This window comes from Electrophorus electricus, chromosome 9 (genome assembly GCF_013358815.1).
Source record: "Electrophorus electricus isolate fEleEle1 chromosome 9, fEleEle1.pri, whole genome shotgun sequence".
In the NCBI taxonomy this organism is placed as follows: domain Eukaryota; kingdom Metazoa; phylum Chordata; class Actinopteri; order Gymnotiformes; family Gymnotidae; genus Electrophorus; species Electrophorus electricus.
The window spans coordinates 24,424,832-24,568,448 of record NC_049543.1 but is presented as its reverse complement, the minus strand read 5'-3'; the positions used below and the strand labels follow the sequence as shown (position 1 = coordinate 24,568,448).

The following is a 143,617-nucleotide window of genomic DNA, read 5'->3' as shown; positions in this document are numbered from 1 at the left end:
GCACTAAAAATTATACTATTCGGAGTAAATAAATTAATAACAATATACTTCTCAATTAAGTCAACTCCTATTCTTACATTGATCAAGCAAGCACTTCTGATATCAAAAATCACAATTTGGATTCTTATCTGGATGCATATTCACATTTGTCAGAAACTCACACGGTGTCTAGCAGTATCAGTAGCCAGGACCATGGATAATCACTCTCTTGTCAAACAGCCCTGTTCATTTAAAAGAAATAATGAATTTAAAAGTGGCCAAACACTCTTTAAAGTCAACAAAACCAAATCCGTGTTGAAAACAGTTTGAGAGAGGTGAGTAAACCTTTAACTGCATATAGGTATTCTACCAAATGCCACTAATGTATGGTCTCATGACCATGTTGCTACATTCGTATTCTCATTTCACACACATATTCTACACTGTTAATATGTCGTTGTGGCCTCAGAAAGCATTTCGCAATGCTTTGTTTTGTCCATGTATGACAGAGATTCATCTTAACACTTTTGTTTTTGCAGAAAAGTAGAGTCTGAATCACTGCTCATTTCCTAACTGTTGTGCAGAGTTAATTTTACAAAATCTAGAGTGCGGCAGAGGGCTTCCCACTACAAACCCCCAAGACCCATCAGAGGTGTCACTCTGTCACCTTTCACGCCAATTGGTCAGTTGTAGTCTCAAGACTTCTTTAAAAGGCATGTCTTATGACACTACTTCAGCAGTTTCAACCCTGAAGTTGTGAATCTCCTTTTCTAACCTGCCTCCACATGTAAGATGGTGTATGGCAAAATGCAAAAAGTTAGATGTATGACTTGTGTGGCATTTTAAAAATACCTCATATGATCCAATGAATGACGAATATGTTGTTAACATTCTTTTTAAAAATTTATCTTTCTTTAAAGTCTAAAATTACAGGACCATGAAGGTTGCACTTGCTGCACTGTGTCTGATTGGACTGTGCTGTGCTGTTCCCGTAAGTATGGTTCTTCACAGTTTGGCAATGATTTGACTTGTTGCTGTAAGCAATAACTAAACCTGAAAATTTCTGATGGTGCTCTTGTGTCATTGCAATGAGGTCCTTTTCCCCACAGGTGGATGATGTGCATGAACGAGAAAAGCGCTCGTCAAGCAACGAGGTTGGTACGCTTGCGTAGCACATCTGCACAGGAAGGCAATACATGCCGTATCCTCACTAGCATTTATTCTTTGATGTATCTGTTAAGCGTTACTATCTTGCGTATTTACCCAGTTGCCAAACTGGACATTACCAGTGTTTTTAACTCCTGTTCATGCATGCACTGAGTTATGTTGTTTTGCAACTATTTCCCTTATAACTGTGGGCATCCGTATGTCTGCAGTACAGCGGCGGCTACGGGGCACAATACCAGCCACAATTCATTCCCTACTACATGAACAACAACAACAACAACAACCTTCTCAATATTCTTTTGCCCTTCCTACTGTTGCGTCTGGCCGCATCTCCTGCCACAGCCCCCGCCGCTGCCCCTGCTCCTGCCCCCGCTGGTGGCAAATAAGACAACCAGTGACAGCTCACACTATGGGAAACTGATATGTTCTATCCTTGTTGATTTCTTGAAATGAAAATATGACTGAATTACAATTGTATGCTTGTCACGTTTCATATTTCATGTAGATCATTTTAAAGGCTAATAAAAAAAACCTTACCACTTAAACCTAAGTACAGAACATTTCTTATCGAAGAGCCACGTTTTGAATGCAGCAGGACAAAACTTAATGTGTCAATTACAGCATGAAAAGGCGTTAATGAAGTGTTAGCCTTAACAAGCTGTGCTGCTGGTCTCAGGCTATGTAGTGTTTTTGCAAAGTAGCAACTTTAACAGTGTGCATAAGTTGTAAGAGACCAGAAGTCTCTTACAGACCTCCTATACAGTCGATGAAGGATTGGAGCAGACAGATGATAAGACTGCCTGTTTCGTCCATGGAGACATCAGAAGTACAGACATGGGTTTCCTTCTAAATTGGTGCACATGGACAGTTTGTAGCAGCTACTATCTGCAAGATCATTACGCGGTTCTCATACATTTTGTGCATTTGTTCTGCTCTCCTGATCAGACATAATTTAGCATAATTTAGCATCAGTTGAGAGACACAACTCAGTCTTTTAAATGAGATGTATCCTAGTGTAACAGGGGAGGGGTGACATGCGAACACACGTGCAAAGTGCCGGTGCCTTGGATGTTATGATACACTGAACCAGCTAAGGACGCCATAATGTGAACAACAGACAAACTGGATAGAAGAAATGAATAATAAGTTTAATAACATAAACAGACTAACCAGGGAAACAATACAATAACAGGCTAATAGGGTTAGGGCGAGACTACGGTAGACGAATACTCACGGAAAACAACGTAGACTAAAACACACAGAGAAAGTGTTACAGACGAGGGAACAGCAGACAACTAAACCAGGAAAGCAACATGGACAGCGAGAATAACTAAACAGGGAACGAGCTAAAACGGGAATATACTGAACACATGCGAGCGCGGACAAATGAGACCTAACGAGAGACAATGACCGACAAACAACAGTTGCAGGAACGGGGTTTACATAGGAATACAATTAGGGACAAACTCGGATCAGCCGGAGACAAAAGGGAGGAGACACGGAACCATGGAGACCGACGAAAACCCCGAAGTGACTCGGTTGCTAGGGAAACGGGGAACGTTCAGGTCTGCGGGTATGACACCTAGTCTGTGCCTATAGTTGGTCTAGATACACAGGTCAAATATATGATGAGGATCACTTTTTGAAAATGCATTTTGAAAATATTTTATATTGTTTCTTCCACTGAGATGTGACTGAGGTTAAAGCATGTGAGCTCTGTGGAAAAAGCCCAGAACAGCTTTTGGAAAGACAAATGACATTTCCTTCAAAATAAACATTTATTGGCTTTGGACTGCTTTGTGTTCTGTGGCAAATGAGATATTAGATAAACCCATCTCCCTCTGGCCAGAGGTGAGTGGAGTGGGTGAGTGCTAACTAATGACAGATTATTAAGAAAAATATTATTATTTAGCATGAAATTATAATTCCTAATTTGAAAATACAATCAAGGGTCTTAGATATTGAGCTTGCAACAGCTGTTAGCTCATTAGCTATTTTGTAACAAAGACTTTAGCATGATGAAGCATAAAATGTACTGTAAACGCTAAGCTTCATATAATTTCCTGTCTTGTAATTGTATCTGACCCATTTTTCTATGCTGAGTAACATATGAGATATCTACAAGTCCATTCAGTCCCAGCGCTGATTTCTTTAAAGTGGATGTGTGTTCCTGAGGACTTGAATTCTCAAAGGGAAGTTGAAGTTGAGGAGAAGCTGTATTTAATTCAACACCCTTGAGTTCTTAAAGGGAATGTGAAGTTGAGGGGAAGCTGAATTCAATACAACACCCTTTCCATATTCTGGTCTCCAGCACTTTTCAAAGCAAAGCTCACCCATGTCTAGATGGTTACATTTATTTAACATAGTTGCCTCTATTGGAAGCTAAGAAACTGGCCACAAAAGTCTAAGTAAGTTTGCAATTAAACTGCAATATTATCTGTATTATTAACACTTTAACATCTGAAAACATGCTAATACTATAATTAAACATGCAATAAGGTTTACAGAGAACTATACATTAATTTACAACAAAGTACTGGGCACCCTGGAAGGTTACACTTATCACTTATCATTGAGCACTGAAGCAAATGAAACTGCACGTTCCCACCCAGAATAACTGAATAATTAATGAGCAAGTTTCAAGTATCAAGTCATATGCACAGAAAGCCAGAGACAGTTGAATATTGAAATGCTAGTGTGAGGCTCAGGTACTCTACAGCTGTGCCTTGCAAAGAAAACCAAAACAAAACAAAAACAAAGGATCCCACTATAAATATGCAGGGGTGCATTTACATAAAGTTTTTGAATAAACAGACACAAGAAATGCAGAAAAGTTGAGAATGTTTAAATATATAGGCGGAGAAGTGTGTGTTCTGGTTATGCAGGAGTAAGTGCAGATCCTAACTCTGGACACTATAGTCTGTGTGGAGAGTCTGCAACAAGGATAGTAAGGGAAAAAAAAATATGCAAAAATCCAACCACTAAAAATATACATGAATAAGAAATAATAGTATATATAAATAGTACCTGTGTGCAGTATTTAGGTATGGTGTATGTAGTAAATATGATAATATATCCCACAGAGACAGAACTGAGTCCTTAGTGACAGTACCACGATAGTACTGTCTTTACAAATATTGCAATATGCCCACAGTAACAGAAACTAAAGGAGAGATCCCTGAGTATCTGCGGTAACCAGTGTGAGAGAGATGCGAGTGGAAAAACGGAAGGAAGAGATTGATGAGGGGATTACAGTTTATTCAGGATGGCCAGCAGGTAGAAACTGTTCTTCAGCCTGCTGCTTCTCGACTGAATTCTGCAATAACACCTGCCAGATGGTGGTCTGGTAAAAAGTCCATGTGCTGGGTCACTGCAGTCAGTGATCATTTTGAGGGCCTTTCTTTAACAACGAGTATGGAAGACGTCATGCAAGTCTGGGAGATTTTTTTTGCCAGTGATAAGTTCAGCTGTTCTTGCTAAACTCTGGTAGGCTCTACGGCCGTTGCATACAGTCAGAACACTCTCTATGGTGCAATTGTAGAAATTAGTCAGAATATGGGGGTGGGGGTAGGCCAAACCTCCTGAGCCTATGCTGATGTGTGGATTTCGCCACTGTGTTTTTGTGAAGGGACCTGGTCTCGTCGTTGGAGAGGGACCCGCTACTGCTGAACAACATGTTCAGGGGGGTGTGACCATTCCTCTGCAGCCTTCTGTAATCCATGATCATTCCCATAATCTTGGTGATGTTGAAGCAGAGGTTGCTGTTATTGCATCACTCTGTTAGTGCCCCAACCTCATATCTGTCGGCTGTTTCATAACCATCTGTGATGTACTCAATGCATTTTACTACTGGCCATCCTTTGCATATTAATAGTCAAGTTTTTTTTTTATTGTTATCATCATCAATATTATGGCTACTACTATTATTTTTGCCTGTTTTATTTTCAAGTTAGGTTTTACAGTTTGTGTTCATATTTTCTAGCCATGTCAGTGCCATGTAGGGATAAATTAGAAATGCTGACCTTATAAACAGCAAACACATTAATGCCACATGAGATTAATTAATTAACACATTAATTAAAGCAGTGCTTAGTCATCCAGAAATAAACAATTAACTATTATTGGTCATCAGGTAAATTAATGATTGCAGCAGACAGCAATCATTTACAAAACATTCCTCTCCCTGCTTGGGAAATGTGCATTAATTTTGAAAAAAACACTCTAAGCTCTTGCTTCACGGATAATTGCCATCGTGCCTTGTTGTGACAGCTAAAATGAATTACCAGGGCGGGATGGTGGGTTTAGGCCAAGTGGCTTTCAGATCTCTCTGATCTGTCCCTGTCTTCATTCCTTTTTCATCTAACACTTCTGTTAAGTTCTGTTGTCTCCTGCTGAAGACATTCATGTAAGTCCTGGGACTCAAATATCATCTTTCTGCTTATATGTTGCAAATTATATCAAGTTAGGTTTGAACATTAATCTTCCAAGCAATTGTATCTTTTGAGAATTGATTTTATTGGACTGACATTATTTTCATAAATATTATAGAACTAACACAGTTAAAACAGTTGCAATATTGTTATATTTAGACATTGATTGTCCACGGGTAACACTTTGTGATTAAATGTGATACTTGCATTTAGTATTGACTTCAAGTGGATTTACATAATTTCCTGAGTAAATTTGCTTATAGTTCATAATTTTGCTTTATTGAAAAATGATGCTTTACATAAAGGTACCTGAGCTGCATGTAATTTTTGAGTGATTTTATTTATTTAATTTGCTTTTGTCTTGCCACACTCCAGATTCTGAATTTGTACTCCTGAGTAAAAAGAAACAACCTTGTTATATTGTAATTATTTAGATTACTGGTTAATCAAAAGCTGCATCATATGAAAAGTAAAGCAATAAACGTAGAAATTAGAACATCAAGAATATTTAGTGCATTGTGCCTGAATGGTTTCATTTCCACTGAGAAATGAAGCAGTAAACAAGCTAGGACAAACATCCAATAATAAATAGATAAGTGAACAGTGCAAGAGAGTTATGCAACTCTTTTGTTTTTAGTCATTCAGGTGAACAATGAACAATCTTAGAATGGTCTCTTTCCTATTCATATCTGCCCTGTGTTTGATGCTTCCTGGGGCTGTAAGTACAGATTGATATTTTATGAATTTGTCACCCAATTCTTTGTACATAATAAAAGTATCAAGGGACCCTAACGAAGAACCATTTTTTAAAAATAGATTTCTGGCCATCGCCGATGGAAATCTTCAAGCGATGAGGTAAACTTGATCACAAATGTTTTTTTCTAACTGACATGTAAGAAGTGCATAAAACTTGGTGAGAACATATGAAAATCCCTGCAGGCATGTGTCCATTGTGGTTGTGTCTTTTCTCCAGAGGATCTACCTGCAACGCTACCCTGGGTATTATCAGTACCCCTTTGATCAGACTGCATGGATTCGTCTCCTATGGATTCTCTATCCTGGGATTCTCCCTGCCCCTGCCCCTGCCCCTGTTCCTGCCCCTGTTCCTGCCCCTACTGCTGGTCCGCCCCCTGTCACCAACCGTGGAGATGCTGGCTAGAATGATACAATTATGAAAGCAATCGAGACGGAGGGGCCACGGGTTTAGAGATTGTTCATGGAAAGATCCAAGATTTACTACTGATTTAACACTAAAACTGATTGAGAATTACATTTATTGACAATTACTGCAACTATTGAAATCTTATGTCTGTCTCTCCCACATCGAATAAACTTCATTGTAATTTTTTGACTAAGCTTTACACGTGACATTTTCCTTTCTTTTTTCTAATTATTTTAATGTGCAGTGGCGCTAGCTGGTTTACTGAGCAGCAGTAACTGCTAGAATTTCTTATGTTTCATGGTTAGGAGCTTTAATTTATAAGGTGCAATACTTAAGTCAAAGCTGTGTCCAGTGGCAGGGTGTGGAAGTGTAATTTAGAGATTCTGAAGTTGTCCTGGGCGGGACCAACCATCTTGAGTCACCTTTTCCCTGTGGGTAAATCCATCACACCTATGGTTGTGACAAAGTTCCAGCTACGTATCATTCTGTAAGTTTAGTGCTGTAGGTTAGGAAGCCTATTCCTCTAAGTTCAGCAGCAGATTTATCAATATTTGGACTCACATCATGAACAGCTTCACCAAGAGTGAATCCTCAACGAATGTTTAAGAGTCTGACTGGGGGTTTTGCCATTTCTTTCTCTCACAATGTGCCACACTAATACAATTAACTAAGAGGATAATGTGGTTTTTTTATGGTTATTGAAGACTGTAAAAAGAAAAAAAACATGATAACATCTGAACTAAGAGAAAGAGCAAAAAGAAACCACAAGAAGGAAAGGACCTAATCTTTTAACAACTTTGTGAAAATGACTGGTTGTCTCCTCTTTTTTTTCTGATGCAACCTTTTGCAGTTTTTTGGGGGGGATATTTCCTGGAGGAAGGAATACTGCAGGAATCCTGTGGTATACGCTTACCTGCAAATCCATGAAAGGCTCAGTGAGAGATATTCCACATGTGTGGTCCTGATTGACTACAGTACTAGGCATGACAGGCCAAGTCTCACCGAGTTCAAACTTAATTACACAAACTGTGCAACCCTTAAGCATTTGTCTCTGTGGTCATGTTTTAGCTTTCAGGTGTGTTGTCAAAAATATTTAGTCTAAACAAAGCTTATTTCAGAAACCAGGTTTGTGGTGGAGAAACCTGAGAGAGTCATAATTAATTTGATAGATACTGATATGAATCCAAACACGAGTTATTGGGTTCAACAGAAAACCTCTTCACCTCTGTCGAAATGGTTTAGCTCTCCTCTGCTAGTGTCCAGACTAGCACATCACTGCATTGACCAGCCAGTGCAGTCCTAGCTGTTTGCTGCAAATGCATGTTAGTTACCAGCACAATCAATGCAAGACTGGAGACTCTCCTGTGGGCTTTAATAAAGACAGTAATGAAGGTGATTATTAATAGTCTGGTGATTAGGATTGGGGTGTGGCTGGGAGGAGCAGTGAGTGTGTGCGCGCACGTGTCTGTGCATGTGTGGTCATGTCCCTCTGTCTGGATACTGACCAGATTGTGACAGCAACATTCAATGTATATTCACAAAACATTTTGAAAAATGCATTTAGTATTGTGTGCAGAAGAGCACAAGGGCTTGACTTGTGATTGGGAGGTTGCTGGGTGAAGCCCCGCCACTGCTGGGTTGCTGTTGTTGTGCCCCAGAGCAAGGCAATTAAAACCCTCAGTTGCTCCTGTCGAGGTTTGGGCTGTCTGGCAGTATTCTGGCCCGTTGGCATAGTACTCAGCAGTGGTATCCTGTACCTCTGTTCTACTGTGTATGATGGTGGTGATTATGAGAAGAAAGTGGAATCCATTTTAAATGAACCTGAAATGTTCCAAAATGTAGAAAATTTATTTGTGTCTGAAAACTTTCCATATGCATATTAGGTTAAATATGTCACATAGGTTCATTCAGAGCTGCTGACTTTACAGTTGACCTCCTCTTCAATAATTCCAGAATTTGACAAATTCTCTCAGGTTTTTTAGCTTCACAGACAAGGTTCTGAGATATGTACAGTTCTGAGATATGCACAGATACCTGGTATTACTCCATAAATCCTTCCATTCTTTCCCAAAATTAAAATACCTTAAACAAAATGCCTCATATGTCAGTCTGCAATACTGAACTGCTACTGAACTGTTCCCCTCCAGCTAAAGACACAGACATTGAGTTTATGTCAGAGAAATGTCAGATTTATTGCATTTATTATACTTAACCATTATCAGGCTCCTCTTCATGAAATGCAGATACAAGGCCTGTAATTATATTGCTCGCCAAACTGAACTCTTAAGATCCTGCAAGAGCTGCCATGTTTGTGCTGTCCTGTCAGATTCATCCTGCGCCTTTGTTTTCATGCCAACAGGAAGAATATAAAAATCCATGAATGCTTCCATAACCATAAAACTTTAAAACTGCATTAATGCTGTGTCTTGCTAAAACATTTAATAAAGCAACTATGTCCATACAATGAAGTTATATTTTTTTTGTGGTGAGCAATATGTAATACTTTCCTTTGTTTTTAGATTCAAATTCCACATTCAATTCTTAATTTTACTGGTGTGCATTATTGGAGTTGCTCTCTGCACTCCAGTAATTATTTTTTAAGGAACCATAATGAAATTAAAAAAAAATGTTTTGAGCAACATCAACATTAGTGCGTGCTCCTGAAAACACACACACACACACACACACACACACACACACACACACACACACACACACACACACACACACACACACACACACACACACACACAACCTCTTGTTCTCTCACTTTGTTCTGTTCTTCCCACCCTTACATGCAGATCACAGATCACACTGTACTCGCCCCTCACTCGGCAATATTACACTGACTTCACATGTATATTCATGCTAAGAAAGTTCTTGTTAGTAGCTGAATAACTTTAAAATGTGATGGATAACTGGAGTCAACAAGAGAAAATGGATACGTGTTTATGGTGTGTGTGTGTGTGTGTGTGTGTGTGTGTGTGTGTGTGTGTGTGTGGGCACCTATTCATGAGGGAGATGATGATGATGTCCACGATGACAAAAACAGCTGAATCAGCTGAGTACCAGGAGCCATAAATGTAACCTCTGTAGCCAGCATTTAATTAAACTAGAGGGAAAGTTGGCAATAATAGTTCACTACGTGCTGATTAGTACGAATAGCATATTATAGACTTACTGTCTGGCACCGCATTCAGTATACCACTGGTAGTGTGCATTAGAAAGATTGTGTATTTTATCATAGTGCACTCTACTTCAGCTACACTGAAAAAAACATACTTGGACATCCAATTCAAATGGAGCTATCTGCTGGAAGTGAATGGTCTTTTTGTTATTATATTTCTGTTTCTGCTTCTTAAAGTCTGTTCATTCTCTTTTTCATTCTTTTTTTTGAAAAAGCTACAAGGGCCTTAAATTCTAGTAGGGGAGAGAGAGAGAGAGAGAGAGAGAGAGAGAGAGAGAGAGAGCACAAATAGTGTACAATGCTTCAGTGAGTGAGTTTATTTAAACTTACCCAAATTTGCATTTAGTTTATTAAGCCAATTGTGCTTTGGCCTAAGAGCCAGCTGAAGTGATGTTTGGTGCTGTGTTGTTGATACCAGTTTAACTGGCAATAAGTTATTGTCACTGGCAATAAGTTTTAATTGTTATTTTAGGATCATCATTGCACTGTTTATTGTTATTAGAATCGCAAGTCAATGTATCTAACCATGCATAACATACATAGAGAAATCAAGGTTTCCAGTTAAGAAAACAATTATTAGATCCGCACTTATTAGAAACACAGCTCGATGTTTATTAGCTTGCTCTTCAAGGTTGTTCTAGTATTACATAATAGAATATATGACATAGAATACAGAAGTTCCTCATTGCAAAATACTATATCTAATTTTATACCGGTTCTACTATTTTAATAGTCTTTGCGCAGCACACGCATATAGCAAAACAGAGTGTGAAGCTGAAACCTCATTTGTCCTTGAGCTTGGTGAAGTATACGGATGTCTGCAGTTCCCTGCCATGTTATCATGATAATCACAACTGCACTGAGATTTCAAACGCTGTCTGGCTACAGGTCATTTAGTAAATTACCATGTCCACCAGGCTATGACTAAGTAGAACGTAAGAGCCAGCGACAGAATAAAAGCGGGCCGGCTTTCCCCCACAGCCATCAACCGAGTCACCGTCGTCACTGCCAGCTCAGCCTTAAGGTGAGATTCAAGTTCTTCTACCGTTAACATCTTCAGTTTTTGTTCAATGGCGCATTTCCCGTGAAATCTTATTGAATGCTGGGTCGCACTGATGTTTTGCAGGACCACATTCCTCCTCTGCAAATTACTGTTACTGGCATCTGGAACCATGTGGAGCTCCATTCTCTGCCTGTCATTTGTCACCGCAGTGTCTGCTGCACCAGTATGTAAAAATGCGATAAAAAAGAAAAAAAAAAATGCCACTGGCATCAGACTTTTAGATAGTTCTGGCCATCAGTGCTGAAATGCTTTGGGGATCAATGGGGTTTTCTACTGTAGATCTAGAACAGTTGTGTCTGGTACTGTCTAGATCAAGTTTCAAGTTTGGTTTATTTGTCACGTACATAGTCATACACGGTATAACTCGCAGTCAAATGGTTTGAGAGTCAGAGGAGTCTGATCTTGTGCATATAGGGCCAGTTCTGCTGCAGGTCTGCATTCCAACCTAGCAAGTACAATCAGTTGTGTTCCTGCTTGTCTGGAATGGATACATGCCACCACACTGGCCCCCTGTGGATAGAAGCGGACATGCCTGATTTAGACAGTATCTCAGGAGCTTGAAGTTTCTTCTTTCATTCTGGTGCAAATATATTTACAGATGCCACCATTCCTCAATTACTTGCCACACTACGGAAACCCAATTCCATCAGGACCCTCTACTCAGGTAACTCATACATACAGTATGCTGCTATATCCTGCTATCTCTGAGAGTGGGAGCGGGTCATTGGTCCCAAACATTAAAAATTAACAATGAAGTTTGTTTCATAAGATCAAGTATTAACTGTGGGAAAATATGTTAAAAAGTGTCAATTTATAAAACTGTCCTTTTGTGTGGATTTGTTTTGAAGGGGAATAATGATTTCTTCCCTCCGGTGCCAACTCACCTTCAACCTAATATCAACAGCCCCATCAGCATGGAGATTGTATGCCCCATTTTCTACTCCTTACCATTATGCCCGTCAAAATATAACCCCCCCAACCCGCTGTGTCTAACTTTTTTATATGATCGCTATCCAGGTGTTTCCTCCAAGATACCCAGGCTCTCCAGTAGGCGCAGGGTCCGGACCTGTGAGTGCTCTCACTGACCTTGCACTTTGGGAATCCATTTCTCCTTCTAGCATGTTGCATACACCTGTGTACCATGCATGCCTTCATTTATTTCTTTACAAACCAGAAACATATATTCATCTCACTCGGTTGCATGCATACACTGAAATGTTTCATCTCGTCCTGAGTGATGAAGTAATTACTTTTTACCATTCACAGGTTTTTCCAAGCCAGGCTTTCATTAAGTACTCTCTCCCTAAGGCTCCAGGTAGAAAAAGTGTGGAAATTGTAAGTAATCCATCCACAGCTCTGGTTCGCTCCGTTTCTTTAAGCTTATTGCTGACTTTTACCTTGAACCATTATTGATTTTATTACTGAACATTGTTTCTTTGCGGAAATATTAAAGCAGTTAGTTTAAATTACATTTAAAGTTTAATAAAGCATTTTAGATCTGAATTTAAATTGCTTCGGCCTATTCTGCTGTGGCTCTGGTTTTGGACTGTAACAGAAGGCCTTCCATAGACTCGTGTCTCTAAGAGCAGTGCAATTTTGCTGAACTGTAAGTCAGCAGCAACAGGGCATGTGTGAATTATATATTGTAAAAAACAAAGTATGCTAGACCTACTTTACTGTGTTCTTTTAAACTGTCTCAGGCTAGTGTCTTATCATAGGTAATTAGCCCATGGCATATTTTTATGGAACTGCCATACTGTAGCTGTCATGGTAACTCTGTGTTTTACTTTTTCCATTCAAGTATTACCCTTATGACTTCAGCAGAGGCCAGGTATCACTTTCTACTCCTTTTCTGTTTTTTTCGCAATTACCCAGAGTATTTGCCAGGAGTATTGGCTATTAAAATTATATTTTGAAATCCATTCTGCAGATCCTGCCCATTGACTATGCACCACAGACTGTTCCTCAACAGCAACAGCCTAGAGTAAGATTACTATGAGTTAATATCATATAAAGATTGATTATTTTGAAGGGAAAATTGATTTAGTAGCTCTTTTCTTCTCTCTCCCCATCTCTCTTGCTCTCCTTCACAAATCTTTTAATACCAGGCTACTCCTCCTCAGTTTAGTGATGTTCAACAACAACCTCAGCAAGATCAGCAAATGCAAGCAGGCCAGGTATGACTGGAGAGAGAGAGAGAGAGAGAGAGAGAGAGAGAGAGAGTGCGTGTGTGTGTGTGTGTGTGTGTGTGCGCGTGCATGCATGTGTGAAGTTCATTAAATTAAGCATCCAAAATTGTGATTACCCCTAACTCTCTTCCATGTTGACTCCTGCATTGCAGCCATAAAGACTGAAGGTAAGTTACTATCCTGCTATGGAAAACCGATGAATATTCATATTGAAAATGGTAATATTTGGATATTTTGTAGTCTGTGTTTTAAGTCCTTCCTTTTTTCCTCTCCGCATTTGTGACAGAAGCCTTCTTGCCATAAAGATCTGGAGAATGAGATGTTAAGATCCAAGCACAGCCTTATAGAAGAGTGCTGTTCAGATAACTTTAGCTCTGTAGCATAGCCCATTTATTTCTGTGCCTTCTGGGTAGGTCTCAGTGACTGCACTGTTCTACTTAAATTCACAAGTGAAAATTGATATTTAAAAAACTGGTGAACAAAATGAACTGATGAACAAAAGTTTACTATGTGAATCAAGTTTGAAAAATAAACTAAACTCTATGCTTATATTTTTGGTTGAATGTACTCTTGAATCGGTCACATGAGAAAATGACTGCACAATGCTTTGAAATTTCTGGGGTCGAATCAAAGCCAAACTCATGACTTCTACACTAAGACTGTACTACTGTAAAAGTGTATCTTACAGAAAGGAAAAAACAAGTTTGCCTCCGGTCCTTTATCACACCATCTGTTTTTTTCTCATGCAACTTGTAAAGACACATTTATCATCAACTTTTCAACAGTTTGTCACTGTCTCATAAGATTATCGTTACTGTCTCTACATGCTCTCACACTGTGTGCTGCATCAAACTGGAATTCAATCTCCAACCTCATCTGTCACTTTCTGCTCTGTTGAAATGAACATCTGTAAGAGTATTCAGTGTCTAGAAAAATGGTCAACTTATGTGCCATCACTTCTTTAAATATTTTTGTGATTCATTCAGAGCAAAAGGAAGACATAGGCGGTAAAGTTGAACTAAAAAAAAAGTGTGTGTTCAGCATTGATGCAATGGTGCAACTCGTGATAGTGGAGCTCAGAGAAAGGGTAGAACTACACTGCAATAAAGTATAGAAGTATACCACCAGAAAAGGTAGAACTATACCACAAGAGAGGTAAAAGCCTATGCTACCTTGCCAAAGGACTATAAACAATAAACAAATAATAAATAATCAGGATACAAGATATATTCAAGTTGGGTAGATGTGGTCACAGGTGTTATAGAATTTGTTATAGATTTTTGTCCTCAGAGTACAGAACTAAAATGATAGTCTATTCATTTCAGTCATGTTATGCACTCATTGCTTGAGTGAATATGAAAATGAGTATAAAATAACTTGCAAGATTGGTTACTCCTCTGCAGTTACTACCTCATGTTTGGTGGTCCTCTGCTTCTTCAAGGCCAGAGACTTATAACACTCATGCCAAGTTTTATAGGGACATTTGGACGATAAGAAATCGTGATATTCTCTCAAAAACACCAGAAACTTTAAGACTTAAGTCTTATCACATTTAATGAACTCACTTGTGAAGAATGTGCAGATCTCTTCTAATGGGTGTCTGGAGCAACTTTGAGGGCCACCCAGCTTGATAAGAGCAAATAAGAACTACATGTTACTATTGAAGTGCTTTGACTTGTTTCCATATAGTGGGCTTCCAAGTAAAGACAGTCGCATTCTTACATTGGGAATTAGCTACAAAGTTAGAAACAGAAAACATTAGTCAAAACAAGACTATGTTTTTGATAATGAATCTGATTTCTTTGGAGCATCATGAATTTGTACCTTCTGTCCCCTAATTATGTAGCCTATGTGACGATTCAAGCCCAATGATACTGCCATCATTGCCATATTTTATGGTTGTTCAGATTGCAGTGAACCTAGGAAGAAGATTGAAATAACATCCAGTGGGGGGAGGGAAGCTTAAATCAGTTTACCCAACCAGAACCACATACAATTACCACGCATCCTTTTAAAAAAGTGTGTCCTAAAACAATTACTATACCAATCTCCACAAACTCCACAGAGGTGTGGTGTGCAGGCACAGCTAGCGACTGCCAAAAGACATCACTAAAAATTGTTTAGGCTGCATGCAAGAAATTATCACTCTTAAAACCACACCATGCACAGAATACAATGGTGTGAAATTTACAATGATGTGAAAATCACTAAGAGATTTACTAACCCGCCAGTAAAATTTACAAGAGGGAGGAAGATCTTTTCAATTAAAACCTCTGTACATATTGGATTTAAAGGTTAGGCAGTAAAAAAATGTTTAAAAGAAAAAAATTGTGTGAGGAAAAACTGCCCAGATTATCTTAAATCACGTCATTTTGAACAAGTCAAGTCAAATTTATTCATATAGTGCTTTTTTTTACAGCATACCTTGTCACAAATGTAGCTTTGCAAAGGTGTAGCTCCAGATTAATGAACAAGTCAGTGGTGACAGTTGCAAAGAAAAATCCCTGGTGAAATTAAGGAAGAAACCTTGAGAGGATCAAGACTCAAAAGGTCAAATCAAAGGCCTGAGTCATTGTATATGTGATCAAAGCCTCTCCTCTCCCAGTGTTTTAATAGGAAATATTATGCTGCACAGAACAAATGTATATAGGACAAAGAAAAACATTTCCAAGCCTCTAACTATCTGTTTCACATATATGACTATGATCTCTATAAAGCTCTGATGTCTGTACGCTTTTAAGAGTACAAATATTTGACAGCACTGTAAGACATGGACAAAGCCTCGTAGTGTGAAGTGTTTAGTGATTGCACCCCCCCCCCCCCCCTTTGAGGAACTGTACACCAAGCAAAAAATGAGTCTATAATTATTCATAACTCTTGGAATTCTGATTTGTTTTTGAAGAGTTAATCTCTCCTCTATCTTTCCTGAGGCATGATTGGTTCATTCCAGGAGGTACAGAGTATATATATATATTGCAACTCTTTAGACCAAACTTGTGTTGTGTTTCTTGACGTGTTGTCTTCAGATTTGCTTAACAAGAAAGGTACAGTTAATATTTTTTTTTAACCTCTCTCTTTAACTTATTCTGTAACCTAGGCTGTGATTCAGGGGGGCAATTTTGAAAACCATTCTAACTATATACCAAAGGGGTGGCTGTGTTATTAACAAGGCTGTTTTTCCCTTGAAAAGCTCTAAAGAACCGTGTGTTTGTGTGTGTGATTATTTCTCATCTGGCTAGATTGAGATGCAGTCTGTGGTGTTCCTGGTGTGTTTAATGGGATACTCATTAGCTGTCCCAGTGAGTAATTCATTCACTTCAGAAACATTTCTGAACGTTTCCTCCCTACAGTGGAAGACTGCTGGTATAAATATAATTGCCAGTGACTTAGCATACATGAACATCCTGCCCTTGCCATAATATTGTGTGACATAGCCATTTTATATTACTTCTTTAACATTTCTTGTTAGGCTCCAGACGGTGGTAGCAAAGAGGTAAGATCGCTGTCTATAATCTAATCAGACACCTACTGTTAAGATTGCTTTTTGCAAAATGATTTGTACACTCTCGTGTAGCAGCGTGCAGCTGCTCATGCTCACACAGCCCTGCGGCTGATGGAGATCTACCGGATGTTTGGCCACCTGCAGCAGCAGGTCAGTGCTAATGGAATGCCTTGATTACCAATGGCAGTCCACCGAATCCGAAAGCAATCTCTGCAACCCGTTTTACTTTTATTCTTTTGCGTTCTCAGGGTGTTCCAGTTCTTGGTTCTCCCCAGATGCCTGTAAGCTACCAGATACGCATTTTCTTAAAACTCTTACTCTCACCTTTGACGTGAAACACCACACGCTGTATTGACGCTTATATCAGTTTCTTTTAGGGATTCACGTTCGACAACAACCCACTGCTGCCCCCTAGAGGAGATGGCTCTGTCAAGGAAGCAATAGTGAGTTATTCGACTAGACTCTCAGGATCACATTACATCCGTATACTCCAAATCTCTAAAACAGCAGTTTGAGTCCACTGAGGATTTACTGTGCCACTGTGCCAGCCCCATTCTGGAGGATTCTATGGCAACCGGGTGGTGCCTGCAGTCCCGCTGAAGTCAGACGAGGCAGATGAGGCAGAAGAGGCAGAAGGCGGAGAATCCCCTGCAGGTGACCCCGCTGATGACTCCACCGCCACTGATGCAACATTAAATGATCCTGTTCTGTCTTTTCTATGAGTGACACAGCCTGAGCTCCTGCCTCCTGTAGCTCTGACAAAAGAGGCACAGAATTGAGATCAAGGCCACACTCATGTGTACTAATAATGCCAAGAGAGGTGGAGTTCATATAATGAAAAGGGGCTACATGGTTGGAACAGAAGAGCATGTTATGTTTAATGGGAGAATTGGGGAGGGGGATTAAAGTTTGAATGATTCTTGTGCACCTCAGTGCAATCAATATAAGAAACAAACCTTTGTGACCGAGGCTGTCTCATGATTGTTTTTTTTTTTTCTCTCTCTCTTGTGTCTTGACTTATTTTTCAAATAAACATGCAGCATGTCATTCTGCAAATAGGGACCTCTTTATTATATCCACACCTTTAATACAAATGTGTAGCTCTTGGGTGTAAAGAGAAATCTTACTATTAATATGGCTGTGGACATAACAAAATCATCATTGCTGAATTAATTCTTAAGAGTGCTGCTTGCATTCGGTGGACTTCATTATCAGTGTAGATGTTTATTCAACACTGGGAATTTTACCTTTTGCCATTCTACTTTGCTAATGCACCTGATACATTTCATCATAAGAGCATCACTGGAGAAACATGGGCTTTACACCTACATTACCCAGCTTTGAATGAAGCAGCAAAACAGAAGGTTGTATGTGGCTAAGAAGACAGCCAGCTTGCTTTAATAGGATAAGAGAGACCTCGGGCCGAGTGCTGAGTGGGCAAGTGTCTCTATGCTATGAGTAAATCCCCCACACATCTTTCTGATTACACAACACACAGGGAGAACACGCTTAATAATGGGTGATCTTGTGCTTATTCAGTCAAACCAAAAGCTGTAGTTAAGGCCCTTGGTGTAACATGACATAAATTAAGACTGTGCTGAGAAGTTAGGTCATGCTTTTGGTAGTACAGCTTCTTTCTGGTTCACAGCTTGCACCCTCTCTCCATAATAACACTGCCCAATACTCTAATGTAGCATGGGACTTCAGCCCATATTAAACACACCTGGGACAAAATGTGCAAGTCATTTATCTCCCAAGTGCAATTAATTTTCATTTAACATTAATTTATTTCCAAGTGTATGGTCGTGAAGTTTAATTTCTATAATATACCACACCTACATTTACATTGTATATACCCAATATGACTGTAAATACTGCTACATAACTATTACCATACAGATGCACAATGCAGCAGCCTCCTATTTACATTTTGCACCATGCACTTGTATGTTTCAATACTTTGTGATAGTATTTAAATTTACAGCATTTAGCTGACACTTTTATCCAAAGAAACTTACAATTATGACTGAGAACAAGTTGAGCAACTGAGGGTTAAAGGTCTTGCACAGGAGCCCAACAGTGGCCATGGTGGGGCCTGAATCAGCAACCTTCTGATTACAAACCAAATACCTTAACTACTGAGCTACATACATATGATGACATAGATCCAACATATCTTGCTGATCGCTTGTGTTACAAGTGCTACAATACGTTTGAAATGTTGAAATGGGATTGAATTAATAATAAAAAATGCTATACAATTATTATTATTATTATTTTTATATTATTATTATTATTATTATTATTATTATTAGTAGTAGTAGTAGTAGTAGTAGTAGTATATTATTATTATTATTATTAGTAGTAGTAGTAGTAGTAGTGTATTATTATTATTATTATTATTAGTGGTAGTAGTAGTAGTAGTAGTAGTAGTGTATTATTATTATTATTATTATTAGTAGTAGTAGTAGTACTAGTGATAGTAGTAGTAGTGGTGGTAGTAGTAGTAGTAGTGGTAGTAGTAGTAGTAGTAGTAGTAGTAGTAGTGGTAGTAGTAGTGGTGGTAGTAGTAGTGGTGGTAGTAGTAGTAGTAGTGGTAGTAGTAGTAGTAGTAGTAGTAGTAGTGGTAGTAGTAGTGGTGGTAGTAGTAGTGGTGGTAGTAGTAGTGGTAGTAGTAGTAGTGGTAGTAGTAGTGGTAGTAGTAGTAGTGGTAGTAGTAGTGGTGGTAGTAGTGGTGGTAGTAGTGGTAGTAGTAGTGGTGGTAGTAGTGGTAGTAGTAGTGGTAGTAGTAGTGGTGGTAGTGGTAGTAGTAGTGGTAGTAGTAGTGGTAGTAGTAGTGGTGGTAGTAGTGGTAGTAGTAGTAGTGGTAGTAGTAGTAGTGGTAGTAGTAGTAGTGGTAGTAGTGGTGGTGGTAGTAGTAGTGGTAGTAGTGGTAGTAGTAGTGGTGGTAGTGGTGGTGGTGGTAGTAGTAGTGGTAGTAGTAGTGGTAGTAGTAGTGGTGGTAGTAGTGGTAGTAGTAGTAGTGGTAGTAGTAGTGGTGGTAGTAGTAGTAGTGGTAGTAGTAGTGGTGGTGGTGGTAGTAGTAGTGGTAGTAGTGGTGGTAGTAGTAGTGGTGGTAGTAGTAGTAGTGGTAGTAGTAGTGGTGGTAGTAGTAGTAGTGGTAGTAGTGGTGGTGGTGGTAGTAGTAGTAGTGGTAGTAGTGGTAGTAGTAGTGGTAGTAGTAGTGGTAGTAGTAGTAGTAGTGGTAGTAGTGGTGGTGGTGGTAGTAGTAGTAGTAGTAGTGGTAGTAGTGGTGGTAGTAGTAGTAGTGGTAGTAGTGGTGGTGGTGGTAGTAGTAGTAGTAGTAGTAGTAGTGGTGGTAGTAGTAGTAGTGGTAGTAGTGGTGGTGGTGGTAGTAGTAGTGGTAGTAGTGGTAGTAGTAGTAGTAGTGGTGGTGGTGGTAGTAGTAGTGGTAGTAGTGGTAGTAGTGGTGGTGGTGGTAGTAGTAGTGGTAGTAGTGGTAGTAGTAGTAGTAGTAGTGGTGGTGGTGATAGTGGTGGTAGTAGTAGTAGTAGTAGTAGTAGTGGTGGTAGTAGTAGTAGTGGTAGTAGTGGTGGTGGTGGTAGTAGTAGTGGTAGTAGTGGTAGTAGTAGTAGTAGTGGTGGTGGTGGTAGTAGTAGTGGTAGTAGTGGTAGTAGTGGTGGTGGTGGTAGTAGTAGTGGTAGTAGTGGTAGTAGTAGTAGTAGTAGTGGTAGTAGTAGTAGTAGTAGTGGTGGTGGTGATAGTGGTGGTAGTAGTAGTAGTAGTAGTAGTAGTAGTGGTAGTGGTAGTAGTAGTAGTAGTAGTGGTAGTAGTAGTAGTAGTAGTAGTAGTAGTAGTAGTGGTAGTGGTAGTAGTAGTAGTAGTGGTAGTAATAATAGTATAGTAGTAGCAGTAGTAGTGGTGGTGGTGGTGATAGTGGTGGTAGTAGTAGTAGTAGTAGTGGTAGTAGTGGTGGTAGTGGTAGTAGTAGTAGTAGTAGTAGTGGTAGTGGTAGTAATAATAGTATAGTAGTAGCAGTAGTAGTGGTGGTGGTGGTGTTGAGAGAGATCACCAACATTTTTAGCCATGCAGAGGCAGGGAGGGGATAAAAGACTTTGTCACTTGCATTTTATCCTCTTAATGATCACCCAATCCTTCTCAGGGTCAGTACACTTGGGCTCTACAAAGAAGTGAAGTCACTTTTAGAAGACAATTTCAGATTTTTAACATAATCCTGTTTTATTCAAATGTGTTATTTGACTGTACTAAAGCCTGAAGCTTTTTTTTAGAACTAAAACCGGGTGAAGATTAGAAGAATGTTATGAGAAGAGAGGCTGAGAGGATAATCTTGGTGAGTTTGAAGTGAATTTAATCAAATTAACTACTTGATTCTATATCTAGGTTTCCCTTCATTGTTTTCATGTGGTATATCGATAACATTAAATAATAAGGCATTCTGATAAGAAAGAATGGTAAGGTAGTAAACTGAATGCTATAATGCTATGGAATGGTTAGTCTGCCTTCGATACAGCTGAACCCTGGGGTGGACACTCTGGCTTCTACAGTATCTTTGGACTTCCACAAAGTTCAATTCTTGGCCCTTCATTATTACATCTGTATGTGCTTTCACTAGCTTTTAGCTCAATAAATATATAGCTATATCTGTGTTTAGAATCTGATGCCCACAACTCTATTTCTTCCTTGTTTGGTAGTATAGATAACATTATCCATTAACAAATGGAACTTTTATAATTTCCTGCAACTAAACAAAGTGGATGCAGGTTCAATCACATTTCCCCAGCTCTTAAAAATGACCTTTTAGAGGACTTATCATTGTAAAGTGTCTTCATGGTGTTTATATAAAAATCATTATTAAAAAGGAGAAAAGTTTCATCTAGATTATTGATGCTGTCAAACAGCAATCTGATGATCCTCTCACAATCCTGGCTGAAGAGGGCATAGAACTTTACATTCTATTTAATTAGGTTTTTATTCCAGATTTTTTCCCCCCAGATTTTAGTTTGTTCTTTCTCCTTGTACTTTGAATTTAAATATCTTTTACAGTTAATAGCTGGTAAAACACATTTTCTGAAATTACATTGCCTTTTGGTTTTTTTTCAAATCATGAACACAAATCCAAAAATTCTACTAAATTCACTAAAATAACTCTTTGTATAAAGCAAACGATTGACTCAAAAACATTACATGTTGAAACTGTGCCTTCAGAACAAACATATATACACAGCAACAATTAATACTGAAAATCAAGTAGACCATAGTGCTATTAACTGAATAACACTAGTGCTATAAATTGAAAGCATTAGCATATTTGATGTCACACAAGAGAAAAAAGATATTTTCATGAAATCCATGTCAAAAGTGAGTAAAATGGATCAATGCAATACAAAAACTATATCCAGATTTGAAACTCTTATTTACTCAGCTACAAATTAAGTTTTGGGACAAAACTACAAACCAAACACAACAGTTTAATAGGAAGAATTGTAACGAAGGCTGAAGGCAGCCACCCTACTAGGGACTTGAACACAGGGTGGACAGGAAGTAAATGTGCTCTCTGACTACCAGATCAAAGAGCATAGCAGCTAGAGCACCCATTCAACCTAAGTGAATGTCTCAGTCACATCATCTTCCCATTCGGAGAATGATGGTCTAGGTCACAGGAGCTTTTAGGGGGAAAAAAAAGTAAATTTTTTTTCTTGCCACAGTATCTTTGGGCAGGCCAAAGAAATGTATTTACTTCACATGTTATATCCTCCCTGTCAAATAGGGCTACCTCTCAGTAAGGAGACTAAGGTGGATGACATGCGTTTAGAGACTAAAACTGGATAATGTAAATAGTCTGTTCCTGCTTCCTCTATAATGTAATGGGGGCACCAACAGCCTGGAAGTGAGCACGCCCATCAGGACAGAAATGTTTTCTCACAGAAGGAAGGTGATCTGGCAGAATAAATGAAGTCAAGTGCAAGTGATTTTTATAGTTCTTTTAACAACACGTGTTGTCTCAAAGCAGCCTTACAAATGTATGGGTCCAGGCTCTCTGTTGATTTGTAGAGACCTTTCCCTTGAAGGGGATAAATGAACCCAAAACATGTCATACTCTTAAAAGGGTCGAAGCCCTTCATAGGCATCACAGAATATGTACCAGCATCAAAGCCATTGGTTGATCCTGACTTTATAACCATGTGTTAACAATGTCATGGTTTAAATGTTAACAAGCATATTGTTGTGTTTCACCGAAGTAAATTTACTGCTTTAATAGCTGTTTTTCTGCATAAGAACATAAGATTAATTGTGTTTTAGGTTGAAAGTTGAGTTTCTTGCCTGCAAAAAGATCTTAGATGCATGACAATGTGTGTGTATAAGGTAATAACTGTACAAAATCTTCTCAAAAGAGAGTTTTCCTTTAGGTAACTGAATTTTTTTTTTTTAATGTGTATGCAAAATGTCAGAATCAGTTTTAATAATAATCATAATAGTTACTGTTATTATGAAGCATTTATAGAAGATAAGCGGACCCTCTCTTTCTAAATGACTCCAGTTATGGAAGACCCTAAGAAAGACAACAAATGCCCTTGTCCTCCTTCCAGTCTAGGGTTGCAGGGTAATGTCTTCAGCAAAAACAGCAATAAGGAGTAAGTAATCACAAGCCGACTTACCACCGCAGAGATTTTAGAGCTAATCGTATACAGCAAGCACATTCCTAGCTTATGATGCAAACTGCCACATGAATTTATTTTATATTTGCTAGAGAAGAAAAGGAAGAAGTGAATAAAGAGAAAAAGCTGCCCAACAGAAAAAAAGAAAGGAGAGAGAAGAAGAAGAGGGAGAAGAAGGAACAGGATAGTGAGAAAGAAAAGGAAGAAGAAAGTGAGAAGATACAAGAGAAAGTAAAAGAAAATGTTAAGGCACAAGAAAAGGAAGAAGAAAGAGAGAAGATACAAGAGAAAGTAAAAGAAAATGTTAAGGCACAAGAAAAGGAAGAAGAAAGTGAGAAGATACAAGAGAAAGTAAAAGAAAATGTTAAGGCACAAGAAAAGGAAGAAGAAAGAGAACAAAAACCAGAACAAGAGAAAGAAAAGGAACAAGAAAAGAAGTACAAACCAGAGTGGTAGGTGCAAATAATTAACACTTCAGTTAGTGGCTTTCTGATTCTATCAGTGGGCATCAGTGCTTGCTCTTCAGTATCTCTTGTTCATTTCCTCTTTCAAGGCCAAAAGAAGTGTTTGTGATTAATCCAGCTAGCAGTCTTTATTACCATTGGCTGGCTCTCATCACTGTTCCTGTTATGTATAATTGGACAATAATCATTGCAAGGTAAGCTTGCCATGCATTGAAATCATTTTTACTCATACAAATGTGATCAGTGAGACATTCAAACTGAAGCGCTGTCTAGCAGTTAATGAAGTTTCACTACATTATAACCTGCAGCGTAGATCTTAGCTATAGAATGCGGGACATCTGTTTATATTTTATTTTCTTTATAATTTCTAGATCAATTTAAGCAATAAGTCTACATGATCAATTAACATGGCTTGCAATCTAAGTCTTGAGCTGGTTTTAGCTCCTGAAGGTTTGGTTGTCTGTTATTGCTGTCATAGAGAAAGCTTTAATCACGGTTTGTTGGCAGATTTGAGTGGCAATTTGTTTGACATTATAATGTCCAATATTAGTATAGTATTGTAATGTTTAAGATAAACTATAGCTTTATTTGATGTACAATTTAATGCAAGTGTACCAAATCTTAAACTCAATCTCTCGCTATACAGTACATAACCCACTACACGAGACTGTATCTGCAGAATGAGCTGCAGTACTTTCAGAATTCACATAGCATGGAGCAAAACATGGAGCAGTAATCAATCATTCTTTTATGCAGAGCCTGCTTTGAAGAACTGCAGCATGAATACCTGATAACATGGTTCATCCTTGACTACATCTGTGATCTTCTTTATGCGGCTGACATGGCCTTTAGGACTAGGACTGGTAAAGCCTAGCCTCAAGAAAGCTCAGATGAGTTCAGAAACTTGGAAATTTAAAGTCTTACACCTTAGCTTAGTGGGTTCAATCTTTTATCAACATCAAACAAACTGAACTGACTTGCTTTTCTTTTATGCATCAGTGATTTAATTTTTCACTCTGTCAAACAGGGTATCTTGAGCAGGGGTTGCTGGTCAAAGATGAGATGCTCCTTCGTAAGCACTACATGGACAGCATTCAATTCAGACTCGACATCATCTCCATGATTCCCACTGATGTGCTGTATTTTGCCCTGGGGCTAGACTACCCCGAGATCCGCATCAACAAGTTGCTGCGCATCAGCCGCATGTTCGAGTTCTTTGAGCGCTCCCAGACCATGACCAACTATCCCAACATCTTCCGCATCTGCACCCTGCTCATGTATATTCTTATCATTATTCACTGGAATGCGTGTTTCTACTTCTCTTTCTCCAAGTCCATTGGTTTTGGCTCGGATGCCTGGGTCTATCCTGCGCTTACAGAGCCGGAGTTCGATAAGCTGATGAGGAAGTACTCCTTCAGCCTCTACTGGTCCACCCTCACACTCACAACTATTGGAGAGACGCCCTCACCCGAACTAGACTCAGAGTTCTTTTTCCATGTGATGGACTTCCTTGTAGGTGTTCTGATCTTTGCCACCATTGTTGGCAACATCGCCACCATGATCTCCAACATGAACGCGGCTCAGGCACAATTCCAGGCGCGCATTGACAACATCAAACAATACATGCAAGTACGCCATGTTAGCAAGGACCTGGAGATTCGTGTCATCAAGTGGTTTGACTATCTGTGGACTAATAAAAAGGCACAGAATGAGAGGGAGGTTCTCCGGTACCTCCCGGACAAGCTGCGAGCAGAGATAGGCATGAATGTGCACCTGGACACACTGAAGAAGGTGAGAATCTTTGCAGAGTGTGAAGCAGGTCTGCTGCTAGAGCTGGTGCTTAAATTACAACCACAGGTGTTCAGCCCTGGTGACTACATCTGCCGCAAGGGTGACGTTGGGCGAGAAATGTACATCATCAAGGAGGGCAAGCTGGCTGTGGTGGCAGATGATGGCATCACACAGTTCTGTGTCCTGGGTGATGGGAGTTACTTTGGTGAGATCAGCATCCTCAACATCAAGGGCAGCAAAGCGGGTAACCGCAGGACAGCGAACATCTGCAGCATCGGGTATTCGGACCTCTTTTGCTTGTCGAAGGATGACCTAATGGAAGCTCTGACAGAGTACCCCGAGGCCAAAATGATGCTGGAGGAAAAAGGGAGACAAATCCTCATGAAAGATGACCTTATCGACCTGGACCCGGTCAACCTGAAGCCCGACCAGAAGGATCTGGAGGACCGCGTGAACCGGATTTACAGCACAATGGAGCTGATGCAGGCTAAGGTGAAAAAACTGCTCTCTGACTATGAAAGAACTGAGAAAGGGCTCGAGCAACGGATTGCTCAGATAGAGGGCTACACTGGGGAGGAGGCAGAAGACGATGATGGTGAGGAGGTGGGGTGGGAGAGGAAAGACGAAATCACACCAGAGCAAGACAAGAAAGAGGATGCCAAAGAAGAATTGAAAGACGAGATGGAAAAAACAGAGTCAGAGGAAAAGCCAGATGAATAGAAAAAAAATAATGGACATTTCAAGGTCCCTAAGACTGTGCAATTAAAAAAAGAGAAAAAGGTAGGATTAAGCAGTGTTCTACAAATACAAGGTGCAGTGAGACCCTGGGGAACACAAGCCACAATGATTAACGGCTTTCAAACATATTGCACTAGAATTAAGCATGTTGAGACCTATAGTGACTAAAGAAGACTATGTGATGGCGTTTATAGCAGTATATTCAAATGGCCACAAGACTGCAGTAGAGAGTCTGTGACGACTGCTTTCAAGTATTGTGCTGCTTAGTTCATCTATAAATGCATGCATTTTTACATTTATGGAACTATATAAACTGGGAAACAAGTCAGGAAACTAAAGCAACCCATTTTATTTACTAGTTTATGGATGGCTGAAAAATTCAACACATTTCTGCCCATCTTTTTAACTTAAGAAGAGTTGCCTTATTTTCCTGCTTCATTCTTTTGCACAATCAAAAATAAATAAAAATGGACCCGCAGCACTGCACTCTTAATTTTTTAAACATTTTTTAATGTTTTAAATGCTTTTAGCGTATGAATACATATTATAAGTAAGTTCATAAGAGTATCAAACTACTTGCTGAGTGAACCTGCGTAGAAGACACCGCAAACCCCACATTATTTACAGCAAAAAAAAAACATGCTATATTTGAGGAGCATTAAAAACAACCACATGAATATAAAAAGTAAATAAATATATTTATATTTAAAGTCATTTGAAAATGAATGATCTTTCAATCACTTATATACTGTTCATCTGATTTTACACTTTGGGGGTTTTTTTGAGGTGGGGGTGATTTTTTGGGGGGAACTTTGTGAGAAATAAAAAACATTACACTGAATTCAGTGGCGCCAAATGTGGAAAACAAGAAGGTAAATTATATGACACATTTTATCTGTGTAGCTCAGCACTGAAGGGTTGAACGTTTAATTTAATTGTATTCTAAAATACATATTCAGACATACATGTTATTGAGTAGTTTAATTGTCATTCCCAAGTCATTAACTCCAGATAACTGTAGAAATGGGAACAAAATCCAGTTTATGTGGATTTATTTCATGCTTAGTAAATAAACTCATTAAGATTTTGAACTGCTTTTATTTCCAGGGAAAAAGTCATTAGCTTAATGACATTATGTATATGAAGGGGAAGCTGTCTAGGGAAACACACAGAGCCTATGGTGTTAATGCAGAAACTTTCCTGGAATTGTTTGAAATTGGGTTTGAGTCATTAGGCACCAGATGCTGTCAGAAGAGCTTCTGCAAAATGGCATAATGCATTAACTCAATTTTGAGCCTTTTATTTATTTTGTAATTTTTTTTTAAGAAGTATACTGTACGCATACAGCAGTCAAATTACAGTTTGAGACAGTGGTTTACTTGTTTAAACCATGAAACGTGCATTATTAGGATGTTTATAAGATATTTAAATCAAGGTTTAGACCCTTTCCCTCTTTATTGAAGAAATATTGGTCAGAGCGGAATAATTGCTGAGTAATTTCCCTTTTCATCAGTTTGAAGAAAACCAGCTGAGAAAATTTTCCTAATTTCTGATGCAATTAGGAAATTTTCCTAATTTCCTCAAATGAGGAATAGTGTCCAGCTATCACTAAGAACTGATGTTAATTCTCATTTTTCTCTCATTTTTAACTGCTGTGATGGACTGTCACTGCATCTGGCTAAGGATTCAGTATGACTAGTTATGTACATAAGTAGGAAAGAAATACTTTATATTGTATTTCTCCCAGGTACTGAATGAGTGTAAGCTAAGCCCCCTGAATCAAAACCCACTGAACATGTACAAATATGGCCAAAGCTGTGTCCATTTACACACATTAATTTTAGTTATTAACTTCAAGCCTAAAAATGCTCTTGGAATTCTTTGTCCTACTGCATTATTCACATGTCTCTATTTTCTGAGTTTGATGTAGGACCTTACTATGACATTAAAGTTTAAGCCTCTAACCCCTGGAGCTGCTCTAGTATTTCTACATGCACCCTTGAACTTGATGCACTTTGAGGCGGCATATATGATCATTTATAATTCAGGTCCATGTTAAGCCATTCAAATGAAGAGTGGAATGAGATTCTGGATGCTCTGCTTGATTAGTGTCTACAGGTATCTAAATAAAGATGCCAAGGACAGCATCATTAAATGCCCTGTGTCTACAAGCCTCCTCTAAGTTGATTTCTATTCTCCTCTTCACCCTGCAACCCACTCTGGATACATTCATTCATGGGTGTATACAACATCTGTGGTTCATAACTGATACAGCTGGTTTGATCTCATTTCCCAGAAAATAGGATTTTCAAATTCAGCCCTATATTTCCTGGGTGTGACTGTATATTGCAACGTGTGGTGGCCCGAGTGCCGCAGGGCGAGGGGCAGCACACATAGTCTCTCTTCGACATGGACGAACATTTAATTGAAACAAAGACGACGGCACTCACATGTGTTACACACAATGAATGCAACACGGTTACCATTGAACAAACACGATTACATTTAACAACGGCAAGAAAAACATTTAACGTTCACACATTACGCCAACAATAACCGACAACACTGCACACAACGACAAAAGTTTAAATACACAAAGACTAACACAATACAGGTGTGTCCAGGTGTGGCTACGAACATGACCCTCCTACTGCACGTGGCTGGCCAAACCATGTGCCTCGCGGGAGGCGAGCGTTCCGTGACATATATATGCTACAGTTACAATAAATCAATAAATCACAAAATATCTCTTTCTAAATACACTATATTGCTGTGAGTACAATTTCTGTATAAATATTTATAAGCTTTATAAGTTATAAGCTCTCTCACATATATATGTACACACACAAATATTATATATGAGAGAGAGAGTTGGTAATCATACATACATATTGTTGTAAACAAGTTGGTAATCATATACACATATTGTTGTAAACTATAATTATTTTGCTTGTTTTTTAACAGATTTTTTTTTTGCATTTGTGAAATTATAGCTAGTTTTCAAGATGCAGTTTGTTTCTCCTTTAAGAAAAGGTCGACAGAGAGAAAGGGCATTCATGCTGACGTGCTTATTTGAACCTTTTAAGGAGATGGACCTTTTGACATTTGAGAGAACTCCCCTCCAGCTCTTTTTGATGATGTGCCTGAGAAGAGCTGCACTGCCTTTCCTGCCATGAACGGTGAGAGCCTCGTTCCTCTTTCCCTCTGCCTTGCTCGAAGCCCTTCATCATGGAAGATGATTTTGTCACAGATCTTTCAGGTCTCTCTACAACGGTTGCGCTACTCTATGCATTTATCCATTTATTAGGCTCTTAAGCAGGCTGCATGAGGCATCGCTCCAGAGGTTCCCCTTTTCTGCCAGTTTAGAACACTCTCGTATAATGTAGGATCAGTAGTTCTCATGTGGAAAAGATCAGGAAGGATTTTGGAGGTCACCCTGCTGAACTTGGGCCTTCATTCATTCCAGTTCCGCATTGTGGCCTTATGATCCTTGTCCTATTGTCCATCGAGTGCTTGCATCATTGGCACCTTAACCTGCATGGGGGCAGCTATTGTGTTTGCTCAGAGATGGGTAGGGATAGAAAGGGAGATGGCTACAAAACCCTAACTTTACAATATTATTAATTAGGTTGAGATAGTGTCCTGCATTCACTAAGCCTATGATATTGTAGTGGAATTAGAAATAATGTGGCATCTTCCTCCAAAGGCTTGAGGTATCTAATTGGAAGCCAAGTAATATAAAACTGTTCATTTGAATTTAGTCTTTTTTGTAGTTAGTATATAAATGCCAAATATGCAACACTGTGCAAAGGTTTTAGGCAGGCGTGGAAAAAATGCTTTCAAATTCTGTCAAAAATAGAAGTGTTAATAGTTTATTATTGTCCATTAACTAAATGCAAAGTGAATGAAGAAAAGAGAAATCTAAACCAAATCAATATTTAATTCAACCCAATTATGGGAGATGAGGGCAAATTAGGTGAACCACCAACTGATCCCAGAACCCCAGTGTGTTGCTTGGGTTCATCACCAGCATGTCACAGAGGTGACTTGAGAGAACTCATGGTAGAGAACTATGAACTGAAAATTAAAACTGGCAAAAATTGGCTTCCCCAACAAAGGGCGAGAAACGTCTGGTAAAGGCTTGAGAGAACTGGAGAGAGGAGAAGGCACAACTCAGGGCTTTTAGGAGAAGCTCAAGAAGTGAGATTAAAAAAGAGACCCATGACACTGCACTTGAGGGTGCTACCCAAAATACCAGCATTGTCATTTTCCAGAATCCTGAGCAACGACTCAGTAGAGGAATGCCTGTGAACTGCTCTTAATTAGCTAGAAGCACAGGTGTAGCAAATTTCACCTGATGATCTTGGCGCTGCCCTTGTGCCCTCTGGTGGCCAAAGGCAATTTAACAAGAGGCACAGCCTCAGACTGCCACAGTTTCCCCATGTTCATTCAAGTCTCAGGCAGGTTGGATGGGAAGAATCATTACAAAGCAATTTTCAAGTCTCTCCAGAGATGCTCCCTTTAGACTCTCACTGGGCCACTTCAGGACTTTCATTTAGTTTTCCTGAAGCCATTATAGGGGATGTTTTATAGGGGATGTGTTTCGCGTCATTGTCTCATTGAAGTGCAAACTTTTACCCAAGCCTGATGACTTGAGCATGATGTGGAAAAAGTTTTCACCCAGTACTGCTCTGTGTTTCTACATGAATTTTCCCCTCTATTCTGACTAGCCTTTATACCTCTGTCATAAAAAAATCCTCATAACATAATGAGGGATCATTTTAATGATGCTTAGCGTCTGGTTCCTGAAAATTGTGGCCAAATATTTCAATCATCTTTTCATCAGACTCTTAAGGTCTGAGAGTTTGTCATTTGACAGACCCCAAGGTTATCTTCCTGTAAGATTGTTCCATCTCCACAAAGGAACTCTGGATCTCCTTCATGCTGAACACCTGTTACCTGTCTGACCAAGGTCGTCCTTCCCTAATTAGTGCATTTTTACAGCATTTCCTGATTACGCAGACTGGCTGGGTGGCCAGATAAAGGAAAACTGTTGGGGTTCCACACTTCTTCCATTTGACAATGATAAGATACTGACATGTGTATCTCAGCTCTTCAGCACTTTCCTTGTAAACCTGTATCCTGTATCGCTTCTTGTAACTGTGCCTTGATGCAAGCCTGTCCTGCAGGTCTACTGACAGTTCTCCTGACCTCATGGCTTAGTTTTTACTCTGACATATACCATTCTTCTATAGACAAGCATGACAAGCACGTTTCAGTAGACTACAGAAGCATTTTAATTAGCATTGATAGAAGTAGAATGTAACCTGGCAGAGCTCAAATGTGTGTCATAATACAAAAAAAACTGTAAATATGATACTTCTCATATATACTTTTAATAAATTTAAAATACATAAACTTTTTAAATAATTTTGGAGTATTGTCTGTAGATTAGGATAGGTCTGAAATATTACAAAATCTGCTTAAAGGGCCTGAAAACTTTCTATGGATAGATATGATATTCAAAATTGTAGTAAAGTACTCAGTTTTGGACAGAGGTCCTTCATTAGCTGTGCAAGCAAAGAATTGCTTTAAAAAGAATCTTCTTTGGATATATATGTATATATATATATATATATATATATAATTACACACACATACATTGTGTCTGTGTGTGCGCAGAAAGAATCACACCTCTAATTTTAGCTGATCAATGCTGATGTTCTCTACATCTCCCTTTGCTTCAGTAATAAAAGAAAGACCAAAGCAAAAGCATGATGACAAAAGATAGCTTGGGAGTTCCATTTTGCCTCATTATAGCCCTTTTGCTCATTGCTTACCACTGCAATTTTTCCCTAGGATTTTCTGTGTTATCATCATTGAGGGATAGAGCCAGGCACTCCATTCCATGTTGAGTGGGTCGCTGAGTGCAGTTCAATAGTAGATGATTGTAACAACCAATTTTTCCAGTCGTGTGATGTCTCTTACACACTGGAACGACCCCAGTGAGGAGTCTCTTAGCCCCCTGTGGTCCCATTTATGCCTCCTGTCTCGAAAAGTAACAACTCAAGCAGTGTTCAGAACACTCCGGGCAATTGTTCCCACATATTTTCATGTCATCCCAGATTTAGGCTTTTTGACCCTCAGAAATGGATCTCCATAAATCTCTTTTATAAAGAATGCATTCTCTTTTGATATGGTGAAAGTGCTTTAGACAGCCTTACTACAATAAAAGGCATTTTATATTCACTAAGATTTAGCAGAAGTGCTATTATTTTGTTTATAAAATCAGGGTCTCCTACTGTTCACCCAGCACATAATTAAAGTTCTGTATGGCTGATACTATCAGTTGTGCACCAGGATTATGCTTCTTGGCATTAACTAACCTCCTATGATAATCAACACCCTGCGCATTGTGATCTCATTTTAGTATTCATAATTGTTTCCATTTCGGAATGCTCATTATCATATCAGACTTCAGTTACACAATGCTGATTTGAATACACAAAGTGTGATGGATAATTAGCCTGCATAACGACAGGTTCTGCTTTACTGCTGTACTTCTGAGCAGAGTGGTCCCCCTTATCATACCGTGGCTAAATTAAGAACCAGGCCTGTCTCTGCACAGGGAACAACTGACATTTTTGCTTTATTGTCTGCATGTCTTATGACATAGTTGGATCTGTGACATGGTCTCTCCAGGTCATGGTGTCAAACTGCTGCCTGACCAATAAGGCTCTGAGATTTAGGCAGACCAGGCTATTAGCATAAAGGAGCTAAATTCCCAAAGGAAGCTGGATTGATTTAACACCAAGGTCCCGATGGGATGTTTGAAGCTGGATATTAATACACCTTGACACTTGTGAGATATACCCTTTAGTGTGTCAGACTGCAAACAGGAGCCTAGACCACACTGTGTATCAGAGCTATGTACGCATGAAGGAAGGATGGAGGATGGAACTCTCAGAAGGCCATGGTGATTCTGACACTGGATGATTTTATATATATAACAAATGTGAAGAAATCACAAATTTAGCCACTGTGCAACTGAAATGCATTTGCATATCTCCTGTCATTTTTCCTCGCTATTTTGGCATGTCACTGGACAACTATTGCAATAGACTATTGTTTACAGAGGGTAATAAAAGTTATTATTTATAATTTTAATAAATAAACTTCTAAATTAAAACTAGTTATTTTGGACTTTTTACAGGGATTTAAAGCTGTGCTGGTTTGATTTTGTGCACTGAACAAAAGCTCAACAATTTACTATTACAGGCAGCTTTGATCTCTCCACAAACTCTGCCACACTATGAAAATCAAACAGATCCACAAATCCTGCCCAAAAAGAGCATGCAACTGTAAAATCAAAAGCTTTTCATTTATATATGTATTAAGATTAGAGCTCTAAATTGGACCAGGAAATTTTCATTGGATTTCAATCTGTTTGTTCAAATTTTGTATGATTTCTGTTTAAGATCTGTTTAAGTTAGCAGTGGAAGTTCTACCTGGCATTTTTGGGTCCAGCAACACCTTTGATCATCACTGGCGTCATCAGGAGATTATGGTGAGATTTATTCTATTACTGTTTTTGGGTCCCTGCATTTTTCTACCACTAGAAAACAAGGTTACTTTGTTTATAGGACAAGATGGCCAAAAAAACCACCAGATGTTTTGTTAATTTTGTAAGGAACAAACAGCATTTTCCACTGCTTTCCAGTGTATTGTTTGAAACACACAATGATCAGCCTAAAATACATCTGTATATATTCTGTTAATTGCATTCTGCTCACTGGGTGGCATCCAATGGCACATAATATGGTTGCAGTGCGACAAGCTTGCACTCCTCACATGGTGAGTGGCAAGCGTGAAATCTCAGCGATGCTGCTGTCACTTGTATTCAACTAAGCGTTTCAGAAAAGAAAGCAGGGGATGTCATGGCCACGTGTTGGGGTCACAATAGAGTGGCAGAGAAAGGAAGGGAGAGAGAGCAAGAGAGAGCGAGAGAGAGCAAGAGAGAGCGACAGAGTGCAGGCGCTGTGCTCGGTAATGCCAAGAGGCTTCTTATTTTGATTTCAGCTATGTACAGGTTAACAGTGAAAAGACAAAAAATTTGAAAATACAGATAACACGTAGAGCAGCACCATCCAGTACACATCACCACGTGGATGTGCAAAGAAAGTACCATACTGTGACAGGTTAACAGATATGCTAATAGCATCCAGCAGCCAGTACACTAATTTATGAACACTGTATTGTTAAATGGAATACAGTATTTGTTCAATATCTGTTTGTCATTCTCTGGGAGTTGAGGAGTCTGATAGAATAGGGGAAGAAACTATTGCACAGTCTGGCTTTAAGGGTCTTTATGCCTCTTCCCAGATGGTAGGAGAGAGAATTTATGTGAGGGGTGTGTGGGATCACATAATTGTGCCATGCTTAAGGCTTGGTTCTCAGAGTGAAGCTTGAAACTTGTGCTCTTGGGTCATTACCTGTTCATACCTCCTGTACTTCAGTAATTTACAGAACCATAGACACAGGGAACATGCACTTTAAAGGCAACTAAAATAATATTTCTTAATAATGCCAAAACCTCATGCCATGACTTGACATCCAGAGATCTGTATTTTTGCCTCGCACGATTTTAAGATATCGTATATTTTTGACTTTTAACTGTGCACTTTGTTTTTCTTGCTGCAGGTACACTTGAAAGGATATTTTAAAATTGTCTTATAATTGTCTTTTAAATGATTACTTCACAGTACTGCACAATATTTGTCCTCTTGATTTGCATTTGATTTTTCATTTTATTTTTCCATTTAATCCAACCATATTTATGTCACAGTTGGCCGGCCATCAGCCAGAAAGGACACACCCACTCCTGAGAGGGGCCGTACTTTTGTTCTGCTACGCTCCCAATCACCAACATATTAATGCATTACACCTGTTCTAACTTGACTCCCCTATTTAATCCTGCAGGTCCCGAGAGAGGACGCTGCACATTGACGGACTACTGCTGTGAGACCAGCTGCTTATCGCACTGCTACCAGCATATTTTGTTGTTTGTGGATTTTCGTTCCTTATTGTCCGAATGGAAAATAAAGAACACTTCAGCTCAGACTTGCCTCTCGCTTCATCTGTGCTGCCAGCATCACAATTTAACTATAATAAACTGCTTCTGTAACATTTTATATTTGGCAAAAACCTTGAGTTGAGAAGGATGTAAAAAAAACTATAATCCTATGTATTCTCTATTTATTGTATTATAATTCTTCTACTAATAATAATTATTATCATTGTTATCCTTTCAGTCCAATTTGTGGAGAAGTACTAGGAATATAGGCCTACACCCTAAACTGTGAAAATGGAAAGCTTATAGAGTCTCAGAAAGCCTTTCCCTGTTGTGGTGCCTGCTCACCTTCACCCACAGTACTTTCTCTTGAGTATTTACCCATTGTTGTGGAGACATTGCCAGCTGCATATTGCCAACTCAGGATTGCAAAAGAACAGGTTTGTGAAGCATTACTTTTCAGTATGTCTTGTTTGTTAGATTAGAGCATTTTAACCCATGAATAATGTATGTAAGTGTGAGTGAAGGAAAAAAGACAATGAGGGAAAATATACCAAGATAACATTACATTTTGAAACTTTGTGACATACACTAGTTTGAGTTCGGAAGCAACCCAGGCCAAAATAAGAAACAAACCCCCAAATTTACTTATGTTATAAACACATTTCATCTTACCTCTATGTCAACTGCTGCACCAAGCTTTATTGCAAATCTCCAACATTTATCAATTTTGACTGGGATATCATCAAACCTTGTCTAAATGACTGAATGCTGGTTAGATCATACTTAACCGATCATTACAAGTTTGTCAACATAAATGGTGACTTTTCAGCATACCCCAAGGTTAGTTTTGGGGTCACACAGGGCTATGTTCTAGGGCACCTGCTTTTTTTTTTTTATATGCTACTTCTGGGTGAAATGAGTCATAAACTCTGCGCTTATTTTCACTGCTATGCTGATGACACTCAGTTGCATGTTTCAGGCAAACCAGAGGACAAATAACTTATTAATCAGAAATGTGTCAAAGACATCAGACACTATAATTTTAGAAACTTTCTCTCCCTTAAACCAGTTGGAACAGAAGTATTCTTATTAGGCCTCTTATCAGTGCTTGTATAACACTCTTGCCTTGTGTTATGCTTTACTCTGTGGTTTCTGGCTATTTCTATGTTCAGTGCATATATTGTAGTTTATTCCCATTTGTATATTCTTTGTGTTTCATTTCTTTTCATCATAATGTTATCGGGTGTTTTAATGTTGGACCACGTTACTGCTAATACTTCTAATAAATGTCTTCCAGCTATGCCCCACAGTACCATAGCGAACTCTTGGACTCAGTCTATATGTCTAGGCATTTGATTAAATACCTCTCATTCTAGGTAAAGGTGTATATCTGGGGGTTCATGGGCACCGAGAGTGACTGAGAGTAAACTGCTGTTTGTTTTGTGGGAACAGGGGAGTGCAGCTGTTCCTGTTCCAGACACACACTCATCAAAAGCAGACTAGGCTTTTTAGCAGCTCACAATAGACCTGTATTATTCATTCATTCTTATTATCACTTTTGTTCTCTGTTGCTTATTTTGTTTGTATCCAGTGTCACCCAGAGGAGGATGGGCTTCCCCTTTGAGTCAAGCTTCCTTCCTCACGGCCTTAGGGAGCTTTTCCTGACTACTGTCTCTGTATCACAATTTAATGTTACAAGACAATTACAAGAACAAAAAAGAAGAGAGCATAAAGCTGGCCACCTCTGTTTACAGTATCCTTAAACAGTCCCCTCTACATTTACATTTATGGCATTTAGCAGACGCTCTTATCCAGAGCGACTTACAAAACTGCTTTGTCATTTACTCAGTAGAGTAAGTTAGAGTCCAATATACCAATTGTCTAAAATACTGTAGAAATGCAGGGATCAATGCTGATGCCTAGAGGTACAAAATACATAAGGTCACTCTTAAAAATGATAAGTGCAATAAACAATAAGGACTAGAGTTTGTTAGACAACATCAGTGTAATGAACAATGCCCTACAATAAGTACTAGTTTAAATTAGTCAATATAGGAGCAGGTTCAGTGGTCATTTAAATATTCCTTGAATAAATGGGACTTCAGTCTGCATTTGAAGACTGCAAGGGACTCTGCTGTCCGGACAGCAAGCAGTTTCAGCAAGGACAGCAAGTCTGTTCATTCCACAAACTGGGAGCCAGGACAGAGAATAGGACAGAGAATAGTCTCGATGCTTGTCTTCCACGAGACTTGACGCATGCTATTTCTAGCCGAGCTGTACTTGAGGTTCGAAGTATTCAAGGTACGGCTTGGGCTTTGACCTTTGACCTCATGTATGGAGGCGCTGGCCCATTTTTGGCTTTGTAGGCAAGCATCAAGGTTTTAAATCTGATGTGTGCACCTACTGGAAGCCAATGAAGTGAGCACAGCAGTGGCGTAACGTGTGAATGTGTGAAGATTGAAGACCAGTCATGCTGCTTCAGTCATGCAGAAAATCACATGATGCACAGAGGGGAAGCATACAAAATGAGTACTAGAGTTACACTACAGGGGAAGTGGACTGGAAATGGAACCAAGTGGGACAAATACAACCCACACATGGAACACAACACTGGTGGCAGCAGTGGGGGGGGGATATATACCAGGAGATGTCAGGCATTTACAAAAATGAATGAGCTATGAATGAAGATCTTTTTGATAAAGGATGCAATGGGAGCTGAAACCAGAAGTGCACCCCCATCTGTCTCTGGGCTTTGCATTTGACTGCCTCGGAGTACATTTTTAACATTATGTACTACACTACCTCAGTCCTTGAAAGCACAGTTATTTATACATATGACCAAGGATTGCATTTTAAAAAGGTTAACCGATTCGGCTGGAGTCACTTTTTAATCAACACTGCACATAAAGATTGTCCCAAGGTGCCTTAGAAATGCTGTCTTGAGCTCATACACCACAGAAAGAAGCTTTTGGAGTGCTCAGAAGTTAGCCGCTTTCTCACAGGATCTTTCCATATTCCCTATAGGGGTAGAATGAAAACACTTTATATGATTTATGATCTGTCAGTCTTCAGAAGGAGCAGGAGGGCCTTTATGGCCAGCAGACATCTTTGCTAACAAAGCTGACATTTCAGTAGGGCAACGTTTGACAGGTGTTTACTCACAGCAGCAGGGAGAATGGAAACATGCTCTCATGCTCATAATATTTCAGTGCTACATTACTGCCCATACTTGGGAGTAAACATATGGACTGTATTAGAGAAGTCTATCTTTTAAGTGCACCTCAGAGGTGAGGCAGTTGTGACAGTGTAACACCCAATACAGTACTACAGCAATGCCAGCGTAACTGCTGCCTCCAAAAGTTATGAATGGGATAAAAGACAGCTGGCAAACTGAGCATTCTAACAAATGGGTAACAGAATGCAATTGTGCACTTATACAATGTACCTATGAGCAAGCTGCACCTAAGTCAGTGCACGAGACCCACAGATCTAATCAAGTGCTCGATATGTGTTTATCAATATATTTTCATCAGGGAAATGCATTAATTGATTAACAATTAGCAAAGCACTATGGAGGAGTATTGAAGTACGGACACTAATGCCCTACTCAATAATGGAAATGGTTTATTGATTATTAACAAAATTAATAATAATTCTAGAACTACCTTAATTTGCTGAGTCAGAAAAAAGAAAAAAGTTGCATATTACATGATTCAGAGACTGAAAATATTTCAGACAGGCAACATTTGTTACAGAACATCTTGCCAAACTAAGTCATGGCTGCTGTTGAAATTTCCAAAGCTATTTGAAAGGAAAAAAATCTCTGTATTTTGTATTTAGTGGTACAATGTCTTCTCATACCAAGAATATAAGTGGTCTCATTCACCATGTTACTCCATGTGCACATAATGTATGCTTCCAGTAGGAGTGCTCATTCATTGGCACATCCAAGCTATGCAGCTGAGCTAAATAGGGGAATGTGCACACGCCTGCATAATGACAGACCTGACCGCGTTCTGAAATATGAAAGAAATATGCTGTGCTTAGCTGCTTATTACTACCACATCCCTCAGATGCTTCTGAGGACTGCAAACCTTGCTCTTTGCCCCAATGTGTTTGTCTGAGGCAGAGAATAAACAGCAACCTCCTGAATAAGACAAGGGAGTCTGCGGTTTCAACCTGTTGCCAACTGGTAACGGCATCCCTGTAGCCTGCGTTGTTATCCGCCGTTAGCTGCACACTGAAAGCTGTATTAGCTGTCAAGTTCAGCTGCAGTTTTGGGGGTCACAGGACAATATGGTAAGAAAAGCCAGCACTATAACGTAGGGGTGTCATCTTCTTAAATACACTAAGCCATGCACGTGGAGAAGTTGATTAGTCTGTGGTGCCATTGTCCGGCATAGTACCACAAACCATATATTCATGCAGGCCTATACGTTTCAAAACTTAATTTCATGGCATTAATTTTAAATATCACCGTTTTATACAGAACTGCATCACTATCATTCTCTATCATTTCGTATTGTTGTGTAATCCTGTTTTTAGGGCGAGGGCGTGAACAGACAGACAAGCTAATGCAGGAACTCCTGAACACTTTAAGGCTTTTAATAAACAGGAATTTTGTGTTCCCTTTTTTCCAAGCTGAAACCAAAATGAATTTACAATTCTCTCAAGTCCCATCATATCCATGACACTGATGATGTCCTCAGCTCATAAATGTGTGGCTTCCATATAGGTTGATGGGGGCACAGGGGGATCCAAAAACATAAGTCATCTTTTTTTCAAACTTAGGGATGTGAATTCATTTACGGAATTTAGCAGACGCTCTTATCCAGAGCGACTTACACAAGTGCTTTGTCATTTTCTCATAGAACACATCCTAGTGCAGTACAGCAGGTTAGAGTCCAATATACCAATGGACTAGAATACTGTAGAACTACAGGGATCACTGCTGATACCTAGAAGTACAAAATACATAAGATCTATCTTAAACAATGATAAGTACTATAAGCAATAAGTGCTGGAGTTTGTTAAACAACAAACTCACTTGACAAATTCACTTGCCATTATCATTATATTTGATAGAGCAGCAGGTGCACAGGTGAAACAGACTTTCATTACATGGCAGGTGCTGATAAAAAGATAGAAAGGTGGCCTATATGTAAAGATCACTGCAGTCACACGTAGGGTTTGATGAGGTTCACTGCATCCAGTGGAATGTGTTCGCCACTTCCCTGAAAAACAACCCTCAAGCTCTCTGGACAGTTAAGGCATTGGACTCCAGTTAAAGCCCTGTTACTGAGAGGAAATGCATCATGGAAATGACATGCTCTCAACAGCTCTGCAGCTGACTGGGCTGATCAGTTCTCTCTTCTGCTCGCACGAAGCCTCCTGGGAGGATAAATAATTTACCTCTGCACAAAACACACTCATGTAATTGCTCCATTACGTCCTAACATGCGTAATTAAGCCACTTCAGGCAAAGAATGATTGATTTCTCCCATCAGGTAATGTTTTCCTACACTCAGGTTATTTGTTCAGTGTGATTGCTCTTAATTCAACTGAATCAGAGTTCAGTTGCAGGGTTGATGTCACCACATTAGAGAGCAGGCCTGTTCAGTTGAGGACTTGGCTACAGATTTTTTGCTCAAATCCAAAAGGGCTCCCCCAAGAAAATATCCTAATTAATTATGTTAGGGACTTCTATACAGGGACAGACTAGAAACACTTGGACTTTAAACACATCACTGTATCACAATTGGGTTCGATTATTGAAAATAAAGGTTATTTAAATTAAAAAAATAATAATTTTTAGTCACATTTTTTATTCCATTGCAAATGTGGGAAATGAGTTTCCCAGGTTACTGTGATAAAACAGATAGACAATAATTGAATAGACACATAATAAACACAGTACAGAAGGGAAGTGATATGCAGACAGTTTAGATCATCATAGTAACATTAAATGGTGCAAAAGCTGTGGTAATACTGAGACATTTACAATTAAACATTGTCAAATGGTATTAAACCTTATGTGTGAAGAGATCTCAGTTCATGTGTGTGTGGTCCCTGATGATACTGCATGCCTTCCTCTTAAATTGTTTTTGATAGATGTCAGACATGAATGGGAGTGATGAGGAGTTCATTTCAATGCCTCTCTAGGGTTTTGACAGCATGCACCATGCACTGACAATGTAACTCAACAGAATTCAAACACGGAAGTTTTTCCAGATATAGACCAAGCTGAAACCTTATTGATAAATGATTCTTGCCAAAGCTGTAATGGCCGAAGGCAATAAGGACACTTGCGGATTACAATGTTGAATAATGATTTACTTAGGGAAAGACGGGGGCAAGACGTGATCCAAAAACAGGCACGATCAGAAGTAATGCAGAGGATGAACAAACAGGTAAGGTTTTCCAAATCAAAGTCAGGTACAGGTATGAGTCAAAACCAGGGTAACAATAAATGTGCAACGTGAGTAAAACTAAAAGTATCGCAATCCAAACATGTTGAAAACATGGAAAAAAAATCCAAAAAATAACGCTTAGTACACAAAATGAAATGGCAAAACTCCACACTGATGAATGGTTGCAGTTTTACTTAAATATTAAGAGGATAATTAGAGTCAGGTGTAATCAATATTCTGCAGAGGCCGATCTCCGGTGTTCTGAGGCATGATGGGATTTGGTGTTCATCTTGGTGGAGTAGGGCAGTGTGACAGATGCTGAAGACAAAGTGTGCTTCAAAAAGACTGTAAAATGGTGATGTGGGTTATCAGTGTCTTGCATCTTGCATGACACATTGCACTCATCATCATCATCATCATTTCCACTTATATAGTGCATTTTTCAGACTCAAGGACAGATCAGGTTTTACAGTCACTCACTCACCGATGAGAAGTGGCAGCACAGCGTACCCTCTATTGGAAATAGAATATTGGAACCCGCAGCCCCCAGGGGGTCTGACACTGGGTACAGGGGAAGATGATGATCTTTTGTTTTCAAAACAGGAATAAATGGACAGGAAATGCTGAGACCCACAAGAGAACACACAGGAAACCCCACCTCTGCACACATAAGTAAAAAATATATAGCTATTAAAGCACTAATCGCTCAAATACCACCTGATGAGATAATGCATCTCAGTGTAATAAAATGCTATTAATATTTAAATATAATCTGACCATTTTCCATTATTTTGATTTTCTAATAAGATGATTCATAGTAGTTACTCAATAATACATGTTAAGATTAATAAACCTGCAGTTTAAGAGGTTAAGTTCCCACACTGTGAAAGCATAGCACCACAGGTATGAGTATACCATGAACTTGTTTTTTGTTGTTTTTCTTAGTGTGAGTTGTGTGGAGCCACAGGTCCAAAGCCAGTTCTGATCAGTGTTTTCCTGGCACTTATGAATTCATAGCCAAGTTGTGCCCAGTCCCTTTGTCCTTTGTGTGTTTATCTCGACACAGTCCGGCTGCTGTCTAAACCGGCTGCTGTCTGTGGTGCTGAAATGTAGATAGTGCTGGAGTAAATCCTTACACTTCATGGTTTCATGAGCCACTCCTTCTGGCAGTTTGGCAAAACAAGACAACATAAATACAATCCAGCAACAAACAAAAGGAGCATTCCCTACTGAACTGTCCTCTCCATGGATGGAACAATTTTTGGAGTCTTCTTGTGGTCGTTTGAATTCTGTGGCAATAGTTCCATGAGTAACAGCGAGACTGACAGGTCAATGTGCTAAGATGACGGTTCTATATGGGCTAGGATCATCCTCCAAATTGTTAAATGGACACTGCTGTTACATTCTGAATAAGGTCAGGAGCCTAATCTGTGCATACTCTATGCATGTGCCCCTTATCAATTTCATCTTCATTGAGTAGATTTGATTAACATGCAAGGCAGGCTGTCTCTCAATAAATCACAAGGTGCCATAGAACCTTGGAAAGGCACACCAATATAGATTTTCTAGTGATCGTGTGTACTCAGGTATTATTGAAAAGTTGGCTGCAATTTTCTCCTTCCCTGCTGACTGATCTGATGAAGGCCCAGGAACATGGCTTCCTTGCGGTCATCAGCAGGCAGCTGCTGTGGGCTTAATGAATGCTCCCTTCTCAAACTGTGCACGCCACGCTACTGTTCCCTTTATTCCAAAGTGATGAAGTGCTGAGAGGGGCTGGCTAACTTCATCTTAATCGCTACCTTGTGTGTAAACGTAAAAGTTGCAATAGCATCCATCAAAGAGCAACTGGCATAAGTTACCAGGAAAGGAAGACAAAGGTGTCACTCAGCTTTGAAAGCATGAAAATGAAGGCATGGCTAAATGATAAGTGTTGGTTAGAAGTTACTGATTCTAAGTAACACTATTTACACAAAGGCTTTCACTCCCAGAACACTTTCAGCAGAATCAAACCACCATTTAATCAGTGTAGATTCGAACCAACTCTGAAGGACTGAGAAGCTCTGAGAATGAACTATGGCCTTCATTGAATTACAATTGTGGTGGGAATGTTGACCTTAACACACACACCTTGGCACTTGTACCTTTTATTTCACACGTGACATACCTTTTAGTGTGTCAGACTGCAACAGGAGTCCAGACCACACTGTGTATCAGAGCTATGTACGCATGAAGGAAGGATGGAGGATGGAGGATGGAACTTCTGTGGGTATCACAGAAGGCCACGGTGATTCTGACACTGGATGATTTTATTTATATATATAACAAATGTGAAGAAGTCACAAATTTAGCCACTGTGCAACTGAAATGCATTTGCACATCTGTCATTGTTCCTCTATATTTTGTCACTGGATATCTATTGCAATGGATTATTGTTCATAGTGGGTAATAAATAAGTTAGTATTCATAATTTTAATAAACTTCTAAATTAAAACTAATTATTTTGGACTTTTTACAGGGATTTAAAGCTGTGCTGGTGTGATTTTGTGCACTGAACAAAAACTCAACAATTTACTATTACAGTCAGCTTTGATCTCTCCACAAAATCTGCCACACCATGAAAAATCAAAACAGATCCCCTATTCCTTTCCAAAAAGATCACTCAAACGTTTTTCAATTCTAGACATGTTAAGCTCTAGACTGGATTTTCTTTGTGTGTACATACAGCTCTGTTAGAATGTATATTCAGCTCTGACCTGTCACAGTATTGATTCCACAAGAGCTCTGAAGGTGTCCTGAGGTATCTGATACCAAGACATTAGCAGCAGGTTCCTTAAATTGCAAGGTGAGGCCTCAATGGATAGTCCTCCCTGGTGCCACCTATCTGACACAGCCAGCATTAACTTTTAGGTTATAGTAGCTCTTCGATGGGATCCGACTAGAGAGGCTAGCATTTGCTCCCCTGTGTGGATCAGTGAGCCCATGATCATGACTACAGACTACGTTCCCCATTCTCCACCTTTCAGCTGCCCGTCTGTCACTCTGATCCACCAATCACAGCTCTCTTCTCCGTTCAGCTTCTGTTGATTATCAACTGTACTTACCTGTTCCTCATTACACTCACCTATTTAGTCTGCCCAATTCTCTTTTCTCATTGCAAAGTACTGCCATGTCTTGTGCATGCACACTGAGTAGCTTCTCCTCTGCTGGTTTCTCTGTGTGCGGTTTTGTTTATTGGTTACCATCTTTGCGGTTTTGTGGCCCGTTATGTTTGGTTTCTTGTATAGACTGCTTCTCCTGGTATTTGGATCATTAACTCATGCCTGGCTTTTGATTAGCGCTCTTATAATAAATCGTTTATGCTCATTCCTGTCTCCAAAGCCTGGTTAATGTCTGTTGTGTTTCCATGTCTGATCAGTGTATTAGGGAGTTATACAAATATCTACAGCAGTGTTCAATCTACCTGAAATTATTACATTGGATTGTAGAAATGGAATGATGACAAACGTGTCTCTCATTGTGTGTGTGTGTGTGTGTGTGGGGGGGGGGGGTCATGTGTGTTTGTGTACCATTGTGTCTTTTCTCTCTTTTTCATCATACAGTTAAATAATAAATGTTTGCTCAACTATAGTTCAAAGCATTTGCTGTCATTTGTATTTGGCACTTCTTATTTTCCTTTATGTAAATAGTAACCCACAGAGTTCTCAAACTTTCAGGGACACAACATAAATCTTCCCCTTTAAACAGAAAAGCTTGGATTAGTAAAAAAAAGTCTTCAGATAATGCACTTAAGGAGTAATTGCTCATTAAGGCTCTTTCAAGGTGTATTTTGTTCCATTTTTGCAAAGCACAAGTTAAATGTTTAGACTTCAATACAAAATCAACATTACAGTTAATCCCAAGTACTTTTGTCTTGCCAGATTTAATCCCTGTTCCTATTAGTCTTTGTGATGTATTTGCACACCTCTGTAATAGCTGTCTCAGTATAGGTTTTGCATTACATATTGATCAAATAAAATGCATCCCCTTATCATGCTAATTAGCAATTTTAAGCGGTTTCACGAGACAGCAGACCTCTTATCTGGAAGAACATGCAACATGCTTCATTTGCAATGCAGAATATGATGAGTCACACGAAATGACTGGAAGCACAACAGCCATGCCCTTTCATGTCATACTTTCACCGGTGAACTTCTGAGTTATGATAGTTTATCTTAGGTTAATTGGATATTAAATTAATTTACCAATTAGGCATAAAACCCACATATAATTTGTAGCCATGTAAAATTGTGCATTAATATTTAAGTACAGTAATATAATGCATTCCCCAATACAAGATTTTGGGTCAGAATTCTATAAGCACCCAACTGTTTGCTTAGAGGACAGAATAAATACAAATGAATGACATTGTGTGTTTGGTGACTAACTGAATTCCCAATCTCAAACAGAAATACCTCCTGTATTTATACATCCTGTATCTACCCCTGTTGTGGAGGAAAAACACTTACATTTCTACCTGAAATAATATGGCTGTCTCACTGTGTGATTTTATAATAAAGCATTTTTCCCCACCATCTTAACCTGCCAAGTTCCTTCTTCCACGTTGACCACAGCATCTCATGCTCCGGGGGGGGGGGGGTCTAGATGGGTGAATTGTCTTTTGTGTTATACAGAGATCAATAAATGCAAAAGAACTTGTGCTAAGGTCACTGCAACCAGTCCTCCTGGTGCCTCAGGAACCAAGGCTTGCACCAGAAGAATGCTGCCAAAAGCTTTTACTGTGCACATAATGTTGCAGATAACATTATTAATGCAGCTGATTGCAACTTTATCAAGAACTGTTTCTCAGTCTCCTCCCTACTGAAAACCTAGAGCACATGTACAATCCAGGGCTCATGATAACCCCAGACACTGTGAAATTCTTAATGCATGCTTTTTCTAAACCAGGGTAGAAGCACTTCTGCCTCCTAATTACACTATTTGAAATGGAATGGGGTCTGGTGCCCCTAATCGCCTTTCGCAGCCTTTAAAGTACACCCTCGTATACATAGTTATTTATACCAAGACTTCAATCAGAACAGTGATTACATTTATGACAGACCAGTGCCACTATTGTAGAAGAAAAAAAGGAGAAAGACTTTTGGACTTTCTTTTCTCTGTGAGAGAGACCATGTTAACACTAGAGTGAGAACCATTATCTGCAGGTGCAATTTGAATTCCCCTTAAGGTTTTGCCAAGCATTCAAGAATGTGTGCCAGGAACATCAGTGAGCGCCACTCGCTTTGAGGTAGAGACATATGAAGAATATGCCATTAGAAAGCCTTCTTTTCAAGTCGCTGTGTCACACCGGTTCTGTTACGGGGAAAGATAATGTACTGGGAAATACCAAGCTATTGTTAGAGCTTCAGCATCTATGGACAAACATCGTATCTGAGAACATAACAGAATACAAAAACAACCCATACATTTAGAATACTAAAAGTATGGGTTGCCAACATAATACTAAATTTGATTAATTTAATTTTATCTGTTGCACAACCTAAATATTTGGATTCTCTCTCTCTCTCTCTCTCTCTCTCTCTCTCTCACACACACACACATAATAAGTTATTGACAATACCAGTACCAATAGACAGCAGCACACAAAGGACATTGGTGTGATGCATACCTTGTCTGATGTGCCTAAACGAACCTGTCTGTAACAAGCTGGCTGATGCCTGGAGAGAGCAGGAGATGCTGTTGAGTCATGAAACATACGTGTTCCAGCTACTTCAATGCTGAGATGCAGTGCAATGCATATAAATGACCTTAAGATGTGCATAAAAATAGCTTTCTTCCAGGAGGTTCCAGAAGGCTGATTTGAGTCTCTAGTGAATCTTCAAAGGACTTCCAGCTTTTTTTTTTTCTTTTTTTTTTTTTTTGGCACTTAAGCTCATTCATTTTGCATGACGAGTGTGAAGATGGATAAATGACTGATATACATTTATCATCATTATGATTATTATTGTTGTTGCAGTTTAGAACATTCTAGTCTCTAAACAATGCACTTAATGATTAAATCCCCCCACACCATGTCCAATCCCATTTATCCTTGCCAGTATTTTGTAATCAATCGACTCCTCTTTCTCCCAATAACACGAGTTACAGCGGCACCCTGCAGTGTGCATCGCTCAGCACGCGCCTGTGTGATTCGCTCAACAGGAGAGTGGAGCGACTCTTTACGCCTCCGGAGTTTTAGGATGGACATTAAAACTCTTCGCTAAAGAACATTAACGCTCCGCTGATAATACTGCAAGTCACAGCCACGTGCAATTATTATTATTTTAAAAAAATTGTAGTTACTTTTACGCGTGTGTCAGGGATTGGAGCCAACGCGCCTGGTCAGTGTGAGCCGACAGGCACGAACAGCGAACATATCTGCAATGGCGCAGCCGCAAAACGGATCTAATCTCACTGGGAACTTTACGAACCAGTTTGTCCAGCCGCCTTGGCGTGTCGCACTCTGGTCTGTTGCCTACAGCTCCATCTTGGCGGTCGCGGTCTTCGGTAATTTGATCGTAATGTGGATCATTCTGGCGCACAAGCGAATGCGCACCGTGACCAATTACTTCTTACTCAATTTGGCATTTTCGGACGCGTCCATGGCCGCCTTCAATACTTTGATTAATTTTGTTTATGCGACGCACGGCGACTGGTACTTTGGGGAATCATACTGCAAATTTCACAACTTTTTCCCCGTGACTTCTGTGTTTGCAAGCATTTATTCCATGACTGCGATCGCTGTCGACAGGTAAAGACGTGTGCCTGAGTGTGGGTGCGTGCGCGCACCGTTGTACCTAAACGATTTTCCTTAGACTACGAGGATCAGCAGTAGGTTAACAGAAGGTTCGCAATACCAATTACATTTTTATTGCACATTGATCTCTGCTTATACAAATGAAATGTATTTGAGAGTATTTTATGTAGGCATCATATAAAGCCTTCCAAACCTTTTTGGAAAAACTGAAAACATGCATTTTTAAAGGGCACTTAGTATGTATTTATAATATGTATTTCATTCAGTATTGCCTGCAGTTAAATTCTCTGTACTGAGAAAGTGCTTAGCGCAGATGTAAAAATACTTATGATGGAGCCGAGGGCTTCTCCACATTTACACATATTGAAACTGTTGCGAGCTTCCATCAGCTGGCTGTAATAACTTATTTACAATATCTCCAGGGCAGAAAACAAGAGAAGCATTCATTCATTTTTCACCGCAGAACTCTTTATTTCCAGTGCAAGTCTAAAATAAATCAGTGATCATTTTTGTTGTTTTGGCTCCGTACCGGAAGGATTAGTGGCATCCGCTGAGTTCTGAAACAGAAGGCATTTAGATCAGATGATAAGATGCAGATAACATGCTTCTTCAGCACTCATTAGTTCACCCTGTTACCACACCAGCTGCCATACCTTTGGTAGAAATAAAAAGCATAACATGAGTCCAGTGCCACTGGCAGTCAAACATTCCTCTGGTACCATGTTTCACAGAAGCGGGGGTGCGCTGCAGCTCATGAGCGGTTTTTCCTCTTTCCACAACCCTGGTGCACATTCATTGTCTTCTCAGACATGTAGCCTATGTTTTAACAAACTGTAAACTGGATCCTCTTTTCCTGGGGCTTATCACTGGTTTGTGTCTTATACTTCTCTTTATATAAACTTCTGAGTAGCAACAAGTTGTGTATGAGATATGATTAATTTGAGGGCTTACATAAGGATCAGCATTATTATTAAATCTGCTGGCTGCTATTATTAAATCTGCTGGCTGCTGTCATACTGTACCATTTCAAGGCCGTTAAATATGTTCATTATCTTTAGTAATTTGGCATAGGAGATCCTGGGGGAAGCAACGTGCCATGAGCACTTTTCATTCTGTGCTTAAATACTGATTTAACAAATACGATCATCTTGTCAATTTAAGAGAGATGTTAAAGAGAGAGAGAAGGGGACTCAGTGAGAGCAGATTGCTGAAATGGCAATGGTGGCATGGAGATGAAAATGGAAAAATTGATGGTGAGAGGGAGAGTGTGTCCAGTGCCTCTCTCTCCGCAGACCGATTCCTATCAAATCACACATCTGTAGCTATCACAGGACGTGAATTAGTCTGGGTCTCCAATAAGAGCTCACACTCTGCCTACAGGCGCCGTGTTTAGGATCTGCTCTAGTGCTGAGGTTATGGGTGAATAGGCACCAAGATCTGTCCAAGCTCTGCTGCACAGGAGAGGAAAACAATTGGCTCTGATCTTTTAGTAGCTCCAGACACACAATGGGGCTGATCTGCAGTCTGGGTAAAGTCCCCTTCTCCTCACACACACACACACACACACACACACACACACACACACACACACACACACACACACACACACACACATTATATATATATATATATAAAATAGCTTTCATTTTGACAACCAGCAGCACATTTGATACCCAACAGCCTCACTCATGTCTGCTGGAAAAAAAAACTACAACATTGCAGTATGAAATGGTGGCCTTTTAGACTTGATCAATAACCTTGTCGTGAACTTTGCCAGCATGGGTGGTTTAATACCTTTTAAGGGCTCTTGGTGTGAGTGTGTGTCAATAGGGGCACTTAAGTAAACCTTATTGGGAACGGTACAGAGCACTTTAATCAGATGAGCAGCGCATAGTACAATCGGATATACCTGAATGGTCTATTGATGGCAAATCTAATGAGCACAAGTGTAATTACTGAATACTTCAGATATTTACGATGGATGAGTGATGGGAAAAGGCAAACCATCTCTTTCCATGAGCAATGGCTTTTTCTGACTGAATTTCATAGAACTGAGGTTTCATAGAAGTGGGCGCCTTTTTTTCACAGAAGCACAGCAGGGCTGCTGAAGCAAAGAGCTCATTTCTGTCCGCCACGTCCTGAGCCCACCGTCTACCTCAGACCACCCAGAACGCCACCCTGAGTTACAGCCAAGAAGCACAGACAAGCAAACAAACCAAAATAAAAGGGGGGGGGGGGGGGGAATGGTGCCAAACAAACAAGCTTTGGCGGAGATGTAGAATAATCCGGCTCTTGCGCAAGGGCCGGCTGACTGAAATGTTCCGTGGCATGAGGTTTTTGGGGGTCTGCTTTGCTGACAGCACCAGTTCAGCTGCTTGCGATTTTCACTGACATTTATGCAGGAACTGGACAACTTCCCTGACACCCAGGTACAAGCCAGTGGAATTAAATGGTGCACTCAATTAGCATTAGCCACTGCCACTGAGACAGCTGCGTGTGGTTGGCACGCCTCTGAGTGGTTTGTGTCTCATATCGCATGGAAATGGCTGTCCCCCAGATTGTGCTCCCTCAATGCACACGGTCAGAAGTCTTTAGTATCGTAATATGTTTTAAGCAGTTCAAACTTTCTCCCGATCTCTGGAAGAGCATACGAGAGTCTACCCTTAAATTCTGTCTTCCATTTACCACATTCATGAAACGTGATCGTGTAGAATATATCATACGGAAATTACTTTAAAACCTTATTCAGTTTTCAAGGTTAGTGCAACATTGTGACAAAGTCAAGGAGCTTTTTCCCCCTTTAACAACTCCAGTTAGCTATAGAACACCAAATGGGTGTCAATGCAACACACCTGCAAAAAAACAGTGTATAATTAATGGCTCTTTCCGCACAGATTTCAGCACATTTCAGCACATGCTATATACACGCTATAGTGCACAGTATTAGACTCAAAAATGAGCACCACATGGTCATTAAGGAAAAGTTCAATTCAAGCAAGTGTGCACGTTACATTTTTGGTCTGGGAACTAATCCCTCTTTTAGATAAAGTTTTGTTTCCAATCCTGGGCATATAGTGACCCAGGTTGGAAAAACCATCAGACAAAGTGCTTAGCACACACAGGATTTTGACTACTATAGCTGGGACAGCCATCAAAATTAACTTTTTCCTATCGGCTCTTCTGCCTTTTGTGGCTGGGGGCCATTGTGGTATTTTGTGCTGGCCTGTGCAGCAAACAGCAGAGCAGCTCCCGAGAGAGCAGCTCAAACGATGATAGCAGGTCTGGTACATGCAAGAAGGTAAAAAGGTGCACCTTCGCAAAGGTAGTTGTCAAGTCATGGGTGGAGATACTCTGATTTGGGGTGATATAATTCTAATGTCTTCCCTTGACGTGAATCAGATTGGTGATGACCTCACCATCACTTTTTCAGATTACGCATTCTGAACAGCTTGTTTTAACATGTTTTCTAACAGACAGCCCACAACAACACTGGGTTGACTTATTTCACAGTTTGTGGGTTGGTAGGCACTCATGATGACCAAACATTTGTGCATAAACACTGAACAAGTGAGTTTTTCATAATATGTCCCCTTTAAGAAATCCTGAATGGCGTGCAGGATTTTCAAGAAGCTACATCAATAAGTGAGAGATGACATGAATTTAAATGAGGTTTCACCACCACAACCACATTTTAGATATATATAATCACATTTCCCAAGCTCAGCATCACTTTACAGATTCAATCACAGAACATGTATGGACAATAAAACAAAAATAAAAAAAAACCCTGAAACAGTAGACATATAGAACCCACTAGATACAGAACGTAAGACAACAGTATAACAAGGATACACTAGAAAACAGCAGAATGAGATGGAAAGAACAAAGAGAAGTGGAAGGTTTTTAGACTGTGATTTGAAGACTGAAATAGATCAGATGTTTTGGATGCTTGGAAGGGTCCAGTGTTGAGGTGCTACTACATTGAAAGGCATGCCACATGTGGACAAGAGATATGATATGATATGAAGTTGCACTTATATAGTGCCTATCTCAGTACCCAAGGATGCTTCACAATCAACACACTACATGTCACTTTTACATCCAGTCAACACACGGGCGAGAAGTGACTGCCAATTGCGCATGGTGTAATCTCAATCTGAAATCACAGCCCCCTGGGAGACTGGATCGAGTGCACGGAGGGGAGAACAACCAGGACAGAGCACCATCCATCACTGGACATGCAGGCATACAGTTAGTAATTCACATACCTACCTACCTACACACACACACACACACACACACACACACACACACACACACACTTTTTAGGGTAGCCAATTTTTACAATCACATTATAGGCATGTAAGGGATCTGTTGTATGTTGCTGGGCAGACAAAACCATTGGCTTTGTGTTTGCCTTCAGCCCGTTAACACAAGTATGGTGAGAGAGAACAAGCGTGAATCAGATTGGCGGTGAGAACACTTGCCCGGACTCCGCGTTCTGTTCAGTTAATGCTTAGTCTTTTTGACAGAGATGGTGTTCGGGTTCTTTTCCACGATAATATGGCTCATTTTCCAGATATTCTGTATGGAACGCCACATGTCAGGTGCTGTGTGTTGCTGTCTGGTCAAATAATGTGCATCCATTCAGAGGCTTTGAACCTCGGGAGTCTTAAAACAAATGTTAGGTGCCCTGTTTGCAAAGGATGATGAATTTACCCAGAAAGCTTCATGGATACTGGAGATTGGGTTTTCGAAAGGCTTTGATGTCATGTAATTGTGTTATTCGCCTTAGCAATCACTTTCATGTGAGAGGGGCCTCAAACTTACTTGAGAGTCAAGTTTAAAAAAAAAAAAAAAAAAAAAAAACTAATTTCATTAGAAGTCATTTCATTAGAAATTAGGCAAGAAGCAAATGTATGATTTTGTATGTTGGTCGTGATTACATATGCATAGAACAAATCCCCTCCCTGGCTATGCAGAGTCACTCAAAGTGCTCTGGTGCCATTTCCCTTCAGATAAACTTGTCTGCCCTAGAAAAATAACTGACTGCCTAACAGGCTGTCCACTGTCTACATAAGTCCCCTGAGGAAAAGACAGGCTTATGTCATTAGTGATAAGGGGTATATGAGAAATCCCCACAATGTCGTGCCATCTGGTTTCCAGTGGAATATGGAATATACCAAACACGTGTATGCTATGAATTCCTCACTGTTTTTACAGGACTAGGTTTTAGGGGCTAAAATCGGTCCTTTTTGACACTTGAATGCTATTGTTAGGGAATCCCCACCCTGGAAGCCCCTGCTGTTCCTCTGTCCATGACTGGTTTATGCCAGTTCTTCAAAACGTTTGTACAGACAAATATAATACAGATCAATCAAATACCCCTTTAACCTATATAGGATCAAATTGAGCTGTCATTGTCCTTATAGAATGAATTTGTTAATCTTGAGCACCCAAGATTTTTTTTTCAACTGGGAGCCGGTGATGATCATTTGTACCGATTTTTTAATTTAGGTACCCTGTTCTTTTTGTGACTCTTCACTCTTCTAGACTTGAACCTCTGTCCAGTCGTCGTTGGCCTTAGAGCGGAAAACAAATGTAAACAATTTTTCTGGGTCCAGGTAAAGAAACAGGCAGGCAGGGGAAATGCAGAGCTCGCGTTATTATTCTTTTAAACTTAAGAATTTGCATACCATCGATGCTTTTCAGCTTCATTATCACTCTATGTCTTGGGAACCCTCTCTCGCTGGCTCTGGCAACCTACTGAAACAGAAGTAGCCTGAAGTAGGCTGTGGTTAACTGCACACAGGTGCAACCAATTTTAATGATCTGCAGGTTTACCTGGGCCATCCCTCTGCTTCACACATGCCCCTGGTATATGCCCCCCCACTACCACAAAGCATAAAATGCAGTGTGCAAATGTTGCCTTTTCATTGTACAGGTATGGGAACATTTTCTTGGGATTCTAATCTACTCCTTTCTCTCTGTGTAGGTACATGGCCATTATTCACCCACTGAAGCCTCATTTATCAGCTACGGCTACTAAAGTGGTCATCGTGTGTATCTGGGTGCTGGCTGTGGCGCTCGCCTTCCCACTCTGCTTGTTCTCTACCATTAAAAAGTTACCCAAGAGGACGCTATGCTTTGTGGCGTGGCCTCAACCCAGCGAGGACCCATTCGTGTGAGAATGTTTCAGATTCAGTATTAAACATTAAAATACCGTATTGAATCATTTCTTTAAAATGAACCATTTCACCTGTGCATGCTCATAGAGAGCAAAGTAAGAATATACATTATACATTTTGGATTGCATTGTTATTCCAAACTCTGTAGCTGTTTCCATGCTAAACACTTTACCTGACAGTAGCAAGTTTTCAACAGTACATCATCTGTCTACACTCTGTACGTTGTGTTTGATAACATCTCCAAACACCATCTAGTGCCCCATACCCATCTATATCTGCTAACTTTTGCCTACTGTAAAACAAACCCATTTAGATGTGAGTTTTTAATCTTAGAATTTGATTTGTGTTTATACTTAGGGAGAGATCACCTAAAAGCATTGTTTCATTTATTTATTTATTTTTGTTAGAGGAAAACTAATTTGTCTCCAGACAATTAAGGTCTATATACAGAGATTGCCTAGCGAAAACCTTTTTAAAAGTATAGGACAAGCTAGGATGGTCTAGTCATGCTAACCTGTCAAAACCTGGCTGCCTAATAAAAGAAATTGTTTGAACCACTTGTAACCTGCAGTTTATATTTATAGCCCCGGTGACGGATTCCCTCCATACAATTTACAAATTGTTAGGGTTACACTTTCACACTTCTTCACTCCCTGATTACTAATTCCCATTTTGTCCGGCAGGTATCATATCATAGTGATGGTGTTGGTCTACATGCTGCCCCTAGTGGTGATGGGCATCACCTACACCATTGTGGGTGTGACGCTGTGGGGCGGGGAGATCCCGGGAGACTCATCAGACAACTATCACGGGCAGCTACGAGCCAAGAGGAAGGTACACACAGCTGCCTTTGATGTCTTAGATCAGTTCACCGTTAGTTATATTGTTTGGAGCCAGTTTACATCAATGGTATTTCAAAACTGATCTGCATAGCAAGGCTTAAGCAAAAATCAAAACTTATTTCATTAAAAAACAACATTCAAGTTTGTCCATTCCACAGTCTGTCTCAACATATTGCTAATTATCATTATGGAGATACTGACAAATATGGACGAACCTGTGATATCTGCTGACATGCATAGTTCAGGCTATACTGAATGTAAGCTTGCATTCCTATAAATTGGGACCTCTGAGAACCTCTTTTCTTTCTGTTGAGCTTGAACACTGGCTGATTTGTTTGCCTGAGGTTTCACAGTACATTATTAAATGGTCAATCATTTCTAAAAGTGACGTTCTCCCTACTGAAACTCTGCAAACAAAACCCCTGCATCTTGTTAGGCCGTGTTGTTACACCGTCTCGTTAGGCCTTGCACATTGAACTATGATCTGTCATAAGTATCCCCACATGCCCTGCTGTTCTGCATGCCATTACACTACGTTTTGTAAAACTCATTCTTACCATGCCTGCTATATCTTGGCCAAAAAAGATCGTAAGATGGCCCCTAAAAAGACCTGCTCCACATCTGCTCAGAATCCGAGCAACCAGCAGAGCATCACGGAAAGAAGTGTGACCCCGTCTAAAGATTACTTACCTGCATTCCTTACGTGTTGCCGTTATGCAGCTTGCATGACAAATTCTTTAAGACTAACAGGTAAGGGGGAGAAGAAAAAGAAGAAGGGAGGAATGAACCAATGGACAGATACTGTGAAAATGAATTCATTTTTTTTAACACTTCACCTCATCTCTACTGAGCTTTCAAATAGTAACATTTTACGAGTGCAGCCTGCTTCTTTGCTCACACTTTCACAGCCATAAATTCAAAATAATATTTAATTATTTTGATTTTGTGGGTGTACCAATGTGAGCAAAGGAGCAGGCTGCACTCATAAAATGTTTGAGTAACTTATTGCTGCTCCAGTTATTCAGTGACCAAACATGATGGAAGGGGCGATCCTAAAACAAAAGGCTATGAGACGGTTCAAAAACCAGGGATAGCAAATAAAAGAACATGGCAAACACAGCAGATAGGAACAGCAGTTATAGGAGAAACAGTATGGCAAAACAATACTTCACACAGATCGCAGGAATCAAGGGTATACATACACAGCAGACAAGGCAAATACGCAAAGTTGAGGTCAATAATGACTCGGACTGAGATGACGAGGACGGAGTGAACACAGGTGGGGCTAGCACGTAAAACGCACTCACTGCTAGGAAGTAAACAGAAGCACATGGGAGGACCGACAGAAACAAAAACAGAGCAGGAAAACAGGATACTGGGGGAAAATGTGGAGGGGAAAAGGTACAGACATCTGAAATTACTTGTCTGCAGTTTCTGCTTTATAATGAAATTATATAAATAGCAAATTTATAGAAACAACCGCTATCAAAGGTAGTTATTGTGTTTGTCTGTGTGTTTGTCTGTGTGTGTGAGAGAAACAGGTACATACAAAAGGAAAACAGTAATTAAAATTTTATAGAGTCATTAGAATTCCAATTCATTCTTGCAGTTCAGTCATTTATTACCCAAGCCATTCCCTACCTGCAACCACTCTCTAGATACACCACTTCCTGTGGCTACAGCCTGCTGTGTGTGTGTGTGTAGGTGTGTGTCTGTCTGTCTCCAGGACCACTGTTGCTAACTGTACTTTAAAAATTCAAAGCCAAAAACAGAGTTATGATATGAGAAAGGAACCATGCATCACTCATGGTACATTAACTGCCAAGTAATGTTTAACTATATAGCTGTCAGTTCTTTTTAAGCATGAACTTGCAGCCAGATGTTCCTTTAAGTGGAACTGATGTGCTTTTAGATACTTTAACAGCTGTTTTTAAATCCTTCACAGTTGGGTGGGGGAGTTTGTTTCTGAGAGTAGGCATTTGAGTCATTTGGAATCTCTCAGTTTCATTACTTTGGAGAAACCGTGCTGCTTCACAGGCTGGTCAAACCTCTCTGACCACCCACATTTTGGCGAGAGCCATAGCTGACTTATTGTGTTCACAGACCCTTTTGAGTAGCGTAGGTCAGCTTCCGGGCATCTGTCCAGCACCCGTGATGAATCCACGCCCATGGGTATTGTCTGGCGGTTGTTGCTGGATGTCCCTAACTTGGCTTGAGTGGTGATGTCGGTGTGGCTGAGGTAATAAATCCTTGGTAGAGGGGATGGGTGGTGGTGGTGGCGTTGGTATTGCCGAGGTAATAAATCCTTGGTAGAGGGGATGGGTGGTGGTGGTGGCGTTGGTATTGCCGAGGTAATAAATCCTTGGTAGAGGGGATGGGTGGTGGTGGTGGTGTTGGTATTGCCGAGGTAATAAATCCTTGGTAGAGGGGATGGGTGGTGGTGGTGGTGTTGGTATTGCCGAGGTAATAAAACCTTGGTAGAGGGGATGGGTGGTGGTGGTGGTGTTGGTATTGCCGAGGTAATAAAACCTTGGTAGAGGGGATGGGTGGTGGTGGTGGTGTTGGTATTGCCGAGGTAATAAATCCTTGGCGGTTGCAATATGCCCTCTGTTTTGCATATACTGCACTCCACTCCAGCCCAGCTGCCACTCAGGGCTTTCAGGCTGCTAAACTAAGGCCTTTCATCACACTTGGTAGAATTGCTGGAGCTCCTCACTTCATTCTGTGCTCTGCACCGTATTCTTTCGCTCTATTAAGAGCTAATTGGGAACTTAAATGCATGTGTCTGGCTGTGTCTGGTTGTGTGTGTGTGTGTGTGTGTGTGTGTGTGCCTGCATGCGGGGGGGGGGGGGGGGGGGTGAAGTAACGACAGAGGCAAGAGCGTGTTCTGAAGGGCCAACTACCCCATCTCTTTTCTACCTCAAGGATAATTAAGAGGACTCAGAAGGACGAACACCTTCCACAGCCTTTGAAATCCATCCTAATTACAGCAGGAGACAGGTCTACGCAATATGATTAGAGGTCCTTGTAGTGCATAAAGATGAAAATGGATAGTGGAGTGAAGGGAGTGGGTGCCTGTCCATCTCCACTTTATCTGTTGTCTCTGTTGAGATGACGAAGGGACAGTGTTTAAAGCCTTAAAGATCGTGTGACATATTTGAGTGTAACATGACATTCAGGCCTGGAATAATGCATGGAAGGACTTCGGATTTGTGATGTAATTGGACTGTGAAGACGATTCATTGATTCTACTATTATTTTTCCCCTGTCCTTTCCTTATCCTTAGAGATACAGACAGAAATTAAAAGTCATCTTGGAGGCAGAAGTCATTCTACTTTTGAATAACTAATTGACCTTTTGAATAACTAATACTGATGTGAACAGCACATAAAATGAGCAGGAACATGAACAACAAGCTAAAAAATGTCAAGTTTCATTTGTGATTGTATTAAAATATGGCTGAACATGGTTGTAGTAAATGTACTGGAAAACATGAGGATATCAGCATTTTCTAAAACATGCTTTTTGATATTAGATCTGTTTAATGTACAGATTCCTCACCTTATTTGACACTGATATTTGTTTGAATGAGCATGTCCATATTTAGACATTGCCAGCTGACTCTTTCAGTAGTTTATAGTTCGGTTTAACAAGCACTACTTTGCTTTACGAAGTAAAAATACTGATAGCATCCGTACAATCCATTTTTGATGGAAAAAAATGGTCCCATTTACTCATAATGGCTTAATCAATATCCAAGGCCTGCTCCTTTGGGCATAGCACGTAGCACACATTCCGACATTTCCAACAAGCTTTAGCTCTCTTTAGCTTGTCCATGACATTCCAGTATCATTGTAACGAAGCCTTAGTTAAGATGTCTGATTGCTTCAGGGATTACCAAAGGAGGTGCTCACTTCACTATGTAAAAGTTCAATGAGAGGGCTAATGTGAGGCTCAGGAACGCCATTGAGCTATTGGAGCTTTTCTTTAAAGGGTGAGGATTAGTAAGCTCAGCCGGCAAGTCAAACCTGCAGACTCCTCGTCATCTCACCTGGGGCAGAGTTTAATGAATGTTCGCAGATCTCTGATTGGCCCGATCGGAGGGAAGATGCATCATCATCATCACTCCCCACCTGTGTCTAACATTCCTTCATGCATATGTATACTCACATGCACACATGTGAAGCCATCTGTCTCCCTCATGCTCTCTTCTCATGAAATTAGCCTAGGTTCCCTGTCAGAAATGTTCAGCGCTTCTCAGACAATGATGCAAAGCATAAATTATTTGTTGGGCACTTGCTGGAAGAAGGCTGGAGGCTTTTGGAACTGCATAATTCAATATCCATTATATACTTTAAGAAAATTAAGCTCTACATTTGTATTCAGAGCACATCTCTGAAAGTTTAATAGCAGTTTTTGTTTCCTGGTCTTGTGTTCTTTTGTCATTTTCATTCAAAATGTGCTCAGTAAATATTTTAATCTTGTTAATATGATAATTTAGACAAGAGAACAAGATTCTGAATTACAAGCATGAAACCACGTGTGTGTGTGTGAATTCTTGTCAAGGAACTGAATATGTACCAAAGTAAAACATTTTTTTGAAATGGAAGCTTCCCCACAGTATGCTATAGCAAGATAATTGCTATATTTTAAAGACTTTTTAATAACATTGACTACACAAGCCAGTAATGTTCACATTTCCATGTTAATCAAAACATATAGCTACATTATTACAGAAATTAGTTTTAGAAATTAGAGACCAGCCGTCTAGAGAAAGAAAATAATTTGTCACTGACAACCTTTTATTCGTTTTCCTTAAAAGCTTTGTTTCTGTAATTTTAAAGCTCTAAAGTACAAGAAATAAAAGTTGTCAGGGGCCTGGTCCCTCAAAAACATTCCCAACTCACATTCTTACTCCCTATTGAACCACAATTCATCTTATCCATGGTTTATTAAATTGGAATCATAACACTATATAGGCAATGCATCCCAGTCAAGCCTTTTTAGAGTGTGCTGTCCATCACTTTCAACTGCCAGTGAAATGTTAAAGAAGAAGATTCAGTATAATCAACATATGTAATCAACTCAATCCCCGCTGTGCGAGGGAGAGTCAGAATATATCCCCCCCATCTGAGTCGTTTCTCGCTCGCTTCATTTGATATAAATAAGCACAGTGGAAGCCATTCTGGAGAAATGAACAAATCAGTGCGCCGTAATGCATTGCCTCTGGCATGCTTGGCCTTTTGAATCCCTCCACCTCCTCTCTGCTTTCCGCGAGCTCATTCCCCTCGCACCACTAAAGCGATTTATTTCCATTTTACTTCTCAGAAAAGACAACCCATCAGTGGTGGAAGACATGACTAAATCACATGCTTTTTCGTGCTTAGTTTGCATTTGTTTGATTTATTTTTTGCCTGACCAATTGTAAATAAGCATTTTCCAGCTCTCTTATAGTATAGTTATCAAACTGGCCCAAGAGACCAGAGTCATGTGTAGGTCATAAAACTGGCAAAAGGGTATATTAACAATACAGTAAAAAAAAAAATCTGCAGGCAAAAGGATAGTTTTAAAGAGATACAGTTGGATTAAACAAGAGTAACGAAACGGGAAACCAGTACTGAGAAGACTAAACAGAAGGCAACAGTTCACAAAGACCGAGCCGGCGACTGAGGTATATATACAGAGCTGATGAGGTGAACTGGGAAGCAAGTGAGGGTGATTAATTGGAAGGTGAACTAGATCTGGTGGAGGAGACGGAGGAGACAGAGGGTGTGGCGTGTGGCTAAGGATTCTGGGAAATGGAGTTGCTGGCAAGGGCGTGACAACAGTAAAAGACAAATTTACTGAACTCCCCACAATACATCAAAGAAAATAAGTACCAAAACAGCCAACAGACCAAACCAAATTCATTCTGCTTTTCACTTTTACCATATTTAACACTTTTAATACTTTTTTGTCTGAGGCGCTTGTCTGTGCTATACAAGTTAAGTTTTCATTTGCCCAATGCTAAAACTGTGCAATGTTTTTTTATCTGTGCCTGAAAGCAGCCTAGCATATGCTGTCACTATTGTGATGAAGCCATGTAAACAGAATTAAACATATCAATGTAATATATAAGTAAAGTGTGACTTGTGATTTATCCAGACTGTGAGCTACTGTATCAAACATGGACACTTAAAAATGCTTAGCATTTTCCATATTGACATATACAGGCTATACACTCCATCTCCACCACAAACCTTCCACAAGTGATCCAGGTGATCCACAAGTGATCGGGGGGTCCAAACCCACAACCTTTCCCCTTAATGAACAAATGCTGATGTAAGACAGCATATCATATCAATCAAACGTATCAAATCAAATTCTTTTATGGGCCATAAGTGCATGGCATAAAACTGTAGAAATGTGCCGAAATGTTTTAGTCAGGTGAGATGAGAGAAAAAACCTTGGCACATTTTGTTGTTTCTCTCATTAAAGACGATCCCCATCATCCCCTGCCTAGGAAGAACCAGTTGCCGTCCTGTCCTATCGACTGAGGACTGCAGTCTGAGTAATGTCTTGAAAAGATTAGTTTGGACCCTGGTGCCAAATGCCTGGTGTCAACAATGATTAGTCATGTTTAGTTCTATAAGAACTGAGTTAATATCCACACCACATGAGTTCAACCTCCCCAGGGTAGCAAAGAGGCTTGGGCAATTCCATCTAAGCAGCAGCACAGAGCCAGCGCCTTCTCATAGCTGGCTTTGAATAATTTACAAATGTGAAATAATTGAATAAATGAAGCATAACGCCCCAAAGTGAGGTTTAGAAATGGCTTTAGCGGAGACGCCGTCCCACCCTGTCATGTGGGATCTTCAGCTGCAGCCATGTTCTTCTGTGACTGGCTGTCTGGCTGTCCTTCATTTTGCATACAGATGCATGTTTAAGCTCCCTTCAGCAACTACCGTGTGCTTTGACATGGCATCAGAGACAGGCTCAGAGACCCGGTGCCTCTCGTCACCAGTGTAGAGACACCCAAGTGAAATGGACCCTAACGGATTTAAATACAGCAACTGGGGTGCTTTTTATGTGGATTTTTAGAAGTGATTGCCACTTTTTTAGCACTCTGAAAAGGAAATTAAAATTTCTTACCATTCTGTAACATTTTGTATTGAGGCTAATTCGTGTTTTTTCTATCACGCAGAAGGCACAATTTTAAGCAGTTTAATCAAGTTGGATACATTCAGTGAGGAGTATTGTGCACGCAAGGAAGTCCCATGATTCAACATTATTTGCAATACATTATCATCATATTTTATTTGCAGAAAAATCTCCCTTTGTTCTTTGTCTTGTTTTTGCTTCATTTATGTATGGCGGCATTATTTTGGCACAGTAACTCTTAAATCTGACAACTGCTACTCCAGAGCCCAGCTAAGATGTTGGCTTACACCTGTTCAACTGTACGTTAACACAAATATCTAATAAGTCAACCACATGGCAGCAACTGGAGGCATGTAGGCATGTAGGCATGTCTTTTGACACACTCATTCAATATTAACCGGTTGTAGCATGTAGCTAGGACACAGATATTCTGATGCAAGAGGAGTTGGCTTTGCTATTGAGCACTCGGGAAAGTGTAACACCCAGTTAAGCCAATCATATCAGGCCATGTAAATTTTAGACCAATGATAACAGACCACGACATCAGCTAAGATGTTCAAACCCTTCGCTAGGGACATAGGAAATCTCTGGTAGAGACTACATGTGTGATGCCGGTGGCTCAGAGAAAGCGAGAGGCAGGGTTGTGGGGAAGTGCATTTTATTATCCATAGATAATAAGGTAACTGATGCACGAAATACACACAAGGTGGTCATCGTCTCGAAGGCAGCGCAGTGGACACTGCTGCTGGATTGTCCGCCAATGTGCAGTGCTGTTTTCGGCTGTGGATTTTAAATAGACACACCATTAGCGAGGGCAGGTGCGCCCAATTTATACTCCAGGGATTGGGAGCGAGGTTGGGAAGTGGAATGATCTCTTTTATGAGTGGACCGGCCTCCCATGACACTATGGAATAACCTGCACAGAAATCCTCTTCAAGCTAGCTGAACCAAGTCAAAAGAACTGTTCACTAGCCACATATCTAACTCTTGTAAATAAATCCACTTTCTCTGCCCAAAACACCAGCTAATACAGCCAACTATCTAGCTATCTATTACATCTATGTTTACTTCCAGATACACAACATTGGATAGCTAGCTAGATAATTTACAATACTAGACATCCTGGTATTTTGAGGGTGTGTCATAAAACATAACTGTGTTGTAGAACAAATTGCGAATTAACTGTCACAAAATTCCCTACATTACTCATCTTTACAAAATCTTGCTTTTTGCAAATAGATACATCATGGCACTTTACAGAATGGGCATGTTATGAAGATTCGTGGCAAAACAATTACCTGATGATTGATGTTGATAAAACTGGAGTTTGTACACAGGGATTTACTTAATTTACTTCCATTCAGGCAGTTGAGTGTCTAATCTTCCTGGTTTTACCATGTTGTGCATTTTACACAGAGACATTTCCCCCCGGGGAAGGGTTTCTGGAAAGGAAGTGAGCTAGCACTATAGCTAGGACGTGCACTAACAGCGAACTAACAATAGTGGTTGGTATGAAGAAAAGCTCCCAGAGTGACCACCATTGCAAATGATCTGTTTTACATCCATTTCTGCCTTTTGGCAGATTTTATTTCATTTTTCCTAAACACAGAGTCATGTTTCATCTAGACTATTAAATTGTCTGAACAAACCCATCTTATCCCAGACCTATTTACTGAGCTCCCACTGCTTGTCTGTTGATGAGTAGCTCCTGGTACAGTGTGCTGTGCTCTGCTCTGTGCCGGCAGGTGTGAGGTCTGCCACAGATTTCCATACTAAGGAAGACTCAGCTAGATCCATGTTCTTGCCCATGGCACAGGCTGGGGAAGCATGAGGAATGTAATCATCTCCATTAGTGCAGTGAGATTGGAAACCCTTCCAATCAGAAGGAAACTGTGAAAGAGAAGTTTCTCCTCGAGTGGGGGTGGGTGAGGGTGCAGTTATGGGTCTCATGATCACTCACTGCACCAAGGACCACTTGGAAGTGGACAACAGAAATTCCTCCATTTCTCTTGATTGCCATTCCCCTGTTCTTTGGTCTTTTCCTGGTAATTCCTAGGTTCACATTTTCATTACTTTTTCTGAAGCTTCTGGATTGTGCGTCCGTATGCGTTCATAACTTTTTCTAGCTTTTTTTGTCAGTTGCACAATGATTTTAACCTTTTCAAAATCAGGTAATTGTATTCAAAATGTAAAAAAAAGTTATATAGTGTTTTGTTTATTTGTTTCATCATATTTGTCATTTGTACTCTCGTGGGCTCTCTGCAGCAGTTTGATTAGAGTGGCCCAGCTTCACATAAGTGTGTCAATGCTCCTTCACTGTGCATAATCAACATGTCATTTCACTTCCTCTATCTTACAGTAATCTACAGCTGTGCATCAGCAAGATAAATAGATGTGCCTAAAACAAAACAAATGTGTTTATGCATAGTAGTTGCCTTAAATCATTTTATTTCAAGCCGACAGTTTTATTCAAAGCAACTTGCATTTCTGAACACAATTTAAGCAATCAAGGGATAAGCGCATTGCTCAGAGGCTAACAGTGGCAACCTGGCTGTGGTGGGGCTTGAACTGGCAACCTTCTGATTACTAGTCAAGTACCTCAAACACTGAGCTACCACTGGAGAGCCAACACATGCATTTGTAGATTTTTTGTTTGTTTGTTTATTTAATTTGCATAATTCATACATCTTAAATTCCTGTGGTTTTACACCTCTAGTATGTCATTATTGTGAATTGATGTTGCCATATTTGCTATCTCAACCTTATTTTTAGACTTACTTGTTGCGGTCACTGTTAGGGCAAAAGATCTTTAGAAGGTGTCTGTTCCATGTTCCAAAATGATTGAGATGTGTTGATTATTTTGTCAGTGATCCGCAAGTAGGAACAGTGTGCACAATGTGAAGTGACATGCAATGATTGGATCTGATTTTCAGGCAGACCCTGGGTGTCTTCATTAGGATGGAGACTTTGATCATACTCATGCTTGGAGACTTGATAATGATAATTGTAATAAGAAAGCACCCTAGTGGAAAACGTGTTGGTTTAGTTCAAGCAACTGAGTGAACCAATCACAAAAAAACCCAAACCAAACCAAAAAAAAGCATTTATGCTATTGGTGGGGTCCAAGATGTTGGTTTCTTTCATGTTGTCACTGAAAAGATCTGTTATTAAAAAAAATTGTAATAAAAAAAAAATTAAAAATTGTATAACTCAGCGTGAAACACTTTTTGGCATACTTTCTCTCATCAATTTGACCTCCTTAGCCACTTTACCTCCTCCAATAGGGGAAGCATCATTGTTGCCGAGTACATTATAACAATACAAAATGATAAATACAGATACTAAATACAAAGCTAACAGTAAATGAAGTAAATTTAAAAAATGTCTACATTACAAATCCTGATCACTGGTTTATATTTATGTTTAAATGGGAAAAAAAGACACTACATTAGAAAAGGTAGCTAAAAAGCTTCCTTCTAAGAATATTGGCTGAGACATTCTTTAAGAATGTGTTGAATATTCTCCCAACAGCACATTGTACGAAGGAACCAACAAAATGTCACCTCTTCCTGCAAAATGACAGCTCTTCTATCTCATCTTCCCTCCCTCGCATCCAGGTGGTGAAGATGATGATTATTGTGGTCGTGACCTTTGCCATCTGCTGGTTGCCTTATCATGTCTACTTCCTGACCACGGGTCTAAACAAGCAACTGGTTAAGAGGAAGTCCATCCAGCAAGTTTACCTCTCAGTCATGTGGTTGGCCATGAGCTCAACCATGTATAATCCCATCATCTACTGCTGCCTCAACAGCAGGTAAAATGCAAAACGCTCACATATTCTTTTGGCCGTTGTGTACCATTTCTGCTACTGTAAAATCTTCTTATGCCAAGAAGATGCATGACCAGAAGAACATGCTGGCCAAAGTAAAGCACCTGTTGAGTCTTTGAGCACTGAAAGTAGCTAAGGAATAGCAAAAATACTATGGCTATTCAAAGGCCTATTCAAGGAGATACAGAAATAGATTAGTGAAAGAGGCTGACAAGTTTCTTTGAAATATCAAGTGGGTACTGGAAGAATTATTTTTCTTATTACACCAATTGTACACCACATTGAGTTGGTCTCCCATGAAAATCATTGTTTCTTACAAATGATCAAATTTAAAGAGTAAGGAAAATGACAAAAACAAACTATCAACAGAAATATGAGTTGTGGAAAAAAAAAATACATGAAATTGAGTGAAGAAAGGATAAGGGGACATGGGAAAAAGCCTAAACTTGAAATCAGTAACGTATAAATTATGTAGCCCCAGTATGGCTTATACAAACTGGGTCTTACACCTAACTGGGCAATTTTTCCAGACTTAATGATGTCACCTTGATGCCCCTCCCACTTCCTCTTATTCGGGCTCTTCTTCACTAAAGGTTTCGGGCAGGCTTCAAGCGGGCGTTCCGCTGGTGCCCCTTCGTGCGCTTGTCAAGCTACGAGGAGCTAGAACTGAGGGCCACCCGCCTGCACGTGACTCACCAGGGCAGCATGTACACGCTGTCCCGTGTAGAGACCACCGTTGTGGCCATGGGTGACCAGAGCGAGCCGCCGACCGACCCGACCCGAAAAAGCCTTGTGGGCCACCCCAATCACAATGGATGCCCTCATAACACCAAGAGCAGAGCAGGCACCTACATGCCCAGTGACGCTCAAGAGGAATTCTGCTAAAGGACCGCGGGACGTCCACAGGGATGGTACCCTCAGCAACAATGCTGTGTTCGGGTGGACAAATAGGGGACATTGTGCTTCTTTTCCATTTCAGTGTACACCTTCATCAAGCTTCTATAAAAGACAGAGATGAAGGTTATCTGTTGCATCTGGTGAGTATGGACACTCAGGCCAAAAAGGAACTATAGCTGGTCTGTGTCATTTCATGATTAAAATGCATTGGATCTGTGAAAGCATGGTGAAAAAATGTAAATGTTTCTGTACTGCATGAGTAATCTTTTCCCCAGCAAGGATCTACAGCTCTGTAAAAAATAATTTTTGGGCCAGACAGATAAGGTTTAGCAGCCTAATGGACTAAATATTCAATGAAAAATCTCTGAATTCAATATCCAGATTTTTTTTTTTTAATTGAAATGAAACAAAATCCATCATTCGCCATTGTTTTGGTTAAAATACCTGGTTGAGAATGTTTTAACAGGAGCTACATCATTTCTTGTAGCCGTAACACTCTAATTCCCACCTTCATAATAGGCTTTCGTGATAAATGGTCGTCTGCGGTTCAGTCCGTCTTCTCTAGAGATAACTGTGCAGTAATTACTTCACAAGGACTGCAGAGTGTATTGAATATAATCCCCACTATTAAGTCTCTGAGGACACTTGAGGTTTGTGTACTTGTGGAAGGCATAGGTTTATGAAGACTCTGTAAAAGCTTCCAAGTGCTGCTCAACAGCACCGTGCATTGAAAGTTTCAAAATGGAACTTTGAATTATTGGCTAAAATGAAGACTAAAATGTGCCCAAGTGGGACTCCCCCCCCATAAGCATGAAAGAGACCATCCAGTGGCGCTCCAGCTCAGCGTTCCTGTCGCAGTAGAGAAAAAGGAAAACGGTACGTCCCAGAGCATGGTGAGGGCTGAGGTTAGTTCTTCTCTTCTACTATTTCAGTCACCCGTGTTTAATACTGTGCCGTTTTGAATGATTTCAAACGACAGCTTAATATCACGATACTCCTTGTTTGTTTTTCAGTAAAACGATTAATATAGAGTTCTGATTTTGCTAGCTTGTCACATATTACACAGAGTGCAGTCCCTCTGGCTCTCACCTTGAGATTACTCATAATGCAATAGTGTCAGTTGTGATTAGGAATACATCCCTGTTGGCATGCCCACACACATGCCTGTGCATATACACACACACACACACACACACACACAGAGCTCCATACTGCACACAATTCTTGCATTTTAAAAGACAATAGCTGTGTTTCTTTACCTATGTGAAATGGCCCTAGCATTTACAGTTACGTGTTGTGGTAAACACAGCTGGGAGTCATAACTGTGAGCAGGGGGATGAGGACTGTCCCCTCATAGCCTAAGATATTGATTAGTGAAGCCTGAGGAGATTAGCCCCATGCCTGGACTCTGAACTCCAGTCTAGAGAAAAGAAATATGTCTGGGAGCCATGAAGATTTCTCATTCAAGTGTGCAGCAAAGTCAAGTGTGATGGATTTCTTCCAGATAAGTGACATCCACCTGTGGCCTCCACAGATAACACACATATACTATATATATTCAAGATTGTAGTAAAAGTATAGCATTTCCAGAGAAAACATTTCTGACAGAGGTCCTTCATCAGCTGTGCAAGCAAAGTGCTTCAAAGTGCAAGCAAAGTGGGAAGTGGAAGCACTTTGCTGGCACAGCTGATGAAGGATCTCTGTCTGAAACATTCTGTTCCTCTGGAAACTGTACTGGAAACTGTAGTCACTCACCTAGAATCTTCTGCTATATATGAATGATAACCTAAAAATACTTTACAGTAAATGTGTATAAATGTTTAAATAACTGCCGTCCATTTTAAAGAGGTTTGTTAATATTATATAGTACAGTATAGAGATCAGTTTTTATTGTTTGCATGAAAGCATGTGAAAACATTGAAAAATGAAACATGAATGCATCATCTAGATTAGTTATTAGTTAAATGTAGTAGACTGCCAATCCTGATAGTTGAACAGTTTAGCAGGTAATTCCTTTAAATCCTTTGCATTTTAAAAAGAGTTGCATGGCTTAAGTAATAGCTTCCTTATCAGCATGCAGAATGCAACAAAATTTGCTCCATTACTTATCAACTGGTTAAAATCAGTGAGCTATTATTTCTGTACTATTTCTGAATTAGTTTCATCTAGAGGTACTATATACAATCAGTGTACTGCATTTTGCTTCTTCCACTGAAAACATTTACATTTCTTAGTGCTTGCTGCTTGAAAAGTGCTACTAACGCTTAAAACGTTTGGATGTTTGACTGTAATCCTAATAAGCTATCAATGCCTTTACAAGACTGGCTGTAATTCTTTTTTGACTGGTTTGTAAAGGGTAACATTGATTTAATGGTTAATCTTGTTCACTCGTTTTTGTTAGGTTTTTTGGGGACAAGCTTGCCTTTTTGTGTTCTGTAAATATGACCACAAAGACAAATACAGACATGTTCCGACATTGTGAAAGTATTAACCGTGATTGTATCTATTCCGTGATTACAGCTATTCAGGGCATGTGTATAGGCTCATGTGCAATAAATCTGTCAGAAGTTACCATTTTAAATTGTATTGCAGATCCATTGCAGGTCAATATGAAGACCACCATACAAAATACACATGAGCTTTTTGGATTTTGTGTACTAATGAGAATGACAGAAAACATGTTCTTAATGTGAGTTGAAGTAGCCTCTGCCACTAGGCCTTACACTGAAACAACCTAAAACATGCCAAACAAACATATCCTAGTTCTAACAGTCGCTCATGTATCTTGCGTTGTGTTCGTAATTGATTCCTGTGTTCCAGGCTTTTCCCCCTCCGCCACAGTTTGTCCTTGGGTTTGCTACAGATGAAAGATCAGCCCAGTCGGTGTGCATCTGAGCAGCATTGCTGCTTTCGGATAAAACGGTCTTAGTTCTTAAGTTCACTTGGTACTCAGGTTCACTTGGTGCTGAAGAATCTGCATGTACCTATTCTAGCCCTGCAGCGCGCCGCCAGCTGTCAGTGTGGTTACGATTACAGATGTTCGCTCAGTAGAGAAAGAGAGACCATTGGGTCAGACTGAGCACCTGCGCTGTAGCCTGGCATTTCAGCGTGGTACAATATTTTGCTAGCTCTGAGGTCATCCATTGGTCATGATCTCGTTGGAAAGGATGTCAAGTGTTGAGCAGACAGACCAGGCATGTATTCCTACATTTACAGGCGCTGAGGGAACAGACTGTAAATAACCAGGCTCGGCTGGAAGTTGAGAGAGTGCCTTTGTTGGTTAAATGTTGGTTAAATGTCTTATGATAAGGTACAAGCAAGCAAGCAAGCAAGCAAGCAACCAACCAACAAATAAATACATATACATACAATGGCTACTAAATACTACTGTTTACAGTCAGATGTAGATATGATGTGCATCAGTTTATTTCTGATCCAGTTAAATTAATCATAATGATAAAATAATACAAGGTGTTATTGTCCCTAATAAAGGTGCATTTATAAAATAAGGCTATTATATTTGAATCTAAGAACAAGTATTTCACTGTTTTATGCCTCTTTTCTGGGATTAAAGACAAGCTTGATGTAAGTACTGGTTTGTTTAATACAACACAAATACTATTTACACTTTGTTTTGTGTGGCACACCATAGTTAATGGATACAATTTTACCTTTAATTACTGGTGAATAAGAAAAAGGCACTGTTAATAAAGTTACTGCACTGAATGTTACACTGTAGATTGCTAATGAACAAATTGTTCTTGTTTTCTGTGTGTTCAGTTAGACTGTCCTGTTTTTTTATACCTGAATCTGAACTCTAGTGGTGGATTATTACTGTGTGCACAAGTGTGCATATGACTGCATCTCTGCCTCTGTGTGTGTGCACACCACTTTAAAACATTTTGCAGAGAAAAGAACAATGCATATTTGGTCTCTGGTGAATAAATTTGATAGCATCCTAAAAATATATATTGCAGTTGTATTCAGCTTAAGAAATCAATATATTGATTTATGTAGTAAATATATGTTGAAATAAAATATTTCTAAGACAAACTATAAATTTGTTCAATTCACATGAAACTACACTATAAAAATTCGGTACTGTCTGTGAACAAAGAGACTCTGGACTACAAATTTAATTTGCTAAGACATTAAAAAGCAAAGAAACGGCAGTGAATCAGAGGGATCAGCCAGAAGTCCGGTGTGTGAGCTCCTATTACATCCACTGTAACTCAATCCAAACTAATCCTTAAACCCATTATTGGTTGCGGTTTCTATTCACTATTGGTTGCACTGTTGCTCTTCATAACCTGTGCGCCATCTCTGCGGTTTCCTGATGGGCAGCTTTATTTGCAGAGAAACACTCCCATGCCTGGCAGCAGGAGGGTTTCCCCATTGTGCTTTAAAAGCACAGCAGTGGACTACAGATGTTCTGACCAATAGAGATATTTCTTCCTACAGCAGGTTAAAGGGTTAAACAGCTCTGGCTGCCCACCTGAACTTGACACCACCTTGAACTTGCATGCAAGATGATGCCCACTGCTTTTGGTAAACAGGAAAAATCAATGTCGAATTCTCTCATTAATAGGTCTTCTTATCTCTGTTGTGTATGGGCTTTGCTGATTCCACTCAACCATTTCTTTAACTGCTCTTGTTATAATAATGTAATAAGTGTTTATCATGTTATCATAGGAATACATCTGGCAGGCTTATCTTCACCACATTCATAGTAATCTAGTTTTGATACATGCACTTCATTGCCAGTATTCATGAGACATCTGTGACATAATAGCCCTTTCACCATTCTCATCTTTAAGTGAAACAAATAGAATAAATGGATACGTCTTTGATATGAAGTGGCAACCTAAGGCTCCACTATTAGGAAACCCTTGTTCCTTGGTCTGTGGAAAAATCACTAGTGACTACCCCAAACACAAACACAATATTAAAACAAGAAGAAACCCCCCCCCCCCAAAAAAAAACTGATCTCAGGTCAGCATGGAAAGGTAAAGTGTGAAGCATCCTTTTCAGTGAACTCAGACAATGACTACTGACAGATTCCTTTTCGTACAGTCACGCAGAAGGATTTCTGGGATTGATCTTTGCCCCCCCATTAGTTATTTATATTGCTTATTAGATCCTTTGCCTGCTTATCCATCGTAAAGTGCATTGTAAAAACCTCTCATTTCAGACCAAAAGATTCTCACGCACTTCAACACAGCGCAGGACAATAAGGAACGCAAGAGATTTATACCCGTATTATTTTGGCTGCTTGCGCTTATAGAAAGCAGTTCGGGACTGCGTCTCTTGCCAAGGCGTTACTATACCTCACTGCCACATCATTAATGCCACTATTCAACTTTGTTGTTTCTTTAGCCCCTTCTGAAACGATTTCCCACCACAAAAGCCTCGCCATTCCCCCATCGTGTGTCATCTCCCTGCAGCTCCTCCAACGAGCAGTGCCTGGTAATGGCTCTCTCATTATTTCTGCTCCTAGTACCCTCTTCCCTCATTTCATTCATTTGTCATGATTCAAAGATTTAATGGATTTGTGTTGAGGAGGGATAATGACATGGCGCGAAGGGAGCCTTACCCTATTTGGAGAACACGGGACATTAGACGCTTTTGTTTGCGTGTTAGAACGCAACATCCAAACATAAAATTAAATTCCTAAAAAGGTAGGCCACGAAAAAGATTTATTTCATGAAATTTATGGCACAACTATTGCTTCGCAGAATTAAGGAGGCTTGTAATGTTATCTTAGTATTTTTTGATGGCGGCGAGCAGGTACCGTTTCAAATTAAAAATAGCTGGTAGTTACAACAACTCCATACAGTGTATTTGTGCATTTACTTAACACTTTCATAACAGATTTGTCTCATGTATCCTCGAGTAAACTACTGTTTTTGGAGTTTTTCACCCACACCGATTCAGGTGTATTCTGTGATGATTTTGTGTATTCCTCATTGCTAGGCAGCCAGACTGATGAAATGCATTAATTAAATAAGGGGTTTGACTTGTCAGCAGCGAAACAAAAGAATCATGTTATATATGGAGCATAACATACAGAGAGCCATTCACACAGTATGCTATACTACAAGCAAAATGCAGAAACACTACTTTGCACACATGCCCACTTGACACCGTGTCTGTTGTCTCAGCTCGTTACAGCTGACCTCCCATCTCTGTTCAGAGGCGGCAGTGAACTGCGGGAATACGTTGACACGATCAAGGAAGCCGAGCTGCGTGCTTCCAACAGAAGGCACCGTGTTTGTCCAATTACCAATTCATTTTCACACCAGAGGGCCAAAAGCTGACAAAGACGCTTACGCCTGCGCCACTGCTCCCGAGCAACGCAGACGCAAGTCCATCTGACCCCCCGCCAAGTCAATTCAGTGCATCTTCGATCTCTTAGAAGAGACCCTTGCTTTTATTCTTCGGAAATGAATTCGCTTATTACAAAGAGCGCGTTCAGCGCTTCATGTTATGGATGTGGCTCCGCCGAAATCTCGAGAAACTGGCCGTTAACCGTGTGTGGATTACATCGCGTTTCTAATAACGAGGACCCAGGCGAACCCAGTGTCAGCAATGCCCTGTATAAGGACAGGCTGTTCTTTTGTGATTTCCACGTTATAAAGCCCTGGGAATTCCGACCTATCGATGTCACTCCTCATTACATTTCCACCATTAGCTTGCTCTCCTGGTATTGCACATAATGTTTACTTCAGGGAGGAAGCCGTTCTGCAGTGTGTTTGTAAATGGACTTGTTTTTAAGGGTTTGGCTGCAATTTGTTTGGTATTGACTATGGGTGTAATGGACTAATTTGGACACTTTCATTTTAATCCTCCTTTTCTAACCGTTTTTTTAAATTGTTATTGGCCTACTAAACATGGGTGCAAAACAGCACTGACCTACTGTCAGTATGGTCATCGTTTTGCTCTTCGCTCGCACGTTAGAGTGGGCTGCAGCATAAATGGGTGTTCGCGCATATCTTAGGGTTTGTTTTTAGCAGAAGAGAAATCTGCGGTTAGATCTAAGGTATAGTTCAGAAGTAGGCAGACTCCTTTGTGTTTTTAAGAGTGGCATGGCACACAGAGGTCACTGCTCATGCTGATTGAGGTTTATCTTATTGCACCTCATCACAACAGATAAAACAGAGATGTTAGAGGTGTGCCACTGCAACCCCAGAATCGCTGTAAAGGTTGCAGAGGACCTGACAGAAGCGAGTAGACTACTGAGAAAAAACAAACAAACAAAAAACCCACAATAGGCAACTTGACTCTGGTCCAGATGAGAAGTATTAGATTCGAAAGCATTAGCAGCCTAATACAATAGATGAGTTTACTTCAAATATTATGTTAGAATCAGTCCGCGAGAGATAGGGGTCATGACCACTTTATCCATTTTCAGAGGTCTTGGCAAGTGTGATCATTTGCACCGAGTATTATGCTGGATATTATCCATGGTGTATGATCACAAGTCCTTGAGCAAAATATCTGATAATACAAAATCACTCTTGGAAAAGAACTAAAATAGCAGCTTTTTTGGCTTGTAAAACATGACATGCAAATCTTCAGAGAATGCTATAAAACTACCTGCGCGTATATCGCCCTTCAAAGGAATGGAGGACAAAAACTAGAGGAAAAAACTAAGACACCACACCGAGCGCGGGAAAAGGGAGAACCAAGGACACCACAGAAAGAATGGCAGCCCCGATGCCCTGAGGAAAACCAAACTAAAACTTCCCATACAAAACCAGAAAACAGGGAGGAACTGTAATGGCTAAGGGGAGCCTTTGGAGAGAGACAGATTTGAGAGGGAAAACTGGAGAGGGGAGGGGCCGTGTAAAAACACGGACACCCTCGCAGAGCAGAAGAGAGGTGTGGCACAAGGGCTCACAGACTTCAATACCCAAAGTTACCGGCTAAGAGCTTTGCTCAGAACTTTAGCAAAGACCCAGCACTGAGTGACTGGGTCACTGGGCTGATATAGGCCTAGCCCAGCTGTTGGGCGTTAAGCCTGATTAGTGGTGTGCCTGACTCGAGGCCTCCCTCTGGTGGCCGGAGGGGGCCTCGGCCTGGCACCGACCCTTACACATTCAATCACATTCACTAGCTGCACTCTTAACTGCCTCAAGTTGGTCCAGTCCTCAGTTTCCATCTCAAGGCTTTTATGCTTCTTGTTTCAACCCTAGATCTGGTATTCTCAGTTTAGTGTTATGCTTTCAAACTCTATTCTACGGTGCCCTTAGTGGTGCATCTTGTTAATGAAAATAATGGGAAGCCATGTTTCAGGAATGCGTATGGGAATGAGGTTAAATTAGGACCATGGCTTTGTACGCAGATTTGGTTCCCGCACATTACCAAGTCTTGACTAAAGATGGTCAGACAATTTCAATTGTTTTATTATTAACAAGCAAGCCATTTACCCCAAATCTGACCTCTATTTCAATTAAATATACTGTATAATGTTATAATTAAAGATGCTTTTTACATTGAACACATAACAGGCCTTTTTAAATTCCACTGGAATTTCACATTGGTGTTCGAGACCTTTAGTAATGCTCTACGGGTCCTGAATGTGTACAGTAATCTTTCATTACTCGCACGGTGATTAATCTCTCACTGTTTTCACAGAGAGGGTAAAACATTATAAAATGTGCAACAACTTATTTATTCACTGCAGATTTGTAAACAGATTGTTTATTTCCAACTAATTTATGAACAACGGCTGATTGGCTGTCACCATGCATCTATTCCTCTACCCTCGCCACATGTTTCCTAGATAAATATATATTTTTAACAAACCTCTGCAATACTCAGGATTTTCTGCCATCTTTATCTGCTCATAGATTTTATTACTTGGGGTCCTTGATTTGCGCTGCTGTCCTAATTTTCAGGAACTTGCGATGCGTGATTTCATTCTTTGAGACACGCTATGAATAGCCTGCCTCATTTCTGCTCACAGCTGTGTGCTCTGCAGAGACTGATAGCAAATCCCCAAAGGCTGCGATCATCCCCCCACCCACTCGTGTCTTAGAGTGCAGGACTTATCCTGCCAACCTGAAATCAGTTGTTTCTCATCCCTTTACAATAAAGGGTAAGCTCTGTACAGTGGAGACTGGTCACAAGTCAGTGTACCAACCCCCCAAAGAAATAGTGCGGAATAGGCTGGTCCCAATCAGAACGGATGAATATCCTGTGCTATAGGTGTGGTAGCACGTACTTTGGGCCAAGTGTAAGAAAGTGGATCTGACTCAGACTTGAGAGTGCGATTGTGGTGGTGGGACTCTGACATGGTTTCTAATGGGCTTTGGAGGCAGAGAAGTGTTGCTGGGAGTGTGTGCAGATCAGCACTGAGGGGGTGCAAGCTTATGATTAGTGTCGTACCGCAATCAGGCCTGCCCAGCACTCCGCATGGCCCCGCAGCCTGGGGGAAATCGGGCCTGGGTTGGGGATCATTTGATCGTTTCAATGTGATTTTTATGTGTATGTGTGTGTGTATGTGTGTGGTGCGCATGCACATGTGCATTCTATCTTATATGGAGAACCTGACTGGAAAACTACTAAAACTAATTCAATTTTTTACCATTTGCTTTTGCACATTACTTCCACTTACATGTCTTCCACGTACACAAATAGCGCATACCTTTCTGATATTTCTACAGTGTCTTGACGCCTCATTAACCACATTCATTTCTCTTTCATTTTAAGAGCACCCACTGCCATTGAAACAAAACGCTTTTAGCTTTGCTGCTGGAATCGGCCCCTTTTCCCTGCAAGCCCACTTTCCAGTATGGTAAGCAAAAGTAAGTCTGATCCTTATGATGAGTGCTATGGTCTTGGTGCTCTACAGCTAAAACTTGGGTCACCACTCTAATAAGTACTGAGTAGGTGATTCAGAAAAAGTCTGTAAAGCTCAGTTTTTCTGTTCATTTCTCCATCATTCCGTGGTACACTGCCTGACCAAAAAAGGTCACCACCTGGATTTAAGCAAATAGGTAAGAGCCTCCCAATGGATAATTACTGCATGGGTGATTATGTTTCAGCTGGCAACAAGTTATTTAACCCTAACTGATGCAGTAGCTTCTGATTTGTTAAACAACCATGTCGAAAGACACATCCTGTGGTCGTGGAAAAGTTGTTAATCTGTTTCGGAAGGGTCAAATTATTGGCATGCATCAGGCAGAGAATGCATCTAAGGAGATTGCTGAAACTACTAAAATCAGGTTAAGAACTGTCCAACGCATTATAAAAAAGTGGAAGGACAGTGAGGAAACATCCTTTTTGAAGAAGGAATTTGGTTGGAAAAAAATCTTGAATGATTGTGATCAGTGATCACTTAAACGTGTGGCGAAATCAGATTGTAGAAAAACAACAGTAGAACTCAGGGATATGTTTAATAATGAAAATAAGAGCATTTCCACACGCACAATGCGAAGGGAACTCAAGGGACTGGGACTAAACAGCTGTGTAGCCTTAAGAAAACCACTTGTCAGTGAGGCTAACCGGCAAAAACGGCTTCAGTTTACTAGGAAGCATAAAGATTGGACTCTGGAGCAATGGAAGAAGGTCATGTGGTCTGATGAGTCCAGATTTACCCTGTTCAAGAGTGATGGGCGCATCAGGGTAAGAAGAGAGGCGGCTGAAGTGATGTACCCATCATGCCTAGTGCCTACCGTACAAGCCTGTGGGGGCAGTGCTATGATCTGGGGTTGCTGCAGTTTGTCAGGACTAGGTTCAGCAACGTTATATGCCCAAAGAATGAGATCAGCTGACTACCAGAATATACTGAACGACCAGGTTATTCCATCAATAGATTTTTTTCTTCCCTGATGGCACGGGTATATTCCAAGATGACAATGCTTGGATTCATCGGGCTCAAATTGTGAAAGAGTGGTTCAGGGAGCATGAGACATCATTTTCACACATGGATTGGCCACCACAGAGTCCAGACCTGAACCCCACTGAGAATCTTTGGGGTGTGTTGGAGAAGACTTTGCACAGTGGTCCAAATCTCCTATCATCAATACAAGATATTGGGGAAAAATTAATGCAACTCTGGACAGAAATAAATGTGACATTGCAGAAGCTTGTGGAAATGCCACAGCGAATGCGTGCTGTAATCAAAGCTAACGGTGGTCCAGCGAAATATTAATGTGTGTGACCTTTTTTTTGTCCAGCCAGTGTGTGTCATTCATTAGATCCTTTTTCATAACAATGCAGTTAAATATAGTGGTTGAATTATTACCGCTTTTGTTTGAATGTTAAATTTTTTTTCCTGCTCAATTTAAACTTCTCAAAGTAGGGCTGACAAACCTTGATAACTTCACCAACAAACTCTTTTGTTGTTGTTGTAGATTAATTTAATTAATTTAATTATTTATTTTAAATTGAAAGAGAATGGCTTATTACATTTTTTTATAGTGAAACCCCTTAAAATACCCCATGTTGATTTAGTGCTGAATGCTGTAACATCAAAAAAAGTTAGGTTATATCCCACTAACACAACCTTAGGAGAATGAGATTAAAAAAAAAACAAACAAAAAAAAAAAAAAAAAAAAAAAAATTCATTCAGAAAAGCAGTTTTTTTGCTGTAATTGTTGTAACGAGGAGGTTCAAGCAGGATGCAGGGACGAGTTGCAGACACTAGAACATTTAGTTGCACACGTAACATATAATCCTTAGCACGCAGACTAATGGGGTTAAACACCAACAACGATAGACTTTTATACATGTATGCTAATAACACAATGAGGAGCAGGTGTGAGACACAGGGAGGGTGTGGCCACTTTGACGAATACACACACACACACACACACACACACACACACGGAGGCATTCGGGAGTGGCCGTATCATGACAATTGTGAGTCTTATAGGCGTGATAACACCAAACCTTCTTGCCAAAGGCTTTATCCAAGGGCAGATTTTTATCTTTTTAACTAATATTTGTGATGATAGTCGTATGTGCTGCCCTCTCATAATCCAATTTAATACTTTGCCTTATGTTTCTAAAGAGAACAACAGCCAAAGGAGACTGTAGGTCACATGACCTTCATGCTGTATTTCACTTGCTAATGACTACAGATCTGACATCCAGTCAACTCAGCCAGCCTATGGTCACTCTGCAATTAGGATGACAATCACTTACATCTTCTCTGCATGGAGTAAAGAACGATGGAGTGAATGGAACTCATTAACAACCTCGGTTGCATTCCCACACCATGGCATAGTGTTGGGGGATACAGCTAGCATGAAAATAGTAACCCTTCAACACACACACACACACACACACACACACACACGCGCACACACACAGTAAATGCTTCTTCTGAGAAAGTGCAGAACAATTTGCAGCACAATCAGAGCTCTCTGGGCCACTTTAAACAACCTTCTTGATGGCCCTTCGAAAAGTAACGTTCTTGCCCCCGGAAGGAGCGTTTGGAAATGGTTTCGAAATTGCTGGAGACTGCAGCAAACCCCAAAAAACTCTTTTGCTTTCAACATGTTAACAGCCTCCATGTTTTCCCTCTTCCGTATCTCTTCCGATGCAATGCTGTATAGGAAAAGGCTTGAATGGTTTAAATTTAATTACCATATGATTGGTCAAGCACATGAAGCAGGGGTAGTGTTAAACACATAAATCCTGTACCAATGTTGCATTATAAAGGCAGCATTCATAACGCGTCCCAAACATGGCATCTTAACCATCAAACTCTTGCATGAAGTAATATCAAAATAGAATAACATTTGTTAACTTTCATCTGAGGGCAGAGTGTGGGTGTTTTTGCATTATACAAAGTAAGGAAGATGTAATAATATTTATATATACTTAATCTTGCAATTGCACATAAATAAAATCATACAACAGAGCACTGTTTTTATTTACACAAAAGACCTTTCTAATGAGTGAGAACCTGCTAGAATGTACTCTCATTTTGAGGCTCTTAAAAGACTCAATTAATACTTAATAAGTAAGACCAATTTCACATTCAGTGTTTCTGCTTGAGTTCAAGTAAGAATTTTTTAGGGGAGCTTTTATCATATTTAAGCATAAAGGAAACTAGCCAGCTCTCTAATTACTACCCAATATGCCTTCATGGTCAATGTCCATCTGGCTAGCTACTTGATTAATTAGGCCTTTGTATAAGCTACTCCAGTGTGCTGGGAAGGCAGATAGCATCCAAGAGTAATTGAATGTGCCTTTGGTGCCCACATACCCACTGAAATCACTTTAAAATTTCCATTATGGTCAATCAGAGCAGTAGAACATATATCTGAATTATTTACCAGTCAGTTAAATATATTGTTGATTTAGCTAAAGAAACGCATGGATTCTAAATGACTTCATACTCCCAGTCCCTGAAAGTATCACCATCAGACAACTCCAAGCCATTAACTGCTGTTGTCTCACCATCATCACAACTTTCACTATGTTTGCTGTAAGGTTGTTTAGCTGAGCAAGTGAGTGTTGGCTTCCTATTAGCCCCTGCCAAGGACAGAGCCACATTAAAGAAAATATTTATTGTCAGAAAGCTATCTGAGCATTTGGGGCCCCAAACCCAGATGGGAACTTTTGCTTCACTGACCGGCTGAACAATGAATCAAGGTACATCATGTTCGATGAAAGAAGAGACATTCAGGAGACAGTAGAGAGGGTCAAAAAACAAATCAAAAGAAGTGGAAATGAGATACTGAGGGGCCATAAATCAGCAAGCAAAGGGGTGTTGAAAGGTGTGTCTTATTTTACAGTGCATAAGACCTGGAGATCTCTGAGACTTAACGGTATGGGTAATATTACACAAGTACTTAATATTATACAAGAAGACATGATCTTTGGAGTAAACAGAGACACTGTGATCAAGGTAAATATTGTGTACCATGTGTCATAGTAGGCCAGGCCCCTACCGGGAGGGACACACCTACTCCAGACAAGGACCGTACCACTAACCTGCCCCGCTCACAATCACCTGTTTTCTAACAGAAGACACCTGCTCCGTATTACCACCTGTCACTATATACTCCTGCAGGTTGAGAGAGACAGCGTTGTGCGTTAGCGAGACCGCGAGTGCCCGTCGGTGCAACAAATAAGGAGATTTGACCAAGACTTGCTTTGTGTTTATTAGAATTCAAATGGAAAATAAAGAACACGTCTGTTCTACCTGGCCTCTAACTTCCTCTATGCCATCTACGTCACACCATGCTTAGCGACTCATTTTTTTCTGATTTAAAGTATAGATTATTTCCATCTACTCTTGTCCATTGCATCTAGAAGTGTGTCAACATATCTTTATAGTATTTGGAAATAAAAACTGTCATATTCCTGGTTGAAATGTTTAATCATAAACCTCCCATGACACGCACTACAAAAGGTCAGCAATCTGTCACCACTGGAGTCTGTGGGGTCAACCCTTACACGTCACCAAATTCTCAACGATTGCATTCTTCTTTCTTACTTCCATCATTCTTTTCTTATATTCTTTTATTCTTTCTCTTTTATCTCTGAATTCTGTCATGTGTGCAGTGTACTTTTGCCAAGTACAAACTGTAGCCTCAGAGGGCCAGCATTTTGGTTTACACTCCTGTTGCCCAAGTCATTCTGCTTCAAGTTGGAACAGACATCAAAAACAGGCAAAGGAAAATGAGTACAAAAAAGGGCTGATAGTTTTTCACATGGGTGTGTCATCTGCTAAGTCATCGATAAAGACGGCATTGTAAACGCACCGATATCTGCAGGACCACAGTCCTCTCTACCCATCATTCTACAGTATGGCTTTGTAAATGCTTCTGATGGGAAATAAAGAGAGGATTTTCCTACTCCAGTGTGTTCTTAACTTGTCTAATGTTGAAGTTACATGCTGTTTTTTTTTAATTAAAAAAACAAACGTTTTTATAAGGAGGCTAACAAATGGTATGGTAGCAACGTTTTGCAGAAATACATTTCTTGTGTATTTGCTCTCATTCACTTCAAACTCTTTCAGGGAATGAAGCTAGAACATTCTAACATTCCCAGTTAGAACATTCCCAAAGCTTGTTCTGCAAGCATGCAAGCTATTCTGGTTAGAGATGCTGCCTCCACCCATGATTCCAATTTTGTTATTTTTTATTCCACCAATCCTACTTGAGAACACACATGGAGTGACAAATGAATGCATTAATCTGGTCAAATCAAAAGACATGCACTTCCTAAAGGCCAGCCTCTGCCGTTTTGAACAGAAGGACCATAAATAAGGGCTTTGGGCAAAAAGAAAAGGCCCCTAGTTTTTTCTCCTTTCAGGTAATTAATAAGCCATTAAAGGTTTGACTTCAGCAGAGCATTGTCTTCTCACAACATATATATTACTCAAGATAGGCGAATCCCTGACTTGACATGCATAAAAATCGAATTTCATTTGACATCAGTAGGTTTTGCAATGGGGTGACTTGAATCAAAATGTTCAAACTATAGCCTCTTTTCCACTGTAGGGTCAAACAGTTACTGCGGCTGTCAGTCAATTCTAAGGACCAGTTATGGTTTCTTTCCCCACAAGTACTGTGCTAGAAATAAAAGACCAGGAAGTATCTATGACAATGATGAGTTATCATCATAATTATGCCAAAAAGCAACTCTGAATGCTGCATGTGTCTGACGAGATGGATCATTTGGACTATTTTTGGTGTTTCTTTTATGTGTGCAAAACAGCACAGGACATATTCCAAATGCAGAATGCTGGGTACAAGAGAAAAGGCAAGAAGAAATTACTTCCCTCCTCTTGTGGAGAACTGGTGAATCCCTAGATCATTAAGATAGATCATTAAGCCAACCCCCTCCCCCCCAGCAGCTCTGAGCATGGTTGGCCAACAGCGCTGAGAAAACCTTCCTTGTTTGTCATCATTCCATTTTCCACTATGATTGAAAAGGTTACAAACCCACTGCAGTCAATGACTGCTTCAAGACCCACTTGAAAGCACATCACAACTGCACAGCTTCCCTGCGATGAGCTCCAAGGCCCGTCACGCAGGCAATCTCATGTCCTGCTACCTTTGCGAACTTGGCGAGACCGTTCTACTTTTTGGTCAGAATTTGCTTTACTTCTATAGTTTTTTTTTTCGTATATATGCTATGTCTTCATAAATAAATAATCAACAGAAAAAGGTTTAATGCAAGTTATGCATCTGTATCCATCTATCTTGAGTTGGCTAACAGAAGGGGAGAGGAGAATGCTAAAACAAAATTAAAAGTGGTTTCTATTGTAAAAGTGGTTCATGTGGAATGATGATCTAGAGAGGCCACCTTCTCCATTCAGCATACAAGATGCAAGCTATAACTCATGCAGAGTGTAAGGTGAGCTTGAACCCAGGTCAGGATACCAATAGCCTAATGGGTGAGCAACCACGCATTAACAATGGTGGACCCGTGTGCAAAACAGTTAGAGATTGGATCAAGTAAAACAAAAGGAAAAAACTAAACACTATGCCGAGCATGGAAAAAAGGGGAGAACAAAGGATGCCACGGGAAGAAATGGCAACCCCGAAGCACTGGGGAAAACCAAACTAAAACTTCCCAAACAAAATCAGAAAACAGGGAGGAACTTGAATGGCTAAGGGAAGCCTCAGGAGAGTAGACAGACTCGAGAGGGGAAAACTGGAGAACAGAGGGGGTGTGTAAAAACACAGACACCCTCGCAGAGCAGAGGTATAGCACAAGGGCTCACAGACCTCAATACCCAGAGTTACCGGCTAGGATCTTGGCTCAAAACTTTAGCAAAGTCCCAGCACTGAATGCCTGGGTCACTGGGCTTATATAAGGTCTAGCCCAGCTGTTGAGTGTTAAGCCTGTTTACTGGCGTGGTTGACTCGAGGCCTCCCTCTGGTGGCCGGAGGGGGCCTCGGCCTGGTGCCAACCCTTACAGAGAAGATATAATGTCCTGCTGTTTGGTTAAGTATCATTTAACAATTGCACTTTGCAGCTGTGGCACTTCCAGAAATTGGGTGTGCCTTGGCAAAAGTAGGTTGGCACAATTTTCCCTCCAGAAATAATCAGTAGTACAATCTACAATTCAACTACTGCCAGTATTTACATACAAAAAAATATTGCAACAGGCTTTGTTTCTACATAGCTAGCAAAACCTATCCAGCTATAATAATAATAATATTAATAATAATAATAATAATAATAATAATAATAATAATAATAATAATAATAATAATAATAATAAACAACATCAGTTCTGACTGCTGAGCTATTTTCACATTTGTCCCCAATACTAGAGTCCACAACCAGTTCGATTCAGTCTGAAGCACAGCGCTTTTTTGTATACATGGCATTACACAGTGCAGAACCACATTCAAACCATAAGCCATTCTTATATAAGAAAGTTTATTCATGAAGGCCAGCAAGACATATGCGTCTTTCTAAGATGCTCTCAGTATACATGCTCTCTCCACAAAGATGAGCTTTACTACCAAAACTTTGCTCCAGTCCTATGAAAGCGTATTTTTATTAGGCTTTTACCACTGTACAATATTGATGACATGGGACTATTATATGCCTAGCCTACATTAAACACACTGCAATCACGAAACCTGAAAAGTGAAGTGACCGAGCTGGAAAACAGCTTTCACACTTGACCAAATATACTGAATTCGCAGAGCAAGCGGAGTAATGTGAACACGCTCTCCTTAAAAGAAATGAGCAGCTTGGAAGCCAATATGGGAGTTCATCAAAACACTAAAAATGGCAGAAAGAGCAGTCACTTAAAGGCAAATGCCACGGTAAGCATGAGAATTAGTAATAAAAATCCCTTAATCCCTTAAACCCTTATTCCACTTTGATTGGAAGGGCTAATTTCAAGTAACTGATAACTAAATGGATGGTTTGGATTAAGCCTACTCTAAACGAGACTGTCTCAGATGTTGATTAATGTGTCAAGTCAAATGTATTTATATAGCGCTTTTTACAACACATGTTGTCACAAAGCTGCTTTACAAATGTATGTGTCCAGTCCCCTAATAAGCAAGCTGAGGGTGACAGTGGCAAGAAAAAACTCCCTTGGTGGGTTTAAGGAAGAAACCTTTGGAGGAGCAAGAGTCAAGAGGGAAGCCATCCTCCATCGGGTGGCCCAGTTCATGTTTTACGTTATTTTTGGTCCAAATAGCCACTTCAGCACAGATGTGTAGCTTGAGTCTGTTCAGTGGGTCTAGAGGGTGTGGCTGTTTCGGGGATGGGAGCATCTACTGGCAGGATCAGGACATTTTCTTAGATGCTTTGTCACTGGTGAGCAAGTCTAGTCCAGCTGGCATCATCTCCATGTGGCACAAGAATGTCTGTCCAGGGCAAAGGAGAAGTGGGTGTTGGGGGGTGGGGGTGGGTTGGGGGGGCAATCTACTACAGAAACATAGTAAGTGTAAAATTTCCTTTCTTTTCTCTACTTTTTAATGGAAAAATATCAAACAATTATTTAAAATAATGCAAAACTGTAATAATAATATAAAACACAGCATGAATATTCTGTAAGTACTCTTACCACAAACTTGCTCTCCTTCAATAGGTAATACTTTTACCCATGATTAATTAGCTTTTATTTGTTTTCCTTTATTCATAATAAATGAGCTTTTTATTTGTTTTTTCTTTGCACAGTTTGAGAAGCAAGGTGCACACACACGTGCGCGCACACACACACACACACACACACACACACACACACGCACACACATTATATAATATTATATATTATATAATATTATATATAATATTATATATATATATATATATATATATAATATATATTATTATATTATAATATATTATTAATATATTATATATTATATAATATATAATATTATATATAATATATTATATATAATATTATTATATAATATTATATTATATTTTATATATATATATTATTTGTTTTTTAACGGATGTATTGACAAACAAAAGATTAAATATTTGAAATCTGATCACAGATTTTTATTTTGAATTTAATTAACTAGTCTAGCATATGTTACATATGAGATGATAGGTGGTGCTGAATTGTAAGCGTTTTATATTGTATTATAACGTCTGATCTTCAATAATAGGTCCACTGGCTATGACAGTGTAACTTATTCTATAAACCATATTAAAATAATTTGAATACCCGTACTGGTGTTACATCGAAATCTGTGACCACGGAATTCTGTGACCACAGGCCGCTGTTGCATATTTTCTGCCTGTATTGAAATTGTTATAGTTGATTTTATACAATGTAGTAAAACTGCCAATAAAGGTTTCTACTGACAAATCATGGCTGGGGTGGTTAGTATGACTGACCAACATTACCTCTATAGGAACCATAGGAACATAGGAAGCAACAATAGTGAGCTATTAGGATTTACCAACTCCGTTATTTATGAGTAGTTTACGCTCTTCTTTTCGTTTAATAGTCGTTTACTATTAATAATGATCCAGAACGCCTACACGCAGCAGGACTTTTATTTTGATACATTTATTTTCCTTTAAAAAAAGCCTGCATCACGTGTGGACGTTTCTGCAACTCAAGTTGTAAGTCGCTTATGGTGTTTTAAACAGTTTTTATATGATACGTTTCTGTCACAGTAGTGACATTGTGGATTGTGTCGCTCGAAGTAAGCCACAGCAAAATGTCTTCTTTTTCTCAACTCTGTTTCGATGGGCCATTGCAATGAAAAGTCTGCTAACACCAGAGCTACCTGGCAACTAACAATAACAAATGTTCAGTAATATCACTAACTATATTCTGGAAAGCATAGACTTCTATAGATGTACTTTAGATCCAGTGTGCTGAAGTACAGTCAAGCCAAATGAACCATCCAACCAGCAAAAAGAAAAAAAAAGTCCTTGTCCAATTACTAATGGAATGCATTATGGGCTTATGTAACTTATTTAGAAAATACTGTATGCCTCATGCTCACAAGCAAGTGCCACTAACGTTTCTTAAACGTCAAAGAATGATCCAGCTGACCAGATCACACTTTCCACTGTTGCAGGCTGTAGTTGAAAGCCATGGGAAGACTGGATGGCAAAGTGATCGTCTTGTCTGCAGCTGCCCAAGGGATCGGAAGAGCAGCTGCTATAGTAACCCTTTCTTGTATCATAACACAAACCTTTGACAGAGTACTCAGAGCACTGTCTTTCTTCCCTCTTCCGTTCGGACTTTCTCTTGCTGTTTCTGTATACTACCAATACAGTAAAATTGCTGGGATTAAAATTGCAGCGATAAATTGTCATTGGATGTGAGACAAGCAAGCATTTTGGATTTGTTGTGAAACTGTCAGGCTCGCGGCTGTCAACGCGACTGTCACAGGCCTGCTAGCAGGTCAAGGGTAAATAGATCTTTTTGTTCAGCGGGCAGTGTCTTTAGTTGGGAGGTTGTTCACTCAGGTTTTAGGAGCCTGACATCTTGCAGCCCTCCGTGTGAAACATTCAAGTTTCCCTTATAGCTGAATTTGTATGTTAAATAATAAAAGGGATAAAGTCAGGTTGTTGCAGCCCCAGGTTCAGGAGTGAATGACCAGTCTGGCTGTTTAACAAAAGACCTTTTTTTTTTTTTTTTTTGCCTAGCGAGCCCTTATTCACAAACCTTTAATTTGATGTTGAGCAAAACTTAAGTGGAGCAGACACAGGCGATTCATATGCAGTGTGGAATGCCATTTATATGTAGCAGAGCTGTTACACGTCAGCGGACAAAGCAGATTACGGGCAGCTCCAGGTGATGGAGGCAGCAGAAGCTCAATTCTTATACTGCTATGAAGGAAATGAAAGGAACTTCCCCTTGGGTGATTGTAGCACCAAAGCCACTGCATGGTGTTTCTTTCTGGCTTGGGGCAGACTGGTCCGCCATGCTGTTCAGACAGTTAAAGTAGGATAAGATAGGCCCAGGGGGGGAAATGATCTTTTTATAATCCTAATGAAAACAAGTGGATTTATTTGTAATAGCAGAAAATGGCATCTTTTCTTGACAGGAAAAAATGGCATTTTATGCTGGCCTAGTTATCAGGAAAGATCAACATTTTCATTTTTGTCCCTGGATTTGCAAAATTGCCTAAAAACTCCATACTCTCTCTTATTATGTGGAATTGCACTTGGTTTTAGTAATTAAATGCAAATTAAACCGGATATGTATTTGTTTAGGCTTTTGCCAGAGAGGGCGCTCAAGTCACAGCTACGGACATCAATGGCGAGAAACTCAAAGAATTGGATGGCATTCCAGGTAGTGTTCTGCTGCCATCTAGTGATGCATTGCCAGTTAGCCAAACCTGATAAGTAGAAGGGGATCTTTATTTTTCAGCTGATAAATGACCTCAGTTCCTGTTGCCAAATTCTTCCATGGTACATTGGCATGGTCATTTTTGGATCTCAGACCGGTTACAGTATATAGACACCTAATGAAGTTTAACTGAATTTCCCCATGATTAAAAAAATCATGTTACCATGAATGATCTTTTGTCTAACCTAGCTTATACTCAGTTTTCAGTAAATGAGCTCACATGACTATTAGTTGACCTGTCCACCCCCATCCATGAATAAGTAAGACCACTGATCAACTTCTTCCTCTTCTCTAGGCACCCTCCTTTCACCCCCAACCCTATAACACCCTGAGCCGAGTGTCTTTTTACTTGGTTCTAAAGGTGGAAACATATTTGGCTGATTTCTTACAGTTCTCTTCCTTTGTTTTGTCTAGGGATTAAGACCAAGGTTGTTGATATAACCAACAAGGACCAAGTGGAGGCACTGGCTCAGGAATTCAACCACGTGGACGTGATTTTTAATGTGGCTGGGTAATTGCTTTAGATCTGTAATAGATGCACACGTTATACACCTTAATGTAAACTCCATGTAGACTCTTCGTAATATCTCTTTGTCCTGCTACGTTTCTCACCAGATTTTGTATGGTGTAACTTAATGTCCAAAACATGCATTTTGAAGTTGTAACTGCAGTCCCAACCCCCATACCCCGCACATTGCCTTACTGAAGTCAGGCAGTTGATTTGATCCATTAATGACTCTGTCCAGGTTTGTCCACCATGGTTCCATCCTGGACTGTGAGGAGGCCGACTGGGACTTTAGCATGAACGTCAACGTACGCAGCATGTACCTAATGATTAAGGCCTTCCTGCCTAAGGTGACCTAATCCTTAGCCACATGTTGCCCTACCTGTTTCTCCAGTTTGTTTTCATTATAGACATTCAGTTTATTTTTGTTATTTACTTTCTGAGATTAACACAGAGCCATGACACAAGTGGTTAGCATCTAGTCCCTCTTAGAAATGGGGCAAAAAGGGAAAAAAATAGGATAATTGCCTGGTTCCAGTGACTCTGGGTCACTAGTGATTACAATTCTATTACAGGATGAAAAATTAAAACATTTTTTTTAATGCAGAAAATATGAGCAAGTTAGACAGTTGGATGTACTGTGAAATTATCATTAGATTAGATTAGTTCTCAAACTAATTTTAAGATCAGATAAGATGAATTAAAGTGACTTTGGACTTTGCTCTAATTCGATCAGTTAGCTAATATTGGTATACCTGGATACTAGATTTGGACAGATTTGTAATGTAGCCCACTAATTTGATTGTGAAGGTATTCTGGTCCTTGTTTAGGGCAGTAGTAGCTCAGTGGTCAATTGCTCAAGTTGTACTCAGCCATAATTGTAAGTCGCTTTGGATAAAAGCGTCAGCTAAATGCTGTAAATGTTTATCCATATAGATGCTGGCCTGCAAGTCTGGCAGTATCATAAATATGTCATCTGTGGCATCAAGTATCAAAGGTATGAATGATCTGTTTATATATTTGGCAGAAAAATCTTTTTTTTTTTTTTTTTTTAAAAAAACCTGTTATTCTGAATTATGCTACCCAGTCCTTCAGCTCTTGTAGATGGTCCAAATTTATGCACTAACCTTGTTCCCAGTACACCTGCACCAGGTGTTCAGTGTTTTTTATGGCTCAGGTGTGTCTGGAGCTAGGATGAAGCAAAAACAAGTACTATCCGTTGGACCCTGAGGACTGACTGAAAAACACTGCTGTATTATCACCCTGATAGATGAGAAAAGATCATGTGATTGTCAGTTTGAGTTGCGTGCTCATTTTGTCCTCTAGGTGTTGTGAACAGATGTGTCTACAGCACATCTAAAGCTGCTGTGATCGGCCTAACCAAGTCAGTGGCAGCAGACTTCCTTGAGCAAGGGATCCGTTGCAATTGCATCTGTCCTGGTATGCTGCTAATACCGCAGGCCATGTTTCCAGGGTGGGTGGATGGATGGATGGATGGAAATAAAACTATTTATATAGCACCTTTTAAACAATTTAAAATGTCAATATTTTACAGTGAATTTTTCTTTTTTTCTTTTTTTAAATTTTTTTTTTACCAATGTCAGAAGTAAAATAACTAATAAACAAAAAACATGTCCAATATGTTTCAGGGACTCAAAGAATCCATATTTACACTATACATTCAAATAACACTAGGCTTGTTGCACAAACTGCATCTTTATTTAATCATTTAATTTAATTTTGAATATAGCACTATAGTTTGGCCCTTTTCCCCAGGTACTGTAGACACACCATCATTAAGAGGACGAATCCAGGCCAGACCTGATCCTGAGCAGGTAGTGGTAGTACATCTGCGGCCTCCTATGCACTGCTCAGATAACCCGAATAACAGATGATCATGTCTCACCTATTGTCAAGCTTTCATAAATGAACAGAAAACTAAGGGTGGCTAACACTGGATGAAAAGCTAACATGTTCTCTGCTAGCTCTGTCATTAGAATCCAGGTAACTGTTTCTGCCAAGCCGGTGAGAGTCATGTGTCAATATGTTGCCTTCTGGTCTTATAAGGCTTATAAGGACTTTATCGCCCGCCAGAAGATAGGCCGGATGTGCACTGCCGAAGAGGTGGCTCACCTGTGTGTTTACCTGGCCTCAGACGAGGTGAGGTCATTCTCTGAGATACACTACACGTAGATGTCACTGCAGACCATGCGAGTGGATTGCACCTTTTGAAGATTAAAGCTTGTTTGGGCCATTACATAAATTTGATGGTGTTGATGGTTAAGTGGGTTACATTTGAAACATATGAGGCTCAAGCTTGCCTGGCTAATCGGCTAACACAGTAATGAATGATTATCTTGCAGTCTGCCTATGTGACTGGCGCAAAATACATCATCGATGGAGGATGGAGCCTCTAAACATTTAGCACCTACTATGAAATGTAGTACCTTTCAGTAGCACAGCTTTAATACAGTTTTATCATCAAAGTAATTTTTGATGCATCCAAATGTCTTGTGGCACCTTTTGAAATTTTCTATAAATGAGTTAAAATGTCTTTTTTGTCTTGCACCACCAAAGGATCCAGTTTCAGATTCCCATGATGAAGGCTGATCTTAAATAAATTGTCCTTTTTTTTTATGATTATCGCTGTACTTTAAAAAGGGAAATTGAAATGTGTTAGTGATTTTGTAGATTACTTATTTCCTGCACCACACTTTTGATTAAATGAACCATTGTGTGGAATAAGGAATATTTAGCAAATGGTGAATTAACGTGTAATAAACATATTGCCTTGAAATAAGTGTGGAGTTTGTTTAATCGTTGACTTTGTTTGACTTATAAACTCCGTGCAGATTTGCAGTTGGACACCTCCGTTTTAGCTAATCTTTCCTCCATATGTTACTCAAATCCATCGTCCTCTTGATTTCTCATGTGACTGCAGGACACGCAGCGGGATCTAGCTAACGCTAGCTAGCTCCATCATTTAGCTAAGCAGACAACTAAACTAGACAGCTTGCTGTTTATTTTAGCTGCCTTACTAAAACTGATCATACACCGAATTTTCGTCAGCTGATGTACCAGCCTCTCATAAGTATCTGTTAAATTATTCTGTCAAAATCGGATTAAATAGCCATTTAATTACCAGATTACATTGTTTGTACTCCTGTGTTATAAGACAGCCAGCTAACCGGATTCTAGCCAGCACAACGACATTATTTCTGTACAGAATAGTTATAAAAATGCTTTTATTAGTTTAATATTTTACTTTAACATAACCGTCTAGATTCGGTTTTACTACACAAGGAAGTAGCTAAGCAACTGCTGCACGTGACGTCCTGGTGAACGCCAATACTCAGATTATAACTCAGCAACAATGATAATAATATAACTCAGCAACAATGATAATAGTGAAGAGGTTATCGCAGGTTAGAGGCTGAATGATAAATAACAACGTGAACGCCCCGTTAGTGAGCAGCACCCGTGCACCACACACGCCTGCTCCAGCATGGACGCTGCGCGGTCCACACCGCATCCTCCTGCCTGTTCACAGACAGAGGATGAAACTCCTGTGCAGGTAAGAGCTGTCTGCATGCCACTGAACACTTGAAAAACACTCTTTAGCATTCTGCAAGAGTAGTGCAAAAATGTTTTTCAAATTGTCTTATTAAGTTGCACTCGACAGACTTCTAAGTTGTGGGCAATGCTTTGATTTATGATGCATATACAAGCTACAGTAAGATTTCATACAGTATGCTGTATGGCCTTGATTTTGTATAATTTTTTGGGTTTTGCCTGGAACCTGCTGATGTGAGGGCCACTTTGTTTCACTCTGTCTAAAGACTCTTTTCTCACTTTTATGAGTTTTCTTTCCCCTGGTCAGCCTGTGCAGTGCAGTATGTCTGTAAGAGACAAACACAGCAGTACAAACAGGCGGCCATGATACTGTCAATACAGTCAGATAATACCCTTTCTGATACCTCCCTGTAATAGGACATGATGACGTTTGTCAGAATGGCCAAGGCTAAGTGCGCACCGCTGTTGTGGCCTCATCCCCCTTCCTGCTTGGCTCTCCGAGGGGTCGTTTTTTGTTCTTTTGCTACGAGCGGCTCCTGCTGACCTCCCTGCTGACCTTCTGCCTTGGTTTCCGGGGCCCAGCATTGCCTTGCCATGGATCAGGCTGTGGTCAGGGACGCAGACAGCCCAGGCACCACCCTCCCCGAGGATGTGGTAGCATTCGTCCCACGGGCGCCATGCCTGATCGACGCCTGCACCAACACGGATCGGCCGCACATGTGCTGCGCCTGGCTGCGACGGTGGTGCCGCTGCCCCCCACACGGGCGCCCTGCTCTCCTCATCACTAAAGGTGAGCCCGGAGGCTACATCAAGCGTGGATGGGTGTAAGGAGGAACAGATGCAGCCATTTCTACTCCCAAAATGATAGATGTTGGGATCAATCCACAAACACTGGCTGATGCCAAGGGATGACAGTGGTGCTACATTCCATTAAGCACTGAATAATCGTATACAGATATGAACTTAATATCAGTCTGCTTCATCTAATTTGCTTGGCACAAGTAAGCTGTTGATGGAAAGTCCCAGTCAAGTAATGGTTTTTCAGTGCAGAGTTGCAAACAGCCTGGTAACAATACTGTAACTGATATGGGGCATGGTAGTGATTGTTCCTATTTGTCTACAGTGTATGAGTTTCATGCCAGCGCCTACATGGTCCCTTTGGTTACCAGGAGTGTGTAAATATTGGTTTGAAAATCTGTCATTTGTTGGAATGGAAATGAGCTTTTGTTTAACATGTGGTGGGCACACACCCTGGTTAATAAGTGATCCGTAACTCAGGGCGGCAGTTGAGGTTCGACTGCACATTTCCCTGCTGTACTCCCACAGTGGTTATGGCTGCGGTGTCGTTCGGGGTGGTGTGGTCTATCACCGAGAAGGAGTGTCTCCCCGGAGGCAACCTGTTTGGCGTCTTTGCTGTGTTCGGCTGTGCTGTCGCTGGAGGGAAGCTGGTGGGGTTCCTCCACCTCCCCAGACTACCACCTCTCCCTCCACTCCTCGGTTAGACCCTCTCACATCCGCTCATTTGCCCTCTTTGGTTCCCCCGATCCGTCTGTCTGTCTCTCTCTCTCTGTCTCTCACCCAACTTTTTCTCCATCTCTTTCTTCTCTAAAAGCCTCTTTTTCTCTCTTATCTTTTGTTTTCTTTTTTCTGCTCTGTAATCTGACCATGAGTCACTCCCTGTGTTTTCACAGGCAGGGCAGTGGGCATAGAAGTCTGCGCTTTATTGCACCACATACAGTGTTTGCACACTGGATTGATCGAATCGCATTGTGGCCTTTTCACTGATGCATACATTAAAAAAAATCCTTGCCTTATTCAAGCCCTACATACAGACTTTCGTAACTTCTAGTCTTCCATTACCGATCTGATCACACTGCTGCTGTCAAACAACCGTGTGTTATCAGTGAGCAGTATTGCTTTCTGAGAAACAAGATCAACTGACTTGCATGTCTAATTGAGGCACACGTGGCTGTGAACATCTCTGTTGCAAGATGACATATTCTAAATAGAAAGATGCATACTAAAAGAAGTCTCATATATTCTTCAGAGCTTTTAACTACAGTATACAAAACAGAACTAAAATCATTCATTCTTATTTAAGGAAAAAGGAGAACATTTGACCACATGCAGCTATGGTTCCTTTTTATTTTATTCATTTTGAAGTTAATGTAAACATAACATTCATCTTGCCAGGTGAACCATCCTGTGGGAAAATCTGAAGTGTCATATATATACAGTCAATTTGTCTTCGTATCTTCTGACTGGCCACAGAAGGTTGGTTTGGATTCTGACATTTTGTGTGTGTTTGTAGGCATGCTGTTAGCAGGGGTGCTACTCAGAAACATCCCAGTGGTGACAGAGGCCATCTATATCGACTATCGCTGGTCTGCCTCTCTGAGGAACATCGCCCTCTCTATAATCCTGGCCAGAGCTGGCTTGGGCTTGGATGCCAAGGTGTGCCACACAACGTCTGACTCCATTCAGAGTGTTAGAACAAAGGTTATGGAATGATTGTGTTTGTATCCATGTGCATGTGTGTGTGTGTGTCTGTGTTCCAGGCCCTCAGGAAGCTGAGAGCAGTGTGTGTGCGTCTGGCTGTTGGTCCATGCCTCATAGAAGCGTCCACTGTTGCACTAGTTTCTCACTTCTTCATGGGACTGCCCTGGATCTGGGGTTTTATACTGGGGTAAGCCACCTGCCTGCCGGGTAAGCCACCTGCCTGCCAGGTAAGCCACATGCCTGCCACATCTCAACAGTGCCTTTTGTGGGATGGATGATTGTGAGAAAATCCCTTTTTTATTATCAGTGAAATAATGAATAACAGAAGCCTGTCATACAAGCTTGCTTCTATTATATTTAGCATCATAACTCCAGCTTTTTAACCTATATGACCAAGCAGGTCTTTCTGCCTCTTTGAATGATTTTATACTGATCTGAGACCAGTTCCAAAGTCCAGCACTTAGTGGGGATAGTTAGAGCATGCCGAGACTCGTGTGCCTCCTGGTCAAGCAGAGAAGCCTCATGTTCGCGTCCGCCCTGCTGCAGGTTCGTCCTGGGGGCCGTGTCCCCAGCGGTGGTGGTCCCTTCCATGCTGCTCCTGCAGAAGGATGGCTACGGCCTAGAGCAGGGCATCCCCACGCTGCTGATGGCAGCCGGCAGCTTCGACGATATCCTGGCCATCACTGGCTTCACCACGTGCTTGAGCGTAGCATTTGCTACAGGTATAGGGACTTTTACCTCAAACGCTGTGCTGGGGTGGCGGCCTGGAAGCCACACTTCCTCGTAGAGTAATTCTAATTCTTGTTCGTGCGACGTGCTTGGGTCAAATTGTGAGAAGCTTGCGAGCTCTTTCTTAAACTAGCACTACAGTTGCTTTGTCCAGGAGATGGTGCTAATGCAATTCTGAATTTTCTTATGTAGTAATTTTGTGCACCATTACTGCTGGGCCTTATAGTTGTGGCTTTGTTGGGACATGAGATGGTATTACATTAATTTAGCTCTGACATATGATGAATAAAAACGGCGTGTAGGAGAACTGCAGACCTGCTCCGTATAACGGCCTGTCTGCTCTCCCGCAGGTTCTACGTGGTTCAACTTACTCATAGGGCTTTTGGAGGTGATAGGCGGGATGACTGCTGGTGTAGGCCTCGGTTTCTTTCTTCGCTTTTTCCCGAGCAGAGACCAGGTAAGTGCACCTCCATTCAGCATTCCTAGTTCACAGAGCTTACACAGTGCTTACATAGACTCGAGCGCTATGCGTCTAGCAGTAGTGCGCTACTGACCAAACTTCTTACATTTACCTCTGTTTGTTCAGATTGTTTTTGACCAATAGTAGTTTACCTTTAAACATTTGAAACGTTGTACATGTGGTTTCTTGTCCACAACCTTGCACAGAAAAGCCTGGTGAACAAGCGCTCATTCCTGCTGGTGGGCCTGTGCTTGTTCGCTGTGTTTGGCAGTAATGTCTTTGGCTTCCCAGGCTCTGGGGGCCTGTGCACCCTGGTGCTGGCCTTCCTCGCTGGAGTGGGATGGGGCCCAGACAAGGTCAGCGCCTCCACAACACATCTGCACTGGGGCCTCTCACTCTCCTTCTTTCTTTTTCTATATTTATGTCGCTAATAAATCTTTTTTTCTTTACCTTTTTTTACTCTTCCTTGAGCATTTCTGCTTGTTTTTTCTTACTTCTCACTTGTTCTCACTCTCACTTGTTTCATTTCTTGTTCACCTTGCGTCCTTTCCTCTCACACTCTATTTTACACACACACACACACACACACACACACACACACACACACACACACACACACACACAGAGTCAGCAGTCACACACTTTGAAAAGATATTTGCCTCTGAGCTGAGGGAGCAGCTACAGTTGACATTTAACACTGTGAAAACACGTCTGTAATGTCATTTCTGTAGGTCCTAACGATGTTTATTACACATGTAAACATGCCTTTTATATAATATCATTTCTGTGGGTCCTAACGATGTTTATTACACATGTAAACATGTCTTCTATATAATATCATTTCTATAGGTCCTAACGATGTTTATTACACATGTAAACATGTCTTCTATATAATATCATTTCTGTGGGTCCTAACGATGTTTATTACACATACAAATATGTCTTCTATATAATATCATTTCTGTGGGTCCTAACAATGTTTATTACACATGTAAACATGACTTCTATATAATGTCATTTCTGTGGGACTTCACGATGTTTACTACACATGTAAATATGTCTTCTGTATACTGTTTATACTGTTAGTTGTTGTGTACTCTGTAGGTTCTAGCAATGGTTATTACACATATAAACACGTCTTCCACTCTCAGGTCTGCAGGTTCGAACAGTAGTTATTTTATATATATATATATATATATATACACACATTTTCTGTAAACTAATGATTTCTCTAATGATGTTAATTACACATAAAAAGTCCTTAAAAACACAGGAAGATAAATTGCTGTACTAAGACTTCTGATTTCTGTTATTACAGTGGATACAGGATACACACCACAAAGAGAGTAAAATGATGTTAGAGATTTTAATATGTCTGTCAGTGTGAGTTCCATTTAGAGGGTCTGTCTCCACATCAGCGGTTAACATGGCAGTGATGATGTTTAGGTCCTTGTTGCAAAAAGGATGGAATGTTCCTTTTAAATATGAAACCACACTGTCTAAAGATGAGGGTACTTGTGTCTGTGCATGTGTATGTGTGTGTGTGTGTGTGTGTGTGTGTGTTTGTGTGGGCGTGCGCGTGTGTGTTCATTCAGGTCCCTGTAGAGGACATTGTGAGCAAAGTGTGGGATGTGTTCCAACCTCTTCTCTTTGGGCTCATTGGTGCGGAGATCAACATTGGGGCCCTGGACCCCATCACTGTGGGTGAGTTACACTCGCCACAACTGAAACTGGAATTGGAAAGCAGCTTTCAGCATGCATTAAATGTTTCTCATACATGCTTGAGATATGTCAATATGCTATTAATATTTATAAAATCCATAAAAGAAAATATCAGTATCGGATACAGCAGAAACGTAAGGGACATATAACATGACAAACTAGAATGAGATGTTTTTTGACAGATTTAAAATCTGATATGTAGGGAATATTACAGGGTCTTTGAGGGAGTGAGTTCCAGAATTGGGGGGCATTAACACTGCACCCCCTCCTCTCATACTGTGGTCCTGAAAAGAGCTCAGAGTACGTTATACAGAACTAACATGTCTTAACGGCTCTAAGAAAACATACCACTATCTACACAGGAAATGGGAGGCTGTGAGAGATGTGATCTGTGTGTGTGCGTGTGTGTGTGTGTGTGTGTGTGTGTGTGTGTGTGTGTGTGTGTGTGTGTGCTTTTTTTTCTCAGGCTTTGGCCTTGCAACCCTCTGTATTTCCCTGACTGTGCGTATTGTCTTCACCTACATCATGGTCCTTTGTGCTGGCTTCAACTTCAGAGAGAAGTTGTTTGTCGCTCTGGCCTGGATGCCAAAGGCCACTGTTCAGGTAAACAATCACCTGAGGCACTTGCCTCCAAAACAAAAGACACTTTATATAAACCAGTACGAGCAGAAGAATTTCAGAATGTCCTTAATCAGATGCCTAATAATAAGGCATCCGGATACGATGGATATCCTGGTGACTTTTATGAACACTTTTGGCCCGTACTAGCTCCCCTGGAGAACGATAAAGGAAGTAAAACAAAATATGACATTACCCACTGAAATGAATGCTGCCACTGTCTTACACCATCTAAAACCCAATAAGGATCTTACCTCACCCTCAAGTTACCTACATCACTATCACTCCTTAACACGGATACAAAAATGATCAGCAAGACCTTGGCCAGATTATAATGTTATCCTGTCATTTATACACCCTGATCAAAGTGGCTTGATCAAAGGAACACGCTAACATGCACAGACTACTTAACATGCACAGACTGTAGACACATTACACTTGACTCCATAAACTAGAAACTGTTATAATTATGCTGGACACAGAGAAGGACTTTGATAATTAAATAGAAATTTTTGTTTGCCATATTACATATATTAGGTTTTGGGTACACAACACCCAAGGCTATTGTTAATACTAATGGATTACCACTAATGTATTACCACTAACAAAGTAATAGGATAGGGAACAAACCTTACATTGGGTTCAAGACACATTACTATGCCCTATAACTATGAACTTTGAAACAGCTTGGCTAATATAAACCAAATACTCGTTAGCTTCATCTAGTTATTTCCTGGAGTACTGTCTAATTACAACAAGGAGAGAACAGTGGGTTCACACTGTCATTCCTCAATCTTTTAACTACATACCTTTCACGTTAGTTTCAATGGAATGATGATTATAGTTTTTAACCAAACAATATGCCTTAAAGTTAATGACCAAATAATAGCAATTTAAGATGATACAAGGAGCAGGAATTTAACGTGAATGCAAGCCCTTGGTATACAGTTGAGAAGGAGCGATGGGATTGGCCAAATCTCTCTCCGTCTCTCGGCAGGCCGCCATCGGCTCGACGGCGCTGGATATGGCGCGGGGCCGACAGGACGAGGCAGCGCAGCACTACGGAATGAAGGTGCTGGCCGTAGCCGTGCTCTCCATCCTGATCACCGCCCCCACCGGCGCCCTGCTCATCGGCCTGTGTGGCCCACGGCTGCTGCAGAAACCCAAGAGTCCCGAGTGGGGTGAGATGTCACGCACGTACACGTGGTCAAGGGGTGTATGAACAGCACATGCAGGAACACTGGCACGGCCACGGGGTGTATATTCCATTTGTCTATATCAAACACTTTTTACGAGCGTAAAAGTTGTCAGGAATTAGGCATAAAAGATATTGAACGTACTTGGCATTTATAATAACTTGCGCAATATTTCTACAGCCTGTGTTCTTTTGATGTTGACTGGCTAGTTTAACTTTTGAATGGCTGGACGTTGTTTGTTGAGTATACAGTTTCTGCATCTACACATCTTTTCTTTGGCTTTAATAACCTATCATGGCTCTTCAGATCTTGACATTTTTCTGCACAAGATTGCAACCTTTGGCATAATGATGTACCCCAAGCGCTTTCTACCTTGCTGTGATGTCGGCATAGATATTCTGCAAGTGCTTTTTAACAATGGTGTGGAAAAAGAAAACAGTCAGATTATTTATACAAAGCCTAGTCTTCACACATGGAAGATGCTTTACTGAACAAACTTGAGCATCAAGTGTGCCAAAATATTCCACAATATTAGTAAATACCTTGTTTGTGTTAACAAATACTTTTGCAAGTATTATTTCCTAACTGAAATGTAATAATAAAAATCAAACATTAACAAGGGAAGAGGGAAGGTGTCTCCAAACTTTTGATGGGTAGTGTCTGTCTACTTTGAAGCTAATAAGAGTTAAGTTCACTATGAGGAGGCTTTCAGTAAGAAAGTGACCCTCTTCAGGGTGCATGGCAAAGTCTGGTTCCCACCCTCAAAGGGACGACAGTACCAGTATTGTCATGCAGTGTCCCGTCGGCCAACGTTCCAACACACTGCATTTTCTGTTTTCTGGATGCGCAGCTGTGAGTCACGGTGCACTGTCGGCAACGGACACACCGGTCACCTACGAGAGCGCAATATGAGGAACTTTCCAGAACCAAGTCTGCCTGAACGCAGATGTGGCCATATCCAGCAGTCGTCCTCCACAGCTCAAGATGGTCCTCTGAAGCTCACAGTGGTCCCTACAACACTTTCTAGGGGACTTCCCGGACTACTCTATGAAAATACGCTCTTCAAAGAAGTACAGGTGGAAAACTCTCCCCTGGTTTTGGGTGTAATACCCTATTTTTACAGACAGGGGATCTTTGTCTACTAATGACTGCAGAAGACTTATTATTGCCTTTCAGGCCGACACAGGCATCATCTATGAACCCAATCAAGAAGTGTCAGGCCAGTTTGAAATATTTCAGCGTTATGGGCTTTGGCCTAAGTACGAGTGATATTTTCATAGCGATCTGTTGTTAGGTCAGTGATATAACCGCTGTAGCTGTAGCTAAAAATAAGTGGGTACGGTGTAAGGAACTCACTGTATAAACATGGATCTAATAAGGGATCGGTTCATAGGTATACGCCTAGTATTTAGAGGGTACTGATGTTTACACATCTTTCTTTTCTCATTATTTAATTGCTGTTTTATTTAGTTCTCTCTATACGCACACACACACTACTTCATTGGCAACACCTAACTTGTACCTACTGTAACTAGTGACTTTAATAGATGCAACCATCATATAGGGGCATTTTAGATGAAGCCCATCTACTGACATGAGCAGCTCTTCATTTATCTGAGCCTTAATTTACTGGAGTCATTTACTTAACCCTTATTTCTATCAACGGCTGGGCCTTTAAAGGTTAAATCATTGCCACTCAACACTAGCCATTGTAGAACTACTACCCACGATTTAAAATATGCCAAAGCTTCTGGTTCAGTAAAACATCTTTGGTGAAATACTGGCTGACAGGTGTGTGCATCTACCGAAGTAGGCCATGTTTAGTTTAGTTTCCTTTAAAAATAATGGATCTCATCTTCATCAGTTTTAATAATGATCATATTCAAAACTGTTTAAAGTTTAGTCATACACAAATTAACTGTTGCATGCTTTGCAATACGACCGACACGTGTCACATTTTAAGTGGCTCTGAAGTGTATTTTCTTCAATTAAAAATCTTAAGATTCAGAATTTTAGTGTGTATAATTTGGATATAAAGCATATTGGTTTTACTAATGTATTTAAGTTTTGTCAGAACCCCTTCACTTTTATTTGACATGGGACCAAAGAAAAACCAAATTGTTCTATCTTGCTTTTAAGGATTGTGTTTTTAATGTATAGTCCAAATTTGTATCCCAATGGCTTTTAAGGCCAGTAATTGTATAAACATTACTACTTAAGACTCTAAATGGCTTATTTATAATTTAAGATTTTTTAGTAATGTTTTTTATTAAAGTAATGTTTTATGAACAGTCAAGTAAAAGTGAAAAAATAAAAGTGAACAAAATATTATTATATACTTGCATTTTGTGTGCCCTCTATGTGACATCTTTTGCGTACATCGATTTGCACTTAGCAGTCAGGTTCTGCAGAGTTGCTTGAAGATAGCACTGGCCAAAGAGAGCTTGGGACTCTCAAGATGATCCTCACAACACAAACATGATACAGTGGAGGAAACAATTTTATAATCATAGCCTTGGATGAAAGATGATCAGATCTGTAGCGGTGTATTTATTGATTTTTTCAGTAGCTGCAGCAGAGGGAAGAAAAAAAAAAAAAAGATGAGTGCACCCTTTGTTTGGACAGTGAGGTGTAAAATTTCCTTTCACATTTGAGTGTGGATCTCGGCACAGTGCATCCAATAGCACGGGATGCAAATGATAATAAAATAAGGGAGCTCTTCAGCCTTTTTCAAGGTCCTTTTTGTTTTGTTCATCCTTTTTATGTGACGATACACTTATGCTTCTTTAATTAAGGGAACTCTAATGACTTTGAAGTGGGGAGTTCCTCCTTTTCTATGTACAAGTAAACTGGAACAGATGTTTGAGCAGTCTGTTATTTTATTTAGAAAAAATAGGCACATTACATATCTAATGACCATATGCAAACTGAACCCAGCTCTGGGAATGAGTTGTATATCGTGGTTTGCTTCTCACAGCATGGTGTGGATAAGAGTATTCCATCATGTGGTGTCACACTACATGTCTTCAGAAATATAGACTGAGATTTAGTGGTCTGACAGCTTCAAACAATGAATATTACATTTATGAAAATATATAAATCTCAGAATAAAGTGCCTGTCTCTAGCCCTTTTAACAGGAAATATATTTAGCTAGAATAGCAAGTATCTGACAATTGATAAATAATTTAATGTTTCGGTAACACCGTGGTTGACAACTAAATGAAGACATGACAAAGGTAACAAAGAAAAAAAAAATTACTGTTCAAAACATAATCCCAACGATGTACGGCATTAAAGTTTAGTAGATTTTTTTTAAAGCAAAATCCAACCCTTATGATGACCGGGGCTGAAAAGCTGTGAGCTGCCGAAGGCGACCAGCAAACTCTGAGGCCGTCTGATGAAAAAATGAGGTGACTAAAAAGACACTTGTACCAGCACAGAGCTTGCAAGACAATGTCACTGTGGTCCAGTTATATTGCACAAGTCAGATTAGTATTAACATTAGAATATAAGAAATAAAACAGACAAGTAGCTGATCTTGTGTTCCAGCAAATGCATGTGTGACAGACATATTCTTCACACCACATGACCATAGCACAACATGGCAACACTTATAACAGGCACATAAAGGACCAAACAGGAGGCAAAATACAGCAGGTTGGATGAGGAGAATGAGCAAAATCTGTGTGTTACAAAAAAATGTGGCTTCTTTTTGATGAAAGGCAGTGAGAGCACCTGTTATGCTCTCAGCTCAGAGGATCTTCTTCCTCAGCACAAGTGGGCCAACGTTGTCTCCAGTCAACTCGTTGTGCTTTATGTGTGATTTGTCACAAACAGGAAACTGCAACAAGATACACAATGCTATATTGTAAACTAAACGAGAATGCACAAAGCACTTTTTTTAATCAGCCAAACATAATATCCGTGATATAGGGACATTTATATAAGCTTTCAAAGGCTGAGCAAACAGGAAGCCAAAAACTCACAGGCCATGAGGCCATATGCAAAACATTCCGCTGCCCCTAAAGTTACTTCCAGTCAAACACCCTCCTTTAGAAGCACACCAAATAAGACTTTCCTGGAATACTGGACACATCTTTAAAACATAATTTTCAATCTATGGCCAATAATTAAATGAGTCATTAATGTGTTCTAGCATTAATTGTTTCACTTCACAAGATCCAAAGGGCTCTTGTCCAACACATAACTAGTAAAAACAAGTTTGGTTATATTCCTAATAACATTCAGTTTAGCTTGCATGCTACAACTTTGAAATCTGCAAAATCCTACAATTTTGTATATTTACTCATGTTGCATGTACTTTGTAATACACAGAGAGACATGCTGGATGCTGCTAAAGCCTCTACCATGCTTACCGTTTTGGACCTCCAGCATCTGCAGTAGCAAACATTTGGGTATCTTAAATTTTCAATGTCAATCTCATTAATCACTTTGGGGTTTTCCTTTTGGATCTTCAGGTTGATGAGAGAGTCCTTCTGCTTCTTCTTTCTGGGCAAGAAAGGCCTGATGGAAATATAGCCCAGCAGGGCTAGAACTCCTAGCAAAGGAAGCAGGCGCAGCCACTCTAAAACTGTGGACACATAACGAAAGAAATGGATCAAACTCCAGGGTTCACTGCAGGTTCCCTCCTGCCAGTTGGAGAATGCAAGGACCGGTGCCAATTGCTTGAAACAGCAGTTGGATGTTCCTGTTGCTAGTGGAAGGTTTACCAATGTCACACACCTTTTAGGCAGATCTGTTACCAACAACATATGACCTAATGAAGTTCTGATTCATTTCCTCCAGAGAGAGAAAAAAAAAGAATAAATAAAAAAGTACAGTAATCAAGAGTCAACTTAGCCTACCACACAACTAAAAACCTCCTAGAAACAACTGATCTTGAATCAGTTTAATCTACACTTTGGCAATCTTAAAACACCAACTGATACAGTCCAAAATGTGAGCTTTGTCTGTTGGAACTGTATAAACTGCTGCAGAAAGGAACAGATTCAGTTTGATTTTCATGGCAATACCAAGAATTAAACAGTGCAGGAACACATAGGATATAGGATTAATTAAACAATTATAAGCCAATTAAACATTAACTTCAAAGAAAAATGTCGAGTGCAAAATCAAAGGAGTAATCAACGTAATGAAGCATTACTAAAGCTACAACAAATATATTTACTAAAGATTGCGGTGGTGATCTGAGTCATGATTTAACATGGCTGGAGGTTTAAACTGAGGTTAAAATAAGTATACATCCTTGCTGCTTTCAATGTAGGCTATTATCTTTAAATCTCAAGTAGATCTATACTCGCTTTACGTTTCCTGATGCACACTCCCTACGCGGATGGAGGTTTTTTCAAGACAACAGACCTTCGACACCTAAATAACGGTCAATAACGGACACCTAAATAACGGTCAACGAGCGCCAAGTCTGAGGCCACCCCCGCATGACCAGTACAGTGTTCTCTCCCAGTTAGCCACCCCCGCATGACCAGTAGTGTTATCTCCCAGTTAGGTAAGGTAAGATAGCTAGCGTTAGCTGTGTACACCCACCCCGTAAGACCAGTACAGTGTTATCTCCTAGTTAGCTACTGGTAAGATAGCTAACTTAGTTGCCATAACAGTGTGCATTTCCCCTGCTCGTTAACTATCTGGTATTAGAAGCAGTGGAAAATAAAAACGAAAACGCGTTTAAAGTAACATAGCAAAAATAAAAAAGCGACTTACTTGTGCTGTCATTCATTTTCTGCCCATCGTGCAAGTTAAACTCAGGCGCAAAGTGTGTGTTAATCAGGTAAACTAAAGCTAGTTACCTAACGCTGGGTTAGTTGTAGCTAGTTAACTAGTTAGTTAGACAGACAGTAAAGCGAAACAGAATTATCCGATTTATATACTGCGTTTACACATGATGGCAGAAATATGCTCTGAAAGAGACCTATATGCTAAGATGCAAGTTCCAGGGATGACTGCAAGTTATTTGGTGGCCATCATAACTATCGCTAACGACTATGGCATATAATATCCTTACACATAAAACACATACCGGTGAGTCTCGCAAAGCCTCCGATCGTTTCTGGCAGGGGCAACTTCTTGAGGTAGGCTGGAAGCTGTACCTTAATAAATCTCGAAAGAGTTTCCAACATCATATTGAATGCGTTTGTGCAACTTTAATTCACTCGAAGCAAGATATTTCCTGTGACGTCCTACGTCATTGCGGAACTATGAACCTGCGGTTTTTACGTTGCCGTTATACGAGATTTAAGGTGATGTTAGCTAACAATAGCGTAAAGGACAATGGTGAATATACGCAAGTAGCCGCAGTGGCGCAAAAAACAGGAACCAATCAGCGTCCGCAGAGTTGGTACTTTTCTATTGGCTTAAACGATTGCTCACGCCCAGCCCTTTATTAACACATTTAAAGTGCATTTTCAAAAGAAATGTGGAACTAGTCATTTATTCTTAAGTATGAAAGCACTGCAAATAAACAAACACAACAGTTAAAAGCTACTGGATCATTCAGTGAATTGTTCGTGGGAAAAGCTCAGGGCACAGTTAAGTGCCTTAACCAGAGAACAAGTATTGCTTACTGCGAGTTACTTTTAGTTAGCACATTAGAACATTATATAACCTAGAAATATCTAACTATATATTTTTCCAGTGTTCCTGTTCTCTACGTGGTGAAACAAATCAAGCAAGCTGCTACAAGAATGTTTTCTTCCTACTTTCCTGAGATTCCACTGTGAACTGATAAAAAAAACCCAAAAAAAACAAAACATATTTCTATACTGAACATGTTACAACAAGAGCTGATTTGAGAAGCCATGCGTGAGAATCACGTATTACAATCTATATGTATTCAATATGTGAGTGCAACCTAAATGAATAGTAATGACAGGTATTTCTCTAGGATTTCCGATCACAACACGCAAAACGGAAATTGTAACATTATTTAAAATGCCGTGACACTGTTTTGCAAATTTAAAGAGGAGCCAAAGTTCATTTTAGCGATGTTTCGCGGGGGACTACATTACCCATCATGCCGTGCATTATTGGGCTGAAGCAAAAATCTCCTGTATCACTAATGATTCATTTAATTTAATTTACATTTTACAGAAGAAGGTACGCCTAATTAAGAAGTTACGCCTAAGTGCATCACGTCTTGAACGTACCGTTCACCGCGCGTTTCGCAGGTAGTGTAAAGACAGTCATTTCCAAAACAGGCATTAATAAAAGCACCCATGTTATGATCGTCGGTACGTCGTTATCCGTGTCATTGGTGAATGACAGAAGATGGCTCACCCTAGACTGTTTGCCCGGCTGCTCTGTAAGTAGATAACACTGCCGTAATTGAAAGTTGTTGCATTTATAATACATACTTAAATACATAATGCCAACTCACCGCAGCAGTAGTGGTCAAATCCCACAAAACTGCTAGTGGGCTATTTGCTAGGCCAGGGTCAGATGCTAACTAGCTAGGTTAGCTAACCTAGCTAATGGACCTTCCCCTCTTCTGTCAGAATTGGCTTGGTATTTAGCCTTTCAGTCTTCAGGTCTGTATTGCCTTTCAGAGGGTTTGCTAGATAGGTGGGTCGTTAGGAGTCTCAGTCTATATGTGAGCTGTGTTTTTAGTTAGCTGGTCAGCCAGCCAGCTAGTTAGTTATCCTAAAAGAGTCCAAAGAAAGCGTGTATTTAACGTCGTATTTAGTCGAAAGCCAGCAACAACTACTCAGAATTCTTCATGGTAACGTGGCCACCTTCTGACTACAGGTTGTATTGTTGTAGTGTGGTAGTTAACAAGCTTGCTATGTGTTGTGACCCTTCTTAGTGTTGGGCATTGGTGAACGGTTGATGCACTTCAAGCCCAAAAAAGTTCTTGGCCACGTTGTACAATGTAGTGGAGAGAGCAAACGACAGATTCCGACAATGTAGTGATAACGATGGCCTTTCAGTGAAATCCTGTTATGAACAAATGAGAGTGTAACGGAAAATGCAAGTATGCTCTTCGCTCATCTTAACTAATCTAGCGTTGCGCAACTTTGTACTGAGCTTTGTCAATTCTGGAATTTCGGCTCAGCTATATTGAAATCCTTCATACTGACAAACGTCCTTATACCACATCTATATTCTGATATGAGAAACTACAGTTCTTGTTGCCAATGCAACTGCAGAAGGTGAATCAAGTGTATTTACTCTCGTTAAAGCACCGAGCTCCAATATCTCTCTTTCAAGAGAGACTTGGCCAGTCTCTGTTTCATTGTCATTTTCAACTTGCTATATTTTATAGTTTGATCAGCAACACTAGACTTTAATGCAGCTTACCATCACATCTATAACACTTTTATAAATGTATTATGTAAAACAATTTCTTATTTGATATACTGCACTACATACTACTATGACTACTACTACTACTAATGATGATAAAATAACAATTACTGCCTAATCCTCATGCATACTATGTGAGCTTTCTGAGCCGAGGTGTCTCAGCGGACACATGTTGATGCTGTTGCTCCTTGTATGCTTAAACCTTTTTATGAAATCTTTATATTTGTGCTTCACATTCTGGTTGAAATTAGATCAGTGTTCTGCAAAAAAGAATCAGGTTTCTCCAAATCTTAGTAACCTAAAGTTTAACAGAATTTGTGACAGATTAAGTAATCCAAGCAGTGAATGTTCTCACATGTTCTCTGCTCTGGCTAAACAATCTTGCATTGGCTATATACTTTAAATCCTTGGCTGCATTAAGAACATTTAAACTGTCATTTATGGCATTTATCTGATGCTTTTATCCAAAGTGACTTAGAATTGCGACTGAGTTCAGTTCGAGCAGTTGAGGTTGGAAGGCTTTGCTCAGAGGCCCAACAGTAGTGACTTGGCAGCAGTTAGGCTACCTCATATACATTTGCAAAAGTCACTTGCAGGTTGCATTTGTACCATACAGCATTAGACTGTGTAAGAAAGAGGATGGCTACATTTGGGAGTATAATAGCTGCCACATTGTTAGTGCCAAGATAGGCCCTTTAAAACCTGCTTTGAGCCTCAATGCTTAGATATGAGATCCAGTGCTTTAATCCTTAGTCCTCTTTCCTCCCCTGTTTGCTGTGTTTGCAGTGCAGCAGACTGGGGTCAGGCACTGTTATAATGGAACGAGAAAGAACCTGTACATTAACAAGGATACAAAGGTCATTTGCCAAGGCTTCACAGGAAAACAGGTTTGTGGTCTGCCTTCGTCCAGTGTTTCTCCATTCTGGTGCCCCATTGTCTACATTGGTTGAAAATAAGGTAGCTGAGGCTACTTGAAAATGAGCAGATCAGTTATTTTAATGGAACATCATATGGTTGTAATTATATAATTATATGTGTGTGTGTGTGTGTGTGTGTGTGTGTGTGTGTGTGTGTGTTTTAAACTCATGTTCCATTTTGTATTATGCCGATTCAAAGCAGCCTTTATGATGAGATGGGTCTCACGGGAGTGTAATGATAAAAGAAGAAAGTGATAATGGAATAATGGATGTTTTTTTGCATAAATCTGGTAATTTTTTCATTGCTCCTTCTCACTTCCCTTTGTTCATGTGATTTGCTGTGCATAATTTTGTTGAATGTTAAGGTCTTCCCCATTTCCACATGGAATTGTTATGAAAATAAAAATAACAGAGGCTGAATTTTAGATCCTTTGTGTGTGTGTGTGTGTGTGTGTGTGTGTGTGTGTGCATAAATGAGATGGTAATCTCATCATGTGAGGTGTGACGCCTCTTGGCAGTATCTCTCTGTGTCCTTTTTGTTTTGGATGAAAATACAGGAGCTGGGTAATTGCGTTTGAATGCCACCCACAGGGCCCAGGCGAACACATCAGCAACAACAGTGTCCGGGCATCTTGTGCCCCTTGCCCCTCTGATTAATCTCCACCCTCCCCCACTCTTACCCCTGCTCTTATCTCCACTGTTTTTTTTTTTTAAACAAATGACTCCTTAACATAATAAAAGGTTATTAGATGAAGTCCTAATGAGCACTCATAATAATTAGAAGGGGGTGAGGGATTGCCTGGAGTGTCGCCGCAGTGCATTGACTTTGCTCAGTGCCTCAGTAAGCAAACCATGCTTCAAACTGGTGGGGCTGCTGTGAGGGATGGCGGAGCAAGCAGCTCCTCTCGTGTTGCGTGAAGGAGGAAGTAAAAATAATAAAGTTGGCAGGAGATTGGTGCAAAGGTGGGAAATGGGTTAAAATAAAATGAGGGCAATCAAAAATGGCTTTTTATCCCCCCACCCCTTTGTGAGGATATGTAATTACAACCATTACTTAAAGACGACTAAGTGTCAATTGTTATGATAACTTGTAATAATTAACATGGACACAATGTGGGGTGGGGTTAAAGATTACATGCAGACAAATCTCCATTGCGCCATAAGCCATTCATAGCCCTACTCCAGTCCACCCTTACAATCTGCTAGTTTTGAAATCAAATCTTTAAGAAACAAATGCAACATTAATGCTGTTTACTAAAATCAGGCAGTCTGTGGAATGGCCTTACTTTGATTAGCTCCTCCAAAAGGCAGGCTTTAATATGTTAAGTTTGACCCAGTCTTGGTATCGGAGAGCTCAGCAAGTCTTAAGATTTAATTGTTGAAAGGAAAATTGTACTTTGAAATTGCATAAAGTGTTGCATGTGTGCCCCTAATGGCTTCTATTGCTTGGCTGTCACATTTAGGACCGCCAAGATTTACATTTAGTTTTTATTCAAAGCAACTTACAATTCTGATTGAGGGTTAAAGGTCTTGCTCAGCAACCCAACAGTGGCAACCTAGCAGTGGTGGGGCTTGACCTGGCAACCTATTTATTCCTAGTCAAGTACCTTAACCACTGAGCTACCGCTTCCCCTGCCAAAATAAGACTCCCTTCAATAAACCCCTGTAGCAAGCAATGTTCGCTAGCTAGATAAGCATTTAGCAACCACCATAAAGTATATACTCTATTAGATTACTTTACAACAATATATATTAAAGGAAGAACTTGTCCTTACCAACTGACCAAATATGAAAGTACATTTAAGGTTGCTGATTTCAATTTGAGGCCTACTCAATCCCTGATTGCATTCTTGTCTCTCACCCCCCCCCCCCCCCATATGTCTGTGATTCACTGCAAAGAAATTCTCAGAAGGGATATTAATACAGTAGAGATTCTGTTCTGTCAGGCGGTAACCTTTAAGTGGCTATTCTCATCTATATCTGTTTTCTGTTATCAATAAATTGGATTGCTAAGGCTGGTTACCTCTCTAGTGCCACCCGTGTAGCAGTGGTTTCTGCTTGATCTTCTGAAGTCTCCTTCCAAAGCTGCTCTTGCACTCTAAGCAGTTTTACTGTAGTCAGAAGTCTGCTCAGTGCCAGGCCAGTGTAGCGCTGAATGAAATGGGCAGAGCCATAAATATTATATCATACATAAAATAAATATTTGCACAATATGAGCTTGGCCAGCAAGTCCATGGCTTGGACTACAGTTGCAATATCTGCCACTTTTTAGAGTGATTGCTAGCTGAGTGCATGTCCAATGTTTAGAGCACGTTGCTGTTCTCAAGCCATTAATACCAGTTTGTCGTACACAGTTCTCTCGTAAGGTCTCCAGGTCCTTAAACCTCTCCCTCATGCTGGTTGCAGGGCACCTTCCACAGTCAGCAAGCTCTGGACTATGGCTCTAGGTTAGTTGGAGGAGTGTCCCCTGGAAAAGGGGGTAAAACGCACCTGGGTTTGCCTGTCTTCAACTCAGTCAAGGAGGTAATGCCCTTTCTGTACTGTCAGAGCTAAACGTAGGCATGAGCGAGTCCTTAGAAGGACTTCTCATCTACCCACCTTAACGTGACTAATGGTGAATGAAGCCTGGCGTGTGTCGTTAACATGGCGTCATGCGAACATTGGCTTTCGTTCATCGTCATCAATGGTGGCGAGGTTTGTTTTAAACATCCCATTAACATTTAAAGTTGCCGTCGTGGAGGTCGTTGTGTTCATGCTTTGTCACCCCCTGCCAGGCCAAAGAGGGCACAGGAGCGGACGCCACGGTGATCTACGTGCCACCTCCTTTCGCGGCGGCCGCCATCATGGAGGCCGTCGACGCGGAGATGCCCCTGGTGGTATGCATCACGGAGGGCATCCCCCAGCAGGACATGGTGCGCGTCAAGCACCGGTTGCTCCGCCAGAACATCACCCGCCTCATTGGGCCCAACTGCCCCGGCGTCATAAACGTAAGCACAGAGTAGAGATCGACAGCATAGTGCTATTCTCAGCTTTATGGATGGTACTTATTGGTGTAAATGCCTTTCAATTCTTTTTAATATCACTTTGCACAGCACTCCCTGTTCCCGTTCCCGAAGTATCGGGAGGAAACTTGTGAGCTGGATGAGGTCAGAAAGGCAGATGTGCCCTTGTACGAGGGTCCCATGTGGCTCTAGTTCACATTACCAAGTACATGATGGTGCGGATGCAAAGATGGAACAAAAAAAGTACATATTTAAAGACAGGCCGCTGGCAAAAACAAGCTCCAGGCATGTGTATGACTTGACCATGAGACACCATGGACGGAGTCATGCGCAAAATAATTTTTAAGAGAGCAAGACATCATATAGCAAGACTGGAGATGGATTACAAAATAATCTAATAGTGCTCGACGTGGGATGAGGAAAAATATCATTATCGATTGTCTTCATTCATGGTTGTTTCTAAACTAAAGTTTTCTCCTGAAACTTTGTGTAGTTCAGATAGACATATTGCACACAGCGCCAACTAAGTAATAGGAGAATATTGCTGTGCTGTTCAGGAACACGGCCCCTTCCATCATCATTTGTGCAATGCACGATGAAGAAAACACATACCAGTCTCTTCCCCCCCCCCCTTTTTTTTTTCTATCATTTCAGTGCCTCATATAAAAGAGTCATCTTTTTCCAGGCTGTCGTCTGGCAATGTGATTGATCTTTGGTTCTTTTGTTCCTAGCCAGGAGAGTGCAAAATTGGGATCATGCCCGGACACATTCACAAGAAAGGGAGAATCGGTAAGGACTGAGGACTGAACGGCGTGGGCCTTTGCTCCGTCCTCTTCAAGCACAGTCTTCCTTTAATGCCAACTGTAGGTTTCTCTAGCCCGTGTGGCTCAAGGTGAGGTCTCATAGCGATTCTTAAATAATATCTGAGTGTCTGGGACAAGCCTCTGTGTCTGGCGTGTTAAAGATAGATAGGGAAAGAGAGAGAGAGTGCGGGCCACATCCGCTTCTGAGACATGGCAGGACTATTCAAGTCTCTCGGTCCGGTTGTCCCCAGCGGAAGAGCTGATAAGTCAGTGGACGTCGCACTCCACACTCAGAGTTCAGATGTTGGCCTGCATGCGAGCCGTGGAGGCGGTGAACAGAGCAGATAGCAGCAGATGGGCGCGGGGCCCGTCTGGTCTCGCAGGGCCTGCCAACAGCTTTAAACAGCATGGCTGGGTAGACTTTGAGCTCCGGTTACACACAATGACATCTGTAAAAGGACCGCTCTAGGTGGGAGCAGCTTTGAACAGAGCACAGCCCTCCGTGCCCGTCATGGAGGCAGTGAGTAACTGCATGAGTAAGTGCAAATGTGCCGTCTGGCAGCGTCTGTTTTGCGGAGGCGTTATGGTCGCTGTGCTGTTCGAGCTGATCCGTATGAAGGTGAAGTATGAATTGGTATTCCAGTCAGTGTCTTTTTACCCGGGCCTCTCTAATCTTTTCTAGGCATTGTCTCAAGATCTGGAACCCTAACATATGAAGCCGTACACCAGACTACACAAGTTGGCTTGGGCCAGTCCCTCTGTGTCGGTATGCAAGCCTCATGCCTCTGCTGGGCCTGTTGCATGTTTTTCTCCTGCCCTGCCACCACAAATTGAAGACTTTCCGTTTTGCTCTTAGGCATCGGTGGAGATCCGTTCAATGGAACCAACTTCATCGACTGCCTGGCAGTGTTCCTGCAGGACCCTGAAACGGAGGGCATCATTTTGATTGGAGAGATCGGAGGCAGCGCCGAAGAGAATGCAGCCCAGTACTTAAAGGAGCACAACTGTGTAAGTGGCAAACATAGCCTTCATATTGGCTAAGAGACCTCAGCTGGGTGTAACTGCTGGGTGGGTCAGTCAATGGTCATTTGAGGGAAAGGGCTGAGAGGGTCACCGCAGCCCGGCACCTGAGAGAGCTGGATCAGGGCGCCGCTACCGCTCTACACATTCACATCCGATCACTGCGGAGGAAAGCCTCAAGGTCCCGAGACGTGATGCTACCAGCACCAGCGTAGCTCCCTCACCTCTCTTCTAGTTTCGGGACGTGACGCCCCAAAGCCAGGAGAGAGCCGAACTAGAGCACTGTCTCAGGCAGCGATTGGTGCACAAGAAGTCTGCGGATCTCCACATGGCTCCTCAGTCTCTCAGCACACCTCTTTAACACCTCTATGACTTTTATTTATTTATTTTTTATTCTTTAGAATTCAGTGCAAATCCGAGAAGGGCGCACGCTTGGCGTTATCAGCGTGGCGCATGCCGCAGGGAGAACGTGCTCGATCGACTCAATGATACACACAATTTCTGGAGATAGCTCGGCACTCTAATGCTGTGCTATGCAAGTGGCAGAGTGTGTTAAGCAGGCTGACGAGCGTGAGTGCACATTTTCTCGGCAGGCGTCGCACGTTCGGCGATGAGTTGGTGCTCGGCGCTCACAGTGTAAGGGTGAGGTGGAGGGGCTGGAGAGATGCAGAGGTTGGTGCTGGTAATTAAAAATCGCTTTAGTCTCAGCGGCGTTCCGTTATGCTGTCTGAATCCGGTACAGCTTTTCTGTGGAGCAGCGCTTGTTGTGTGCCATGAAATCCTGCTGCACCCCATGTCCGCGGTTATTCCGCTCACTAGAAGAGTTTAGTTCTTTGGAAGTGGGAGTACAGATTCCAGCTGATTTGAGCTTGTCCGATCAGGACCAATAAAGTGTCTTTTAAGAAGAATTTTAAATGGCCACAATTTTCCCCACAGTGCACAGCTGTCGTGCAACACTGGTGCACTTCTACAAAGAGGTGCTGGAGTTGATCCCTTTCAGGTTGCTTTCATTTTCAGGAAAACTGGAGGCTGACAAATGCTTCTGCCATTGTGTCATTAAGATTGACTGTGAAATGTTCATTCCAAACCCAAGAGGGAATAGATTCAGATGGTAATATCCTTCAAATGTTCAGGTGCAGTTACTATGCCCTTTATCAGTGACCCTCTAAGTGTCCTTCCAAGGGAAAAAAAAAAAAGATTAACTCTGATGACTCTACTTAATCTAGCCTTTCACACTGGCATGTTATTAACTTAACAAGGCCTTTTTTGGTGGACACTTGGTGGGATGGTCTTGCCCATGAATAATGTGGGGTTGTTGGAGAGGAACTGCTGACCATGCAACATTATATGTGCTAGAATCAGCTGAAAAGGATTTATCTGCCAGCAATCAAGTACCTTTGTTAACCTTTCACACGTAAAACAGTCTGAAATGTTCGGTACAGAATGCCCTGTGTTTCTGGGTGATGGTGTTAATGTAAATGTAATTATACACAGAATGAGATGTGCCAAATGTCCCACGCCAAATTAAGGTTTCACCTGTAGGGTTTTGAAGGACAGAAGAGGCTGTCCGACTAAAGGATGGCCAGTTATGAGTGTAGAAAATCAGATCCAAATTGCCATATGTACAGTTGCCGGAGGTCATGCCTAATTTTTAGGACAGACATATCTGGGGAGAAAGAACAACAAGAAAGAGCTGATTGTTAAATTCAGATCCTCATAACATCTGTATGCAGTTCTGTTAGTAAATAACACAACTAAGACTGGACCTTTTGTACTGTTATACAGTTTAAATGGATAAATATACAATTGAGGTTTCTACGTCTTGGTTTTGAAAAACCCCGAGGGTGTCCACACGTTCCCCTGCAGTATATTTATTGCCAACATGCTTCTTTTTTTTTTTCTCTTCCTCCTGACTGGCACTCCCGGGATGCCCCGCCCCCGTGCCCTCATGTGCTGCTTGCATTAAGACCCGTGTAGTTCCTTTTGAAAAACAACTTGCTGAAAGCCTCAGCTGAGTGGAGTGACTTAACGAATACTTATTTAAAAGAGGGGCAAACAAGGCAGTGTTTTGATGCGGCACTCCCTCAGAGCTTGGCGATGAGGGCTCCCCCTAATTGCTTCCAAGGGTTGCTGTCTTAATCTTCGCCCAGATTAAAAGCTATAGATGAATAACTACATGAAGACGGTTCGAGCAGACAGAGCTAATCCTCTGGTGGGCAAAGCGGGGGAGGAGGAGAATATCTATTCCACGTTTCATAATTAAATATTTCAGCTCAGCTGCTAACAATAAGAACAAAGGATGGAATTATAATGCTAATTTATTTCTCTCTGGGGGAAGTTTGTGGGTGGGGCACTAATTGTATAATTCCCAACCTGCTTTGCTTGAGTTGACAGGCAGGGGGAGTGGTTAATTTTCCATTTTCCTGAGTCGGAGTTAGCCGGGATGGCAAAGAGCTCCTGGATTTTCAGTGCATGCTTTTAAATAGATTTAATACACTTCTAGGGCCACTCACTGTATTTTTCTTTGGCTTTATCTTCATTTGATTGTTCTTGTATGTTTTAATTTACTGAAATATGCATTGTCTGAATTAATCACAACAGAGACCCATAGTTGATAGCCCTTTCAACATTGCACTTCAGTTTATCTTCTAGATTAATCCTAGGTTTGAACAGAATTGCTTAATCAATAAGGACTGTTCTCTGAAAATTACTTTTAGTCCAGAAATGCATTTAATCTGACATCCGGAAATGAGAGTTCCGCTGAGCAAGCCATGATCTTGCGCACCACCTAGATTGGCCTTAGTTCGAGGATCAATCTCGTTCAAAGCCTACCGTTTGTCTTTGGCTTGGACACCTGTGGAAGTTCCGAATCTCCTGCGAGGAGTCCGTCCGCTGAAACACTCTTATCCAATAGCACCACAACTGGAGCAGCGGTGACACCGGAAACCACACGCCGCCAAAATGTTACTCTTCTTGCAAATGAAACATAATGACCCGTTTGGCCCCCTTGGAGCTGTTGAAGGTTCTAAACCAACGAACACGACCATCCATCATCGTGATGATCTGACAGGCCGGCAGCTAATCAGCTCAGACGTGACAAATTACCCGGTGTCCTGAGCACCGGCGTACTGCGTGACGAGCCAGGGCTGCTGTCAGCTCATGCTCCAGCCCACGCTGTGCTACACACTTCGGTCCAATGTGTGCCGTTTTATTTTTACACCATGGCCAAGCAACCCGCAGGTCCTCTCTGGCACGCAGGCCTGTGATTGGCCAGTGATGAGTTTTAGTACAGCACAATTGCAACTTGCTACGATCCGTGAAGTTTGTCTCTGGTTTTGCTACAGTTAATAATGTGACGGTATTAATTGGGTGTGTTGTGCTATATTTGTCTCTATTATAAATCTTTAAGTGGTGTCTTTCAAGTAGTTATGCATTCAAAAGTCTTCAAGTTGCTTAAAATGATGGCGAGTTACTAGGGGTCATTGGGCTAGCTCAGTTCCCTCTGCTACCATTCATTATTAGCCACTGAATATTTAAATATTCTGTTAATGCTAAAGTTTTACAGTCCCATAGCACCCTTTTGAGAAGCCTGAAGTTACTATACATATTCATTAGGATCATTCAGATATCTGTTGAAAATTAAGTTCATTTTACAAAGCACACACTAAATTCCTCGCTCAAATATTTCACTTAGAAATGCCCATAAAGGTGAAAGAGTAACTGTGCCTTTTCCTCGTGCCTTTGTGAAGGATTAATGTCCTGTTTGGACCCAATGTGCTGGCAGGGTGCCAAAGCGAAGCCCGTGGTGTCGTTCATCGCTGGTCTCACAGCACCCCCTGGCAGGAGGATGGGTCACGCCGGTGCCATCATCGCTGGGGGCAAGGGCGGAGCCAAAGAGAAAATCGCTGCCCTGCAGTCAGCGGGTGTGATCGTCAGCATGTCTCCCGCACAGCTGGGAAGCACCATATTCAAGGTGAGATCTTTTGCGTGGGAGTTCAGGGCACACTCAGGACCACGTCACTGATTTAGTAGGGTCACACTAATGGCTTAAATTCCATTTTGGTGTTTTTCCTAGATGCTTCTACAGACAATTTGGAAAAAGTTTCTATTTCTTATTATACTGGTGCCTGAAAGCTAAGTCACATACTGGCTGCTGAACATGTCTTTGACGTTGACTAAGGAAGCAAAACTACGTATGAAACCAAAGTTGGCCTCAGCCAAGCCAGTCATCCCCAGCCACTGGTTCCTCATGCCAGACCCCTGACCAGGCTGGCATGCTGTCGGAAAGGGTGAAAGCGAGGGAGTTCTTCAACTATGATATGCAACAGAGCATTTTTATTGGCGAGTTAGCAGCTAAGACCATTTATTGCAATTTATCACAGCCAGCACTTTTTTTAAACAAGATGTAATGAAAGGATAAAATGATTAATGGTTGCAATATACGATTTCACTTTTTATAAGTATCTGCAAATGCTCCTTCCTCTGCATCAATAACATTTCTCCTCTCTCCCTTTTTGAGGTATAATTTTTAATCATTGAGAGTAATGATGAAAAACATTCTTGCCGGTTGTTAATTTAGCAGGCCATTGTGTTCGCACATCTTTTTAAAAATCTCACTGGCCAGTTTAATCTCAGTAGTACACATGGCAACATAAGTGCACACCGATGACAAACTCTGTGTTGCCTCAAGCTCTTCTCAGTTATCTGTATCTATTGTTACATCTGTTTTTCTTTCTTTTTCTTTCTTTCTTTCTCTCTCTCTCCCTCACTCACACATACACACACAATTTCCAGTTGTACTAGCACCAACATTTTTACTCTTTTCTCATTTTTCCACCATGGTGCCAGAGTGTAATACTGTACAAAGCTCCATGAACTTGTGCACTATAAGGCTGGAGTGTTTGACAGGAGCACAAAGTCTCAGGCACCTCGCACATACCAGTTGCAGAGACCTAACCTACTGTAAACGTCTCGTCCGTCACTCTGTATGTGGCTCTTTGTTTGAGTCTCTTCTCTACGTCGTATCCATCTCTGGTTGCAGTAATGTGCTCTTTCTCTGCACGATTCCGTCATCTGCGCTCATCAATTCGAGCACTGCTTCATGCAGCTACGGCACAGATGCACTGCCACACACGCACGCGCGTGCATTCATAGAGGTACACTTAATCCTTTCCTGCTTAACTCACTGGCATCTGATGCACTTCCTTCACAAACTGCAAAATATTAGATTAGAAACTAGACACAAACCATTACAAGCATCACAGTGGCAGCTTTGCCATCAGTCCCTGTTGTTCCTCCATTAGCCACCAGATGGCAGTAGAACTCCTGGTATGTTTGAAGTACCCAAATGTTTTTCAGTGCGTTCATCCATTCCTGAAAAAATGGAATTTGCATAAGGGAATTCTCTCTAAAATGCACAATTCTGCCATACCCAGTTGGGGAAATGTGTTTTCAGAAGTGCCTTGGATCACCCTGCAGCTGTTACTCTTAGTAAATTGACTATGTAAATAACTGCACTGCAGTGTAATGGTCTAGAGTCATCTTTGTGTCTTCATTCGTGCTTGGGAATACATTATATAAACGAGTAGCACTTCCAGCAGTTTCACATCTCTTTAACAGTGATAGATTCACACCACAAGTAGTAGGTGTTCATAACTGAGCACTTTTAATGTGTGCCAGGACATATTTAACGAGCACTTGCTCATATTAAGAGACCGCACTGCAGTGTCTTGTGCTGTGTGATGCAGTCTTACCTTTTGTCGCTCAGATTGGAGACGTGCACTGCACCACGTGTATAGCAAGCTGTTTACAGATGTTTGTCCTGTTGCCACAGCAGAACCTCAGGTTTTGGGCTATGAAGTAAATGCACACACATTTAGGCTAACCTAGCTCATGTCTCAATCCCATCTGTCTGCCTTTGTACAGGAGTTCGAGAAGAGGAAGCTGTTGTAGGCGGACAGAGACATCCCTCTGAGGGCGGGCTGACCTGCGCTGCCTCCGGAGACTCCTCCCCTCCTGTCACTTCCATACTGTTACCGGAAGAAATAACTGGATCTCTGTTGTCAGACAGTCTTCTAACTGTGCAAGACTTATTATAACTGCTACATTTAGCATACAAATAATCTCACAGGAAAGGCCAGGTTGTCACCATGTACAGTGGGTTGTGTGTGTGTGTTGTCTTTGGGGAAGCACCAGCATTGTTCAAGCGCCATCTCCGGTGTTAACACACTGTCTTTATCCAATGCTGAAATATGTCTGAAATATAATTCTCTTGCCTACTGTTTTTCACGTTGTTTTGGTTGTTTTATCAATTATCAATTTAACAGCTCCAACACAGTGCGCGAGCACACACATACCTGTCGGTCTGTGTGCCAATTCTTGGCTCTGTATGACCTTTAAAGGCTTATTTCCAAGCTTTAAGTGTTTCAAATGCCATCTTACCTTGGTGCTGAAAAGCCAATCGAGTCTCGGGGTTGAAAGTATAATAGTAGGCCTTGGCGTAAATCCCGCCAAAAGCACGCTGGCCGGAACAGTAGGTTATCATCATCATGTCAACTTGCCGCCGCTGTAGTGTCTTAAAAAAATCTAAACCTCACTCAAAAAACTTATTTGGAGCTTACAAGGACATTGAACGACATCAGTCACAAACCGAGCTAGCTTTTTCACTTGAGTCCCAACCAATTTACGGTGTCAGAGCAATTCTTGTAAGATGTGGTCTGAAAGGAGCTTTTACAACAGGGTGCAGTTTGTGGTGGGCCTGTGTAACCCTAGTGCTTCATAGCAAGGCATGTCAGTAAACCCTCTCTACCTTTAATCATGGCTTTCCGTACTAATGACATGCGCTCACACCTTACTCTGCTGTGGAATGAACATGCTAATTCCATCATTTTTTTCCTGAGAACATTTTTGAAAACTGCTGCCAGGTGATTTGACTTTCTTTCTCGGGCCCCATATTAAGAAGCTTCAAGTCGCAGCTTGTGGAAATGCGGTGAAATGACTCTGGTTTGTTAATATCAGCCTGCTGCTGTGACACGGGTACACGGCGGTCATCAAAATGTCGGGGGTGGGGGGCGGAGAGACTGAAATGATGTAGCCTACACAATATCAAGGAAAAGCTTTGATTATAGAGTGAAAAATAATGGCCTATTGTCACGTGGCATTTTGACTGAAGCAAATGGAAAGGTCTCGCGAAGCTCCACGTGTTTTGGTTAACGAGTTTTGGTTCGCAGATTTAAAGATGCCTTTTCATTTGGTAATTTGCTTTGCATTGCAGAGGTGGTAGTCCAGTGTTCCAGAAAGTCTTTTCAGCCCAGCTGAGTACTCGAACAGATACAAGGACGGGGGCCCTAATGCAGTACTGAATAATCCGTTGAATTTGAGGAAAACGGAAACAATTTCAAAGGAGCACCGCCGTTCAGAATACAGTTTTGCACGACAGGGGATTATGGCGCGTGCTGAAGCGTAAAAAAAGTCATCTTCCTTTGGACATCTCTGTTTTCTTATCTTACATTTTCTTATTTTTTACTTTTGCAGTCGCAGCTCCGCGGCTGTGGAATATCTTACCATTAGAATTCAGCTCTGCCCCCTCCTTCCGCAATTTTAAAACATGACTGAAACCACGGTACCAGTTATCTTACTGAACTATACAGCTTTACCAACTTAGTGTAGTACATGTGTTACTACTGAATTGTCCTAGAGTATACGGACCAGCCGTGTACGGCGCTTTCGTTTTTAATGTGCTTTAGAACTAGATAATTACCTTCTTGCGCACACTATTGCCAAGTCCTTTCTAATCTGCATTTGAGAAATCACCATAATAAAGATGGCCAGACAAACTTGGCATTGTTTCTTTGGTGGCTTCGGGTTTCCATCCTTCCAGAACGTTACAGTGGCCATGCACTGGCGCGCGCTTCTAGTTCTCTCTCTAATAAGAGAGAATTATTAAGCGCGAAGCACGCGCTTGCGCTCCCTTGCAGTTCGATGGACCAAAGGCGCGTGCGAGAGTACCGGAATGAAGCGGCCGTGCACAACGCTCCGTATTGCGTTTGCAAGCATGGCGAGACAACTTTGCTGTCATTATGCAGTCCATGACTGTTAATCCCACGCCGTCGTTTATCTTTACTTTAGCCTTTGGGGAATTTTCCAGAGGATGTTAGTCTCCAGTCTGGTCCAGAATCGAAAAACAGCACTAATCAATTCCCTTTGTTTTTAATTTGTGCAATAATATTTTATTGGTGCTCTAAGCGGGGTAATATTAGCATCGCTTTCGCCATCCTCGAGGCCAGTGTTGGCATATTATGTCCATATCCGTGCACTTCGTAAACCATTGAAAGGTGCAGTAAATCTGCTTTGTTTGAGAATAGCAGTAGCAGTTTGGTCCGGTTTATTAACTGCAATGACCATTGACATTCATTCAAAAGCAGCATAATTTACATTTCTTAAACAGACTTTGACTTGTGTGTTATTCTTTCTCCCTGCACTGCCCAGTTTACTGCTTTAACAACTCGTAAGGCGCCCGTTTTCGTCCATGAGCCGGATCTGCCACTTGAACTCTGTGCTTCCAAAACCAGTCAGGCATGCAGCCAAGCAAAAGACAAACATCACCTTAGCAACAGCGCCCCCACAGTCCTCTCCCAAGAATCAGGTCCTGCGAGTCGCCTGTGATTGAGACCCCGCCCACCCGAGGGCACCTTCGGGAGGATGCCCCGCCCACACGTGGGCACTCATTACTCGTACCGCTCACTTCCCAAAAGAACGAGAGCTGGACACTCAGGGGCTGGAGAAAGCTCAAGAGCGCACTTGACGCACCGTGGGAACCAGAAAGAGCAACGCGCACGCAGATTGATTCCGGGCATTCATTAGCGCCTTGCCGTTAAATCAGGTGTCAAATTTCCGCTGCACACCATTCGAAATATGGGTGCTGCATTCAGCCGTGTGTGTGTGTGTGTGAGAGAGAGAGAGAGAGAGAGAGAGAGAGAGAGAGAGAGAGAGAGAGAGAGAGAGAGAGAGATCTATGCACGCTCTTGTTAAAATTGTTTCACTAGCTGTAAAGGGCTGTTAAACCTGTCACTCATAGCACAGCCGTAAATAAGCAATGGAACTTGACTGTTGAAATGCATAACAGACGCACTCCAGATCTCATAAAACCCAACGAGTTCTTATATTCCGCCAAATCAATTGAAGCCAAATAAACGCGTGGGTGAAAATGGCTTAGACATATCAAACATGTTGTGTAATTGCCCACGAGAGGGGGCTGTTAGAGATACCGTTTAGCATCGGTGAAGGCTTAATGTAAACTACTTGTGTCTAGTCAGTGATAAATGTGAATTGACTTATTGGTAGTGTAATTCTTCTAGTCCCCACAATGCACGATCTTTACAAGCTCGCTAAATGAATCAGAGAGAGAGGAGGTCAGTAGGTTTGCTTGATATCACAGTTTAAAAAGTGTAGCAGGAGTCATTGATATTGCATTTTTAAAGGAGAGTTTTGCTCTGCAACAAGGTTAAATGTAGTTCAAGGTTACTGAGATAATTACAGAATGAGACTTTTTTCAAAGAACACATTTTCATTTTTATTCAGTGTGGCAAAAGTTGAAAAATGACCCGAAAGGCATGAATTGCTTTCCTTTTATAGAGTTTCATAACCTGCAAAAGCACCTGTGAACTCTTTATTCATGGCCAATTTTCTTCCACCGGAGTATTAACAAACTATGCTTTCAGTGCCTGCAGTTGCTTTGGGCATGGTTTTGATGGCAGTGTTTTTTCCTTTCACTTTGCAGTGTGTAGAGTGATAAGTAAACCAAGCAGAGCAGAGTAGTGTAAATATCCCTGAAACAATGATGCCCCGCTTTAGCTCTGGAGAGCTACTGTATTTTGAACCAGTACAGTTATTAGTTCCAATGCTAATCTAATTGAGTAAAACCAAGGCAATCGGTTGCATCTCTTAGAGCTTTGTGTGTTCGAACTAAACTCTGCAGGGAAAGAGATCATCAGGATGAGTGCCGCGGCACTAAAGGCCATCTAAGGTCAGGAGTGCAGGTCTTTAAATGTGGGAATGACTCCACCAGATATTGTTAGCATGGCTGGAAGCAAGCGGGGACTGCTGGGATTTTGGGATCTGACTGTTGGCAATACTGCATTTTAAACCAGCACAGATCTAAAAACCAGCACAGATCTAAAAATCAGTACAGATCTAAAAACCAGCACAGATCTAAAAATCAGTACAGATCTAAAAACCAGCACAGATCTAAAAATCAGTACAGATCTAAAAACCAGCACAGATCTTCTGGCCTGATAAGAATCTAATTAGCCCTACAGTGCCTTAAATTAAGCATGTATCTTCTGCGACTGTTAAAGATATTTTATACTGTTTGTGTCCCCCAGTATTTACAGTGAATCTCACTGTGAAGTGGCGGAATAGTTGCAATAAATCACCACACACAGCTACATTTAAAAAACATGCAATAATAGCAACATAGAAAAAACTATTGTGTTGTGAAGGTTAACACAGTTCAAATGCACAAAACTAAATTTTGATCATAAACTTTATTAAATATATTTGTCTTCTTCAAAATAATTGTTACACTGATAATAATTGTTATAAATAATTGTTACAGTGATGACTGATGCAATGCTGGTGTATAAACCACGCCCCCCCCCGCCAAAAAACAAACCAAACAAAAAAAACCACGAAACAAACAAAAAACCGACAAACACATTACCAAAAAACATGTTGTCTTGTGGAGTCTGAGTCTTAATTAGGCTTTGTCACGTGTGGTGGCCCAAGCGCCGCAGGGCGAGGGGTAGGACGCACAGACTCTAGCGACAGGGACAACATTTATTTACATTTAACATGAAACACTAACGGCACTTACAAGAATCACTCACGATTGATACAAACAAGAAACAATTAACATTAAACACGTACGGTGAACACTAATACAATGAACCTTGACTATGTTACATCCACACGTTACATCAACAATAACCAACACCTGGCACTCTTTGCCACGGGTGTATATACATTTAGACAGACGAGGTGCAGGTGTGTGCAGGTGTGGTTACAAACAAAACAGCCCTCCCACTGTACGTTGCGGGCCCAACCACGTGCCTCGGGGGAGGCGAGCGTTCCGTGACAGACTTTCCATTGCTATGGGTTGAATGTAGAAGTGCCTGGCATGCAATCCAGTGGAAAGTGTCTGACAACATAGAAGCACTAGAGAATCTAATCAGATGCACAACCGGCTTGTTGTCTGAGTCTAAGACTCTGCCCTTCTTTCCCAGGATAGAAATCCATCTGTAATCCTGTCACGGTCCCTCTTCTACAGGGCAATAACTGCAAGCTCATTATCTCTGTGTTCATAATAATAGTCTTTTACGGAGATGACACAGTAATCCTTTGTTTGCTAATAGACTGGGAGAGTAGGTACCAGAGCGTCCAGCAGAATTGCTGAAGAATCATTGTTGCAGCATGGCAAACTATGAATCTGAATGGAAAGCAGTGTTGTATCATACTCGACTCCTTTCAACTCTGTTCTGCTTCCAGGGCCTGAGAGAACAACTGCTTCAGTTTATCCTTCAGTCTGATCTCACTTCAGAGAATTTGCAGCTTAGCATCTCACTCAATGTGGGCTTTGACGTCAGTGGGCTTCTAATGGGTCATGGCACCAGATATTTGCACATGCTGCTGGCCCTCTCAAGACGCTCAACAAATGCCCACATTTCACCTCTTTATTTGTCCGTGTGGGCTTTCTGGGGAACAGTTATCAGCGCCAATGTTGCCGCGTGCCGCCTCCTACTAGATGCTTCTCACCTTCCTCGTAGCTTTGCACTCACATCGATCGTCATCCTCCTGATTAAGGACCATCAAGGCTGGAGGGTTCCACTGCTTACCATTGATCCGGCCTGCTGCCCTCCCTGTTCTCAATCCCTCCAAAATCACTTCTACTTAAAGTAAGAAAAGAAAAAGGAAGATGGAACACCCCTCGTAGCCAGTGCTCTTCGGGTCTGCTCAGCACGCCGTCAGCCTGACGTCCACCTCGGAGCAGGCCATGACTGCTGCTCGTGCCTCACGGAGAGCACCGTTTCAGGCACTGCTCTCAAAGCGCTTGCCATCCCTGTATTAAGGAGACAGGCAAAGGCAGAAAGGTCGGAGACGGGCGCCAATGAGAAGCGAGCGGTCCTGCTCCTTATTACCCTTGCCCTCCCCTCCAACAGCTGCTCTGATATGGCTTGATGCAGCCGTCCTGTTTTTAGACTTCAAATAGATGCATTTGAGGACTGCAGGCTGCTCCCGATACTGAGCCTACACCACCGGGGAACATCAAAAGGTATCAAAGCAGCCGAGCACAAAACATCCCGTCACTGAGCACCTCGCCTCTCGCACGCTAATGCAATTTAACCTCCGCATGTATCAGAGCTGATTTCATCAAGTGGCAAAGCAGTGGGGCTGATGCAAAGGGAAATAGTTAGCCTCATAAGCAAAATCAACATGGGGGGGGGGGCGAAATGCAGAGGGCTGGTGTCATCCCCCCTAAGGGATCTTATTCCATTTTAACCTTCATTCTTTCTTTGCTTTCTTTCTCATTCCTTTTCTCTCTCTTTCCTCGCTCTTCTCCCTTTGCAAACTGACCTAATTGGCCAGGGTACTTTGAAGTCTGATTGTTGATTAAGGCGTCTCCGTCCATCGCTGGGCTGCCAGGAGGAAGGTTGTAGTGGTGGAGGCACAGCGTGACCTCAGTCCCACTCACCTCCTGTTAGCTCCTTGTTCACACTACCAGCCCAACCCCTCCCCACGCTCCCCTACTTCCCGATTGCGTCAAAAGCAGAAAGTGGGATGAGTGGTGTTATCGTGCCAAATCCCCCGAAAAGAGGAGAATCAGCCTAATAAGGCTGTCACAATCGGCACGCCACTCTATCTCCGTGGTTGAAAAAGACTTGGGGGAAAAAAACTTCACCTTGAACGAGCTATCAGAACAAACAACCTCTGGTGTTTTTGTGAAATCAGAGAGAGGCAGAAAAGAGGGAATGGTTGGATTATGAAAATTATTTTCTGAATTTTGGTAAGGTTTGTTTTATGTTTAGGTCATTAACTAATACATACACATACCTCTCATACATATATATATATATATATATATATGCATGCGAGAGAGAGAGAGAGAGAGAGAGAGAGAGAGGCATAGAGTTGTACTGTTGCCACAATTGAGAAATTGCTCGGTTTTTATATACTCTATATACCCCTGGAGGCCACTGTAAGTGTTGTAGTTAAATATCATGTAATAGATTGTTATTAACAGCCTAATCAAAATGTTGAAATCTGCACATTCTGTCCATGTTTACTTAATGATTTTTTTTTTCTTACTCTGAATGACTAGTTGCTTGAAATATGCATCAGAAGAACTTCAAAGTTCAGGGTCTGTTTATTGTCAGCTCTCAGGCACACAAAACAGAAAGGGGGGGGGTGCCTTGAAGCATAATTAACAGTAAAATTTGTAACCTGCTCATTTCTTATTGATTACATTTCCTTCACCCCATCCAATGTTTTTCCACTGCTAACAGGGATCTGCACTGTCTTTGGATTTACTCTTTGCTTTTGGATTGAAACTTTTTGACTCCCTGTGAAGTGATACACAAAGGTGTCTTGATGGCTGCCAAGTTGAATTCTCGGTGCGGTGAGCTGATGCCCTCAGACAGCTGCATGTGGAACGTGAAGAGGCAGGCAACACCGAGCCTCTGTCTATCCATCTCAGTGATGGCCATTTGACTTTGAGCTACTGTTTCTGTCTGTGAGAACTTTACAGTAGCTGCCAGTGTGTTCTAGGTCTGTTAGGTGACCAGGATCGTTTCCTTTAGCTCGTCCTGTAGATCTTCTCAAGGTACTCAATAAATATGAGTGTAATAAAACATTGTGGACATTTGCACAATGTATTAAAACATCCAAAATTTATAATTTGATTCATACATGAACATTTTCTACATAAATTACATATTAACTGACAGTAACACTATTGCCTTCTCTGTTTATTGTTACGGTCAGCTGCAGTTACGGCAGGTTCACTGGCTGAACCGACATCCACACAGCTAAGTTGGGCATAATTTTCATGAAAGCACACGTATGCTTGCACTCCCTTTCCATCTCTCTTTCTCTCTCTCTCCCTCCCAAAAACAGTCATACTGACTTCATATTGATTTCATAGAACATTTTCTATTAGTAAATGTGTGTGAAAGATCAGTCCAATGTAGTGTGAAATGGTCCATACTCTCCTGCAGGGCAAGCCTTCCTACAGTTCCACTGTCCTCAGCATGCTTCTACACACACACACACACACACACACACACACACACACACACACACACACACCATCTGGTATCATCGGCATTTACTCAGAACCGGGGCTCTTTTCTGGAGGAGAGGAGAGTAGAAAAATCCCTTTTGTAAAAAAGCTTTCTGCTCCGGAACGCCGGGATCCTTTGGCTAAATTAAACATTCCTGTGCCGCTTCTTTTTACAGCCTTCTTTCCTGTGACCTGACTGACCTGGGATCAGCAATTCAAGAGGCCAGCACGAACAGAAAAGATCATGAAAGAACGTCTCAATCACGTGTGTGTCTCTTTTAGATCAGCTGTGTCTAGCGTTCTGGCAGGAATGTTAACGAGCATTTGATTTTACAGGATGCCACAGGTGCAGTGTGCTGGAACTTCTTAAATCACAGTGGACGTGTACAACTTTGGTCTCGCAACACTTGGAGTTGGTTGAAAAATGTACTTTTATTTTCGGTCTGATAGAGGAAATCATAGTGGCAGCTGTCTGCCATTAACTCTGAATGTGGATATGAAAACATAAAACAGTTTACATAGCATGTCAGTGGCTGTGCTTTTATGGACATTGTGTACATGCTTTGCACTCGTGACGTTTCAAGATCAAAAGTGTCTCTATGTGGTCACCGAATTGTGTAATTTGCTTCAGAATAGATTAGCTGTAGTGGACAAAACACATGATTATTGACAGCCTAGTAGTAACAGCTTTCTTTTTTTGAGCCATCTTCCAGCTCCTGAAAATGCAGGTTGAGGTTTATTTTCATGAAGTTTGCCACAGTATTCTTAAAAGATTTTGTGAACCTTAGACACGCAGTACGGCATCACCCCGAGAGCTGTGTGGACTGGTGAGGATGCAGGAAGGAGAGTTGTAAGACTCTGCACGATTGCCGCCTGCTCTGAATTGAGAATGAGCTGTTTGCAGAGGGCTGGCGCTCTAACTTTTTATACAGCACTGCACGGCACACTCCACATGGCAGGCATGCGGTCAGCATATGAAACAACCGACTAAACAAAGCTTGCCAAACATTACTATATTAAGGTAAAAATTGGTCAAGAGCTAGTGAACCGGAAATATGTGATTTTGAAATTGGCCTCTGCGCTAATCAGGGACATTGCTTTTTTTTTTTCTTTTTTTTTTGTGATAACATAAAAAATTAATCACAGAGGAGAGCCTTTGATTGCAGTGCCAGAGCAGAGACTTAATTTATCACGCTGTGGCAGGATACTGAAGTGCATTAAGTCGGCGGGTCTATCGCCAAGTCTGAGTGGGTGCATAAATATTTGGAAAGATCGCCCCCGCGACATTTTGAGCTTTTGAAAACAGGAATGCCGGATTTATGTCTGTTAATGAGTCTTGTAGCAGCACGGGAGCAATCCGGCCTGCCCCGTTCAAGAGCGGGGATGCAGTACATCTTTGCAGCACTCCGCCCTCCTGCAGGTGTGCGCCTCCGGACTGTCTGAGTGCAGCTGGAGGAATGCCGGAGCGTAAATCATTTAATGGCACCTTCCTCCCCCACCTCCCTTGAGGATCAATGCTGTCCGCAACAGCAGCGCCTGGAGATAGGCTCCCGTTCCAGTTTATGTTTCCCTGAGCCGGAGCTTTCAGAGCGCATGCCTCAGCATAGATCTCCCTTTCAAAGGCTCTGCTTTGGCAGGGGCTTGGTCCGGATTTATGAACCCTGCATAGGGTGGCAGACATATTTTGTAAATAGGATTCTAAGTGCTCACCGGGGTGTCTTCATTAGACTGGCTCCTGTGGGGACACAGGGTGAGGGGAATGCTTTGCACTAATGTGGAATTAATGCAGATAATAACACACTTACTGCTCCCCATTGCTTTATTTGTACATAAATAGCTTTAACCCACAGGCATACGGGCATCACGTCAATGCTTCAGAACCAGCACAATAACCAAGTTCCAGGTTTGTAAACCTTAATTATACAGCTCATCCAGTCATCATGATGTGATGTAAATAGATGGCTATCTTTATGGAGGAGGAAAATATTCTGTAGTTACCTCTGGGGTGTTTTACTGCAAACAGAGTGTGTGCTGATTGATACAGCTTGCCTAAGCATCTTGTGTAACGCTGGGGGCCGTGAGAATACTTTGCCCACCAACGGACCATTTGGAATAACAGCCACAGTTAATTTGGTTCCTCTTGGAAAAATAGCTCACACTGTCCAGCCGTCTCTACCTCGCTCCCTCCCTCGCTCTCTCCATCGCGTCCAGATCATGCTGTGCTTTCAGAATCATTTGGAAAGCGATTAATCAGTGTGCTCTGTTATGATCTTGCCCGATTTTATTGTTGAATGACTACTTTCCTGGAAGAGGACACGTTGTTTGAATGAAAGGACTCACCACCGAACGGTTCACGCCATTACAGGTTCATGCAGGAAAATGAGTTGATCAGAGATGGACAAAAACATGCTAACTAAAAAACAAACAAAAATGATACATTAGAGACTTTCCTCTATAATGCCACTAAATGCTGCTTAAAAGCTGATGTGCCCCATTCCTCTCTCTCATAGCAAATTAATACTTATTTTTCTGGCCCAAGGTCAGAGTAACATTATGTGAGTCCACTACAAGTGAGGCTTTCATTTTAACAAAATGTACAGGCATAAAATATTAAATACATTTCAATAATAGAAATAAGTATGTGACACCTTTCATAAATCCAAAGTCTTTAGAAGAGTATTAAGGAGGAAAGATAAGTATAATGCCAGAGAAAGGGGTACATAATTCCATGGTTTATGCTATAGCACGGAAAGATCTGCTCCCCACAGAAGAGAGTTTAGAATAAGGGACTATACATAGTAAATTGTTGAGAGAACAAGGATGGTTGTAGGGTTTGAGGAGCTCCCTAAGGTAAGCTGGGGCTACCCCTTGACGGGCTTTGAAGGTAGTGAGGAGTATTTTTATACTGGCTATGTGATAGAACTGGCAACCACTGCAACTCCCTAAGGATATGGATGATAGGAGCAGATTTTTTGTTGTCACAAGTAATACAATTCTAGCTCCTGAGTTTTGAATAAACTGAAGTCTGGTAATGGTTTTAGCTGTGAGACCAAAAAAATGGAGTTATAATAATTGGTGCAAGAAAATATGAAGTTTTGGCATGGCTTAATGTGAGTAATGGTGGGAGGTGTGCCACGAGAAAAAAAAAAAAATGCAGACTGAGTAGTGGTGTAACATGTGCCTCAAAAGCAAATGAGGAATAGGACAGTATGCCAAGATTCCTAGCAATGGGTGTAGGTCTCACTGATATGTTTTCTTTCAACAGTGTAATTAGACATTTCAGCAACAAAACTGAACTAACAGTTTTTTTCTGTATTTAAATGTAAGACTTTTTCATCCAGAGTTGTAATTATGGATGAATGCTATTAGGGACTCCGGTATAAAATCAGAGCTGGATTTTGTGCTAACATGTATATGGATATAATCAGAATAGCGATGAGAATTTAGATTATGCTATGGATAATCTAACCAAGTGGTATCATATAAATAAAGAAAAGGAATGGACCAAGGACTGATCCTTGAAGAACCCCTTGAGAAACAGGTGCAGTAGGAAATTTATGTTTACCAATAAAAACAATATTATCTGTCTGTGAGATAGGAATGAATCCAATATAAATGTTGTTCCTGATACGTAAATGAAAGAGGGACAAGAGATAAGTATATAATTTATTGTATCGAATGCAGCACTAAAATCAAAAAGTATATTAAAGTGGTGAGCAGAATGTCACCATTTCACTGGTGTAAATCATGCGATTCTCAGCAGAACCAGTCATCTCTTACTGGAAGGGTTCATGCACTCAAATGGCTCTTGGCTTCTTGGACACAATCAATAGCACAGACATTTAAATAAATAGTCATGGCTTGATAACTTTGCACTCCGACCCTAAGGAGGGCAAGGTGTGGCTACCACTACCCTTACTTACAGCCCTGTAAGACTTTGTGCATTTCTGATTAGGGCTTTAATTCTGCTTTAACAAAAACAGGCTCCTGTCGGTCTTGAAAAAAGGTGAAAGGCTTGTGAATTCCAGTGTGCCCTTGTTGGCTTCTCTTTCTGAACAGCCTTGAAACATCTTCCGTGCCTGAAGTCCAGCTTTCATTGAAAAGTCCTGAGAACGATTACTGTTTTATATATATATATATATATATATATATATATATATATATATATATATATATATATATATATATATATAAAACTCGGGCTCCAGTCTGATCCATCAGGACTTTGGGGTGATGTTAATAATGGCTTTCAACTGCCAGCCTCATCACACGGCCCTGTGCAAAATCAATAGGATTTTCTCTCTCTTTCTCCCTTTTGCCCCGCTCCAATACCTTAGGTGGTTTGTGATATTATTTCTGGACTTCAGAGAGTCCTCCACTGTGACTGCCTTGATCTTCAGCTTCAGTTCACTGTCACCAACTACAGATCATTGCGATGACCCCTCAGCTACACAAAGTGCCTAAGGTCATACCCACACCCCTCACTTTCTTTCTTTCTGACCTTTCTCAGTCTTTCACTTTTCTGTCCCTTACCCCTTTTTCCTCTGCCTTTCAATCCATCAAGCTCTCAGGATTAGTCTCTCAGTTTTGACCACTATTAGCCCAGAGTGTCTTAATCTTGGCACCTGGGGGCATTTGTGTGTCCATGTGGTGTCCCACCATCACTGCCTCACTTACTTCTGAGAATTCTAAAAGCTTTTGTATGATTTGCTCATGATAATTGCTACTTAGATTGCATTCATATATATATATATATATATAGAATTATTTTTTTAAACTTTTAGGTTCTCTTTGTTACACTGCTGTTCCTTAGTCCACCAATAGTCCACCATCCAAATAACACTCGGTCAGAGGGTAAAGGGGTAACCAAACATCTGTGCCTGCCAACAAACCGCATGCTTCTAAAAGAACCTTTAAGGCATGTGTACCTATTAAAGTGTCCAGTGAGTTGCAGGAATGTGTTTCTAATAAAGGATGATTTATATGAGTGACTACTGACCCTCCCTTCCCAACAGCCCTTCAGGATTTCTCTCATGAGCTTGTAATCAACAGTTAGAGTGCCTGGAGCAACTTTCCCTTTCATTAAAGTTACAAAAGCTTACCTTTGTGTGTGGGTGGCAGTTTGAGATAACACTTTGTTCTTACAAAAATAAATCAATACATAAAACATCATGGCGCCTACAATGAACTTGTAAGATCCTGAAGATCTTAAGCAAGGACACCTATAGCATTATTAGCTATGTGAATGGAAGAACCAGGTGTGCCTAGAGGCAGGGCAAGGATAATCGACATCATTATTCCTTTCCAAACACTGATAAAACAAAAAGGTAAAATCGAAGAGAGAAAAACAGTTTGTGCCTCCTCAAGAACCAGCAGCGTGGTTAGAAAAAACGAAAATGCAGACCACACAGGCCAGGCCTATTGGGGCCTATCAGATGATTGAATCAGTGCTCTTGTGTTCCTCCAGGTCTTCTCCAGCCTGCCTTTCACCACATGCTGGTATGTTCAGAAACATCCTGCACTGTTGTTTAATCAAACTGCCCAAACATATATGAATGTGGACATAAGGTACTGACCGATTGCCAAGATACAGTATCCAGATTTCTGCCTGTGGAAGCATGCCTACGACAGCCACTGAAAGCATTTCAGCTGACCAAGGTGGCCAAGACAGACTATACTAAACCAGAGTCAATCTTACTGCGAGGGCCACCTGTTTGATCAGAAGTAAGCAAAAAATGCAACAGAAAACTGGACAAAGCTTGTCAAAAAGTGGTTTCAAACATGAATTCTCCATGTCTTCACACAACTGTATTTTTTACCATTGTATTTTGTACTTTTTAAATTTCTGTAAGTTTACACATATGCATTTAGTTTTAATTGAAAAGTATGCATGTCTGAACTGTGTAAGAATTTCAACCATTTATACAAAGCCTTCCCAATTTAGAGGACCATAAGTAATAGGAAAGGTTTAATGGCCAGCTGAGTGCCATTAGTTGATAAGCAGGCAAGAGTAGGTTACCAGAGAGAGAGAGGGACCAAAACATAAGGGGCATATGAACGAACAGTCCAATGCCAAACACCAGGGAAGGCAATCAAACCAAATGGGATTAAATCCAGGGTCACACTCTATGATAATTGGCCCATTTTGCCGTCATGGGCCAAATTGCGGATCACATACGAACATCTTTGGTCACAAATTAAGATCAGTGGATGTGGAGCGCACAATGTGATGTATTCTGTGGCAGCTGATTTAGTGCCACTGTGGCCAAAGAAAATAACCTTTGAGTTCTGGTAGCATCAGAAGATTTAGCTCATCACTGACCCTACAAGGCTCATTTACAAGCCACCAATGAGAGGATGTCATTGGGTAACATGAAACTCATGGGATATCTACAAACACTGGGCAGGGCACACATACTGCTGCCGCTCGCTGAATGCACTCATTATGTAAATAAACATAACTATTTCCTTTAACTGCATATATATTATCTTTATTGTACAGACTTTAAAAACACACAATATTGCATGGTTGGACAAACAATTCTGCCAAGATTTTACTACCATAATCTCAAAGTCTGACATAAAACAGTCTTCCAAAACCACTGAACTTGCACAGTGTTCAGCTGGCTTAAGGCAGAACATTAAGAAACAAAAGAGATCTTTACTCAGACAGGTGGCCATAGGAACAAACACTCAATGCACACACCATCACTGCAATACTTCACAACAGGGAGGTGGAAAGGCACAGGCTAACTATATAACCTAGGTAAGTCTAACAATGCACAGGTAATAATTAGTAATCAGGGCAGGCTGAACAGAGAATGGAACTGTGATTGGTGGATTGGGGTGGAGTGACAGACAGGCTGCTGTGATTGGTGGATTGGGGTGGAGTGACAGACAAACTGCTGTGATTGGTGGACTGGGGTGGAGTGACAGACAGGGTGCTGGCAGGTGGATTCTGGGAGATGCATTCCATGGGGGTGGAAAAAAACAGAGAAACGTGCAATGATAAGACTTAAAACCTAATATAATACAGTGTGGGCAAATTGAAGTAATAGAACTATACGATGAGGATACTGATGCAGATAGTTTTGAAGTTCTGGCACCAGATAAGTTTTGATCACGGGTGCTTGTGGAACAGTAGCGGCATAGAGAGTGTCGAGGATGGGCTTGGACCCTGACCCACCCGAACCTGAGCCCGCGCCACTCCATCCCCAGCCTGCCTGGAAGCGGAGAAATACATTTTATTGTTTAAAATAAATGAAAAATCTATTTGAATCTAAACAATCTTAACAAAATGCTAATTTGAACAAATGTATGATTTTATCTTAAATTTACATTTGACAAGCAAACCCCTGACAGCTAAGTTTGGAGGTAGGAGACTCAATTGAGTGATAATTACAGATGATGTTTATAATATATTATAATGATATTTATTATATTTATTATAATATATGATATTTTTAGCAATGATATTTACAGTTGCACTATTTTAATTCACCGGTGTGTCCATGAGTGATTCCTGTCTGTGTTGTGATTTTTATTTGTTTTTGCTTTTTTTTTTTTCAGAAAGTGGGTGCATCTTAATTTTGTGCTAATAATGAAATAACATCAAGTCCCCCCTAGAAAATGTTTGTTTAGTCTCATTATTTACAGTCTATAGTCCTATTTGTTTATGAGATTGCTAACATGCGTTCTCAATCGCAAGGACATTGCCTGAAGCCTAATGTTAAACCTGCGCTCGTCTGCAAACTAACGTTAGCTAACAAGAAAATGGCAGTAGGCCAATGCAGCATATAGCCACCAAAGCTGGAAACTGCTTTAAATGACATGGAGCTTACTAGAAAAAGCATGTATTAGCTATTAATCTAGCTAGCTAGCATACCTTTTATGCCAACTGCAGACCAGGTAGCGAGCTAGCCTGCTGTCAACACTGTTGCTGTTGGTGTGCTCCAAGAGGTTTTCTAATATTCGACATGGTTTTGCCGTTGTCCTCTTTATTTTGATGCTGCATGTAACACTACAACTATGCCCTTCTGACTCAAAGATTTCGTACCTGAGAATGATCACCGATGGCGCATTGTGTACCCATGCTGAATTCAACACTGTGTACCCAAAGTAATAAAATTACTGAGCATGACCATCTCAGAACTGACAGGCAAGATGATCGTGTGAGATCAGATAGAAAAAAATGTATTCAAACAATTGGTGATCTTGTTTCCCCCCACACTTAAACTTTATGAGTCTTAAGTCATGAGTGAAGTAACTTCACTGTGAAATAATGTAGCCTAGGCCTGACTACCTCATGTTTTCATGTACCTGTGTTGTCCAAACTAACACCTGTTTTGATATGTTTAGAATGAACTTGTCAATCTACAAGACGTCACCGAGGTGTACTGATATATTATTCCAAGACAAACATTACATTATGATCCATGTTTACAAACGTTACTGTCAATGTTTAATTTTGATGGCACAGCTATGCATACAGCCTTGAAGAACCATTCCAAGGATGCAGATCACACTCTGCATTTGGCTAAGGTGTTTGTGTGCGAGCATTCGTTCGCCAGCTAGCTAGAGCGAGAAATACGGAAGGCAGAGTTTGTTGGAGGGGCACCAGCACAGCAGTGTTGAGAGTAAAGCTTCCATAAGATTTATACAACATAAGGATGGACCATTTTACAAGATTAACTTAAACAGAAATAAAAAAACTGCTTTAGGGTCTTTAAGAAACAGGAAGGCTCTGCTGAGCTTAGCGGTAACAAAGAGCTTGTTAGACCATCGAAGACCATAGCAGTGAATGAATGAAGAGATCCTTTCAATCATGAAGAAAAATGTTGAAAGGATCTAAAAAACAACCGTGATCATGAAGGCAGCTATGTATGTGTCAAAGATTACCATAAAGATAAGACAAAAACACAAGATTTACATGAAGGCCCAAACCCCTAAGCCTGAAGAATATAATGTCCAGGTTACAGTTTTCTACTTTACAGTTTTCTACTTTAAAAGCCTGTAGAATTCTTGTACAAAGCCCAGAAGAGGGATGAAAGAGCTACCTGAATAAAAGACAAAAGAAAGTATAGGGAGTGTAGAGAGAGAAATGTAACTACTTGTGATCAAAAGTAAACCACCTCATCTGTGAAGTGTGGTGTGGACACGCATGGCTGCCAGTGGAACTGGCCTAAATGGCTTTATTGATTACGTGACTACTGATGGCAACTGTGCAATTCTTCAGGGCCAAAAAGAGAAATGTTGTTAACTGGCTGAATCAGTCATCTGACCTAAACTCAACTTTACTTCCTGACAACAAGCCTGAAGGCAAAATCTCTGCCACAATCTCAAACTGTCTGTTAAGTGCCTGGCAAAGCATTACCTGGAATTTTCAAATTGTATGTTGATGTCTGTGGGTCACAGATTTCAAGATGTCATCAATTACAAATCTCATGCAAATAAGTACTAAACATGGTGGTTTAGTTAACACTACAGTACGCTGATTTGTAATTATTTTGGCCCGCTGAAATGGTTCTATGTAAAAAGGGCTGTATTTCCTGTATAGTTCACTCAAAACAGACGTCAATGGAATTAAATGGATCTTATTCAATTTAATTTCACAGCTATTGTTTCATTTCTAATCTAGCTGCTTGTTTACAGCAACATGTATAGTCATTGAGAGTTGGATTTATCTGACAAATCCACATGAAGGTATCATCATAAATGAACCACTCATTTTGTTATATCACTCTAATCACAAAGAGATATAGCAATGCATTACAAATCATGCAATACATACTCAGTTAAAAGCCATTATGAGTCACACAGTGTACATTCAGTGCACACATTTGAATGAAAGCCGGATAGCACATTGTACTCCGGTGATGATCTGCATTTGCACTCTTAAATGATACTAACACCCTGACACAATTATGCCTATTATAAAACCTTGTGATGCAAATTAAAGGAGAGGGTCAAAAAACAAATAATCCCCCAATAAAGCAACAAAAATTGCCTGTCTCTCTCTTTCTGTTAGCAATTTGTTTTGATGCAATTTGTTTACAGCGGTTCCAGGTGGCCCTTGATACTTTTTCTGTTAAAACAATTGTAAAGGAGGCATGTAAGAAACAAAGTTACCTGGTACAGCAGTCAGTCGAGCTCAGATGTCTGTTTAGAAGCCAGAGGAGATGAGGGCTGAAGGTGGGGGTGTTCTGTCTCACTTATTTACATCTGACAAAAAGAAGCCAAGCCTAGGAAGGACACTTGTCTGGTCCTTCTGAGAAAGAAGGACCACTGAGTTGCTGGAGGTAGAGAAGAGCAGGATCAAGGCCCTATCCAACTTCTCATCATTTCTTGAAGGACAAATCATCCACATTTGCTTATCCGGTTGCAGTGGTTATTGCTTATGAATCTTTCATTGGTTTGTGGGAGAAAATCTTTTATTATTATTTATTTTTTTAAATTTTTTAAATCAAACTGTAAACATTTTGATTGCCTTTTCCTTTAGGTTTAGATGCTACTGTTGTGAAAATGGATTTATGGAGCAAACTGGTTTTTACCGAGCTGTCTCCAACAGAGGTTAAGGGCTCTGAGAGGAAGCCACTATTGTGATTCCCATATTTTCAGCTCAAATGAGGCACCGTCAGTATGGTTGTGCCTTGTGTTCCCCACTGCCTTCCTTCTTCTCCCATTATTCCCTACAGCAAGTTACTGAGCCCCAGTTTGCCTCAGGTTGTTGGCAGTTTGCTTGCCAAGGTCCTAGGTTCATGTGTACGACATAAGTACGTTCTTCTACTTATTTCCTAATAACTTTGTTGTTCTTTTACATTGTGAAATCAGGCCAAAATTATCCTACAAATCTTCACTTTATAAATCAGAAGCGTCCTCTTTCCAGAAAACTGAAATGAGATTAAAAGCCTCACATGTGAAGTTAATCAAGAAATCTAGCTTCTGCCTTCTGCAACTTGCACTTATCATACAAGACATAGTTCTTGCAACTGAACATTTGAACCCATGCAATTAACTTCTCTCTTTCGTTCGAACAGACTTTGACTTTTCTAAGTCGCAATGAAACCATTGAGGAGTGATCTGAAGAGCGATGACAAGTACTAGATGATATGATAAAGGCATTACATTTTCAGATGTAAGGAGCTTGTTTGCTGGGCCAAAAGGAGCTCTGCAGAACATCTCGCATTTTCATTTGCAGTCTGACATTACTAGAGCTGTCCATATGTTGGACCCAGCTGGGCCATCTCATCCCTAGCTTTAATTCTGCTAATAAAGAAGGTGTCCGTGGATCATCACACTATTGACTTTGAAAGGAGGTGAGACTTTTGAACTATTAACGCAGGAGTTATTCATATTCCACATGTATTGGTGCCCAGGGAAATTTCATCTTCACAGGCTAAAGGTCAAAAATTCTCAGTGTGAAGGATGCTACAATTATGCAGAAGTTATCCTTTTACACATCCTGTAGTTTACCAGGCTATGTTTTTATAATTCACTTTTTTAATCTAAAGCCTCAGGTTATTTAATTCATAGACGGGCCACAGGTTAGGGGTTAGCTCCTGCAGTGCTCCTTCTGGTATAAATTTGAAATTCTAAATGGCTTCTTGAACAAACCACGTGTTTTTGCAATTGTTTCTGACCAGGGGCCAGCCACACTAAATTGTATACGGGCCACTGGTGGATGATAAGGTAACTCACGATTCAACTGCCCTTTAAATCCACAAGATGCTACTACGTTCAGGGCTTGGTACGGAACCTTGTCCTTCTACCATTCAATGACTCACGTGTCCTTTCCACCAACCCTGCATGCGTACATGCATATTACTCTCCTTTCTGACCACAGAATCATTAAATGTGATTGGTTCTGTAATTATGTTTTACCACTTGTTCTGATATTACACAAATGTACACGAAGAACGGGCAAGGACAGGAAGTAAAATGCCGAGGGGGTAACTGAGGAAAGCAATTTATCTAGCTGATTTAAAGTTTCACGGAGCATTTAATTATCCCTCAGTGAATAATTCCCCAAAGTTTGCTGCCTCGATCGTCAAAGCGCTCCCTACCTCTCTACTAGGCCTTATTCTTTCCATCCTTCCCTCTCTCTCTCTCTCTCTCTCTCTCTCTCTCTCACACTCTCCTTTGCTGCCTTTCTATGAACGTACATTATGCACTCACTCCACAGCTCATTTTGAGTCAAGCAGCCAATTTAACACAGACGTAATCCTGTAGAGAATACCAGCATGGTTTCACGCAGAGCGCATGATTGACGACGGGCGAAATCTAATCAAACACGTCGCGTTACTGTGATTGGCACCTTTCTCAGGTGCGCTCACGTGATTCCATTTGGTGGCATCAAGATATTTGGCAGTTTTTTTGTTGTTTTTTTTGCACACTGTCGTCGGGAGATTGGAGAAGCTGCTGTCCACAAAAAAAAAAAAAAGTCCAGAGAATCTCTTGATTACTCTTGAAATCAGCTTGCATATGATCAAATCCCTATTTTATTCACTCACTCAGACATTTCTGATCTTGCCAGCCCCTCTGCCTGCTTTATCTTGGTTGATCGGCACTGCCAGATGAAGAGGAAAGGCCACCACGGCTCGAGGACGCACTCTTAGCAGGCCCTGGATCATGTGGCAGGCCTGCAGTTAAAAGATAATGCGAGAATGTTTCTCCCCTCCAGCCAATAGCCTATGCACATGGCCATCACCACACTGCCATAAAAATGCAGTCATACTTGTCATTGACATCAAAGGGACCAAATCCAAATCCAGCACACCCTTCAATCACATTTACTCTGTTATTATTATGACCCCGTGAAACATTTTAAAGTAGTCATGTTAAGATTCCCTGTAGTTTCTGAGCACACCCATTACGAAGCAGACTTAATGAACAGCCAGCCCCCAGCTCTGTGAAAGGACCTTTTGGTTCCCATGGCTGTGTCATGCCTGAGCTGATGAGAGAGAACATGGTCTTCCAGTGGATCAGCGACTGTGGAGCCAGTCACTCCTCGCTCCCTCTGCCTCTTTTCGAATACCTCTCCTCTCGGCCTTTGTGCTTCCTCGTCATCCTGGCCGTACACAAGCCGACCGTGACAATGCCACAGATCTTCAACCCTGTGGCTGTCCCTGTGGGTTGTCTCCTCCTCCTCCTCCTCCCTGTCTGAGAGGACAGTGCCATTTAACTCCCAAACGATCGAGTCACAGACAGGAACGTGATATCTCATTTCCTCCTTTTTTTCATGCTGGGTTGGTTCCTGCTGCTGCGAATCAGAAAGGTCTTGAACATTTTAAGATCGAATCAGAGCTTGGGTCAGGGCTCATCATGAAAGCTCCTCCCACCACTCTTGGAGAGACTGAAATCACTGAACCAGTATCCTTTCCTTTTATACATTTGTTGGTTTTATTATAATAGCTGGTTAGTTATCATTCTGCCTATTTGCTGAAAGTAGTACATTGTGAACAGATTAAGAGTTTACCAGAAGGTGTTTTCTCCTTTTATTTTGGCTCACCCTCACCTGACTTCAATTCTCTCCCACTGTTTATTTGTCCTGACTGAGCTGTAACGTTCCACGGGTCTGCTCAGCTTTCACCTGGATGCTCTCTTGCTGAAGGAGAGCGCAGGCGTGCGACAGTGGTCTTGTCACCGCTCTCATGAGCGATCTGGTGCTGTAGGTGTTCATCTAGCACTTTGCCGCATTTTGTTTTGATAGGTGTCTCTGTACTGCACTGCAGAATCCCTCTTCCTCAACTTCTCCTCTCGAATGAGTATGAGTGGACACCTGACAGACCTGATGATGGGGAGTGTACATGTTTACATATGTAAATATTATGTAAATCCAGATGTTTTGCATATGTAATTTACATAATGTTACTACTTTACCTAACCAAAGAAAAATGAATTTGACAAACAGATAAGTAAGGTCAGCAGAACAATTCAAAACATTATGCTACATATTCAAAACAAGTTTAATACCACTGGCAGATAAAATGGGAACACTGTCTGGTGATTAGTGATATAACCTTACGTAGTCTTGTAGGGCTTCATTACACAGACATAGTGGCTCATGCATTACTAGAAGCTAGAAGCTTACAGACCTCTGGCACCAGCTCTTTCAATCCTTACTGACGTAAATCTCCCTAATTGGATTTGCATATAGATGTCAAATTAGATTTAGTGCGGCAGTTCAAGGGTGCAGATTCTGGAGTCACCTATGGATGCAACATTAACTCTCAGTGCTTATTTTAAATCATGCTAGTGGCTAACCAGTGACCACAATCTCGTTACAGACACAGGGGTGGGATGGGGGAGGTATGAAGTATGTTAATGTGCCCGGTTAACCTTGTGCTAAGCATTAACGACAGAAATGCTCTTCAAAGGCATGGGCTCCTGTCTTCAGGAGCTGGAGATGTGTTTAGTAATTTTTAGATGGACTCTTCAAAGTCTTTGTGACTCTTTCACCCCAGTGACAGTGAAACATTCTCTGAGGAACCTCGGGTAATTTTGCAAACTCTTTACGAAGCAAACCTCTTGCTTCCCTTCCCCAAGTTTGTTTTGCGAGCATACAGTGGGGCTTCTGGGTAAGAGAGGCATGCACTTTAAATATATCTCACCACTGCTGGAGGTCCCGTTCAGCAATCTGTTGCCAGTCCTTCTTCACATGCCCAGAGAAGAGGGAGAAGCCTGAAGAAATGTGTTTTGCAGGATTACATAAGTTGAGCACAGGGGAACAGAGGATAAGAGAGACGCTTCCCTGAAATAGCCACTGTGTTATTGACGATAGCCCAGCCCGCCGCAATGGAGACAAATGACCTTTTAACAATGTGGAAGAGAATTGTCTTTACAAGGCTGTGCTACCCCTCTGAGGCCTTAAATGAGATTTCTCCGCCAGTGTCTCTTTATATACGCTACCGTTATGATCTCAATCTGTCACCGCAATTTGCTGTTAAAGGCAGGATGGTGGTGGAGAAGGTTGGATAGCAGCTCATAATTTCAGCCATTAGAGGTGTGTGCATGAGCTAGGGGGTTGGTGTCCATAGCCATCGCTTATTTACAGGGGGGAAAAAAAAGCTATGTTATTGCAGCTTGGGGTCACGGAGGTGCTTCTTGGGGGAT

At 40.9% G+C, this 143,617-nt stretch overlaps 8 protein-coding genes across 11 annotated transcripts; 7 read left to right on the top strand and 1 right to left on the bottom strand.

Annotated features, from left to right (window-relative positions):
* Nucleotides 1-10,913: 10,913 nt before the first annotated feature.
* Nucleotides 10,914-13,633, top strand: scpp5 (secretory calcium-binding phosphoprotein 5). Its single transcript, XM_035530276.1, has 11 exons — nucleotides 10,914-10,949; nucleotides 11,052-11,151; nucleotides 11,587-11,652; nucleotides 11,837-11,911; nucleotides 12,006-12,056; nucleotides 12,255-12,323; nucleotides 12,790-12,819; nucleotides 12,919-12,972; nucleotides 13,097-13,165; nucleotides 13,330-13,344; nucleotides 13,464-13,633. Exons 2-10 carry the CDS (start codon nucleotides 11,098-11,100, stop codon nucleotides 13,333-13,335), a joined length of 474 nt encoding a protein of 157 aa, XP_035386169.1. The 5' UTR covers nucleotides 10,914-10,949; nucleotides 11,052-11,097; the 3' UTR covers nucleotides 13,336-13,344; nucleotides 13,464-13,633.
* A 2,971-nt stretch (nucleotides 13,634-16,604) lies between these two features.
* On the top strand, nucleotides 16,605-17,706 carry enam (enamelin). 2 transcript variants are annotated; one of them, XR_004776515.1, is made up of 5 exons: nucleotides 16,605-16,670; nucleotides 16,752-16,829; nucleotides 16,928-16,960; nucleotides 17,047-17,122; nucleotides 17,228-17,706. XR_004776515.1 is itself a non-coding variant. In XM_035530253.1 (5 exons), the coding sequence occupies exons 2-5, from the start codon at nucleotides 16,791-16,793 to the stop codon at nucleotides 17,399-17,401; spliced, it is 312 nt and encodes a 103-aa protein (XP_035386146.1). In that variant the 5' UTR covers nucleotides 16,605-16,670; nucleotides 16,752-16,790; the 3' UTR covers nucleotides 17,402-17,706. The 2 variants fall into 2 exon arrangements, 1 of the variants encoding a protein (XP_035386146.1); XM_035530253.1 differs by having other exon boundaries at nucleotides 17,057-17,122.
* Nucleotides 17,707-23,228: 5,522 nt separating this feature from the next.
* On the top strand, nucleotides 23,229-26,331 carry cnga1a (cyclic nucleotide gated channel subunit alpha 1a). Its single transcript, XM_035529566.1, has 6 exons — nucleotides 23,229-23,332; nucleotides 23,449-23,567; nucleotides 23,682-23,793; nucleotides 23,910-24,014; nucleotides 24,577-24,683; nucleotides 24,848-26,331. Exons 1-6 carry the CDS (start codon nucleotides 23,229-23,231, stop codon nucleotides 26,329-26,331), a joined length of 2,031 nt encoding a protein of 676 aa, XP_035385459.1.
* A 21,920-nt stretch (nucleotides 26,332-48,251) lies between these two features.
* tacr3a (tachykinin receptor 3a) lies at nucleotides 48,252-70,093 on the top strand. Its single transcript, XM_027021845.2, has 5 exons — nucleotides 48,252-48,619; nucleotides 54,621-54,809; nucleotides 55,497-55,647; nucleotides 66,413-66,609; nucleotides 67,218-70,093. The coding sequence occupies exons 1-5, from the start codon at nucleotides 48,252-48,254 to the stop codon at nucleotides 67,507-67,509; spliced, it is 1,197 nt and encodes a 398-aa protein (XP_026877646.2). The 3' UTR covers nucleotides 67,510-70,093.
* A 16,907-nt stretch (nucleotides 70,094-87,000) lies between these two features.
* bdh2 (3-hydroxybutyrate dehydrogenase, type 2) lies at nucleotides 87,001-92,094 on the top strand. Of its 2 annotated transcripts, none has more exons than XM_027021839.2 (10): nucleotides 87,001-87,048; nucleotides 87,513-87,600; nucleotides 88,657-88,735; nucleotides 89,207-89,303; nucleotides 89,539-89,647; nucleotides 90,234-90,294; nucleotides 90,624-90,737; nucleotides 91,074-91,132; nucleotides 91,365-91,457; nucleotides 91,661-92,094. In XM_027021839.2, exons 2-10 carry the CDS (start codon nucleotides 87,529-87,531, stop codon nucleotides 91,712-91,714), a joined length of 738 nt encoding a protein of 245 aa, XP_026877640.1. In that variant the 5' UTR covers nucleotides 87,001-87,048; nucleotides 87,513-87,528; the 3' UTR covers nucleotides 91,715-92,094. The 2 variants fall into 2 exon arrangements, with proteins under 2 accessions (XP_026877640.1, XP_026877641.1); XM_027021840.2 differs by having other exon boundaries at nucleotides 87,041-87,131.
* A 148-nt stretch (nucleotides 92,095-92,242) lies between these two features.
* si:dkey-162b23.4 (sodium/hydrogen exchanger 9B2) lies at nucleotides 92,243-101,091 on the top strand. Of its 2 annotated transcripts, XM_027021837.2 has the most exons (12): nucleotides 92,243-92,871; nucleotides 93,453-93,660; nucleotides 94,197-94,367; nucleotides 95,182-95,324; nucleotides 95,429-95,556; nucleotides 95,916-96,091; nucleotides 96,449-96,555; nucleotides 96,765-96,914; nucleotides 98,154-98,262; nucleotides 98,747-98,883; nucleotides 99,896-100,079; nucleotides 100,945-101,091. In XM_027021837.2, the coding sequence occupies exons 1-12, from the start codon at nucleotides 92,803-92,805 to the stop codon at nucleotides 101,004-101,006; spliced, it is 1,644 nt and encodes a 547-aa protein (XP_026877638.2). In that variant the 5' UTR covers nucleotides 92,243-92,802; the 3' UTR covers nucleotides 101,007-101,091. The 2 variants fall into 2 exon arrangements, with proteins under 2 accessions (XP_026877638.2, XP_026877639.2); XM_027021838.2 differs by lacking the exon at nucleotides 96,765-96,914.
* Nucleotides 101,092-102,955: 1,864 nt separating this feature from the next.
* Nucleotides 102,956-106,305, bottom strand: cisd2 (CDGSH iron sulfur domain 2). The gene is made up of 3 exons (XM_027021843.2): nucleotides 106,148-106,305; nucleotides 104,472-104,686; nucleotides 102,956-103,936 (listed from the first exon to the last, which is right to left on the bottom strand). The coding sequence occupies exons 1-3, from the start codon at nucleotides 106,248-106,250 to the stop codon at nucleotides 103,847-103,849; spliced, it is 408 nt and encodes a 135-aa protein (XP_026877644.1). The 5' UTR covers nucleotides 106,251-106,305; the 3' UTR covers nucleotides 102,956-103,846.
* Nucleotides 106,306-107,321: 1,016 nt separating this feature from the next.
* suclg1 (succinate-CoA ligase GDP/ADP-forming subunit alph) lies at nucleotides 107,322-120,454 on the top strand. Its single transcript, XM_027021844.2, has 9 exons — nucleotides 107,322-107,428; nucleotides 109,216-109,316; nucleotides 111,753-111,869; nucleotides 112,121-112,333; nucleotides 113,080-113,137; nucleotides 113,834-113,917; nucleotides 114,008-114,159; nucleotides 117,956-118,144; nucleotides 120,097-120,454. The coding sequence occupies exons 1-9, from the start codon at nucleotides 107,395-107,397 to the stop codon at nucleotides 120,121-120,123; spliced, it is 975 nt and encodes a 324-aa protein (XP_026877645.2). The 5' UTR covers nucleotides 107,322-107,394; the 3' UTR covers nucleotides 120,124-120,454.
* The last annotated feature ends 23,163 nt before the right edge of the window (nucleotides 120,455-143,617 follow it).

Coding starts and splice junctions, on each gene's coding strand:
- cisd2 (XM_027021843.2), bottom strand. CDS start 106,250: ATGATGTTGGAAACTCTTTCGAGATTTATTAAGGTACAGCTTCCAGCC. Junction 104,687..106,147: donor AGGCTTTGCGAGACTCACCG/GTATGTGTTTTA, acceptor ATGTGTCCACAG/TTTTAGAGTGGCTGCGCCTG. Junction 103,937..104,471: donor GATGCTGGAGGTCCAAAACG/GTAAGCATGGTA, acceptor ATCTTGTTGCAG/TTTCCTGTTTGTGACAAATC.
- suclg1 (XM_027021844.2), top strand. CDS start 107,395: ATGGCTCACCCTAGACTGTTTGCCCGGCTGCTCT. Junction 107,429..109,215: donor ACTGTTTGCCCGGCTGCTCT/GTAAGTAGATAA, acceptor CTGTGTTTGCAG/TGCAGCAGACTGGGGTCAGG. Junction 118,145..120,096: donor TGGGAAGCACCATATTCAAG/GTGAGATCTTTT, acceptor GCCTTTGTACAG/GAGTTCGAGAAGAGGAAGCT.
- si:dkey-162b23.4 (XM_027021837.2), top strand. CDS start 92,803: ATGGACGCTGCGCGGTCCACACCGCATCCTCCTGCCTGTTCACAGACA. Junction 96,556..96,764: donor TTTTCCCGAGCAGAGACCAG/GTAAGTGCACCT, acceptor AACCTTGCACAG/AAAAGCCTGGTGAACAAGCG. Junction 98,884..99,895: donor TGCCAAAGGCCACTGTTCAG/GTAAACAATCAC, acceptor GTCTCTCGGCAG/GCCGCCATCGGCTCGACGGC.
- enam (XM_035530253.1), top strand. CDS start 16,791: ATGGAGATCTACCGGATGTTTGGCCACCTGCAGCAGCAG. Junction 16,830..16,927: donor TTGGCCACCTGCAGCAGCAG/GTCAGTGCTAAT, acceptor TTGCGTTCTCAG/GGTGTTCCAGTTCTTGGTTC. Junction 17,123..17,227: donor GCTCTGTCAAGGAAGCAATA/GTGAGTTATTCG, acceptor CCACTGTGCCAG/CCCCATTCTGGAGGATTCTA.
- cnga1a (XM_035529566.1), top strand. CDS start 23,229: ATGACTCCAGTTATGGAAGACCCTAAGAAAGACAACAAATGCCCTTGT. Junction 24,015..24,576: donor TGGACAATAATCATTGCAAG/GTAAGCTTGCCA, acceptor TCTTTTATGCAG/AGCCTGCTTTGAAGAACTGC. Junction 24,684..24,847: donor GGCCTTTAGGACTAGGACTG/GTAAAGCCTAGC, acceptor TCTGTCAAACAG/GGTATCTTGAGCAGGGGTTG.
- scpp5 (XM_035530276.1), top strand. CDS start 11,098: ATGTGGAGCTCCATTCTCTGCCTGTCATTTGTCACCGCAGTGTCTGCT. Junction 11,653..11,836: donor CATCAGGACCCTCTACTCAG/GTAACTCATACA, acceptor TTTGTTTTGAAG/GGGAATAATGATTTCTTCCC. Junction 12,324..12,789: donor GTAGAAAAAGTGTGGAAATT/GTAAGTAATCCA, acceptor TTTCCATTCAAG/TATTACCCTTATGACTTCAG.
- bdh2 (XM_027021839.2), top strand. CDS start 87,529: ATGGGAAGACTGGATGGCAAAGTGATCGTCTTGTCTGCAGCTGCCCAA. Junction 89,304..89,538: donor GTGATTTTTAATGTGGCTGG/GTAATTGCTTTA, acceptor GACTCTGTCCAG/GTTTGTCCACCATGGTTCCA. Junction 90,738..91,073: donor TTGCAATTGCATCTGTCCTG/GTATGCTGCTAA, acceptor CCTTTTCCCCAG/GTACTGTAGACACACCATCA.
- tacr3a (XM_027021845.2), top strand. CDS start 48,252: ATGGCGCAGCCGCAAAACGGATCTAATCTCACTGGGAACTTTACGAAC. Junction 48,620..54,620: donor ACTGCGATCGCTGTCGACAG/GTAAAGACGTGT, acceptor CTCTCTGTGTAG/GTACATGGCCATTATTCACC. Junction 55,648..66,412: donor AGCTACGAGCCAAGAGGAAG/GTACACACAGCT, acceptor CCTCGCATCCAG/GTGGTGAAGATGATGATTAT.